Source organism: Cavia porcellus, unplaced genomic scaffold (genome assembly GCF_034190915.1).
Source record: "Cavia porcellus strain 051 isolate PalLab524CR breed Dunkin Hartley unplaced genomic scaffold, mCavPor4.1 scaffold_8, whole genome shotgun sequence".
Lineage (NCBI taxonomy): Eukaryota > Metazoa > Chordata > Mammalia > Rodentia > Caviidae > Cavia > Cavia porcellus.
Window position 1 is genome coordinate 80,976,185 of NW_026947491.1, and position 144,179 is coordinate 81,120,363.

The 144,179-nt window shown below is 35.1% G+C and overlaps 1 long non-coding RNA gene across 2 annotated transcripts; it reads left to right on the forward strand.

Moving 5' to 3' along the window:
- Window positions 1-15,683: 15,683 nt before the first annotated feature.
- On the forward strand, window positions 15,684-110,419 carry LOC134477375 (uncharacterized). 2 transcript variants are annotated; one of them, XR_010049407.1, is made up of 5 exons: window positions 15,684-15,800; window positions 46,417-46,527; window positions 50,776-50,840; window positions 77,086-77,243; window positions 109,959-110,419. It is a non-coding gene; the product is annotated as an uncharacterized LOC134477375 (long non-coding RNA). The 2 variants fall into 2 exon arrangements; XR_010049406.1 differs by lacking the exons at window positions 50,776-50,840; window positions 77,086-77,243; window positions 109,959-110,419 and adding an exon at window positions 46,699-48,678.
- Window positions 110,420-144,179: the final 33,760 nt, after the last annotated feature.

Below are 144,179 nucleotides of genomic sequence, written 5' to 3' on the forward strand. Positions count from 1 at the left end.
CGGCAAAGGCTTGGGCAATGCCCTGCAGGGTCGGACATCCCCAATACCAGTAGAGAACAAAAAAGGTAGGCAAGGATTGGGTTTTTCTTAGGGGCCGCTGAAGAAGCTCTCCTACCCACTTCGATCAAAATCACCTGGAAATCAAATGATCCGGTTTGGGTACCTCAGTGGCCCCTGCCTAAGGAGAAGCTATTAGCCTTGTCAGAAATAGTCAGTACACAACTTAGATTAGGACATATTAAGCCGTCAACCTCCCCATGGAACACCCCCATTTTTATAATTAAGAAAAAGTCTGGCAAGTGGAGGCTGCTCCATGATCTAAGGGCGGTCAACGCGCAGATGCAGTCCCTGGGGGCGGTCCAGAGGGGGCTGCCAGCTCTCTCAGCCATCCCTCAGTCCTGGCCAGTTTATGTTATAGATCTTAGAGACTGTTTCTTCTCAATTCCCCTGCACCCAGAGGACACTCATAGGTTCGCCTTTACTTTACCCACCATTAACCAAGAAAGCCCTGATCTCAGATACGAGTGGGTAACGTTGCCCCAAGGTATGGCCAACAGTCCCACTATGTGTCAGATTTACCTTGATTCCCTACTGGCCCCCCTACGAAAATCCTTTCCCAAGATAAGATGTGTGCATTACATGGACGACCTTTTGCTCAGCGGCAGGGACCCAGACATGCTAAATAATATGCTCGGCCAGTTGGTCGAGGCCCTGAGACAAGCTAATCTGCATGTTGCCCCCGACAAGATTCAGGGAGGAGAAATGGTGACCTACTTAGGCGCGAGAATCTCCCCTATGCTAGTCTCTCCGCAGAAGGTCACCATTAGGATGGATGGCGTTAGGACCCTAAATGACATGCAAAAGCTATTGGGAGACATTAATTGGATTAGGCCATATTTACATATACCAAATTCAGATCTCAAACCCCTGTTCGACCTTCTGAAGGGAGACCCAGATATAGCCTCCCACAGGAGGCTCACTCCTGAGGCAAGAGCTGCCTTACAGAGAGTGGAGGAAGCCTTAGGTGGGGCTACCTTACACAGAATTGAACCAGGGCGACCCTTTGATGTCTGTTTGCTACAGACTAGTCTACAGCCTACAGCGGTGATTTGGCAGAAAGGACCACTACTGTGGATACACCCTAAGGTCTCACCTGCAAAAGTCATAGAGCATTACTCGGAGGCAGTCGCTTCATTGGCCCTTGAAGCGCATGATAGAGCTGTCCAACATTTTGGCTCAGGACCACAAGCCATCCGAGTACCCTATACCGCCAGCCAGATCAAGACCCTGGCTGCCTGCATAGATACTTGGGCCATTCTGAGATGTGTTTTCCATGGGGATATAAACAATCAATACCCTAAAGACCCTATCTTGTCATTTGTCACTCAGCACCCTATAATTTTTCCAAAGGTTACTGCCTCTGAGCCATTAGTCCCAGCAACTACAATATATACAGATGGCTCCAAGACGGGGATAGGCGCCTATGTGATCCTAGGCAAGCCCCCGGTTACCATACAATTTGAACCAGATCAGCCTCAGGTGGTGGAACTGCAGATCGTTAAAATGATTCTTGAACGGTTCTCAGAAGCCATTAACATTGTCTCCGATTCTAGGTATGTGGTCAATGCTATGCAAGTGCTTGAGACTGCCGGTTTAATTAGATCCACTTCCACAGTGGCTGGGCTGTTCCTGTCTATCCAGACATTGCTTCAGAACAGACACCATAAGGTCTTCACCACCCACATAAGAGCACATACATCCCTGCCAGGGCCTATGGCACAGGGGAATGCGGCTGCTGACACTGCCACTCGCCCGTTATGGATTTTTACCTTACTAACACCAATCGAGCGAGCCCGTGCCTTCCATGATAAGTTTCATGTCAATGCCAGGACACTAGCAAACCATTTCCATGTTTCCAGAGCAGATGCACGAGATATCGTGCGACTATGTGACTCCTGTGCCACATACAAACCTGCCATACCGATGGGAGTAAACCCTCGAGGTTTGATCCCTGGTGATGTTTGGCAGATGGACATCACACATATACAGGAGTTTGGGACTCTTAAATATGTTCATGTTTCCACAGACACCTGTTCTCACGTCATATTTGCAACAGCAGAAACAGGTGAAAAAGTGTCTAATGTGATCAATCATTGCCTGGCAGCTTGGGCCGCATGGGGCAAACCAAAAATATTAAAAACTGATAATGGACCAGCCTATATAGGCAAAGCCTTCAATGAGTTCTGCAAAATGATGGAGGTTCAATTAAAACATGGTATCCCATACAATCCCCAAAGTCAAGGAATCATTGAAAGGGCTCATAGAAGCCTCAAAGAAATTTTACAAAAACAAAAAGGGGGAGTAGGCCAAGGCCTGGCCCCAAAGGCACGATTATCCATGGCACTATTCACACACAATTTTTTAAATTTAAATAATGATAATCGCTCCCCAGCTGTGGAGCACTGCAACCCTTCCCCCAACCATAAAGGGTGGGTGAAGTGGAAAGATGTCCTGACAGGACAATGGATGGGCCCGGATCCAGTGGTCAGCTGGAACCGAGGCGCGGTTTGTGTTTTCCCACAGGAACCAGGACGAGAACCACTGTGGATACCGGAGAGACTGACACGGGCAACAAAGCCCTCGACTGAAGATCAGACCTGCCCTACCGGAGATCCATCACAGACCAACCAACAAGATGAATAGAAATAGCGGTAGCCCGAAATGGACAAGAAGATCCTCAGGCATATGCATGGCTTGCTCAATTGGCCCACGACCGAGTCTAGATATGGCGGGCATCCCTCATTCTCCTCCATAAGGTGACAATACACAGCAGGGTAGGTGAGTCAATGACGGGTAAGAGCGTGCCTCCCCAGCACGACTCGACCTAAGCCAGGCCCTACCCCATATCGCACGAAAGCCGCTGGATTGCTAGATTCCGCCCAGAACTAGATGTCACTCCAAGGGGGTCACATGGAGTGGCATGAGTGCATGCCTATGTGCATCCAGGTTCCGTCCAGTTCGTTCCTGGCCCTGGAAAAAAGGACGAGGGCCTCAAGGCCTTGGTGGACCCTGGGACGGCCGCCCGGGTTCCAACCCAAAGGCCTGCGGTGGGCCTCAGATACAGGGCGTAGGCCTCTGCACTCTATCCAGGACGGGCTGTGATGCGCGTATTCATTTAAAATAAAATAGGGGGAGATGTTGGGAGCCGCGTCTGTGATAGCTCGCCATGCACGGCGGACGTGCGGCCTGTGGTAAAGAGCAAAGCCTGAGGTAGATTACCCCTCCCATCGAGTACGTTAGTTTCCTGCTTACCGCGTAAACAACCCGCTCAACAATATAGTCTGCCTGGCAACTGATGATGTTAGCCAATCAGCTTGCCTTGCTTACTTTAACATGATTGGACACTGTATCCGTATATATACCGGTGCCACCCCTGGGGGGAAGTAGAAGCCCGGTAGAAGCCCGGAAGTAGAAGCCCAAAAGGAGCCGCGGGGAGCGGACCAGAGGAGGCTTCAGCTGGGAGCGGTCCCAGGGCAGGCTGTACGGAGAAGGAAAATAAAAGAAAAGGTTGTCCACTGCCAGACTTTGTCGTGTGTCCTTCCTGCCGGCCGGGAGCGACATCGACACATATCAAATAGTATGATTTCTGCTTTTACTTCTTAAATGAATGTCAAATCTATTACTACTTCTATATTAAATGCTTTCATGTCAGATATCATTATTTCTCAAAAGAACCAATATACTCCAACAGCAATATTTGTCTTCTGTTTTAACCCCTTTTATCTATCATTTGTACAGCTCAAGAAAATAATACATGGCATTTTCCCTTAATCATATATATATATATATATATATATAATACAAAAGGCATGTATATGTATATAAAATACATGGCATTTTCCCTTAATCATATATATATATATACATATATATATGTATATATATAAAATACAAAAGGCATATATATGTATATAAAATACATGGCATTTTCCCTTAATCATATATATATATATATATATATATATATATATATAAAATACAAAAGGCATATATATGTATATAAAATACATGGCATTTTCCCTTAATCATATATATATATATATATATATATATATATCCATTCCTGAGTGTGTGCCCTCTATATCCTACTTATTTCCTGTCATTCACTTCCATGTGATTAGTTCCAGAGTGCAGTTTTTTTTATAAATCAGATAAGAAAATACTTTCTGCCCTTTTAAATTTCTACTGTTGTTCTTTGCCCCTCTGAAAGGCCATCTTAGCTTTTTGAAATTTTCCCTCCTACCAAGTCATTTTCTTTCAATCCATGCCTATTCTGAAGAGTAGTTTCCTGCTAGCTTCTGTCTTGCCAACCAACATCAGAAACCACTGTGTACTTACTGAACTACCAAGTAATGTCACAACATCGCCTGTTTTATATTCTAACAATAGCTGCCTACGTAAATGTGCATTTCTGCCACAAAGTGAGATCAAGAGCAAAACCATGAAAATAGTACAAAATAATACAAAGAAATTCAATCAGAGCAACAGTAGAATGTGGGCAGCAATCTAAGTGAAATTTCCTGTTGTTTGGTGAACTATAAAATCACCAGTGACAGTTGTGATCTGCAATTTACAAAGCAGTTAAGAAAAACATTGAGAAGGAAGGTGCCATCCACTCAGTCTTCCTCCTTAAATTCTGTTTTCATTTCAAGGTGATAAAGCTAAAACCTTTTCCAGTATCTTGATTGATAGCAATCAAGTCAAGATTCAGTACTAAGTACATTAGTTGTGATGTACTTAGGCTTCTCAATGAGTTCATCAATTTTCATTAATTAGTGTCACTGCATGAAGCACATTACTGTGAAAAGGGACACATGTGAATAGATTAAAATAACAGGGTGATTAAATAAATATTCTTATAGTGTAAAAATCCACTTATAGTGTAAAAATCCACAGTTGTTGAATTTGAAGTTTATCTTGTCTAACATGAGAGCGTCGCAGGAATCAGGAAGAATAGAAAGCATTAAAATCTCTAAATTTGAGATACTTTGAGAAATTATGATTTACTTTGTGATTTGCTTTAAAGAACATATTTGTAGGGTTCATTTCAGGGATTTTAGGAGACCAAAAACAAAATAAAAAACCCACATGCATTGGTACATATGTAAAAATGTTTAATATTTGGCTCAGTATAAAAAAATAAGAATATTCTTAGACAAAGTACAGCGTGCTTCCATTCAGAAGGCAATGAATGAGTGTCCTGGGTTGATCTTAATAACGGTCACTGCTGCTACAGACCCCAATATTTGTTACTCTAATTTTCTGTTAATTATTATCATAAATCTCATCTTTTTTGGGATTTAGAGGTAGATCATTTGAAATCCAAATGAAACAAAGTGCATTAGTTTCTCTTCATACATTATAAATTACTAAAGATAAAAAGATTCATGAATTCATTGTAAAATAGAATAAAAGAGAAATACTTCTGGATTCCACAATAAACTATTTTATTTCATTAACAGTAAAACTGGACATTAATAAATGGCTTATCAGTGTCAGTATTCTTGCATCTCAAATTATCCTAAGTGGTGTTCAGATAGTAGTCTATATTGTCTATTTCTTTATCCTTGAAACATACACAGACACAGACACAGACACACACACACACACATGCACACTTAAAATATCCAAGACAATTGCTCAGAAGTCAGAAAACATATATTTAGTTAACATAGTCCATATTGGCTAACACAAGAAAATTTTACTTATATAATGGATAAGACTGAAGTAAGATTAATTGAAATCCTCAATGCCTCATTGAGCTCTGAAGCTTCAAGGCAAAGAGAAGAAAAAAAGAAACAATGCTAATCATTCAGAGTTTTTTTTTTTGACAATCACAGTGTTGAAGGAAACCACAAAATCATAACATATATATATATATATATATATATATTTAAATAAATAGAATCAAATAATCATTAATATCACTACATTTTTAACTTCATTTTCACAGTTTCATGTACTCTTCTATCAGGGACACATTGATTGCCTGGCCTCTCGGGACTTATTAAATCTTAGTGTAAGCATTCATGACCCCATAAGTTTTGAATCAACAGGGCCTGAAAATTCTGCACTACCTCAGTGATGCAAAGGTCTGCTGCCTGCTTGAGTGGTACCCAGTCCCCTTGGACCATGGCTATAGCTGTCTTGGAGTGCACCAGGTTGAGTACTGTGAAACATCCCCAAAAACCAATTCCCTAGGTTATCCTTCTCAAGTAGAAGGCTTAGATGAAAGCATTACAATTTAGTTCCATTAAGCTTGTAAAAGGTAGGATCTTACTGATTTGTAATATGCCTATAAGACATTTTCCTTTTTGTCCTGATGGAAAACAATGTTTTTTTAATGTTAATTTTTTATTAATCAAGCTTTCCTTAGCCCCAAATTTTCAGGTGCTTCTTTTTGGCCACCAACAATTTTTCTTAAATTAATCACTGATGCTTTTTGGTACCAAATTTCACTGCAAATCAGGCTGAAAGCAACCAGTAAGTAATACCCATGCTACAACCTGAAAATTGGACTACTTTGAACTTTTTCTGCTAGGTTAATGAGTCTGCCAAACTTAATCTTAGTCTCCTGAAATAACTCTGGATACAGGCTAAAGGTGGACAAATTTTCTGCTAGAATATAAAACTGTTCTTAAACACAATTGCTAATGAAGTTCTTATTCCCAACTGATAATTTATAATCCGGCCTTTACTATTTGGATTTCTGTCAGTATTCTAGTTTATTAGTCTTCTATGAGAACTTTTGAACTCCAACCAGTATCATACTTCAAGCATTGTTCACAATATCCTAAGTTTTCTCAAGTTCAAGTCCCCAAACTTTTTCAAATTCTTGCAGCAAGCAACTTCCAAGTTTCTAAACCACATGTTTCAGTACAATTACAACAAAGATCCCATTTTCCTAGTACCAAAATTGAATGTATTCACTTTTTCAAAGTACCTAACACACGTGACTTAAAGCAAGAAAAGTTTATTTCAACTCACCATTACAATAGATGGCTGTCTGGCTCTAATGCAGAAATGGCAGTAGAAAAACTGATTATACTGTTGCAGCCAAGATGTAGAGAGAGAAGGGTGTAGACAAAGTAGGAGAAATACTCTTACAGTTCATGCAACAGTGCCCTACCTCAACTCAGTCTCCACTTCCATTAGAACACTCAGCTTCTGAATTCATTAGTGGATGAATTCACTATTAATGTCCCATGATTCACATGCCTTCCATAAAACTCCCATAAGAGTCCCAACTGAACACATGAGACTTTGAAGGAATATTCTACATCTGAAGCATATCAGTTTCCAAGAAGAACCAGAAACTAAGCAAAGCCAGGCATTGATTAAAAAGGGCAAATAGAGGATCTTCAGTGGCACACAAGGCCATGACCCTGAGCCCGCCCCTTCTGCACCCCTGCCATCTTGCCCCTTTATCTCGGGACATACCTCCATGGTGTGCAAGCCTGTGCCCTTGAGCTTCCCCCATCATCTTGCTGCTGCCCTCTGGGATCCCGCACTTCCTGGACCTAGTATTGCTGTTGATCTTTGGCTCCCACTCCTCTGCCAGAATCATGGACTGCAGTGGATTAACCAAGCTGTGTCGATGGGAAACTCAGTAACCCCTCATCCAAACAGAAGAGCCTAGCAGGCTTCCATTAGTGTGGTGAGTTTGTCCCTAAAGTAGGAACACAGTTTACCACCTTCATTGGATAAACAGGAGCATTACCAAGCCTCTCCATAAGTAGAACATTGGCAAGCTTGGCAAGAGTGTGGGTAAGTCCTTCCTCCACTCAGAGGACATCAATGGTAGGTTGAAGAGGGTGTCAGTAAGGCCTCCCCCAGCCTGGAGAAAATGAAAATGGCTTATGAAACACCCAGTTAACACTGTAGGGGCACAGATGAGACAAACACTATAAACAGGGAGATCTGGTGACTGGTTACAACCTGAAGGCATAACATCAGCAGGAGCTAAGTGCAGAATTACATCAATACTTCTAGGCTTGTCAGCCTAGGAAGAATATAGGACCCACCCAGGAGGAATTCAGGTGACTGAATTCCCAACTCTTCACTGTGGCCCCAGCAACTGGACAAACATCAACCACAAGGTAGGATCCTAAGATACACACTAACAATAGTTGACACTAGTGAGATTGAAAGATCAAATATTAGCCTGAAAGGTAAAAATTACAAAATGAAAAAAAATCCAACCTCAAACATCTAGTCCATCAGGAGCAAGTAAAGGAGACATTGAAATAGAGGATTTTAAAAGTCACATACTGGAAATCTCTGAAAAGATAGCAAGTAAAGTAAAAAGACATCCATGTGGCTATAGAGGAAATCAAACTTGATGTAATCTCTCATCTAAAGACACATTACACAGCATTAGAAATCACAGCATTAGTAAAAGAGTTGTTTAGTACAGCTAGAGAAAAAAAAATAGATAAAAGTGTACAGGAGCATGGGAAACTGATTGAAACCTTGAATGAACAATATAGAAAACAAGCAGAATCCATGAAACAAACTCAAAGAGAGATCCAAGAAACAAAAATTTCTATTGAAAGCTGGAAAAACCATTTAAATGAAACTGAGGATAGAATTTTGGACCTTGAGGACAGGATCACGAAAGCCTAGACCTTTTAAAAATAACAAAGCAACCGGAAATGACAGTCCAGAAACTTCAAGATGATGGCAAGAGAGATGATATAAAACTAATAGGCACCAGTGAAGATGTAGGAATCAACGCAAATGACAACATAGGTAAACTATTCACAGAAGTAATAGCAGAAAATTTCCCAAATATGGGTAAAAAATCTGATATGTGGATAAGCAAGGCATGTAGAATGCCAAACAGTCACAACCAACCTAAATCTATACCCACACATTTAATAATTAAGATGCAGCATAAAGACAGAATACTAAAAGCTGTTAGAGAAAAGACACAACTCACCTATCAAGGAAAGCCCATAAGAATCACAGCAGACTTCTCAGCACAAACTCTCAAGTCAAGATGAGCTTGGAGAGAGGTATTTCAAGCCCTAAAACAAGACAAGTTTCAACCCCGACTGATGTACCCAAAGAAACTTTCATTCAGATTTAATGGAGAAACAAGATACTTCCATGACAAAGAACAACTGAAGAAATTCATGACCACAAAGTCAACTCTAGAAAGAGTATTGAAAACCATATTAGATAGAGATAAAAAAGACCGCAGTCTCCAGAACAACAACAGAAACAAACCACGAGGCAGGACAAGCAATTAAACGATGGGGAAGAGCAGAAAAAAAAAAAAAAAAAAAAAAAAAAAACCAAGAGGAACATAACATGGCAAAGTTGAGCCAGTACATATCAGTGATATCCATAAATGTGAATGGACCAATTCACCTATCAAAAGAAAGAGGTTGACAAAAGGGATCAAGAAACAGGATCCCACAATATGCTGTGTACCAGAAACACATTAAAAAGACTCAAAAGGAAACTCATAGAATAAAGCCAAAGGATAGAAAACAGTGCCTCATGCAACAGGGACTCAGAAAACAGCAGGAGTAGCTATTCTGTTTGCAGACAATTTTGACTTCAACCCTAAAATGACAACGAAATAAAGGAGGTCACTACATACTTATTAGTGGAAAAATTCAAGAAGAAGAACTAACAATTATAAATATATATGCACCAAATACAGGAGCACCCAACTATATAAGACAAAGAAAACGGACATGAAAAATCAAATATGCAAGAACACAGGGAACCTTAAAGAGATAGATCAACTAGGCAAAAAGTCCGCAAAGAACTGAACTGAACTCAACTCAATCGAATCATAGCTGTGAGAAATGGACCTGGTAGATATTTACAGATTATTCCACCCAACCACATCAGAATATACATTCTTCTCAGCTGTGCATGGGACATTCTCCAAAAAAAGAACATGTAATAACCCATAAAACATTCTTAAGTAAATGCAAAGGGATTGAAATTATCCCATGCATATTATCTGACAATAGTGCGCTGAAATTGGAAATTAATGGCAAAAGAAATTGCAAAATCTGCATAAATACATGGAAATTAAATAACAGCTTTCTGAACAACCAGTGGGTTACAAATGAAATTAAAGAAGAAATAAAGCAACACTTGCAACTTAATAAAATGCAGAAATATGTGGGATGAAATGTAAGCGGTTTAAGAGATAAATATATAGCAATAAATTATCATATCAATAAAACAGAACAAGCACAAATAAAAAACCTAGCTTCTAAAAAAAGAAGAGCAAGTTAAACCCAAAGCTCATAGAAGAGAGCAAACTGTAAAGATCAGAGCAGAAATTAATGCAATTGAAACTTTAAAAAACTGTAAAAAAAATCAATGAATCCAAAGCTGTTTTTTTTTTCTTAGAGAATAAACAAAATTGATAAACCTCTGGCTAGCCTTATCAAGAAAAAGAAAGAAAAACCCCAAATTCATGCAATAAGGACTGAAAAGAGGGGAATTACTACAGATCCCATGGAAATTCAAAACATCATGATACCTACTTTTAAAATCTGTACTCACATAGGGAGGAAAACACAGAGGAAATGGACAGATTTCTAGAAACCTATGAACTACCAAAGCTCAATCAAGAAGATATAGCAATTTTGAACAACCTAGTATCAGCTATTGAAATTGAAAATGTGATTTAAAACTTACTAACAAAAAAAAAAAAAAAAAAAAAAAAAGCTCAGGTCCTGATGGATTCACAGCTGAATTCTACAAGAAATTTGGAGAAGGTTTGACGCCAATACTCCTTAAAGTCTTCAATGCAATTGAAAAGGAAGCAATCCTCCCTAAAGCATTCCTGGAGGCAAGTATTATTCTGATACCAAAATCAGAGAAAGACCCAGTCAAAAAGGAGAGCTAAAGGCCAATTTCACTAATGAACATTGATGCAAAGATAAAACACTGGCAAATAGAATGCAACAATCATCAAAAGATCATACATCATGAACAAGTAGAATTTATTCCAGTAATGTAGGGATGGTTTAACACATGCAAATCAATAAATATAATACACCACATTAACAGAGCCAAAATAAAAAGCCACATGATCATCTCAATAGACTCAGAAAAAGCTTTTGATAAAGTCCAACACTTGTTCATGATATAACCTGTTGGAGAGCAGTACAAAGCAGCTCTGAGCAGGATTTAAATTTTACTATTGGCTTTCTATGTTTCTCTGTGAGTCTATCCTAGGCCTAGGCCCCTTGCAGGGCGATGGGAGGGTGATGGGAGCGGATTCATAGTAAGTGAACCTCTATGAATCACTGGTCCTGGCTGAGGCCTGTAGTGCCCTGTGATGCCAGAGATACCTCTAAGGGCAAGATAAGGCCACAGCCGCGGACACTCTGGCTCCAACCCCAACTAACAAGGTAGAGAATGCAGCTGCAAAGATTACTCCTACAGTCTCACTTCTACCATGCCTTCATCATAAGACAGTTCTTCTAACTGACTTGATTCATGACTTGGAGACGTCTTTGAAGTGAGTCCCAAGGTCTTGCTCATTGCCTGCATTTTCCTCAGTTTGTCTGCCCTTTGTCCTTGGTCCTAATGTAAGTGGACTGATCCAGAGAAGCTTTTATCTTAACCCTCAAAGCCTCAAGCTTAATTAAAGGGTTTTGACTCTCCTGGAGCTCTAAAACTCATACAATTTGTCTCCTTTTATTTAACCTCTGCTATACACTCATTTGGGAGATCGGTGATTTAGGATAGAACCTGATAAACACTTCAGAAACTTAAAATACATGGTGTCTAGCTCAATCTTATAAGGGCCATCTAAGAGAAACCAACAGCCAACATTATACTAAATGGACAAAAACTGAAAGATTTCACACTAAAATCGGAAACAAAACAGAGATGTCCACTATCACTACTCCTATTCAGTGTAGTTCTAGAAATATTAGCCAGAGCAATAAGGCAAGAGAGAGAGAAATAAAAGGAATAAGGATAGGAAAGGAAGAAGTTAAATTATCACTATTTGCAGATGCCATGTTACTCTATATAGAAGACCCAAAAAACTCCATTAAATGACTACTATAATTACCAAATTTAGCAGTGAGCTAGATACAAAATCAATACTCAGAAATTAATAGCATTCCTGTACACAAACAAAAAACTCACTGAAAGGGAAATTATGGTAGTATCGTCTTTCACAATAGCATCTAAAAAAAGGAGATACTTAGAAGTCACGTAATCAAGAATGTAAATGACCTATTTGCTGAATATTATACTATGCTTAAAAAGGAGACTGAAGAAGATATTAGAAAGAAGATATTAGAAAATGGAAGGATATTCCTTGCTCTTGGCTAGGAAGACCCAACACTGTGAAAATGACCATACTCCCAAAAGTGTTATACAGATTTAATGCAATCCTAATCAAAATACTACTAACGTACCTAAGAGATCTAGAGAAAACAACCCTAAAATTCATTTGGAAATAGAAAAAACCTAGAATAGCAAAGGCAAATCTGGGCAACAAAGGCAAGACAGGAGGCATCTCAATTCCTGACTTGAAACTATAGTACAAAACCACAGTGATAAAATCAGCATGGTACTGGCAAAGAAATAGACCTGAGGATCAATGAAACAGACTAGAAGATGCAAACACAACCACAAAGACACTCAGCTACCTGCTTTGACAAGGGGGCTGAAAGTGTTCACTGGAAGAAGGATAGCCTGTTTAATAAATAGTGTTGCAAGAATTGGCTCTCCACATGCCAAAGACTGAAAATAGACCTATGCTTATCACCATGCACTAAATTAAAATCAAAATGGATCAAAGATCTAAATACTAAAACAGAAACACTAAATCTACCGGAAGACAAGGTAGGTAGAAGTCTTGGAGACATAGGGGTAGGTAGAAAATTCATGAACAGATGTGAGCCACAAGGGAAATACTTCAGAGAATCAACAACTGGTACCTTATATTATTAAAAAGTTTTTGCACTTCAAAAGAAATCACCAACAGAGTGAAAAGAAAACCCACAGAATGGGAAAAAAATTTTAACCAGAAACCCCTCAGACAAAGGACTTATATACAGAACATATAAAGAATTTTTAAAAAATCAGGTCCCCCAAATTCAAAGCCCCTCTCCAAAAATGGGTGTCTGAGATGAACACACATTTGTCAGATGAAAACATACAAATGGCAAATAAGTACATGAAGAAATGTTCACCAACACTGGTCGTTTGAGAAATAGATTTCATCTCATTCCAGAAATAATGGCTGCCAAGAAATCAACTGATAACAAATGTTGACAAGGCTTTGGGAAAAAGGAACACTTTAGTGGAGTGTAGACTGCTGCAGTCACTATGGAAATCAGTATGGAGATTCCTCAGAAGACTAGAATTGGAAGTTCCATTCAATCCAGCTATGCTTCTCCTGGGTATTTTCTCAGACAAACTTAAAAGGTCACATCTCACAGTGATGTATGTGCACCCATGTTTGTAGCAGCACAATTTGTAATAACCAAATCTCGGAAACAACCATAATGCCCATCACCCACAGAGTGAATGACAAAGATATGGTATTTTTATACAATGGAATATTACTCAACTATAAAAAATATGACTGGAGGCCTTCATAGGTAAGTGGAGGCAACTGGAGACTATCCTCATAAGTGAAATAAATGAGACTCATATTTGTCAATATCACCTTGTCTCTCTAGTGTAAAAGGTAATAAATACTGTAAGAGTAATAAGATCCAAAATGTGTAATAGCTATGGTAAAAAAGAAAGGGAAGGAAAGTTCTCTAAAGGACATAACTGGATATATGTTTAAGTGTGTAAGGTAGACAATTATATCATTAATTTTCTGTTGGATCATTTAACAGAGCAGCTTGCACTCTCATTGTTTGAGAGTGAAAACTTTTTATGCTTTAATTTTGTGACTTGAACAAATATATGATGACAATATATAATTTATCAACTAGTAATTTCTTAGCGTTAATTTTTTTGAAATTATGTATTATTTCTGCCCTTTTTTCTGTTTTATTTTTTTCCTTTAAATAAAAAAAGGGGATACAATTCTGAGAAATGTATTCTTGGGTGATTTCATTATGTTTTGAATACTGTAGAGTGTACTTAAACTCAGTGAGTTGGTGTAGTCTGCCACATATCCAGACTGCATAGTGAAGTCTACAAATCTGTACAGTGCAGTGTTTTACTGAAAGTTGTAGGCAACTGTAATACAATGCTAAGCATCTGTATATCTAGACATAAAAATATATAATAAAATTATATATATATATATATATATATATATATTCTAATATATTCTAAAACTGGTTTATCTGTATAAAGCAATTACCAAGAATGGAACCTGATGGGCTGGACCGGGGGGAAGGACAGTGAGAGGATGGAAAAATAAAGAAATGAAATGAAAGCTGAGTTCAAGTGGAGCTCTCTCTCTCTCATAATGGGAGAAAAGGAACTGCTCAACCACTATAGTGCATTTAATTATTCACTCAAGAGGCTGACGTGTCAATTCCACCCATCTGCCTAGCAACCTGTTTACCAGGCTGGCCTGGGCACCTTGTCTTCTCAGAGGTGAGACAGCTTGTTTATGTAGCTCACTTTGGGCTCTCAGTGTTCTCAGGGCTGGCTTTGCTGTAGCCCCACACATGTGATTGAGCTCCAGCTTCAGCCACTCCCTGCAAAAGGCAAGGAGAATGTGAAGAGGGCACGTGAAGCCCTAGTACAGTGGTAGGAAGCGTTTAAGAGCTTTCAACGATAACAAGCAGTGTGCTGTGGACTGTGTGCCATAGCTTCACCGCCACTGCCTTAGGATTTAAAAATGCGTTACACTTAGGATGCACTAAATTAATTTAAAAATCATCAATGGTAAATTATATTTTTATTATTTATTTTATAAATATATACATATATTATTATTTAATAGATTTTATGGGGTTTTTGTTTTGTGTTTGGGGGTTTTTTTTTTTTTTTGAAGGGGTATTAGGGATCGAACTCATGACCTTATGCTTGCCAGGCAGGTGTTTATGCTGCTGAGCTAAATCCCCAGCCCTAAACTATATGTTTTAACATTTCATTTTTTTATGAGAACATTCAGCAGAAACCACAAGCACAATGTACAAGTGTAAAAGAAAATTCTTATTTTTATTCTTGTTTTTTTTCCCTACAGTCACTTGTTTTGTTTTTTACATATGCAGTGAGCCAAATGCCCCTCTGTGACTATGAAACTGAGCTATTAGAATTTTAGCCCTCTCTGGACTGATTTGAGCTCGACTGACAGAAGTGAATCAGAACTGGGAAACCGTAGTTTCACCCAAGAAAGGAGGCTGTTTTCATATTTCAAGATGAAGCATAAGGATATTCACTTCATTTCTTACAGTATCAAGGTCAGAATCACGGTCCTGCCAGGCTGTCTATGTGAACTTTATGACTTTTTACTATGTTTTCTGTGTTTCCTCTTCCCAGAGGAGCACTACAGTAACATAGACTAAGTCAGTTCAGGTGTTATGATGTCTACATTTTGAAAGATATTTCTCCTATGCTTGTATCAGTATTATTGAGTTTACAATAGCCTACTACATTTCCCATAATCCATCCTCACCTTTGTTCCTCTCACCTGACTCTATTTTTCACCCTCCTTAAAATCTGACAGGCAACGGAAAAATGTGATTTCATAGAGATGCTTACATTCTCTGCTGATGACATCCAGGGATATAAATGCTCAGTGTCACACTGCTAAGTGGAGAAAGGTAAGAAAAATTGTTACAGGTCTTTATATTCTTTAATCTCTAGAAATTTTGGGAAGAGACAGAGATGTTTTGTTTTCAAACAATGCATTTATCACTTATTTCTTGCTTTCATGTCTGAAAATCAAAATGCAACAAAATTTTTGAACAATAGCTGTGGAATATGTACTCAAAATGCGACACCAGTAAGATTACAATGAATACTGGATGAAATCTCCTCTAAAGTGCCAAAGACTCTTAACTAAACTAAATGGATTTAAATATAAACTTGCACAAACCAAAGAGCTACTAAAAAAAAAAATAAGCTGCTGTCTTACCTGACAGATAAGCCACTGAAGCAATGCAAAGGCAAATAGATTAATTTTAAATTGGGCGAGAGGTTAATTTTATCACAACTGTCAACAGAAAGTATTAAGCTCCTATTCTTGTTATTTCCTTTTATGAATTATCTTTCACATTTTTCAAACAAAGAATTAACATTTAAGGAAAAAATACTTGAAGAAAACGTGAGTTAGCAAAATTAAATCGTTTCGTAGTAGGATTTTTAAAAACTAGTTTTAACTGTAATCAGATAATCCTATTCTCCAACAAGTGTAAATTTGATTCTATCTTGAATATATACATTTTAAAATTTACTACCTGGGCCTCATGTAACATTACTGTATTGTAATACGCTATGTATGTATGTGTTCAACCCAGTTGCAAATCATTATGCCATTATTTACTAATTAGAAGGGTTCTTGTAAAAGAGATGAGACACATGCATCATACATTTTCAATACAGCTCTGCATAATTAGGTTAATATGTAATTTGATCTATTAGGCTATTAATTAAATGCAAAATAGTTATTATATGCCAGAGAACTGTGTTCTAGAATTGTACAACTGTCAATTTTGCAGTAAATTCACTCTGTTCCATCTCTCAGAGTATGGGAGTGTAATCCCATAAGCACTTGCAGGAGGAGGAGAGAATATAAAGAAAAAATGAAACCCACAAAAAAGCTCTCTGCTGCTTGACCATGTACTTCTCTGGGCAAATACAATAATCTAATTTGAGTTCTGCCTCCTTTCCAAATTTCTTCTCTATGCCTTTGACCATATGTATGATAAAATGATCTTGAACTGCCAAAACAGAACAAAGGATGACTCTTAACTACTTAAGTTACTTAAAAATTAGAAATATAATATTCTATAAATTCAGAAGATTTTTTTCAAAATGCTAATGAAGGAATCTGTTTTTTGTTTTGTTTTATTTTGTTTTGTTTTTGTTTTGTTTTGTTTTGTTTTTGTCTTTTTCCTTTTTATCGGTACCGGGGATTGAACTCACGACTGCCTGCTTAGAAGGCAGGCACTTATGACGCTGAGTTAAATCCCCAGCCCCAAAGGAATCTGTTTTTATAAAGATCCATTTACATGAAATTAAATTAATATTTCTTAATCATAGTCAGACACATTATCCATCATGTGACTGGTCCAGCCTTTATTCTTAACAATCAAATTGAATTTAGCATCAATATGCTATGAAGATAACTTTGTGTCAGTTTATTTGGAATTTTGTCAATTTATTATGTTCAAGAATTTAGCGCTGCCAGTAGCATCATAGGCAAACTCATGCATTTGTAGCATTCACATACTAGTTCTTTCTTCTTTTAAAGTAACAAATAATGGTGATGATACAAATAATGAGTAACACTTTTCCTAGATTTTATCCTTAATTATCTCATTCAAATCACTGGAGTTGAAAAACAATTGTGGAAATTGGAGTGGTCAGTGGTAATCCAAGTGAAGTTATAATTACTGCAAGCAAAGTTGAGCCAAATCTAAGGTTAAGTGTTCACAATCTCAGTACTTAAACCCTCCCCGTCTTCAGAATTCAGTCTTCCAGGAGTCCTCAAGCCCTCTGCCTTCCCTCTGTACTAATCAGAACCAACTTATTGTTCACGTCCTTGGTACTGACTTAACCACTCTCCTGTGCGCCTCAGTTCCCCCCTCTTAGACACATCCCCTGTCACTTAGCTAAATACATGTCCTCTTCGAGAGCACTTCTTTGCCTCCCCATCTCTTCCGTCCCAAACTAGTTCACCCCAAGTGCATACGCTACCTTTAAGTCATTTTTATTTCTCCTGGTGTACTGGAGTGACACATAGAAGGTCTCATAATAAACACATTTCCCTAGAATATTAAAAGTAAAGATACAAATAATTCATTATAAAATAAAGAATGTTGTTATAAGTGCTTGATTTCTTATTAAGAAGGATGAATTTGCTTCCAAATATTTTTCCTATGTCAGATTTTCCAAAAACAACAGATTTTTTAAAAAGTATTTATTTTTTAACAGCCCTTGGTCTTTATCCAAATTCTTTCTTTTAAGCTTCCAAATTTAATTCTAACTTCAAGTGCTACTGCTGAGTATCAACAGGATAGCGTTAGAGCAGAAATTCACCTTTCAGGGAAATAGAATCCATCTTGATTTGGATGCAATCAAGGCAGTCATGTCCAGGTTGCTTCTTTACCGGGAATGGTGACCTGCAGTGCTTTTCTCATTTCTTCAGTGTTCATCCCCATTCTTAGACTAAAACCCACCCCTGCTCTTGGATCAAGTCTTGCTTTTGCCATGATACTAAATCTAAAAGAAAGCTTTTCTAGAGAAAGCTGTAGATATACTAAAGTTCCATTCTTTTTTTACGGGTATTATTCTAACACTTTTACCAAAATATTAACTTCATGACACTCAAACTCCTTTTATTCCTCAATTTATTGCAGGTAGGGGTGGGGCTCTGGCCTGTTGGAATGCTGAGCTGAAGCTGTGGGCCTCTGCTCTGGCCCCCAGGCTGGCCTGATGAACAGCTCACTTGATATTTTTTTAAATTGCAATAGCAGGAAACAAGTTTGCACACTACAGATGTCTACATTGTTTGGTTGAGTACTTATAGAAAGGTTTGCATATTATAGTGAAGACAAAGCCAGGCCTTTTAGTTTCAAGTCTCAGGTGTAATAAATGTAAGTTTTGTTTTGAGACCTTGGACCACTTACTTAATTTATTAATATCTCCATTTTGGTGAGAGTAAAAACAGAAAAAGAATAGTTCCTTCTTCAAAGGATGTTAGTGGGAATTAAAGTTACATACATTACTTAGATAATGTATATCAAGAATATAGAAAAATATACTCAACAATATAGTTACATCCAATTAATAATTTTTAATGTTTTTTGCCTTTAAAATTTAAAAAAAAATTGTCAAGGAATAGTTACTGTTTAAGGAATACTTCTATCCTTCCTCCATAATATTGCAAACTCTGCAGAGGCAGAGAGTTGATGTTGTTCATCATTTGTGTGTATTCCCTGCACTTTGTAGGAGGTGGAACACTATATGTGTATAGTGACTGCTGAATGAAAGTGATGGTCAGTACAGGGAAGGTTAAGTAGCGCAGATGTAAAGACTATAAGAGTCCTCAGAGTAATGTGACTAATATTCTGATAGATTTGCTCCCGTTCTGAAATTATAGCCACGGCAATGTCAATAATGGAAAGATAACCATGAATCAAGTATCAAAGATCTCAGGAAAGAGAAACATGAAGCAAAGCGTGATACTGACAGAGATTGCTTAGATCTAGGATCCCAGATGTGTCCGTGGGAAACAGGGCCACACAGCAGGAGATAAGGGGCAGGCTGGTCCCTGAAGCTTCATCTGTATGCACAGCCACTCCCCACTAGTCACCTTACTGCCTGAACTCTGCTTGCTGTCAGATCAGTAACACCCATCCACACTCTGCAGAACTAAAACACTATGTGATCCATGCATGCATGGGGAGGATCTGGGTTGTGTGCAAACTGAAGAATGTGAAACTCAGTCATCCGAGGTGGAGCTGGGGCAGTGGGGTTACCACTGCACAGTAACTACAAATGGAGATTAATATAAGAAGAGAGGTTTGACCTCACAGGTGCCATAGCAGAGTGATTTTAGATTCATATCTAAACCCTGTCTCTGAGAAGCAAATAATAAGCTATATCTGGTAGCCAGCTTTATGGAGCAAAGTGAGTTGAGGTACTTCAATTGCATGACTACATCTGGAGCAGACTTTAAATCAGAATCTGACACATATTTTAGTCCCCACACGGCCCACCCATGATTTTATTTACTGGTTGCATCGCTATGTCTTTCTCAAAGTGTACAATGAGTTACAATTTTGGTAAGCATACATTCTAACTCTATCCAGTATAAATAAAAATGTCACCACAGAGTTTTTTTTAAAGAAGAAAGATCTAATACTGAAACAACTAAAGGCACTAAGAATAATAATAAAAAGAAAGCAGCATTTATTTATACTTTGAATTTAATTTGTACTTTTTATTAGTACACATTTACAGTACATACATAGTGGTACATAGTGGGTACATTCAGTAAGGGAAGATGGTACACGTACCCAACGTCCTTGATTAATACTTTGTGTTTTACTTTTCCCTGTCTTCACTCTCCTCCCTCATCTCTAAATCCTGGCCCATTTTCAAAAGATCTACCGGTTTGCTAGAATCCATTCTTTATTCCTTCGAATTATATGTATATGTTAGTTTTCTCATAGGAGAAAAACCATAGGACATTTAAGTATGTGTGTTTGATATACTCACCTTAACATTATGGTCTCAAAATGCATCCGTTTTGCCACAGATGATGGCAGAGAAGTACTCAGTTTTGATTCAGTACTCCATTCATCTTACTGATGTGGCTGTGCATCTCTATAATCCCAGCAGTCTAGAGGCTGATGCAGAAGTTACACAAGTTTGCGGCCAACCTGGGCTACAGAATGAGTTTAAGTACAGACTGAACTACATAGAGAAACCCTGTTTAAAAACAACACAAAAAAATCAAATCCACTCACTGATGAATATATAGGCCATTTCCAAAATTTAACTATTATAAATTGTGCTGCTAGACGTATGTACATGCATATATCACTGTAATAAGATGTCTCTAACTCTTTCAGGAAGACACCTACACAAGGAATGTCTGGGTGAAATGAAATTTATAACTTTAGCTTTCTTAAAATTAAAACTTACTAATTTTTAAAGGAATTTTTATAGCTAATTATTTGTTCATTTATTTATTTATTGGTACCAGAGATCAAACTCAGGACCTCAGGCTTGACAAGCAGGTACTTCTGCCACTGAACTAAACCCTCTGCACTATAGTGGTTTATATAGTGAATATATTAGGTTTATATTCCCACACACGACATAGAAAGGTGCTTTTTTCCTCCCAGCCTCCCAGCATTTGTTACTATTTGATTTCTTTCTTTTCTTTTCTTTTCTTTTTTTTTTTTTTTTTTGTCTTTTTCCTTTTTATCGGTACCAGGGATCGAACTCACGACTGCCTGCTTGCAAGGCAGGCACTTATGCTGCTGAGCTAAATCCCCAGCCACTATTTGATTTCTTGATGATAGTAATTCATTCTGGAGTAAGATGGAATCTCAGTATTGTTTTAATTTACATCTTTTCTGATGGTAGAGATGTTGAACATTTTTTCATATCTTTATTGACTACTGTATTTATTTTTATGAGAAGAGTCAAGCCTTTTCAGTTTTTAACTTATTTGTTTTATTTTGAAAGTATGATTTTTTTTAGTTACTTATGTATTCTAGGTATTCATCCTTTGTAGGAGCAGTAGTTGATAAAATTTTTCCTATTTTGCATGCTGTCTTCTCATTTTATTTGTTGGTGATTTGCTGGGAAGAAGTCCTTTTACTGGTATAAACTCATTTTTATTTCTTTCAATTGTTTCTTGTGGAATTTGGATTCTATTTAGAGTCCTTACCTGTGTGTATGTCTTCAAGAATTTAATTTTTTATATCCTCCAGTAATTTTTTTTGCTTTATATTTTTGTATTTTGGTCTATTTTGGTTTGATTCTAATACATAGTGATAAATATGACTGTAGATACAATCTCTTCTGCACCTGTATAACCAGTCTTTCCAGCATCTTTTGTTAAAGAAACCACCTTTCCTCAACATATGCATTTGGTTCCTTGGTCAAAGATCAGATGATTTAGGTGCTAAGGGTTATTTATGTACCCTGTATACTCTTTCATAGATCCACATGTTTGTTTTGTGATAGCGCCATGCTGTTTTTATCACTGTAGCTTTATAGTATAATTGGAAATACAGGGATATGGTAACTCTTGCTTTGCTCTGATTGGCTAGTATTGCTTTTGCGGTTTTAGGTCTCTTTGGTTTCCATATGAAATTCAGTAATATTGTTTTTCTAACTCCATAAAGATTGCTGTTAGTGTTTCAATGAGAATTGCATTAGATTTATAATTGTTGTGTTTTATAGCCATTATTGCATTATTGGTTCTACATAACCATGAACAAGGACCATCTTTTCATTTTCTGATTTTTTTTTATCTTCTGGGAAACTTTTATTTAAAAGAAAATCCTAGGTATTAATTAAATTATGAAATTATGACAACCTGTGATTCACATTCTTCAAGCCTGCTTCACTTAATATATGATAGCACACTCTTCAACAAGCCATGAAATAAAAACTGCCTCATCACATAGAAATCATGCATTAAAAGACAAGCCTTTGAAGTTTTTCAAAGAAAAAAATGTCAGCATGCGAAACAGAAACACTTACTGAAAGTCATCACTTTAAATATGTATGCCCTGAATCATCATTCTTAGTGGCTAATCTCACTGCTAAAGTTAAGAAGTACTTCTGGTTGATCCTTCCTGCTGGTAGGAACATGTGTTGTGAAATGTGAGGAAAGGGTGCAGTTTAAGATGTGATGCATGTTGCTTTTGCAATTACCATCATACTAGATAAATACATGAATTATCAGAGAGTATTTTGCACAATTATTAGAGAGGATTCATGTTTCACCATGATAAGTAATCTAGATCCAAAACTCTATAAACGTTGACAAAAGACAATTATTGTGTTTACACAATATACTTTTCAAGAAACTGTATGTAATGATATATAGCTTGGACTTTTGTTGTCCACAAACACTGTAGCTAAAGAAGCATTCAATCCTTGAACGACTACTTAAAAGGAAAAGTGACTTGGTCATTTTGCCGTGTTATATGCACAGACAAATGGAGTAGCTGCAAGGTCTGGACAGCTTTCTGTTTTCCTGCTTTGGGTCAAAGAGGTTACCACTGAAATTATCTGTAGGCAAATGCTGTGTATCCAAAAACGTTATCCAACTGAACATTTTTCAAGATCAGATTAAAGTTATTAAACATGTTGCAGTCCAAGCCATTTACTCAAGTCTGTTTGCCAACTTCTTACAGAAATGAGATGGCTTTCCTAAGACAGATCACTGGCCAGAATTTTTGAGCTATGAGAGCTGATCTAAATACTTCTTTTAGAAAAGCTCACCACTAACAGAAAATTTCAGTGACAGAGTAAGTAGCAAAATTTCTTACTCTTCCAACACATTTAACCTGCTGAAGGAACGCTATCACTTAAGGGGAGAGGGTTGTGTTTCTTCCGTAACAGAATGTTACGCAGAAATGAAAGATTAATGTGACGGTAGAAAAGCTTTGTGGAGTAGCATGGTATGAGACTGGCTGAAAGCAGAGAGAGATGGAAGTAAATAAAAATAAAAATAGGGAGTAGATTTGACTCAGTTGAATTGGGATGTATTCCAAGGTGGCATTGTAAATATTTGCTGAAGGACTGAATGTGTGCATAAGCAATAAAACAAGAATAAAATGGTTCACGTTATCATGAGATCCAGTGCATGGACAGCTGGTTCCAAGGCTAAAACACCGTGATGGCTGGATACGTTTCAGCAAAGCTGCTCTGTTCATGGCAGCTGAGAGGCACAGCAGGGCAACAGTGCCAGGAAGAAGGGGCAAACACTCAGTATAGTAGGACTCGAGGTCATGATTCTGTAATCAATGTGCACAAACCCAGAAGTGTGCTTTAGTAATTTCCTGAATGTCTTCCAAGCCAATGAGGTTGGCAAATCACCTTAGATTTCACAACTATCCTATCTAAGCGCTCAAAGAAGTTTGCAGAAAAGTTCTCCTGGTAGCTTTAAGAATCTTCACTGTTAATCCTTGAAAAATTGAGTAGCATTAGAAGCAAAATAATCTGTGCTGAACAAGTTTATCTTCTGTGGTGAAGCTGGATTCTGATGAAGAACAAATAAGCCTTGAGGGCATCATTACTAAAGGGTTAAAGGGGAAGTTCTGTGGTATCAATAAGCTCCTTCCTCAGAGTGGTTATCCATAGAGGATTTCATGAAAAGACTAAAGCAGGCTACTTTTTCAAACATAAATCTCAGCAGAGAAGTTAAATAATCATGTAAGCAAAGAATAGTTTCACTGCATCCTTTACCTTTCAGATGTACCTTGAGCTTCATTTTGTACTGGTTTCACAGGAGTGAGTGTGTGAAAGAAAGTGGACAGGCGAGTGATAGACACCAGTGGGCATTGTAATAGACTGTGACATTAGACACTCACCTGTTCTCACAGGAGCCAGGGGATTCTCATTCACTGTGCAGCATTTTCAATGACCAGTTACTGGGAACCAACAGCAACACACAGAATCAGACAGAGAGTCATATATTTGACCCATTAAGCAAAGAGATGTTTACCTTTCTCTCTCTCCTCCCAACAGTTTGGTTTTCCTCATGACTGATTCTTGCATAGAAATGGTTCTGTCTAGTAAAAAACAAAGAGAAAAAGATGAAACATTGACAGTGCAACCGACATTTTACTTAAACCGTTCTCCTATCTGGAGTCTCTGGATAAAATAAATTATTTTACAGTGTCAACTCCAGCCTTCTTTTTAAACAAACACTGCAAATTTTGATTTCTCTTACATTGATAGTGTAAATGCTTTCTTTAATTGTTTTTAGTGATCTTTTGTGTAAGACATTCATTGTATGTATTACATAAAAACGCAGACAAATAAGTTTCAGACAGATTTTTTTTCTTTTGAGGAGTACCATGAATGTTCTAATTTGAGGAAAATGCAAAGTTATACTCTGATGTCATTGTCACACACAGAATCAACTCAATCCTAATGCTACATATTAAGCTTGAAGACAGTATACTATGGAAGAAAACATACTTGTGTAAGGTATCAAGAGATCTCTTGTTCATAAGTTTTGGCATACATTGTTCACATATATTAAATTCAGAGACTTGTTTTGGAAATTTCTAGCATCCCTTTCCAAATGTGAACATCCTTGATCACTAAGAGATCTAGTGAGAAGAACTACACTCTACCATTAATATTATTATTATTTGAAGGAAAGATCCTGTTGATTATTGGACAATTCCTCATCCCATTGTGAAATCCCTTTAAGGTGTACTTCATTTCAGACTGAGGAACAAAAATGTATAAAACTAGATTGACTTCAGACTAAAAGGGAGTATTTCAAACTTCCATTCTATGTAGTATAGTACATTAAGAAGTTATGATTAGAGGAAAACTTCATGAAGATAACGTCTTTGTCTGTCTGGATTATTCCATTGACAGTGCCTATTTCAAAGTGACATTTAAGAAATAATAAAATAACTATTAGTGGAATTAATGAGTGAACACAGATGATTTTTTATAGTAAAAATGACATTTTCAGGGAAAAATGATGTTTGTAGGGTCAATCCCTCCCTAAAAGGGCCCATGCCAATATAAAAATGAGGCACAGCACATCACTGCAACCTCTGACCAGGTTTATACAGCACTATATCTTGTCCTAGGAGTGATGGGTTCTTTTGTACATCATACCTTTTGGTCATCCTAGACACCTGATTGAATCAGAGCTTTTAATCCCAATGTTAATCACCAAGTATTTATTAAAGTAGATACTTTTTTGCTTCTAAAACTTGATTTCAGACTCTTTTTCCACTCCTGTGGTAGGCATGGCTCTGAGATCAGGTAACTGCCTCCTGAATCATTGCTTTCTGTTCTGAATGAATTCAGTTGTCAACTTCCACTATGTTCCAGGAGTGACTGGAAGCCCATATAGCTCACCTAAATTCCCATAATTGTGTACCGAAATCCTTTACCTCAACTCAAAGACTCTCTCCATTACCCATAGTCAGCAGTTTCCTTCTCAATATTTACGTTATCTACTTAGAATCTGAGTACTGAGCACCAGTTCCCAATCCCCTTCCTCTTTTGTTCTATTCCTCCTTATGTAGATATCTTTTCTGCCACGACCTTCTCCTACAAATGCCACTTGCAGATATACCTGTCCTGCACACTGATCAGAAACTTCTTTCACTTTGTATAAATAAACCATCAAAGCTGCCAACTTGTCCCATGTCCGGCGCCGCGTCTGTCCCGCAGAATGAGGCACACGAACACTTTGTCTCTGCAGGCTCCTTTATTGACTGGGCTACAACCTCAATACACGTCCGTCCTTGACGGCTTCCTACGTGTTGTGCGTCGGGCACTTCCTACACTTGGGCTTATATAGCTAATGTTATCCAATCATGGGATTACACGTGGGGACAGGCGATTGGGCGGCAACAAGGAAGCAATCAATCATTACCATATATGGCGGGGACAGTAAGCCGAGCAAGAACCAGGAAGCAGGATGTGTGCGCCATCTTGGGCACACGATGGGCGGGGGAGCAGCGAGGCGGTAGGCAGACGCCATCTTGTGGCTATATTCTCATGGGTAATACGGCAGGCTCCCAACAGTCCCAGTTTACAATAATAAACCACTGGTTTCACCTGTGGAAGCAATTAGCAATGGTTTCTACTTTTTGGATCAGTGAGAATGTGGTCTGACAAGAACACTAAATATTAAGATCCTAAAGTTTCAGATTATCTAAGAGTTAGAAAAAGGTAATTGGAATTTCCAATTTTGTCATGAAGAAACTCTACCACATAGTTTTGAACTATAAAGAGGAAAGAAAAATTCATCCATGGTCATAATCCATATAAAATCTACAAAAAATAAAATATTTGTCTTCAAGTTTTCAATCCCATTGCCTAGACGAAATGATTGTTAGTATTTATTGAACAGTTACCATGTTCCAAGGCCTATTTTAAGCCCCGAGGATACGAAAGAGAACAGATAAAATTGCCTGCTTTCATGAAGTTTATAGTGAGATGGGAAACACATATAAGCAAAACAACATATTAGCAAAAAATGATTAGGAGTAAAGAGGAAAACAATCTGAGAAGTGATAAAAAGCTTTGAAGACCCATATACTGAAATACTATATTGAGTGGCTAGGACAAACTACATAAAAATGATAAATCATTGTATACAGATCTCTGAATAAAAATATTCTAAGGAGATGGAAAAGCAAGATCAAAAGATGTGAGTTGGAAATATGATTCACATGTTTGAGAACAGCAAGGGGACTTGTGTGGATGAAGCAGATGAAGAAGATAGGAAAAAACTAATTAAATACCTAGTGGGTGGGGGAGGGCAAAGAGTATTTATGATAGCATTTTGGATTTGCGAAGAAGAAAAGAAAAGAAATAGAGGAATGTGAGAGAAAAGCAAAAATATTTCCCTCTAATTTTAAAAGACCACATTGGATGTGTTAAAATATGAAAAAAGGCAGAAGGAAAAGCAATGATCAGTGATCCAGCCAGCTATATGTTTGATAGAGTGCAGGGCTGGCAGAAGGATTCGATTTTGGGTAGAGTTTGAAGATAAATCCAGAGGGATTTGCTAATAATTTAGAGATGTGCACTGAAACAAAGAAGAGATTCAAAGATATCTCCAAAGTTTTAAGCATAAGAAATTGGAAAGACAGAGTTGTCATAAAGCGGGATAAGACAACTGCTGAGAAGTCTGAAGGAGCTTAAGAGCCAGAAGTTTCAACTATAGATATGTTAACCTCAAGCAATGCTTGTATTTTTTCCAAGTGGTTTGAGGAAAAAGAACAAAAGGAAACAAAGGTACAAGCTCAACAGGACAGGTTTATTCCAGAACAAACCTAAGAGGGAACCACCCTAGTACTGCAACCACAGGAGATCCTCTCATATAGGCTAGAGCATCTTTGTAGGCTCAGGAAGGGGACAAGGTGAGTGAAAGGGGTTTCATTACCTGCCAAGAGCAAGCTGGAGAGAGTGCAAGGGGTGATGATGGCCCAAGGACAAGGCTTGGCAGAGTGCTGAGAGAAGTGGCTGCTGTCAGTAACAAGGCTGGTAATGATAGGAGTCATTGCATGCAGCTATGCTGGGATGTGGGGCTATCGGGATGGTGGTGGTCAGATTCCTTCACTATGGTTAGATAGAAAAATGGGCAGCACATCTTTTCCTTACCTACTCCCTGCTGATTAGGGATGGTGGTGGCCAGGCTATGGTCTTAATTGAAAAAGGAGGCTCATGTTGACATAGTTCTTGGCAACTGTCTGTGAAATGGCTGCAATCCTGTTGGTGAGAAATCTTCAAAAGGATCCATTAAGCATGGCAATAATACACAAGCCAGTAAAAGAGAACAGGCACTGTACTGGGACATCTCAAGATAAGATAGAGGACTTCCATGAATCCCATGAACTCTGTGTGGAGAATCCTAAGATATTTATTGTACTAACTTGAACCTCTGTGTTTATCTTCCAGAGAGCTGCAGTTATATTACTATAATTATCTGAATTATGGGTAATTAAGTGGGAATAAACAAACTTCACCAAGATATTAGAGCATGGATGGCAAAAGTATGAATGGGAGAATGGAAATGCTGCTTAGGGGAAGGAGACGCATGCAGGCACTGTTCTTAAGGGATTGGGTTACCAGTTGTAACCAGTTGACTCCTAGACCTCTCTACAAATGTAACAGTAAACTGTCACCAGGGGTCAATGATTGGAGCCCTCTTTTTTGCCTTTCTTATATTAATATTGTTACTTTTATATTTCTCTGGTCAAGTTGAAGTGAGACCAATGATAATCAGGATATAACCTTTTTTTATCTAGGTCAGCTCTGACTCCTTGGGCCTCACTTCTGGAACCATGTGTAGACACTCTCAGCTCCTCTGTGAGTGTCAGCCACCAGGATGAGTCACAGTCTCACTTGATCATGTGGCTTCCAGAGAAGCATAGGAGACATTTTTTGTTCTGATGACCCTCTTACTTAGCATACTGTACACTGGTTGTCTGCCACCCGCTGGGGTCCAACAGACTCCCTCTTCAGAAGATCCTGAAAGTCACCAAAGTTGTAGGATTCTGTAGAAGATTCTTTCCTGTGCTGAATCCTTGTTGGGTTCAAAATACTGACTGTTCTCTTAGCCCAGTTACCTTTTACCTCTGGTCTCCAAACCTTGGCTATTTAACATCCTGGTGATCATTTATCTTATCTAATTATCAAGCACCTTGAAATATACAACATGACCAGGTAACTATTTTATTACTAACTATGGTTGCCTTAGAAGTTGAATACCTGTAGAATGTTAACAGATACCAATTACAATTTCATTGAGAACACTTGAGATCAAGGGCAACATAACATTTTAGCATAATAATTTTAGTGACACCATTATTAAATGACATGAAGAAACATTTACCAGAATTTATATATTTCCTGAGCCTGGCAGTGTTCACACACCTCTGAATAGTGTAACACATGTGTAACATACAAATAACAATGCCGAGTGTCTCAGGTTAGACTGGCATGCACGTCTTATCACAGGTGGCCTGGGTACACTGAAGGAGGTCACTGGTATGAAGAGACGTTGCTCAGCTTTCATCTTTGAAGACCTGTACCCTTAGGAAACAAATACATTTAGCATACCATGAAGTCTACAATAATGAGTGTCATGAACCAGATCAGAGCAGATCAATGAGTCAACTCCTCTGTTTTTGTCATTGATTATGGAAGGTGTCCCTAGTAATTACACAGAAAAGCTCAGGTCTCATCTTAATCTCACAAGTGAGAGTGAAAGCTTTTGTCCAAAAGTTTTAAATTGATCTGGCTGCTAAGAACTCTCCCAGTGACATGGAAATGTATCTTATCTCTGTTGAAACAGCAGAGCAAAATAACCCTATAACTGTAGTCTCAGCATTTAGGAGATGAGAAGAAATGTTTCAAACATATCAGCTAAACAAAAATACCCATTCAAATTGGAAGCCAAAAGTAAATTTACCAGTCTTTGTTTCCTTAGGTCTAGTATTTTTATTTCCCTTTCCTGGCTGGTCTCTGTGACTGAATTTTCAATTGCTGGAAATGGATTTGCTTGTTTAGACTCAAATGGGAGTCCAGGCACTCAAGGCAAGACTTCAGTAAGTTTGGTTATCCTAAAAACTCATATAAACAGCTTCTAAAGCAAATATCAAGACAGAAAAAAAATTTAAAAAAGGAAAAAAAAATTGAGCTCAGGCTAAGAAGCTGCAGGTGACATAACTCATTAAGAGCACAGATTGAAATAGAAATGAACAAGCATACAGAAAACAATTGAATCAAAGAGTTCTTTTGCATGAATCAATAATGCGTCTCTTTGAGCCCTTGGAAAGATACTGATGATATCTTCCTGATAAATCTATCACAGCGTAACTAATGACTTGATTCTTACTGTTTTTAGCCTTCCTTTTTGCAAAATAGACTGAATTGTCTATTCAGTCCCAGGATTGGGACCTGGAGATTCTCTCCTTGGCCCAGTCACATCAAAGAAGGCTTTCTTGAGAGGCTGGCCTAGTGTCCCCACTCCAGTTTCTGCAGAGCTCCACCACAGAGCCCAACCCTGCAGGAACACTTCTTGGAAAAAGCAGTGGCCTATTTTACCAGTCTTGGTTGGATAGCAAAGTGTTCAGTGTTGAATGAAGGATTGAAAGAAAATAGCAAGTGACCCAGAGATGATGAGGAAGAGAAGGAGGGAGGGTGGAAATGGGGTGTTATGACAAAAGGAAGGAATGGGGGTACCAGTGCAGGCTCCTTGACCGCCTTTCCTGTATGACCCACATAATGTTAGTGAAATTAGGAAATGAAGCAAAGGTACAAGATTTATTTCAGAACACATATGAGCAGGACCACCCCAGTAGTGCAGCCAGAGCCCATTCTCTTTTATAGGTTCTGGGTTTTTTTTTTTTTTTTTTTTTTTTATCATGTCATGGGAGGGAAGTTCAGTGGAAGAAGGTTGAGCTACCTGCCAAGAATAAGGCTTGAGAGAACACAAGGAGTAATGGTAGCCCAAGAGAAAGTTTGGGAAAGGGTAGGGAGTAACAGTTGCTATAAATTATAGGACTGATGATGCTAAGAGCCACTGGGTACAGCTGTGCTGGGGTGGTCTCAGGATGTTACAGGTTGGATTTCTTCAAGTGGAGATGCAATGGGATATAAATTTGGAGAAATAAAAAAGATGTAGAATGGAAATATAAATCTGGGAGTCACTGATATATAGTTGCTATTTAGAAATGCAGAGTAGCTGGTCTAAGCACTGATTGAACACAGAATAAGAATAGATGAAAGGACAAAACTGGGGAAGATTGGAGTTTGAATGCTGGGAAAGCAAAGAGGTACCAGCAAAGGAAAGGAAAGAAGAGGCCAGGAATGGAAGGGGACAGTTAATTGGATATGTTGTAAAAAGTGATACGAGGAATTTAACCCATGTTTACACAGGGATATGCAGGGATGTAGTTACATGTTTATGTACAGTGTGGACGTCTGTATGTGTAAAGCTCTGCTATATAAAATAGGCTGAGACTAATGATAACTCACTGGAATTATTTTTCAAAAATAAAACCATCATGGAACCATCATCTTTATTATCTTTAGAGTAAAGATGTTTTATTTTCAACATTTTAGCTTTCCAGAATCTCTATTAAAATATAGAGGTTATAATTTAAACAGGAGGACAATTTAATGAAAATGTGTGTGTGTGTGTGTGTGTGTGTTGTTTGCTTTTAAGTCCCTTTTGCATGGTGGACAACCATTCTATCACTGAACACCATCTCCCTTCCTAGATGTATATTTTTAAAGTAATACTTGATGTGTACTTCCAGTTAGTCAACAAATGTTCTCTTTGTAAAACTAATAAACTAAAGAAAATTTAAACTAGCAAGAACTAAAATAGGAAAACTATCAAATTGTTCTTATTCTTCCTATTGCTATTAGCAATCAGTGGATGCTGGTTTTGTTTTACAGTGATGAGAAAGTGCGCTTTGAACACAGCAAGGTTTTTTTTCTTAAAAAAGTTGTGAAAGCGGCTGACAAATCTGTTCGTTTTTACAAGAGATAAAAGTTTTGTGTTTTTCTTCTATGATTTAAACATCTGTTAGTTTGACAAAGACAAATTCTGTGGTATTCCTTTCAAGCCACCTATGTAGGAAGGAGCTCAGTAATTTTCATTAGATGAAAAAGACAAAAAATAAATAACTGAAAATGTGTCACTATTAGCAATGTAAGGCAGCAACAATATGGTATATTATTTCACCCCATCTGGACAGACAATAAATGAGTTGATGGCATTTTATTAGAAACCAGGAATAAACTATGCTGTAAAAAATCATTTCTGAGCTCTCAAATTTTCCTCGCATATAAGCACATTTTATACAGTGATGGAATCTGTCCATTTCCTCCGTGTTTTCCGTCTTATCATAATATGAGTTCTCATAGTAGGTTTTGGTGATCTCGTGGATTTCTCTGGAATCCATTGTGACTTCCTCCTTTTCATGCCTAATTGCTTGAATTTGTGCTTTTTCTCTGTTTTTGATGATGTTGGCTAACAGACAGATTCCTAGACACAATCGAATTGCCAAAAGTAAATCAAGAAGGTATAAAATTTGGAAATAATCAAATGAAATTGAAAATGTAATTAAAAATTTTCCAACAGAGAAAAGCCCAGGGCCTGACAAATTCATTGTTGAATTCTACAAGAAATTAAGATAAGAATTAATGCCATTAGTGCTGAAACTCTTTAAGAAATTGAAAGGGAAACAGTACTTCCAAAACCATTCCTGGAAGGAAGGATTACCCTGATTCTAAAATCTAAGAAGAATGCAACCAAAAAACATAACTACAGATAAGTCTCCCTAATGAACATAGATTAAAAAAAATCCTTAATAGGGTACTGGCAAACAGAATGTACCAAATCATCCAAAAGATTGTACATCATGATCAAGCAGAATTCATCCCAGGGATGAATTCAACATATGCAAATGGGATGGTTCAACATATGCAAATCCATAAATGTAATACATCATATTAAAAAAAACAAAGAAAAAAAATCATATGATCATCTCAATAGATGCAGAAAAATCATTTGACAAAGTCCAACAGCCATTCATGATAAAAAAAAAAAAAAAACTTACAGAAAATTGGAATAAATGGTCTTTACCTCAATCTTACAAAAACCATCTTTGAAAAACCAACATCAAAAGTCATATAAATTGTCAAAAACTGAAAGATTTCATTCAAAAATGAGAAATAAGATGAAAATATTCATAATTCAATATAGTTCTGGCAACATTAACCAAAGCAATCAGACAAGAGAAAAAAAGGAATGAAAATAGGAACAAAGAATTTAAATTAAATAGTTTACCTAGAAGATGGCAAGAACTCCACCAAAAAAACTTACAGATTTAATATCCAAATTCAGTAATGTAGAAGGATACAAAGTCAGCACTCAAAAATCAACAGCATCCATGTATGTGAGCACGAAACTCACACAGAGAGAAATGAGGAAAAGCATGCGCTTCACAGTAGCATCTTCAAAAATGAACTACTTAAGAATCAATACAAAGAAGGATGTAATAGATCTGTACAGTGAAAACTGCAGTAGTTTGAAAAAGAAGGTCAAAGAGGAAATCAGAAAATGGAAAAATATACCTTGCTCTTGGATAGAAAAAAAAAAAAATACTGAAAATGTCCGTACTTCCCAAACTTCCACAGAGATTTCATGCAATCTCAATCAAAATATCATTATCACACCTTGCATATCTAGAGAAAACACTTGTAAAATTCATTTGGAACTAGAAGAAACTTAGAATAGCAAAGGAAATTCTGGGAAACAAAGGCAAGTCAGGGGACGTCACAAATCCAGACATGAAATTACACTATAAAGCTACTGTGATAAAATCAGCATGATACTGTGAAAAAAAAAAATAAAATCAGGCCTGAGGATCAGTAGAACAGAATAGAAAATGCGGACCAACCCCAAAGACCCTCAACCACCTTATCTTTGACAGAGGAACCAAACATGCTCACTGGAAGAAAGATAGTTTCTTTAATAAATTGTGATGGAAAAATTGGCTTTCCACATGTTGGAGATTAAAACTAGACCAATGTCTGTCACCATGCACTAAACTAAAGTCAAAATGGACAAAGACCTCAGTGCAAAAATGGAAACAAATTTCCTGGAAGAGAAAAAAGTTAGAAACTTCAAAGACATAAGTATAGACAGACTTCATGAACAAAACCCAGACTGCAAGGAAATAAAACAATCAACAAATGGAATCTTATCTTATTAAAAAAAAAAAAACTTTTTCACAGCAAAAGAAATCACCAACAGAGTAAAAAGACAACCCAGAGAGTGTAAAATAGTTACAGCCAGTTGTCCCTCAGATGAAGGACTTACATCTAGATCATATAAACATTGAGAAATATCACATCCTCCAAATTCAAAGACCCAATCCAAAACTGGACATCTGAGATGAATACACAGTTCTCAGATGAAGAAATACAAGTGACAAATAAATTCATAAGAAAATGTTCAACATCAATGGTCATTCAAGAAAGGCAAATTAAAACAACACAGATTCTATCTCACCCCACAAAGAATGACTATCATCAAAAAATCAAGCAATAACAAATGCTGTAGAGGCTGTAGAAAAAAAAGAATTCTTCTCCACTGTTGGCAGGAATGTAAACTGGAGCCACCACTGTGGGAACCAGTGTGGAGATTCATTAAAAACAGAGAAGAAAAGAAAAGAATAAACAAAAGAAACTGGGATTGGAGGTCCCATTTGACCTAGCTAGTTCCCTTCTTGGTATCTCTCAGAAGAATTAAAAACATCATACCACAGCAATACATTTGTACCCATGTTTATAGCAGCACAATTTGTAATAGATAAAACTTGAAAACAACCCAAATATCTATCATCTGAGGAATGGATAAAAAAGATTTTTTTTAATATAATGGAGTACTCTTCAGCCTTAAAGAAGGATAAACTGGATACTTCTATAGGTAAATGGATGAAACTCAACCATACTATAAGTGAAATATGTCATAAACACGTGCATAAACATCATTTTGTCTCTCTACTGTGAGACACTAAATGAGTAAACGAGATCCAAAAGGTACACTAGATATTGTGAAATGGGAAGGAAATGTTCAAAGGAAAAGATAAGCTGTGATGGGGGCAAAGGGAAAGGAAGAAGGGAAAAAGAAAAACATCGTATTTATAGGCAAGACAGTTAAGGTAAGTTTACAGCTAGTTTCTCTTAGTTCATTGAAAAGAAAGTTTTGCCCTAATATTGTTTTGACAAGATATCATGCCTATGTTGTGTACTCTGAATAATTACTATGAAGACAGCAATATACAATGTATTAAATATTGTAACTTTCCTACTAACCTGTGTTAAGACTCTTATTATTTTTATTTTTTCTCTTTAAAATAAAAAAGAAATAAATGGTGAATTATCTATGTCAAAAGACTTTATCTATGAAAACATATGTAAAAATTTAAGAATGTATTTTTGAACATTGACTACATGTCAGAACCTGTAAGGGGCAGTTTAGCCTTTGTACAGTTCAAACTGTACAGTATAGAATTTGTACAGTTCAGATCATTCATTACTTTACTTTATCAAGCTTTTGCCATTTTAATTTTTTGTAAATTTTTATTAGCACTTAATACGAGATTAGGAAAAGATATACCATATACTACAGAATGCTTAAATGTATACCAAAGGGCTTTTCTTAATAATCAGAAACCAAAACCCCTGTTTGAAATTGCTGTTTATATAAATTTATATTTTTTCTAAGCTTCTGAGACAGTGATTACATTGGGCTATAAAACTTTGAAAGTATATTGAAAGCACATAAAGAAGCATTTTCTTAGAGAAATTCAAAGTCATAGCTACAAAGAACTCACAGTTTCAACTTTTGCAATAGTTGAATTCTGATATTTTCAACAAAAATATACTTGCTGCATTATTAAAATTTAAAGGAAATGGATCTCAGGGAATATCCGTATTTTAACTTTCACAGGGAAGCTTCCAAATTTTGACATATTTACAATTTTGTCCTAAATCCAGTTATAAATAATTTTTCAAGTAAAATAATTTGTCAAGTATGATAGAACTCAATTGCTGGCAAGATTGTGGTGGGAAGAAAGGAAACCTTCTACATTTGTGGTGTGACTGTAAACTGTTATAACCTCCATGGGAAGCAATATGGAGAGTCCTCAAAAACGCTAAACATAGGAATTCCATTTGACACAGCTATTCCCCTTTTATGTATATTCTGAAAGAGTTAAAGCAATCATGACACATTGATGTATGCATACCAGGTTTAAGCAGTGTAACTCATAACAGCTAAATCTTGAAGAGACTATGCAGCCATCAAATTATGAACAGACAAAATATCATACTTTTTAAAAAATGGAGTGTAACTCTGTCGTGAAAAATTGTGAGTCATTTGTAGGCAATTGGATGCATGTGCCTTGAGACCATAATATTATGTGAAGTAACTTAGATGTACAAGCTTGAATATTTCGTGGTTTCTCTATATGAAAAACTCAGTATTTATATGTATGTATTTCATATATATGAAATAAAAGACAGATAATAAAAAAGAAAAAGAAAAAGGTTATTTTAACCTAGCAATATATTATAAAGTTTTACCTTTAGTGTAATTGTATTACATGTTTTATAAGTCCATTGGCCTACTAGTCTGGTTTTCAATCTGTGTGTATGATAATTAACCTTATAAGGCTTTATAAGATAAATAAATGAATCTGCAACTAGAAAAATAAAGGGGGTGGAGGGCAAAGGGAAAAAACGTAACTGAAATATGTTACACACTTGTACCAACCCTCAACAGTGAATGTAAACATTATATACTGAAAATATGCACTAATACAAGTGAAAGCAAAAGAAAAACAAAATGATAGATTTTTAAAGTCTCAAAATCAGCTATAACAATTATTTAAATTATGTATTTTCTTCGTGACTAAAAGTGTGATACATTCCTTCCATACATAAATAAATCTAATAAGTGTTCCGTGGGATATTTGATGAATTTTGGTAATCACTATGAATAGTTTCCTTTTGAAACAGGTAAAGAGGTAATCAATATTTGACATAAATAAATAATTTCTATTTATAACTCCTTAATATTAAATATGCAATATCAAACTACAGTCTAAGCATTTTGACTCCCTTTGTTTCCAGTCAAAAGTCTGTTATTTTGATTAACTTGTTGATTTTTGATGTGATCAAAGTCATAAAAAATACAAGGTTTTGTCAAACCTCACACTTTATAAATAAACACCACAGAATCCTGACTCATTATGCAATCTAATAAGATTTGAAGGCAGTGTTTCTGAGATTGATAGCTGATTAGGACTGATTAGCACTTTTTGGTTTTCTTTATGTATCACTTGAAATTTCTCTGAGCTGTTCTATTATCTTTGTTTTCTTTTTTACTTAAGACCACACGTGGTTGTTGTAACTCTAAGCACAGCACTTAACCCTGGTCATTTTATTTGCTAATTGTCCTGTTGCTAGGGAACAAAAATCCCTGACAGACACAAGTTCAAAGAAGAATGTTTTATTTTGGTTCATGGCTTCAGAGATATTAATCAATGGTTGATTTGCTCCAAGATAGAAATACTATTACAAAAAAAGCAAAGTGATGGAAGGCTGCTCAAATCATGGCATCCAGGAAGCAGAGAGAAGCTGAAGAGCTTGGGACGATGAGCCCAGGGATCAGATAAATTCCCAAAATTCATTCCCCGTGATCTACATACTCCAAATAGTCCCCATCTCCTAAGAGCCCATATAGATGTGGACTCACCCATGGACTAACCCACTGAGAGAGTAGCACCCTCACAACTGAACCCCCTCTCTTGGAGTCTTCTAATCCTAGAAAGGTGACAAACAAGATTGACTATGACAGTCATGCAACAGGAAGGGATGTAAATGTGAAGCGATGATGCTTAATCAAGAATATACGTCATCACTTCCTCTAAATGAAATACAGTCAAGGATCACATTTATTTAGGAAGAAACATTTCATGTAAATGGAAGTCTGATCCATTGTCGAATGTCTATCATTTCAATGGACATGGAGCAACTTAAAGTGTCTCCCCATATATGCAATCATTATTGTATTAACCAAGAGTTGTACCAATCATCAAGGGAGAATGAATTAACAAGATGTATTCTGTCACCTTCCAGTGATGAAATGTTTTTCTTAGATTTTCACCTACTCATTTTCATAATCTACTTTCTGCTGCTATAACATAATGCCATAGAATCAGTAATTTACATTGACCACAAATTAGTTCGTAGTGTTTCTGCAGTCTGGGAATCCCAGGAGTAGGTACCTTATCTGATAGCATCTTCCTGCAGTGTTATCTAGTGATGGAAGATGGAAAGACAAAAATACAAAAGGAGATGACTCTCACGCTGTGGTAATGAGGTTAAACTCACTCAGGAAGGTGTCAATGTCTCGATCCAAACACCTTCCAAGATTCCTACCTCCCACCATCACCAGCATGGCAACTCAGTTTCAAACATAGCACTTAATTTGTAGTTCTTCTGGAATATATTATCACTTCCTTTTAAATTTCAGTTGTATTGATAATCATTTTATCAATTTTTATCTATTTCCAAATATTAGTAGTTGATAAATGATATTTTTATACTGATAGAAGTGTTTCTCTCTTACAACTTAGACATACTCTTCTAGGACAAATGAATGGAGCAATTCAATCAACCTAATCATGTTGCTTGCTGTGCATCAAGGTCAATTATATGTATTACTGCATATCAGAATGAACTCTGACTACTTTTCAACCTAGATATGTGTATGCTTTCAAAAAAAATATTTCCAATCAGAATTTTATGTAGGTATCAAGAAACAATTTTTTGAAAAAAAGCATTTTTAGTCTATTATTCTCAAATGATGAATACATGTTAAAAATTAGGAAAGGATATATTTCCTGGAAAATACATGGACTCTAACAATTCTGTGTTTCCAAATAGTTCATATGTACACTTCAAAAAGAGCCAGATTTGATGTGAGATTTTAAATATCCACTGAAAGCTTATGGCTGAATAGCTGAAGAAATCAAATGAAATTATTACTGAAGAAAAATATTTTTCTAAAGTTCTATTAATTTTAAAATTATAAAGTATAAAATTTATGATACAGGATTCAAAAAAAATTTATAGAGGATTAACAATGGTTAATATATTGTGTATTGTTATCTTCAAAGTAGTTGCTCAGATTACAAGATATGGATATGAAAAAGTGATCAAACAATGAAAAAATAAACCATTTTGATGAACTAATAGAGATTAGTAATGTTTCTAATATATTTACATATATACATGTACATATATACATATATATATATATATATATATATATATATATATATCTTCCCCTTGCACATTCACAGTGTCTATTGTATATTTGGATCTTATTAACATTTTCTATTTTTTAGACTAAGAAGATAATATGATGCTTACTCATGTGAGTCTGATTTATTTCATTTATGAGTGTGATTTCAAGTTGCATTGCTGAATGTGTCTGATGATATTTCAGAATCTTTTACAGAATCTTTTACTCTGTTCTATTGATCCACTTGTACTTTTTGTTTCAATGCCATGTCATTTGTATTACTGTCACTTTGTTGTATAGCTTGAAGTCAGGTATTATAAGGCTGAAAAGTACTTTTCTTTTCTTGAAACTACTGTGAATGGTATTGCTTTCATAATTTCCCTCTCACTGAGATCATCATTTGTGTACACAAAATCTAATAATTTTTGTGTGTTGATCTTGTGAGTTGCTATGTTGCTGAGGTTGGTTATTAATTCTAAGAGTTTTTATGGAATTATTTCAGTCTTCTTTGAAGAGTATGCCATCTGAAAATAGTAATCTAAGGTCTTCCTTTTCGTATTTGAACTTTGATGAAGTGGCCAAAAGCATATATTGGAGAAAAGATAACTGTCAATAAGTGGTGGTGGGAAAACTGTATACCTGTTTAAGAAACTGGATACACATGCCTCAATATGTACTAAATTAAAATCAAAATGCATCAGAGATGTGAACATCACAACAGAAACATTAAACCTACTAGGAGATAAAACAGGGAAAGCATTTGAAGAAATATGTGCAGGAAAGGATTTTCTAAACATAACCTCAATTATCAAAGGAATAAAAAAGCAAAAAAGTGAATTATATAAGACTAAAATCTGTGCACAGGAAAAGAATTAATAAGTAGGGTGAAGATACAATCTAAATGATGGGGAATTTTTTTTCCAGTTACTCTCCAGACAGAGGAAAAGTATCTATCTTTATGTAAATGGAGAAAACTATCACATAAAATTAAAGACCTAGTCAAGAAATGGACAACAGAAATGAGTAGATACTTCACAGAGGATGAAGTATCAATGGTCAGCAAATATATGAATAAAATGCTCAGCATTTCTGGACATCAGAGAAATACAAATTGAATTAATGTTAAGATTTCATCTTACTCCAGAAAGAATGAGAATCATCAAGAAATCAAATAATAGCCAGTGTTGGTATGACTATGGTAAAAAGGGAAACTTCTGCATTGTTGATTGGAATGAAAACCTGTGGAACAATTACAGAAATTAGTATGGAGAACTCTACAGAACTAACATTAGAAATTCCATGTGACTCTGCTATCTTTATTCTAAGTATCTTCCACCATGAGCTGAAAACTTCACACCACAAAAATACGTACCTATCAATGTCAACAGCAGCGAAATTCATAAGAGCTGCTTCCTGGAAGCAGCCTATATACCTCATAGATAATTAGATAAAGAAAATGTGGTACCTACGTGCAATGGAATTCCACTCAGCTATAACTGAGGACAAATTTGAGACAGCTGTCAGAAAATATAATATCAAAAGTATATAATATATATAAATATATAAATATAAAATGGAAAATATAATGTTGAGTGAAATAAACCACGCACACAAGCTTAAACACTTGTGGTATCTCATTTGAGTGGGGCAAGCTACTAAGTAAATAATAAAGGATGGGTGGAAGGGAACAAGGGGTGGGTCACTTGCAACAGGAAAGAAATCAAAGACAACAAGGGTGAGGATGAGGAGGAGAAAAGGGGAAGTAATTAGAATAAAGATGTGCTGTCTACAGGAGCCTAATAACTTTGGTGAATGCAAACTTTATATGTCATGGACATGAGCTAAGATTAACAGTATCAGCAAGAATCATAATTGGGTTAAAGGGATTAGAGAAGGAAGGAAGGGGAGGGGAGGGAAGATGAGGAGAATAAAAGAAACCAAGCTGTATTACATACACGTACTGAGTCCCCAGGGTGATTGTAAAATGCATGTACTGCACATATATGCTGATAAAAAATTTTAATATATAAAAAAGCACCCGACGGCTAAAACCCCATCAATAGAATACAGCTTTAAATATCTTTAAGCTTACAGTTATTTTCCCCTATCATGTATCTAATTAGTTCTGAAAATTTAAGAGGCAGGGTTTCCAAATAAAGGACAAAACACTTTTTCTTAGATGTATTTTATAAATATTTTACAAAGAGATCACAGTGCCTGCTCAAAGTGTGCACACAATATTATAAAACTGGTCATTTAGGCTTGTACCTCAGCAGCACAAGCACCTGCCTGGTAAGTGCAAGGTCCTGAGTTTGATTCTGAGTTCGACAAAAAAAAAGTGGTCACTTAAAATCATCTACAGATGTGCACAATACGTGTAAGAAGCTTTCTAAAAATAAGGACAACAAGGATATAATTTGACTCACATAATTCATCTTACTTTAGTTATTAGCTATTCTCTGTAACAAGCTGTCAAACCTTTGTAGATCTTTTGTGAAAGAAAGTCAAATCCTTGAATTTCCATGATTAGTTTTCAATATCCTTATTTCCTGCAACTTCTCAGACAACTTATCATAATCCTCATGTTATTTCACTTGTTTACTTTTACTGATATCCTCTAGGATTCTTTGCCTTCGCCTGAAAATCTAAGAATTCTTGGATCCTATGCTTTTCTTCACAACATTGTCTGGAATCTTAGATCTTTCTCAACAGTCTTGATTATATCTTAAAGTTAACTCATTTATCCAAATTCTACCTACAAATATGACTTGTTTTGAATCTACCTTGCTCAAATATAATTGTTTATATTTATTTTGTTTTTATTTTTTGTTTATTTTTTGGTACTAGGAATTGAAACCAGGACCTAATGCTTGCCAAGCAGGTGTTATGCCACTGAGCTACATTCCTGGACCCTTTAATTGTTTGGAAATTTGATTTTTATTTTTAACAAATATCAGTTTCATTGAATGATGCTGTACAATGGGACATTTTAATAGCATATATTGATGAAAAGTTGAAACAGATACATTTGATTTTTAAAATTGTTTCCCCTTTTTTATTAATATATGTTTGCAATACATAATAAACACTTTCACTGTGGAATTTATTTATACTTTTTATTAACTTTTCCATATCCCATCCTCCCATTTCCCCTATTCTCAGAAGAAAATGAGAAAATAGTTTATTCTAAAGCAAACATGAATAACCTAGGTCCAGAAGCACAGATTTAAATTATCCTGAAAGACTGTTCTGTAATAAGTATTACAGACAGATAACACAAGTGATCATAAGTCAGTGCTTTCAGTGAATACACTGGTGGGGGTATTACACAAGCATGTTAAGAGACAGTAAAATTTAATTACTGGGCTGAGATACCATGTTGCTCAATTCTTAGTGAGAAGATTGTTCACCCAAGGGTTATGCCCTTTTGCAAGTCAATGGCTGGTTAATTCAGCCTTATAGTCATCCTGAGAAGGTTACCTCATGGTCCATCGGGAACCTTACCAGCATCCCCAACTGCCTGAGTGAGGGGTGTGGTGAAATCATAAGATAAGACAGAGACAATTTAGCAATGCATAAAGGGGGTTGGGAGGTCAATGCCTCAGGACGGGAAAGACCAAGACTGTCCAGCTTGCTGTTTTTTTTAGTGCATGTGGACGGGTACTGAGTGATTTGTGGGACAATAATGGCAAAACAATAAAGCATTCTTGCCAGGATGACACAAGGACCAATAATGAATCCGTGATTTCAGCAGGATAAACTATTAGGACTGCTACTACATCGATTTAAAGTGAGCCTTAGCAGGCTTTGGCTTATCCAGTTACATTGTCATTAGGCGTAGGGCTTCAGTTTGGGGAAAGTGGGCAGTTTCCTTGGTACACTCTGGCTCAAAGGGCAGGACAAGGATGGCCTCCAACATCCTCTAGATTCAGTTTACACTTTGTGGCCCCAGACAATGAACTTATGAAAGTTTGGCTGGACACAGAATATCAGGAGTAATAGGAGTAATAGCATTTTTCTAAAGCCATGAAATAGCCTCTCAAGGCTTCCTTGTTTTATATTTTTGAAAAGAAGGTGTCCATCTGGTACTTACTCTAAGAATTCTGCTGTGATATAGTTTACTCAGCAATGATTAATTTCACACATACATTGCAGAATGAGGAAATGAGGCTAATTAATATAACTGTCAGATCAAATATTTATAAGAAAATATTTCAAAGCCCAACTTTTACCATTGTGAAGCATGAAATACATTAACTATAGATACCACGGACTTAAGGGGAAAGTGTGATGTATTATATATGCCACGGAGAAACAGACAAATATTGCATGATATGTTTACATATGGGACCAGAAAGAGTCAAACTCCTCTCCTATAAGGTAAAGGTCAAACCAAGACTGGCGATACAAGTGAGCAGGGATGCAGAAACTTTTGGTCAAAGAGTACAAGTTTGCAGTTTGAGGAATATGTTCTTTCTTTTGTCTGTTTGTTTGTTTTGTACCAGGAATCTAACACACGATCTTGTGCTTGCCAGGCAGAAGCTTTGCCACTGAGCTATTATATCCCCAGCAGCTAGAAGGATGTGTTCTGATGACATTTATTATCTGCCCCTGTAACTCTCTCAAACATTATGAGTTCTCACTTTGTCTACCATATCTAGTAGTTTATTGGCTTATTAATCTATTTTTGTTCCCAAATTTTGATAAAAGTGGGATCATTAAATGAAAAGAGACAAATGAAGCTTACATATTTTTATTGTTCCTGTCAACTACTTTCCCTCGATTATATATTTATGAATGTGCTTGCTAATGATTTTTCCCATGCTTTCTCCTTAGCAATCACACCAATAAGTTTCTAAGGGAAAATATTACTTATCTTTCATAACATGTATACATATATGTAAATCTTTTGGGACTAGATCAGTACCTTTTCCCCAGTACCTCATCCATCTATTCTAGGTTACTCCTGATACTGGTCCATTTTTTGAGACAAATTCTATAAATGCCATATAAATGGATTTGGTTAACAAATGTGAAAATATAAAATATTAGCATTATTCAGTATATTGACATTATTATGTTCCTCACATTTATCTACTAAGTGATTGTGTAGAATTAAGAGCAAAGTTTTTTGTGTTCCATAGATACATAGAAATGATCGATGATAGCTAGCTAGCAAGTTAAATATAGATAAACACACAGACAGATAGATAGATAGATGATAGATAGATAGAGACTTGCGGGGGGTTTACTTGAAAGGAATTTTTTGTTCCTGTGCTTTTCAAGTTTTTATCAGCATAAGGTTACAACACATCATGCTTCCATTCAGCTGGGGGAACTGATCTGTGCATGTATTACATCTTAATCATTTTTAAACCTCCTGCCTTCCCTCCCCTCCTCTCCCCCTCCTTCCTCAACTCTCCTTCCTGTCTTTACAGTCTGCCTTCCTGTTTCCTAGCATGTCTCTTATTTTGCTTTTTAAATTATGTGTACTTTGAGTTTCTTATGTTACACAAACTACATAATATTTAATCTTAATTCTATGCTTGTTCTTAACTGTGTGTTTGACTTCACTGCAAAATGAATTAAATGAGGCAATTTAATACATTGTGACTTCATTTTTCTTATTCATTCATCTATAAAACCTGATTTCATCGCTCTGACAGATATTGATTTTAAATATTTTTATCCGTGTTGAGATGATAGAAATATTGTAAATAGGTAGCTGAGATTAAATACTTAAAATGTTCCTTTGATACAGATAAGATAGTTTTAACAAATATCTTGGACTTGTGCAGCATTACTTAGAATAAAAGATTCATAAGAAATATTAATCTTAGGTATTAAAATAATTAATGAGCAATTTTTCTAAATCACACTAATAGCATAAATTAAAATTAGTTGAATAATCTGTGCCAAGTATATAGATTCAGAGTCTAGAAATCTATTATTAAAAATCTTATAGCATACTAAAGTTAGTCATTGACTAATGAAATTAAAGTTTATAAATCTAGATAGTGATTTTTATAAAGCAACATGGAATGTAATTGTTATTATTACTAAAAAATTATAAAATATTTTTGGATCCCTTTGCCTAATGCTAGATTATCCTGCTGACTCAAGAAATGTCAGGTCAATAAATACAATAAGCTTATCACATGTTTTTTCAAAAATTATTGAAATTATAAGCAATTCCACATATTAAAAACTACATAGTATTTTTACAAACATTTCATCATGAAACAAAATTTTAGCAAATCCAAGTGCATTGAATTCCATTATATGTTTAAAATACTAGCAATACAGATTCCATTATAATCTCCATTTTGCTCACTAATTTGTTTTCAATATTAGAAATTATTTAAAACAATAAGAAAAAACAACTTCACAATACATTAGTTGGATTTCAGCTAATTGTTCTATTTTGCAATGACTCAGTGTCAGAAAAAAGTAAGTGACTAAAGTGGGTTACTTGAAAGATTATGTGGATATATTTATTCTGTACATGTACTATGAGAGACACACATTTCTAAAAATCTGCACGAGGAACACTTATTTCAAAATAAAATAAAATTCACGGTTTTCAGAGCTTGATCTTAGAGATAAATTAATTACTTAAATATCATAATTTCTGAACTAGCATTTTTAATCTAAAATTATGTGTTCTAAGCACAGATTTAAGTAAACGCATTAAAATGCTGTTCAAAATGAGAATCGTTTATTAAACATCTTACACAATGCTATGTGGTAGTGAAAACATTGAGACACAGAAAACCAAAAAGATAATCTTTTTTTCGAAAACTTAGATGTTGAATATGTGAGTGTAAGGAAAGACTAAAACAAAACAAATAAATGATGCATCAAATTCTTTTTCAAGCATTATAAGGTCCCTATAGAATAAGTGGGCACTGAAACATAATAGCATTACCACCAAAATCTTTATTAAAACTGAATGGCTCTGTGTTGTACTGAAAAATGAGATAGCACTAACGTTGAGTTCTATCTGCTGTGCAGAACAGAGAACATTTACAAGATATAATGAAACAAGAGTCTCTTTAAAAATACATGAAGGACAAATGTGTTTTCTTTATGAGCGCCACAAATTTGATGCACATTCTAATTTCTTTCTGTTGTAGCTTCCAGGGTTCCATTGATCTTGTGGCGTGGGAGGCTGTTATGGTGTGAGTCTGTTACCAGGAGCTACATGACAGCATGGATTAAGTTGTGCTTTGGGAAAATGAAAGCAAGTGAGATGCATATTTGTTTTTCTTTTTTACCAACACAAACTTAAGTATAGTAATGTCCAGGAATCCTGTCACATTAACCGGTTTAACTTTTTCTCATCTTGTCTCCTCTTTTCTTCCCTTCTGTCCCTCCCTCCTTTCCACCATTCCTTTCTTTCTCCTGAGTTAATACAGGAACTTCTACGTTTGTAGCACACATAGGTCTGTTAGAAGGAGCAGCTGTTAGAAATGGATGCACTGTAAACTTTATCCTTGAGAAATTAAAGAGAAACACATGTGAGAAAAATGGAATTGCAAGAGCCACTGGGATGGGGACTTCCGGAAGAACATGGCAGATAGATAGCAGCAGCTACAGAGGCTCTCTGAGATACCCCACCTAGAATCCAGGAATGGGGCAATCTGAGGAGTCCTAAGCAAGGAGGGATATACCCTGCCAACCCAGGAATGAACTAAGCTAAGAGAAACCAACTGGAAATGCAATCCCGGTGCTATAACAGGAAGAGATAAAATCTCAGCGCAGAAGCTGGAACCTGTGCCATTGGAAGCTGCAATTTGAATTTCCTGCTGCCACTGCTGTGTCCAAATCGGCATGTCAGGAAGAGAGACACGTGAAAACTCTGAGAGTGGGAATCAGCAAATGGAGTTGAGAATGGGACTGGTGGGGAGCCCTGCATCGACCTGTGGTGAGTGAGTGGAACGGAGACCCTTCCATAGAGTAGGAGGCTTCAGCAAAGGACATACTGGGACCAGGCAGACTTGCCAGAACAGGACGCTGCAGTGTCCTTAGTCGCATATTCCCCTCTCAAGCGGGATTGGTGGGGAGTGCCTGGCCTGGGGGACGTCGCTGACTAAGACCCAGTAGGCTAGCCCAAACCAGGTCCTAGCGCCCGGAGGTGCACCCTAGCAGTGAAGCCTTTGGTAGGTTGACCTGGAGGGGCGGGCCCAGCAGACGCTGCCCAGCTCTGTGTCTCCCTAGTACACTGCAGTGGGCGGGAACACCTAGCTAGCACAATTTAAACAAACTGTAACAGACAAAGAGAAAAAAAAACTGGGCCTCCTATATTCACTTGTATGGAAGGAAAAAAAGTATGGGAAGACGAAGCAACAAGAAAGGGTCCTCAGTCCCCAATCCTGAGAACACTGATCCAGGAAAGGTGAATGCAAAGGAGAATGAGGACAGAAAACATGCAGTATCAGACACGGCACCAATAGACATAAAGCGATATCTCTGGAGCCTCATAGACGAGTTCAAAAGAGACGTTTTTAACGAAATAAAGCAAGATATAAGTACAATAGTTAGAGAAATGCTAAGCACCACCCAAGAAAAAACAGATGGTGGAATGGAAGAACAGAAAAAAAGGGAGAATTGTTTGATGGAGAAAATAGAGAAAACAGAATACGTGAAGCAGGTTCAAAAAGATTATAAGGAAACTAAAAACTCTATTGAAAGCTGGCATTGTTATGAAAGAAACTAAGGATAGATTATCTGAACTGGAGGACAGATTTGTAATGTGGGAGCATGAAATGAAAAACTTCTTAAAAATAACAAGAAAACAAACAGCAATAATACAAAGGCTAGAAGATGATAAGATCTATAACTTAAGAACATAAAAAGAAGAAGTAGGGACACAAACAAATGGACTACAAAAGCTATTCAAAGAAATAATCCAAGAGAATTTCCCTAATTTAGCAAAAGCTAAAGATACTCAGATGTATGAGGCATACAGGACCCCAGCCACCTACAACCCAAACACAGCTACACCCAGGCATATAATAATCAAAATTCCAGAAATCCAATATAAGAACAGATTACTAAAAGCCATACAAGACAAGAAACAGATCACTTACAAGGGAACATCCATCAGAATTACAGCAGACTTCTCGGCACAAGCCATCAAATCACGAAGAGCGTGGGGGGAAATAATTCAAGCTTTGAGAGATAATAACCTCCAGCCAAGATTGATATATCCTGCACAACTGTCCCTAGAAATTGATGGAAAAACAAGGTGCTTCCAGGATAAAGAGGAACTAGCAGAATTTGCAACCACCAATTCAACTCTACAGAGAATACTGCAGGACATTCTAAAAAAGAAAAATACCAAGATTCCAGAAACAATGGCAGAGAGGCCACAATGAATGCAGCAGAAAGCAAAATGAAGAAGACAAACTGACAACTAATGACAGAAAAAGAGCTCAACAGAAATGAGGCCAAGAATGTTGGATGGCAGGAATGGCTATTTTGGAGAAAACAAGATATCATAATAGCTAGTGCTGATTTAGTATCATCTTGCTTTGAAGTCCCATCAAGCTTTTATTCTTCTGTCTCCATTCGTCTTAACAGGTTGTATCTTATTGGATTTTATTATATGTGATAATATAAGCAAAAATTTTTATAGACAAGGAGATTATATAGAAACCATTGTTCATTTTCTGATAGTTGGTTCTAAATATCCTGTAATACTGTCATTCTCTTGAATGGTTTTACATTGTCTCGATATATTTGGTGCTACAGTATGAAGTTATACTCAAAGATTTCAAGGAAAGAGACACTATGGTAACTACTTTTATGTCAGGATATCTTATGGTGAAACAGTATTTTGCTTAAATGGTTATGCTTTGACCTGTGCTGTTTTGTTGTTATGCCCTCTTTTATCTCAATCTCCTTTTTTTAATTATTTACTTTTTTCTTTTTAATTAAGGGAAAAATAAATAAAAAATAGCAGGATATATTATAGTAACCCACTTTGATTTCCTATTAACTTGATTTGAAACCCTGAATTGCCCTCACCATCTTGTTTTGACTAGTTTTCCTCTATTCTGCTTTGCTTGAAAGTACCAAGTTCGAAAGTATAGGCAACAACTGTGAAGACAATAAGATTTATTATGAAGCCCATTCCAGTTGACTATTACCTTGTTTTAAAGTCCTGTAATGTCTCCAATGTTTTGGTTTTATTTTTTACTGTTTTGGTCAATTTTACTATAACTGATGATATAGGAAATTCTTTTTAAGATAGCAAAGGCAGTATGGTAACCATTGTTGATCACCTTGTGTTTTGTTTTTACATTATTATGTCCATCCTTTTGATTTGACTGACTCTGTTCTGGTATGTTACATTTGGTTTTACTCTTTTCAAAAAAAAGTAATAAGAACTGTGGGAGTAATAAAACCCAAAGTGTGTAATAGTCATTGTACAAAAGAAAGGAAAATAAAGTGCTCTAAAGGATATAACTGCATATATATTTAAGTGTATAAGATAGATAACCATATCACTGAGTTTTGTTGAATCATTGAACAAAACTGTTTGCAGTCTCGCTGTTTGAATGTCCACTTTACATGCTTTAATTTTGTCACTACAACTATTTCTAAGGTGACAATATGTAATCTACTAACTAGTGATTTCCTACTGTTTATTCTTTCTGAAATTCTATATAACTTGTACCCTTTTTCTGTTTTATTTTTTTTTCTCCTTAAATAAAATTTTTTAAAAAAGAGCCACTGGGACTTTTCTTTAGTTGTTTTTATTCTTTGGAACTAGAGATCAAACTCAGAGCTTTTTCATTGAGTTGAATCTCCAGTCCTTCTCAGCCTTTCTTTCTTTCTTTTCTTTCTTTCTTTCTTTCTTTCTTTCTTTCTTTCTTTCTTTCTTTCTTTCTTTCTTTCTCTCTTTCTTTCTTTCTCTCTCTCTCTCTCTTTCTTTCTTTCTTTCTTTCTTTCTTTCTTTCTTTCTTTCTTTCTTTCTTTCTCCCTCTCTCTCTTTCTTTCTTTTCTTCCCTCCCTCCCTTCCTCCCTTCCTTCCTTTCTACCTTCCTTCCTTCCTTCTTTCCTCCTTCCCTTTCTTCAATCATTTTTCTGAGAAAATCACTCTATAAATTTCCCAGAATAGACATAAATTTATGATCTTCCTGCCTTAGTATCCTTAGAGCCCTAGAGTTGGACTTATGCACTGGCTAGCCTTTTAAAATAATTTTTTATTATGCATACATAGTGTTTGTGTTTTGTGAGAAGGAAAGAAAGTATCATTTCTTATACGTGGCTCTGTTACTTTGTGACAGGTCATTCAGAGACACTGTGCTCTCTTTCCATGATTGCTTAACATCTTTGCTATAGTCTTCCTCTCATTTCAAACTTCCTTGGCTGACTTTTCTTTCTTCAGGAATATCTAGGAAACATGTACATTCACACATTTTGAGAAAGTTGCAGTTGTGCAAAATACTGTGACCTGTACTGTGAGATTTCAATTTTATTGACAGGGATCCACCTGGAGATTGAGGAGCACACATTGTGTCTGGATATAGAATGGAGGCGCGGATTTCAGGTCAGTGTCTGGTTTTCTCTCTTCCTCTCTCGCAATGTTCTTCCGCTCTGCTTCCCTGTTGCCAGGACCTGAAAAGCATTACTCAACTTCACCTTCCCTGCATGGTGCCATTCAAACATGAACCAAATTCTCTAAATTCTGAGCCAAATTCAACTTCTCCTCCCTTACATTGCAGATGTCGGGTACTGCATCCCAGCAAAGGACAAGTCAATGAAAGTCACCCGGCTCTCCTTGGCTCAGTCTACCTCTACCTTTTGAATCCTTTTGAATCAGGTGCCCAGCCCCTCTCCTAGACCCCAGTATGCAGGCCGTGCTGTTTCCCTCTGACATTACCTTTGACGGGCAGATCCCTCTGTGACATTCCTTTCCCGATATCTTAAGGCTTCTTCTGCATTTTCAAGACCCGCTCTGTGTTTCCCCCTTCTCATCCTCCTTAGCTTCCTCTCTCTAACTTTCTCAGGTGAACTAAACTTTGACTGTTTTATGGGGTTTTTACAATTGCATTTTGTTTATACCAAGAACATGAGCTCTATCACATTTTTTCAATATTTATAGCCTCTGTTGGTTAGCCTGTTCAGTCATGATTTTTATACATAGAGTTATTGTAATTCTTATTTCTCTCAGGAAACAAAATAAAACAAAACCCCAAAAGTCAAATTACTTCCTTATATTGCCTTCCACTTCCCCTGCTCTGAGGTATCAAAGTAAACACTGGATATATTTTTTCCTATGCTTCTCTCAGGAAACATTGGTTGAGTAGCTACTGAATAACAGAGCTGCACTTCTCTTGGAGATAGTAATCTAACAGTAAAAAAAGGCAGAACATCTGTCTTTTAAGGGCTTCCAATTTTGCATGATAGATAGTATGTACCTAGAGATAAGTTCACTATTCACTATAAAAAATCAACTTTTGCAATGTGAGCTATATGGGCAATATTAAACTTTTAAATAACTGCACAATTAGTATGAGCAGATAACTAGAAAAACAAAGAGTTCTGCAGCAGTAAATTTCTGTCACTTATTAAATGCGTCACTCATCAAGTACAATTAAACTGGGTTGGAGCTATAACTCAGTGGTACAGCTGTTGCCTACCATGTGTGAGACCATGAGTTCAATCACTAGCAATGAAGGAAAGATTGAATTATCTTCCTTATGTCTAATTAATTGTGCCTGATAATACTATGTTTTATCTCTTGTTTAGATTATGAATTCCTAGTACAGCAGTTTTCTTCCTGGAAGATTTAATTGCCTTTGATTTTACTCTGTTTCTTGCTTGTTGGTTGATGTCTCCAGGAACAATTATCATTGATACATCACTATGTTGACCTTCTTCTAAGTAATTTTATTTGTTAAGAGGATAATATTTGGCAAGCTTGTTTCTTAAGACAAAAATCTAGTTCTTTTAAATGAACTTTGGGCCTTTCCACAGTTTACTGATTCCTTTAAAAAACCTTGTTTAAATTACTGTATGTTTGTAGCAAATAATGATCACATTCATCACAGAGAGGCAGTACATGTACATAAAACATGTTAATTCATTATCTTCCCTTTTCTTTCAATTCTTTGATTTCTTAAATTATTAGAGAACCTCAAGTATACCTGAAAATAAGAATTTTCAATGAGTGCCCATTTCTTTGTCTTTGAAGTTAAAAACTGTTGATTTTTGGTTCAGACTTGACTGAAAGTTTATCTGGGAATGGAACTGAAATTTCAAAGCAACTTTCAATCACCATATAGTCAGAAGATACTTAAGTATTTTATTTAAAAGTTCAGTTTTGCAGGAGAGAAAATGTTTCCATTTTTAATAGACCTCTTTAAATTCCAACTTTTTCTGAACAATAAAAGAAATATTTATCACAGTCATCATTTATTCTTGTGGTAGCCAGTATGCTATGTCTACTGGATGTTATGTGTCACTGCTGATAACAAAGGTGATAATACTTATTGACTCATATTAACATTTAAGAAATAAAGCCAAATCTGTTCTCTACTCTTGTCTTCCAGTTCTAAAAGTTTCATCCATTTGAAGCTCAAAGTTATTATAAATCTTCAGTAGACATGTATTTAATACTTTCGGCTTTCCAGAAAGTCAGCATTCTACATCTATGCGTAAAGGCGTGAACACCTTACTTTCAATAAAGTGAGTGTTGTAGAGACAAAACTCATCTTCCAGAGCTAACTCACATCACTGTGCTTTTTCCAGTATTCTGTCAGTACTAACCCTAAAATATCTTGCATCATGTATTTGTCTACATCTTCCTGTATATTCATTCTAATATGCTAATATTCTAAAATTCATATTCAGCAATCCTCAGATCTCACCAGAACCTATAATAACATTATTTTATCATCCTCACATTTTTCCATCTTCTTTATCTTTACTTTCAATATTCTTACTGCTTCACAGCTTGATTAATTTCGATAGTGATCATCATCAACCTCTGGAATAAAAGCTCACCACTGTGCTTCTGGTTTATCAAACTCTTGTGGCTAAAACCCAACCCATGTTTAAAATGCATCGGTCTACCAGTTCTGTGTCTCAGCTAAGCATAGCTAAAAACAAAAATATAGAACTGTTTATCCACCCTCCCGTAAGTGGCCATCAATGTCTTTCAGTTTAGAGATTTTTGTCTAAGCTGTTCTAGGCCTTGGATTCCCTTCACTCATTTTGGATATAAGTCACTCGCCCACACTCTGGCTGTCTTTTCAATATCATTTCTTGTAGTGGCCCAGCCCTACAGACTAAAATGTTAAAGCAGTGTGCTCATATTCTCTTTTATATTCATATATTCTATTTCATATTGTCTTGTCTTATGAAATCTAGTTCTTTTAGTTCATAAAAAGCACCACATAGAATCTTACAGGATGCAAACTATACTTAATGACATTATGGTATTTTAAAAAGTCTTTTAATGTAGCCAAGTACATGCTTTTCTATAAATGCATTTAGTAGCAAGATTTAACTGTCCATCTAATGACTACTGCAATTTCTTAAAAGCAATGGGAGTAAATAACTTCAGCTATCTACAGTAGCTGTAACAAAATACAAAAATTACTGAAAAGTTCTTATGGTACAAAAGTTCAATCATAATTGAAGAAACTAGTAAGTTTTTAAAGGATTTTAAAAAAATTTCTATATCTATTTATATTTTTTAAATCTAAATTTGTAAACTTCCTGAACTTTGCCCAGCTTTTAAGGAGTCAGTTGATTCCATGTTATAAATTACACATAGACTAGTTTCCTTATTTTATGAGCACAAAACTTATAGGTTAAACATTTGTTGTCATAATTTCAAGTACTATTGCTATGTACCATCTTTCCTTTTATTTCTCTCCTTGAAACACTGATCACTGAGTAAAATAATCTTAGTACCACTGAAAGGAACATCATTCTGTTTTCTGCCTTGTTAGACTACAAACCCCCTATGCTTGGGCTTTCAGTATCTTCCATACACTCAGTTCTTTGTCCAAACTGTGCCGTCCAGCATAGACTAGGGGCCAACCAATATTTGATTAAGTGCATTTATGTATAAATTTACCAAGTCATAAAATGCATCTCATCAAATATGCCTTTGTATTTGTACTAAAATATTTTTTAAATTTTAAAATAATATAGAATGACATATCAATAACCAAAATCAGAATTTTTGATGCAATAATAATGCAAACTCTCTAATAGGCATGAAAACTTCTAACACAAAAATATGGCAACAGGATTATTACTCTTAATTATACAGCATGAGGAAGAAACACGATATTATCAAATCATATGCTTTATAATTCAAAATGTATTATAAGACTCACTCAAGAAGCACTTCTTTAATATGTGTGCATAGAGGAATATATACACCAGTGCTGAGTTGAAAAATCAAACTTTTGTTGTTTTAGAAAGTCAGTCTTGAAAAATATATTTATATAGGAATAGCTCGAATTCTCTAAGGAGATCTTCAGTTCTCTATGCGGGTAGGAGGAAAATGCAATGTTTAAAATGAAAGGAGACATTAGCAAGGCAGGTAGGAGGACTGAGTGAAATGTTGTAGGCAGCAGCAAAAACACAGCAGTAGGTTAGAGAGAGCTCTGACCTTCATGTGGGTGGCGAGGAGAAGGCAGTCAGCAATGTGCTACAGGAATAAAAATGAGCGCTACTTGGAAGAGAACCGAATTTTACTGTAAGGCCAGGAAAGCAGAATGCATTGTCAAACAGCTACAGGATTTGCTGGCAGCTTCGTGCAGAAGGCTGTACACCCAGTTCCCTCCTAGCAGGCAAGAAGAATGTGTCCTCCACTGTAATTTAGGACAATTTGCTTACGGACACATCTTGCTCAATAGCCAATTTACAGAATGTAAAATTACTTGAGAAGGAAAAACCACACTATCAAATTAGCTGCATTCAGTCCATTATGTTTTCTTAAAGATCTCTCTTGATTCTAATCAAAACCAGAAGAGTGGGTAAAAGAACAGACATTTAAATTAGAGAGTCTGGGTCCTTTTCTGGATTTCCCAATCACCTACAATTTAATACAAGTATCTAAGTATCTCTTCACATCTCAGTTTTTTGCTAGAGTAAAATGAGTTAATAAACAATATAACAACAGATCCAGCACAGAGATTACAAACCACCAATAAGCTCTTTGTTACCATTACTGTTTCTGTTGTTGTCATTGACAATGCTTTTATTATGTATCAGGTCTGAATTTTTTGTTTGATTTGCTAGAAGCTTATCAGTTCATTATTTCTTTTCATGTATAAAGGAACTAATATCTTATGCAATGCTCTATTATTTCATAGTAAGTTGTTACACTGAAATGGATAAATGTATCTAGGCTTACGCAATATTTATTCAGTAATATAGAGGTTGAAATTAATTTACTAAAAATTTAGAATTAGAGAGAAAATTACCAAGTATTAAGTGGTTCAGGAATACAAAATGATTGTTAAGAAATTTTAGATTGGCTGAATTCTCCCTAAAGTTGTTCATATCCTGGTAATTTCTTGTGAGCTTCAAATATACCCCTAACATGGCCTTTAGACACGTGTCTATAGGAATACAAGCTTCATCTCCAGGCCTCCAATGAGTATGTATCATTTCAAATAGGTAACTTCATTTTTTAGAGAGATATCTATGCTGAAATATAAAACTAAAATGTAACAGTCAAACAACTATTCTGATTTCTGTAACATTCCCGTGCTACTCAGAGAAGATGAAAGAAAAATGTTGCCCCATATGCCAATTATCTGTCTTAAGAAATTCAGTAGCTAGTCTACACTTGTATATATTTTATGTAAGAGCAACTACTTTTTCTCAGGTTACTTAAGGAGGATTTACAGTCATTAATCATTTCATCTAAACTTGGCAGTTGAAGTAAAATTATTATTAGTGTTTTGGAAACAAATTTTGTCTGTGTGAGACATTTTGTCTGTGTGACTAATTTATTTATAACTTACCATGTTCCCAAAAAGCAATCTATAGTCAAGTCCAAATCAAACTATTTTACTGAGGTTGCAATGATAGTTGGATCTTTTCTTCCAGATTATTAAAACTTTCGGTTGAAAAATAAGATCACTATTGAGCTGTGTCCATATAACTGTTGTACTTTTCTGTTTGCATATGATTTGAACACTAGCTGTAATTAAAAACAGCTCAGGCTGTTAAATATCTTCCATGGAAACATTCACTAATGTAATGTCCATTGATGCCTGAAGAAAAACTGGAATTTCCAGGTTTCTAAATGTGCACAAAAGTTTAAAGTACAACGGTCATGCATTTTTGTCCCCTAAACTAGGACTGACTTCTTTAACAAACGTGACATTGTCAGGTGATTCTTCTCACAGGAATACACATCAACTACATAAATACATCAATTACATTCTCTATGAATATTGCTTTATGTAGAAAGATCACCGTAAATTTTACTATTTGAGTCTTTTAAATCCAATGCATAAACATTTTAGATAACAGTTTGCATGTGTTCTATATTTTTAGTTCCCTTAATGACTTTCTCAAATATTTTGATAAAATACAATAAAGGAAGGAATGGCCCAGTTTTTGCTCACTGTGAGTACTTTACCAAACAGAAATGCCAGTTTCTTAATTTCATTTCTTTACAGAACATAAATTTATCACGTGAAAACTAAGAATGCAATCAAAGGAAACTTGTATAAATGGAAATATTTTAAACTGCAATTACAAAATTATACCTTGAAAACTGTAATCTCTCATCATCTAATTTGTTTAGTTCCTGTCCTGCCCTTGTGAGGATAAATTTTAATGTTTTATGCTCACATGTTTTATTTTAATGAGAGCTTTGATTCAATAAAAACTGTAAAGCCATTTGGTGATCTATTTCTTAGATACTTTTATTAAAGATTTCAAAAAATTTTTAAGATAAAATAGAAAGTAATTTGGGGGTTTTAATGAAATGTAGTTAAAACAGTTATATGTATAAGTTTAATTGGAACATAGAATTCAAAAGTACACACATGTTTAAATTAATTGATATAAGGAAGCTAAGTCAGAAAAAATACTGGAGCATTAATATATTGTTTTATAGTTAGCATCAGCTTCATAACAAAAGGTTCACTATACATGTAAAACTAGTTTTATATTTTGATACTTCACATTCTATTTCTCTTCTTTTTATTTGGTAGCTAGTTTCTATACCATTGGTAGTTAAAGAGTTCATTCAAACCAATTCTAAGTACATTTGAATTTCTTAGACCTTTTTCAATTAGCAAGAATCTACTTTTGTTTTTGAACTATGTTGTACCAAAACTTGTATTCCCATTATCATCTTAAAAAGCATCTTCAAATTTGAACAGTGAGTTTATACTAGCATTTATCATGTCAGATATTTTAGCTTTAACCTAACAAATTTTCTAAACCTTTATGTGGATTGCATAAACTAAATGAAAACATACAATATTTGTTAGAATCATAATTTTTTTCTTTGATACTTTAATTGAAGTATGGGATGAAACTAATGACATTTGTATTACTTAACTATTCGTGAAATTAATCTGCTACTGAAACCTTTTTCTTTTTTCTTATATGCACAAGAAAATTAGAATTGAAAGCAAGCAATTAGTCTAAATGTAAAGTCAGTCTTACAAAGCAAAATTGTTAGTGTACACGCACGTTTTCAGGGTTCTTAACATACTCTCCAACTTTTGACATAGATGCTGAGATTTTCAGTAATTTCTGGTCTTCATGTGTTCGGTACTAACAAGAAGCTACCATAAATATGGTAAACATAAACAAGCATTTCATGTATGCTACATGCTTGTTGACAACTCTCAAGAGAAACGAAGACAGTTACATGTCCCTAGACAGTGACTTGTTTACTTCACATTCATTCCTGAAAAAATTTTACATGAAAATAAAAAAAGTATCGCCAAACCAAAAGCAGAATGAAAAATATTTGTAAATTAGTGGGGAATATCACCAGAATGAGAATATCAAGATATTTTTCTTTATGCTCTGAGACAAGACTGCTTATTTGAAAATTTAAATGTATAGTTTTGTTTCTTTCCCATTGACTGCATTCTTTGGAAATCACTGCTAGGATTTTGATGTGGTTTGTCCTCAAGGTTGATGTGCTGAAATCTTGCTACTCCCTATGTGACAAAAAGAAGACATGTTGGAATGTTAAGGAGGAAGATCCTAGTGGTAGGTACCTAGGTCACTGAAAGTTTGCCCCAGGAGGGAACTAACATAATTCTCAAGGGACTCTAGGAGCTGATGGCTTCCTGTTTCACAGGACAATCACTTGCTGTCCTGCTTCTGCCATTGTGATGTCATCTGTGATGCAGTAATGTGGTCAAGGAGGTTGACAGAACCTTGTGCAGTGCTGTTTAAACTTGTGGACTTGAAAACATGGAGCTTAATAGTTCTCATTTCTTTGTAAGTCCCCAGTGTGAGGTATTTCATCAGACGATAAAAAATAGACTAACACTGCTATGGACAAAGTGTATTTCTAAGTAGTTTGACACTTGGCGAGAGTGGCAGCACCAAGACTCTTAACCTTGCCCATACTAGAAAAACTTGGTTGGGTCAAGCCAGTTGATTCTGAGTGTGCCTCATTTATCTGTTAATACTGTGCACATTGTCCTTGAAAGGGAGATCTCAGTTATTTTATAATAGTTTAGAAAATAGTTTACCTCTGATTGTCTTTCAGACTTAGCTAGTTACATAAGAACATCACTCACTATACATGTACCTCATACCTCTATATCAGGCCAAGAACAAAGGTTAGGTGTATAACACATTGCTCTATGACTTATCTTACTTGAAAACACATCCTGTCTCTTTTCAGTACAACTACAGAGCCTACCATCTTCCTCATGCCCATTTGTGGATAGATATTATGTTGTTTTATCCTGTTGAAATTGACTGCAAACTAATATTTTTTATTTGATATCTAATTAATCAATTGCATTGGTAAGTGGTAATTCAGTAATTTGGAGGGTGAGTTATCCAATTTGAGTTCATAGCTTTTCTATTAATTGAAGGCATAGTGTTCAATTTTATACATGGGAAATTCTAGAATTCTACACATACCTTGAATCATTGGTACATTTCATTTTTCGAATTTATATAATTCTTGCCATCTTTTTTAGCCTAGATAAATGATAATAAATTAGACATATAACCATATATGATTATCTTCAAAAAATTGCCCCTACTGTATTCCTAAATAATCAAATTTAAACAAATTATAATCTTTTTTCTATTGCAGGAAGAACAATCTGTTTAACAAAATAGAAAACTAAATGTACACTTTCAAAAAATAGGCATATTACTCTCATTTCTTCAGCTTGATCCATTCCATATAGTAAAATTTAATTTAACCAATTAAACAAATATATTTTGCTTATTCTTTTGTTTCTATAATTGATTTTCATTTCACAGCTGTCATTGCAACATGACCAAATTAAACTGTGGCATTGAGCATTTTATATTGTAATAATGGCCATGATGTTGGCTGATTATTACATAATCATTTGGCTCGCTCAATCAAATCTAGCTATTAAGGTGGAAGACAATTCACAAACTCAATTTTTTCCCTAATAATCAAGACAACTGACTAGCACTAATCTTTTTTGAATTACAATTGTGAAACTCACATGGGAAAGATTTACATAGTCAAATTCAACATTGAAATGACTAAGTTTTCTGAAGACATCACTGGAGAAGTTATCAAGTAAGGAGCTAATGGGGAACTGCTGTGGAATAGACGTGCATAAAAACCTTCCTTGGGCCAAAGTTCTGAATGTTCCATCACAAAGTTCTATTTCTTTAAATTAAGTCATACCAACACCATAAGTCTTTGCTATACAATGTGGGTTGATTACACTTTCTGAGGCACATTTCAGCTTAACATTTATGACCTCAGTCTGAAGGAGAAATGGACATATACCTGGACAACCTGTGAAACCCTCAGTATGTTTTTTTTTTTTTTCATTCAGTGCAGCTCTTCATTGCTTGATGAATTTCTTCTTAATTTCCAATTTTATATCCTGCACTGCCAACTGAGATGCTTTGTTCTTCCCTCTGTGCTTGTACTGCATCCTGTTCTTATTTCAGTCATAGGAACTGTTGGTCTCTATAAATTGTGCATCTACTTGTACATTGTCTTGAGGGTAAAACTGTTCGTTTCTTACTCATTTTGCATCCCCAACATCTGTCACAGGACTCAATGTTGATCAGCAGATCATAGGCTTGTTGAATGAATGGAATATTAAAGTTTGTAAAAGTTTTCGTTAAGTTCTACTTTACCAAAATCAATTCAATCCAAGTGAAAAATTTGTAGTAAATGCCAATGATAAATTTGAATACTACTATTTTACAGTATAATAAAAATAATAAATAATCTCTAAATTATTTCTTGTTATTGCTTGGTTTTAGTATTTCATTTGTTTTTATTTTTCTCTTTTTATAAAATAACTGTGGGAGAAGATAAATAACTGAAAATGTAGTTATATATGCATACAATAGAATAGATGCTTTCATAGGATACTTCAAATGAACACAAGATATTTATTATAAAAGTACAACATTGTTTTTAATTAGTAGATTTAAATGCATATATGTAATGCTTACATTGTTTAGAAATAAACTAAATATGCTAGTAGTACGCAGCAAAGTGCTATGTTGCTTAATTGTTTTTTCCATCTGAATAACAATGTAGACAACTAGAAGGGTATATGGAATAGTAGGAATGCAAATTAGTGCCATCTTTGCAGTAATATAAAGAATGCATAAGGCACTGACTGTAAAGTAATCTGTAAATATATTTCCTGGAAGCATGAGGAGCTATGCTGTGTACGTCACGCTGTATTTTGTTCAAGTGTATGCCTGCTCACAATGTCTTACAATCTTATTTTTACACTGTATAAAAGGTGACAAGGCTTCATAATTCTCATTTTATCTTGAAGTACTTTCTTTGTAGAACAAAGGTCAATCACTGGCTTACTCAACACAGGAAATGAAAAGCAAGTTCTAAGAAAATGGTGATAAATGTTAAGTGCTTCAGAGCGTGAGGCATGCCCTAAAGACATTCTCTAACAGGGTTCAGAATACAGACAGAAGAGATGACACAATGCAAATAAAGCAGCTTTGATCAGAAATATTTCTGAGAGAATCTTCCCTTTCTTGATTTAATAACTTCACATCCACAGTTATAATGAATTCATTATTTTTCTCAGAATAAATAAAACAATCATTTTCTTAAACAGTGTGTTTAACTTATACCTACTTTCCTGAGCTCCAATGAACTATATAATTTACAAAAACTTGAAAAACCTTGTATTTTAGGGGAGATCTAGCTTTTCAGTTTTCTCACTGAGTACATAGAATCTTACTATCAAGTAATGCTAGGATATTTTGATGTATATCCTACATCAAAACTATCAACAGTGGCATAATTTTGATGTATAACTGTCATGCTTTAAGTTGATGGCTCCCAAGGCTCATGCCTTTGCATTATGCATTTGTGATTGGCTCATTGTCTAGAGCTTGGATTGGGGTGTGAGCCAGGATGTGGTCACTGGTCTAGGGGTGGAGCCAGGATGTGATGTAATGACAGGAAGAAGGCGTGTCTTACTCTTTTGCTGGTTTCTGCCTTGTCCTTTGTAGCCGCTATGAACTGCAGCCCGGCCATGTCACACTGCCTTGGATCCAACTGAGTATGGACTGAGACCTCCAAAAAGTGTAAAAAATAAACCTTTCCTTGCCAAACTTTGGGCATCAGGTCTCAGCGATGAGTTTAAAAGTAACGAAGACAATAACCATGATATAAATTATGCAATTCCTATTATTAAACTATCATAAAATACAAAGATATTATTCCAGAAAAATGTGTGGTAAAAAGTCTTATTACCAAGCTAGTCTAAAATTTACAAGAAATTTAAAAGCACTAACAACCATGAATTAACCTCTAAAATCTATGTAAATAGAGGATACAGATTTAGTTCCTGATTATCCCATCATATCCACAGAACATAGATAAATATATGGAAAGACACCTGAATTTTTTTGGAAAATTGTTTCACTTAGCAAATGAAGGAGGGGTTTAGAAGTCAATTTCTGTTTTTTTGTTTTGTCTTGTTTTTGTTTTTTGAAACAGGATTCACTGTGCAGTTCAAGCTGGTCTTAAACTCACTTTGTAGCTGAGGCTGGCCTTCAACTTGCAGAGATGCTCCTGCCTCAATTTTTGAAGTTCTGGGATTATTGGTGTGCACCACCACACCCATATTTCATCAATTTTCAATGTAGGTATTTTTAATCAGATTGTAGAATACTTAGATGTATTACCCACTTGCCCATGAGGATAAGAACAATATATAACAAAGATCAATATTCAATTTCTTTTCACTTTCATATGCAAAATGTTATATGTCTTATATGTATCTTAATTAGAATTAAACAAAATCATAAAATTTAGTATTGTAACTATTTTTTAGCTCAAACTGTGTAAAAGACACAGGGTAGATAAGTAATTTAGCCAAAATCACAACTACTGCAGCTCGAAATAAAGTGTTTCCTCAATCTTCATTCCATTACTGATTTTGAGTTACTTCAGAAGCTCCACCGACCGTTTTTGTAAGATTCGTGCATGCATCTTCCTAGTTAAGCACTTATACTACTGAAATCCCAGAAACAAAGCCTGCTTGTGTTTTGTCTTTTTATCTCACTGTTTTACTCCTAAACCATCTGAAATCAAAATTTGTGTTTCAGATGATTTCTCCTTTACTGATTTTTTCTTTTTTTATTTAAAAATATATAAAAAAGGGGAGAATAAGATGAAATAGTACATAACAACACAGGTCAGAACAGAACAATTTAAGCAACATAGTGTTTCACCACAGGATAACCCAACATAACAGTAGTTACCAAAGTGTCTCTTTCCTTGAAATATTTGAGTATGCCTTTGTATTCTATCAAACATAACAACACAGTGTAAAATCATTCAAGAGGGTAAAAGTATTAAAGGGTATTTAAGAGCAACTAACATAAAATGAACAATGGTTTCTATATTATCTCAACTATAAAATATTTTGTTTATACTATCACATATAATAAAATCCAATAAGATACAACATGATAAAACCTATGGAGACAGAAGAATAAAAGCTTGATGGGGCTTCAAATCAAGCTGATATTAAATAAACACTATTATATCATTTTCTCCTTTAATTTGAACAAAACATTGGCTCTAATCAGGATTCATGAAAATTAGAGTGTAGAGCTATGTGCTTATTTGCATCCACATCACCATTTTAATGGCTGAAAAATGTTATAAGAACATAAAACATTCAGGATTGAAATTACAAAGTGTCAACTCACTGAAAAAGGAAACATTAAGGTATTTCTCTTAGATGAGAAAGCTGAAAATAAAGTATGGAATGTTATGCAAGCAACATCAATTTTTTTCCCAAAAGACATTGAAAGAAATATGACATAAATTTTCTTTTTCTGAAATGTATAGGTTTGAAATACATCTCTAGAAACATCTATTTGAATATTGATTACAGTGTGGGAGACTGAAAAAAAGGTTTTTTTAAAATTTATTTTTCATCTCACTTTGAAATAAATTCTCCCCAGAATGTGTTATAAAGCTCACAACATTAAAACTTCTCTATTTACTTCTGTTAGAATCATAACAATTCTACTAGCCCAACCATAAAAGATTCCATGGGTGTTCCTTTGTCCAAGACTGCCTTAGAAAAATATATCTATACATTTTTTATAAACAAAAAATCATTTTCATGTAATTAACTCCCTCTGCAATATTTCTATAAAAGTTTAAATCATCAATCTAGTCAAAATATTTAAGACTGAACAGAGATGCAACTTTAAGACTGAGGAATATTAGGAAAATATCGCAAAATATATAAGACTCTCCACTTGGGTTCATTTTTAAAAATTTTTTAAAATTTAAAGACTAAACAAAACAGAAAATGGGTAGAAATAATACATACTTTCAAAGAAAAAATAAACAGTAAAAATCACTAGTTGATGATTACATATTGTTTTCTTACAAATAGTTGTTCAAGATAGAAAAGTGAAACATACAAAGTGGGGATTCAAACAGCGAGACGGCAAATGGTTCTGTTCAACTATCCAACAAAAATTTAGTAATATGGTTATCAATCCTGTACACTTAAACATACATGCAGTTTTCCATATCTTCATGTATGTTGAGATTAAACAAACCAAAGTAGATAAAATCACTCTGAACAAAGAATAATAGTATGCTGGATTTCACATCATGACACTCTGGGATCAACAGTGGGTACTTTAGTGTCTCTATTGCTTCAATGTATTTTTTTTTTCATTTCATCATGTGTGATAAAATCAGTTCTCATGAACTGTTTATATGTTCTACACATTCATGAGTCTTAACATGTATTTCTATCCTGCTATATTAGTGGGAGAAACAAAACAAAGCAAGAAAAATCAAAACATTTCTATAAACACATGAAATGAAAAAAGACATATAAGACCATTGTACAAAGAGTTTTACCAGAGTTCCTGGGTTGTCTCTTGTTATCTTCAATAGAATTGGCTATATCATCAGACATAGTATAATTGAATATATCAGTACATAACAGTATTAATAAAAACACAACTTTGTAGATAGTATAAAACAGGTAGTAACCAAACCAGAATGGGTATCACAGTGAATCATGTCATCTTCAATGTAATTGCCTATACTCTCAGACTTGATACTATCAGTCATAACAGTTTTGAATAAAATCTGTTGGTACCAAAGGGCAATCAAACAAAGCAGATTTAACTAAGATCAGTCATGATGAAACAGTATAAGTTATATAGGGCTCCAGATTAAATTAATAGGAAATTAAAGATGATTACTGTACTATATCCTGATATTTTGTGGATAGCTGTCTGTGCCCTCAGATTTAGTGCAAGTAGACAAACTGGGACAGAGTAAAATCTATCTAAGCAGAGTGGTGTGAGTAATATGGCTTTTAAATCCTGATACACTATTAACAATATCCTCTGCCATCTTTTTAAAGACTATTTCTCCCCTTTTACTCCCCCAGGGTGCACTGTGATTCTTAGGTTTCACCAACACCCTCGGTTTTTAGATTGGGGAGGCAACCTGCTATTTACCTAAGTGGTTCCGAACCTTCTCCCTCCTGGACTTCATCTCTAGTTCTACTCCTTTACCTGTTAAAGCCTGTCTTTCCAACCTATTCACAAATACTTGTCTAGTTGCCCCTATTATTCTCTGGTTCCCTGTCACATAGAGCATTGTTTTCTAGTATTTGATTTTTGGTCCACATACACTTTTTCAGGTTAATTGTATTTCCTATAAAGAGCATCTTGGGGGACTCTACCTCCTGATTTACTCTGCCTGGGGTTCTCTTTCTCTCTCTTTTTTTTAGTGTATCAAGGCCATCTATATTAGAGATTATAGCCAACCTTGTCTGCCTCATTTCTGTTGTGCTCTTTTTCTGCCATTAGTTGTTTGCTTGTCTTCTTCATTCTGCTTTCTGCTGCATTCATTAAGGCCTCTCTGCCACTGTTCCTGGAATCCTGGTACTTTTCTCTCTCTCCAGAATGTCCTGAAATATTCTCTGTAGAGTTGTATTGGTGGTCATGAATCCCCCCTGCTCCTCTTTGTCTTGGAAGCATTTTGTTTCTCCATTAATTTCTAGAGACAGTTTTTCAGGGTACATCAATCTGGGCTGCAGGCTATTTTCTTTCAGGGCTTGGAATACTTTGCTCCAAACTCTTCTTGATTTGATGATAGTGCCAAGAAGGCTGACATGATTTTGATGGGTTTTCCTTTGTAGGTAATCTTTCCTTGTCTCTGAACACTTTTAATATTATGTTCTTATGTTGAATTTCTGTGATCTTAATTATTATATGCTTGGTGCACCCATGTTTATAGCAGCACAATTTGTAACAGCCAGATCTTGGAAACAACCTAAGTTTCCATCAACTGAGGAATGGATTAAAAAGTTGTGGTATTTTTATATAATGGAGTACTACTCGGCTATAAAGAAGGATCACATTAAGATATTTATAAATAAATGGGTGCAGCTTGAGACCATACTCATGAAGTGAAATAAATCAGACTCACATTTATGAATACCAAATAGTTTCCCTAGTGTAAGAAATGATAAGAATACATAAAAGTATATGGTAATCATGATTCCCCATTATATGTCTTTGAAGCCTTATAAAGTTTTCACTCATTAATTGGAATGCTTTTATCCTGGGCTGTTTGATATTATTGTCTGTGATGAAATGAACAGCTATTTTGAAGAAAACAAGACATCATAATAGTTCATGCTGATTTAATATCATCTTGTTTTGAAGTCCCATCAAACTGTTGTTCTTCTGTTTCCATTGGTTTTACCATGTTGTATCTTACTGGATTTTATTATATGTGATAGTATAAACAAATTTTTTATAGGCAAAGAGATAATTCAGAAACCATTGTTCATTTTCTGTTAGATGGTTCTAAATACTCTGTAATACTTTTATCCTCTTGAATGGTTTCACACTGACTTAATATGTTTGATGCTATAGTATATGAAGTTTTATTCCAATATTCCAAGGAAAGAGACACTCTGGTAACTACCGTTATGTTGGGATATCTTGTGGTGAAATACTATGTTGCTTAAATTGTTCTGTTATGACCTGTGTTGTTATGTTGTTATGTCCTCTTTTATCTCAATCTCCCCCTTTTTAAAAAAAATTATTTATACATTATTATTATTTCCTTAATTAAGGGAAAATTTTTAAAAAGTAGCAGGATATATTATAGTAACTTTTTTATTTCCTATTAACTCGATTTGAAGTTCTGTATTGCTCTCACCATCTTGTTTTCACTGATTTTACTCTATTCTGTTCTGTTTGATAAGTTTGAGGGTATAGGCAACTACTTTGAAGGCAATAAGATTCACTATGATGCCCATTCTGGTTTGGCTATTATCTTCTTTTGAAGTTCAGTACTGTCTCCAATGTTTCAGTTTTATTGGTTTTATTCAATTTTATTATACCTGATGATATAGGAAATTCTTTTGAAGGTAGCAAGAGGCATTATGGTAAGTACTGTTGATTACCTTGTATTCTGTTTTTACATCATGTACTATGTCCATCTTTTGTTTTGGCTGACTGCTTTGTTTTGTCACATTTGGTTTTATTCTCTTCCAAAAAAAGTAATAAGAACTACGGGAGTAATAAAACCCAAAATGTGTAAATGTTATTGTAAAAAAGAGAGGAAAAGAAAGTGCTCTGAAAGACACAGCTGCAAGTGTGTTTAGGGGTGTAAGATAGATGACCATATTACTAAGTTTTTGTTGGATCATTGAACACAACTGTTTGCAGTCTCACTGTTTCAATGTCCACTTTATATGCTTTAATTTTGTAACTTGAAAAACTATTACTAAGATGACAATATGTAATCTCTTAACTAGTGATTTCTTACTGTTTATTTTTTTGAAATTCTGTATTATTTGTACCCTTTTACTTTTTTGTTTTGTTTTGTTTTTCTTTAAATAAAATTTAAAAAATTATTATATACCTGGGTGTAGCTCTGTTTTGGCTGTGGGTTGCTGGAGTTCTGTATGTCTACTACATCTGAATATCATTTCCTTTTCCTATGTTTTTGAAGTTTTCCTTAATTTTTTCTGTGAATAGCCTTTGTGGTTCCTCTGTACCCCTGCTTCTTCTTTCACAATCTTTATTCTTAAGTTATAGATCCTCTTGTCACTGTCTAGCCTTTGTATTGTTACTGCTTGTTTCCTTGCTATTTTTAAGACATTTTTCCTTTCATGATCCCACATTGCAAGCCTATCTTCCAGTTTGTATAATCTATCCTTAGTTTCTTTCAAACAGTTTTGCCAGCGTTCAATGGAGTTTTTATTTCCTGGTAATCTCTTTGAACCTGCTTCATGTATTCTACATTTTCTTTATATTCTTCATTAAATTATTCTGTCCTTTTTTTGTGCTCCTGCATTCTTCCATCTGTGTCTTCTTGAGAGATGCTTAGCATTTCTTTTATTAATCTACTTATATCTTGTTTTACTTGGTTAAATATTTCACTTTTGAACTCGTCTATAAAGGCCCAAAGATGTCTCTTTATGTTCACTGATGCTGTGTCAGATATTACATGTTTTCTGTTCTCAATATCTTTTGTATTTACCTTTCCTGGATCAATGTTCTCAGGGTTGGGGGCTGGGAACTTTTTCTTACTGTTTTCTCTTCTCATATGTTTTGTTTCTTCCATACAGGCGAATAGAGGCGGTCCCAGTCCCTTTCTTTTTTGGTTATGGTTCTTCTGAAGCATGCTGGCTAGGTGATCCTGCCCACTCCAGTGTGCTATTGAGGTGCAAACAGGGAGGACGTATGCTGGCTCCTCCTCTCTGAGTCAGTCAACCTGTGCAGGTTGATGCAGGTCCCTTGCCAGCTCCGTTCTCTGTTGGGCTCACCAACCTCTGACTTCAGTGCAACTGCACTTCAGCGTGACTGTGGATTCCAGTGAGTAGAAGCACTGAGAATTCGAGCTTCTCAATGAGTCATGGCCACGTGAGGTCAGGCACTGCTGTGGAGGCACCAAATCTTAGCTGTTCCAATAGTAGCACTGGGACCTCATGTTTCACTCATTCTTCTCACTTTAGTTTCTTCCTGGGTCAAGAAGATCCATCTCCCTCTGTCTGGGACTTCCCATGCTGTGTTATGTTGGCATCTAAGTTGACTATCTCAGGCATCCTCTGTAATCTGTTCTTATCTATCCACCATCTTTACCGGAACTCTCTACTTGGGTTTAAAGCTACACTCCAAATATATAATTTTCAGTGATAATTAAATATATATGATAGTCCACAGGGGTGCCTAGAAATAAATTTGTGCTAGTCCATATGAGAATTATCAGTCATATTGAGAAAATGTGAATTGAAACAATACAGCTTCATTAAGAGAGTGCAAATACCAAAGTTTTGAAGTCTATCGGTTGTTAATTATAAATTGAAGCTCAGGTGGAAAAGATGTGCCCATTTTTATTGTTACTTTGGTTAACTTTCCTATACAGTTATATGAATTTGGAAAAGATTTTTTTAATCCAACCCTACTTCTTCCATTATCATAAATATAGTGAAAAACAGTAAGGATGGTTCTGAAAAGATACTGTATTAATTCTCAGGAACTTTTTGCATTAACTTATAATTTCTATTCTCAGAACAGCCTGATTTTAGGGTCATTAGTTATACTATATATATATATATATATATATATATATATATATATATATATCGCTTCTTGTCCTTTTGGCTAAGATCAAGTGTAGTTATATTTTATAGAGAAGGAAACTGAGACTGAATGATAAATTAAGAATTTGCAGATAATAAAAAAAGCAATGATTAAAGGTAGATACCTTGTTTGGATTTTAAGACCAATCTTTCTGGGCCAGAGATTTAGCTCAGTGTCCGGCAAGTGTGAGGTCACAAGTTTGGTCCCCGGATCAGTCTTTCCACTCTTCTTAGAATGAACTGAATTCTTATTTTTGAGAAATAATGAGAGATCAGATACCTTTCTTTATAATCACAAGATTTTTATCATAAAGAATAATTTACTAGAAATAACATTCTTTTCCAAAATCTCAAGCTAATTCCAAATTACAGTGAGTAAATCAAGCGTAATAACTGCTTTTTTCATGGCATAAATGGTCAGTGTTTTTTCATCCTTTTTGCTTCACAGGTGTAAGTTTTTATAATAAAATTAATTTAAATATTTATAAATGTATATATCTCTATATGTTTTATATGTAATGTATATTTACATTTGGTAATATATTCAAATTTATAAATTTAAATATATAATTATTATTTTATAATAATGCAATTTTAGTAGAATTGTTATAGTAATATCAGAATAGTGGAACTTAAAGATAATACTTTCTCATTACAACCAGTTTGAGAGTCCTGCCATCATCTCTTTCTGCTTTACTTTATTCATCTGAAAACTGAGACTGTAATAAACCATTTTAGAATGACTAAGTAACACATTTAGAATAGTTTCTACTACATGGTTTTTAAGCTCTAATTTTATAAAGGTTTTTTCTGTTTTTGTACCAGGGATTGAACTCACAACCTCGCACTTGCCAGGCAGGCACTTATGCCACTAATCTAAACCCTCTACCCCTTGTGCTATTTTTAACATTAGAAAAAATATAATTGTAAATAACTTCCACAAAATTGAAATAGTATGCACTTTATTAAGATTATTATTTAACTGATTTGAAAAAATAAGTAGCATCCTAAAAGTGGAGGTACTATGCAACCTAGGATAGCCCAGACTATTTCATACAGTAATTCATAGTTCTGAAATATGAATGAGTTATAGAGACCTAAACTTAGCACTTCAAATGCATAAAAATATTTCCTTACTAGTAAGTATTACTTGATCTAAGAATTATAATGTTAAATAGGATTTTATAAATTCCATTTTTCCACAACTAAGCTATTAATTATCAAATATAAAATAATGTTTTAGTATTCAAAAAGTTCTACATTTTATTATTTATATTAATGTGAGCTGAGTGGTTTCAGTAAGAATGATTGTTTTATAATATACTTAAATTTTTTATGGCAAAAATATGTACATTTAAATAATGAAAAAATAAAGTCAAAGTTAAAATATAGTGAAGTTAATTCTGAAAGCAAATTGTGATCAAACAGGAAATTTTATAGTTGATTTATAAATTTAAATCACTATGCTGTTGGTTCCTTTCCATAACTGTTAATCATAAAATCCCCAATAAAAAAGTATGCTCCCCCTTTTATTTATTTCTGGTTTCTGAAAACACATGTAAGAGAAATAAATGTAGTACATGTAATAAAAGTTTCCATATTATTCCATCTATTTCCATAAAAATAGTAGAGACTTAGAGATTTGAGTTAAATTAAATTGATCCAACACAGTTGAGATGACTCACCATGAACTATGAAGAATTGCACATCTTACAGAAATTTTCCCTAATCATTAAAAACCTGAATGTCAGGTAGGGGGCCAAAGAACAGATAGAAATTTGAATATCTATGTGTCTGCAGTGTTTCCCTCACAGCTGGCTTGACCAGGACCATCAGTTGGTATCACATCTAAGGACAGCGGAAGGTACCTGTTACGCAGGTCTCCTCCCAAAGGCACAAACACCTGGCATCAGTTGAGAGTTCTCAGTCCCACATGTTCTAGCCAAGAACAGCCAGAGAATATGCACCTTGTCACAAACGTTTCAGAATGTTTTTTTTTTTGGGGGGGGGATATAGTTTTATTATTCTATATAGTTATAGTCAACGTGTCCATTAATTTTTTTAATTATAGGATCAGTTTTATATATATTTTTAATTTTGAAGGTAGTAACATACAACAGAACAAGACAGAACAAAGCCAATCCAGACAATGCAGTGAAATTGCTACAGAACTTCAGTGCAGGATACCGGGATAACAGTAATAGGTACCATAGTATATTTTGTTATTTTCACAATAGTTGTCCATTCAATCAGATATAGCAAAATCAAATAAAAAATAGAACATTATAAAACCTATCAAAACAGAATATTGAACAGAGCAAAACAATCAGAACAAAGCAAAACAGTGAAAACAATGTTGGCCTTCAAAGAGATGGTAGAAGGGAATCCCCCGTATTTGCTATATTGCATATGGTCATCCTCCCAAGACATGCTCAGACGTTTGGCTCCCAGTTCCTAATGAGGATGGGGCGGGGAGGAGATGAGACTTTTGAGTCTCAGCCGGCAACCCAGTAGGCTCACAGAAGATGCTGAATGGTTCTCTCCAGCTCGCCCACCCCTAGCTCCTGCCATGGTTGCTTACCAGGAAGGAGGGGAGTTGGTTTTTTGCTCAGCACCCTAAATTCCAACATGGCTGGATCTCAGGAGACTTTAAGTGTTTTTTTTTTTTGCTTGTTTCAATAAATAACCAGGACTCATTACTTAACTTTGGTGATGCCAGTAACAGAGAATTCTAAGTATTTCATTTTTCAGTCATATGCATGACTACACACATGTACACACATGCATAATTTTGCTTGCTTGGATTTCAATGCATTTTTGCTTTAACATAAAATGCATATTTATAGTTTAAGATATTTTATTCAACTTTGCATAGTATAAACAGTGTATTCCAGTTTTTTTTCTTCTTTTGATTAGTAAAGACAATTCAGCAAAGAAAATTTATGTATTATCTCTGTTCACAAAAGGGAAGATTTTTTTTCTTTTCATCCCTCAAAATAACTTACCCAATTTACTTTATTCCAAAGAAAGCTATCATCTATTCCTTCAGATTTGTACCTGTAATTTTTATCTGTAAATATTAAACATTAGTTTTTTACATGGCATCCTTATACAACAACTCTGTAGAAGTATAATTTAAAAGCCATGAAGCAATCAATTAATAATGAATAGAAAAACAAGTTTCTATAAATAAAATTAAAAACTAAAGTGATAGAAATGCAGATCACGCAGTTTGATCAATAATATGCTTGTTTCTTATCAGTATTATTCTTCATTTATAATAAATATACAAATATTACTAAGGAAAGCTTGATGAAGGGTACACACAATTTTATAAATATTTTGCATTTCTGTGTATTATTTAAAAATATTTCAAATGTAAAAGGTTTTGGTTTTTTTTTCAATGTTAATATGGCTAAATTGGTAGCTCAGCTGAAACCAGAATCCTTTCTTCTAGGATGGCTGTTCTCATATTAGGAAATTATGGATAACCATAAGGTTCCTGATTTTCAGCATATAAGTCTTTCTGTAAAAGCACAAACTTCCTTATGAATTTTGTCATTAGCTGAGTCAAACACAGGGGAGAATTTATACACATGGATAATTCATTAATTAACTTAGAGAAAGTATACAACTGGACAAGTTAAGTAATCTTTTCTTGTGCTTAATTATGGAAAATAACTGATTGGTCTAGAATATCTTACAAAAATGTATTAAGAAGTGTAGCATAATACTTTTTCTGTAAGCTCTTCAATTCTTATTTCATCTATCTGCATTCAAAATAAACTTAAATATGTTAAACTAATTCTTACTGAGGATCCATCAAAAGGTTTCTTGTTTATTATTCTTTCTTAAGTCATTTTATCTACATCAATGCCAAGAACAAGGGTCATTGGAAGGACCCCATGAGAACATACAGATGAAGACACTTTATCAACGTTAAAGCAAAGTGCACATTAGGAATCAGAAATTTGTTCTGAGTCATTCTGTCACTGGTATCTTCTCAAATCTGATTCTGAGGCTGACAGAATAAGGCGTACGAGCTTTGTTAATATATGACAAGGTCTTGCAGAAGCTAAGTGAAAGTAGGCAACCTGCAACACGCCTCTGTCTCTTTTCTATGGAAACAGGGATAAAGATTCTGAAATTACCATGAAGATTAAACTGCATAATTATTTTTAATTGCCTAGGACAATTATTAGGACATATAAGGCACTTAATGACTATGTGTTTCATTTTCGAAACTACAAAATACAGAAATTAAATTCTTTTTTAACAAATGACTCTAATATTGGGAGAATGTGTTCGTCTATTATGAAGCTCTTGTTTCCTGAAGACTTTGATTCATTTGGAGATAATGTCTTGAATAGTTTTTGCTCTGACTTCCTAAGGATTATTAATAGGAGCCTGAAACCCTGAAGATAAAATAAACTATGAATAGACCAGCAGAAAGTTCTTGTTGGCATGAGTATAGTAATCATTATACCTCCTAAACTTTTACTCTTCTAAATTATTTTTAATTTAATAAGTCCATTGTATAACAAGACTCTACTAGACTATCTCAGCTTCTCATTATCTCAGTATGTGATACGGTGCCTAGCACACACCACCATAATACTCAGAAAGTTATATGGAATGATTAAATGAATGAAGGAGTATTTTAATGGGAGTTATGAAAAAATAATTGACTCAGTGTATTCCTTTCAATGCATCTCTAAAAAATGAAGAAAATTTCATTTTAGGATATAATGCATAGATTTATAGAAAATTTCAGGAGAGCATTGGCCAAACCATCATTTGAATCTAAAAAAGTGTCTTTAATTAATGAACTCCTATTTTAAGTGACTAATTTACACACAGAGAAATTTAATTGTAGGCATGCATGCTAACAGCGTTGGAAGAAAAAACTGAAAGTTATCAAAAATTTTTTAAATGATAGGTATATAAGAACTTAGGGATGACACCAAACACTTGCTATGGCTGTGTATTCTCCAGGTGACAAATAGGGAAATATTAAAATGCATCTGTTCTTTCCCAAGATCTCCAATTTCTTAGTCTATTTGTAATTTTTTCTGCTGCCACAGCTGCTCTGCTCCCTGTGAAAGAGCAACTCCTCTGTCTTACTCAACACTAATAGCTCCGTTAGATTCAGAATCCTTCATGTCGTCCATCACAAAGGAGGCCTAAGAACTTTCTTAATCTGAATCTGGCTCTGATCACCTCCATCCCCTCCTCCCAAATACTTCCAGTCTGCCTACAATTAACCCCAACTTCATTTCTACTTTGATCACTCTTGTTCTCTCTTGATTGGATTGAAAGGTTAATTATTCTCTGAAGTGTGTTTTTGTTTCTTTTCTAACTGCCACATTCTACTGTTAAAGATTTGAAGACATAAATAAATATTATTCAACTGAATCTGAGTTTGGAGATACCTGAGAGAAAAGACAAATGGAGTAGGCAAGTAGAAAACTTGAAATTTGCTAGGCAAGGCACTTGTTAATGTTGTATTAGACTCACTGAGTCGTGGAAAGCACTGTGATGTTGGGGAAAAGAAAGAATGAATTATAAGCATTTTATTACATTTCAAGATTGTGAAATCCAACCTAACCACCTACATACTGGGGTCTGGATGCCAGCGGGCAACAAGGGGATATTTGATAGCAAGTTTGGTAGCTTTGGAGAGAATCTAGCTAAGGAGGACTGCAACTGTTTTCTTCTTTTAGACTTGTGTAAAAGTGCTATATTTTCTTGATTCTTCTGTGTCCTGACTTAAGAATTTTGGGACATTTTTTTCCATTGGAGGAACTGGATATCTGCGAATATGTAAAATTTCCTTGGCAATGAGTCTGATTTGACATTATTAAGATCCTTGCAAAAGCAGGCGTTAGTTTCTTCATTTTTTTTCTTTGTTTCTCTGTTAACTATCTTTCCTTACTACTGGAGTATAATGTTATTTGGGTTCTAATCACATAATCCTATTCACTGCTCCTGTGAATGGGTGCCTGACATACAGTGGCCACTCAATAAATATTGACTTACTGATTAATTGAATCAAAGACCTCTGAGTCAAGAAAAATGCAAGAGCATTTGGTTTGTTACCAGTGATAATTACTATCATTATTGGGCAGCTTTCTAATAGAAAGTCGGGAAAGAGAAGATTCCTATAAGTCATTCACTGGTTTAATAACCCTTATGTTTTAGACTTACTCTAAATCTCTCCAGTTTAACTTAAAATAATTCTTCCCCTCTCTAACCAGTGTATGGAAATCAGATAACTTCCTCTGTCTGTACTCTGTCATCCAAAGACCATCCTGAGGTCTGGCCTCTTTCCTTTCTTCAGATTAATTAATTCTGCTATTTTGACACCTCCTGAAGTTCTGATTGCCTGTCTCCAAATTCTAGTCCAGGACCGTATTTGTGGCCTTGTGCAATAAAATCTTCTGAGATAATAGAATTGTTCTCCATCTTTCCCATCAATACAGGAACTCCTAGTCCCATATGACAATGAGCACTTGAAATATGAGAAACTGAAGAGCTGAATATTTTTAAATTGTTTCATGTTTGGCTTGGCGACTTTTCTCTCACTGCTGGGGCAAACTACCTGACACCTAACATGAGGGAAGAATGTGTATATTTAGCTTACTGTTTGTGGAGGTTTTAGTCCATAATCAGCTGGCTCCAAGGCAGGGTGGCAAAGATGAGGCAACACTCTAAGGCAGCAGCCAGTTAAAGCAGCCAGAGCAAAAAGGGTGACAGACCAGCCTCTCTTCCTCCCTTATATTTTATGCAGGGCAGATGTAGCATTCACAAAATCCCTGTGCCTTCTCCTTGCACAGGGATGAGGATATTTATAAAGATCCTGGCTCCCTGCTGGGTCTCTTAGTTAAAGTTCTAAACTGCTCAAGTTTACACAATGTACCATTCATAACAATATCCAGTAATTAAATTGAAAATATCTACCTGGATTTAGTGTCTATCGGATTAGTCCAACTCAATTACAAACTATGAAATATCCTATGCATTACTGGGTCAAAGCGCATTTTATTTATTGGCAGTCTACCCATATTACACATGAATCAGAATTTTATTTTTAAAATTTATGGGGAAAAATTGCAACATAATATTTACATCAATTTTTAAACCTAGTTTGTTTTAAAAGTGACTTCAACAATCTCACTGATTAATCACAGATGAATCTTTTCTAGGGAGGAAGCTGGCATTCAAAAATCTTCTTTTTTGATATGGCATAGTTATTGTAACAATTATGATTGTCTTCATATATAATACTTGACATCTTTTTTATGGAAGAAAATGTGTGTGTATGTAAATACATATCAATTTGATTTTCCTAACTTTTTAAGTTATGTGCCATTCAGATTAGTTTCCTTGGGTGCCACTTAATAATGCCACAATTACATTTTTAACCCTGATGACACCCTTTGATTTTGTGCTTATTTTCAGACATCAAGATAAGCTGTGTGCATGAATTAGAGACAGCCACGGCATTTAAAACTCAGCTTCTCATTTCTGGGTCATTGCTATCTCAAGATATCCACTGTGCTTACGGACTGAAACAATTCATTTCACTAAGTACAAAGCAAAATCTTTACTGAACTTAGGTAAGAAATACATTTTCATGATTTCATATTCCTGTATTGTATTTTACTTCGGATACAGGAGAAGAAAATGAGTGTGTTCATTTTTTTTTTGCTAACAAATGAGAATTATTTTGATTTAGAAGATGAATATTTGTTTTACTAGCTTATTTAATTGAAGTCTGCCTAATATAGAGTCTTAAAAACTCATTTATTTCAAGTACATCAAGTACAGAAGCCACCAATTTTTCATATTGAAATTTTAGTATTGCTGTTCTTTATCACCTCTTCTAATATTGCAACATTTCAGCTTTAAAGAAAGAGATTAACAAACAAAGAAGCAAACAAATGTCTCAGAGCAATAAAAGCTTTCCAGATGCCATGTGTTTCAGATCTCTGCCTGGGAAGTAAGGGTTCATGGAGTGAAATAATGATGCTACATCACATTTTAGGGTTGTGAAAGATCCTATAGCCTCTCCTCCCTTTGATCCGTCCTGCGGATCGGTCCATGGGCCTCGCCTGGAGAAGGGCGGGAATGGAGGGCTGGGCAAGAGAAAAGAGAGATGGAGACAGGATGAGATTCCAATCGAGTCTCATTTATTCTTAAAATGGCTACAACTTATATAGGGTGGAGGTGGGCCAATGGGGCAGGAAGAGGGCATGGAGTGTTATCTGATAGGTCATCATCACATCCAGATATATGTCGTAAGCAGGAGAGGATTATGGGTAATGTAGGCAGACATGAAGATCATGGGAAATGTAGGCTGAAGTGGGAAGTTGCTTACGTCATGCACATTGTAGGCAAGGGGAGGATCATGGGAAATGTAGGCTGACACACAAAATGCCTTCAGGTGGAGGGACAGGTCAGCAGCAGCCATTTGGAGCCGCTCCCTACATCTCCTCCCTTATTATTATATATTTTTTAGGAATATGGCAGGCCCTGGGAGGATAGCGCCTGTCTTGGGTCAAGGACTCCTCATATGAACCCACTGGAGCCTTACCCATCGTGGGCCTGCAGGACAACATTTGGTCCTGGGCCTGTCTTCGGTGGCCGATTGGTGCTACATATGTGTCCTAGTTGCCCATCTCTGGCTGCCTGTCCAGTGCCTCAGGGCATTTGGGCCACAGTATCGTGTGGGCCGTCGGTGGGTGTTCTTTCCCGATAAGTTTGTTGTTCTGCCATTTCCAACCGGTGGTAATGTACCTGAATGGGCTTTGCCATAAATGTGTCAATCCTGTTATTAATATTATTAATGAGCATCATGATCCTCTGAAAAATACAAGGTCCTACAGTAAGCAGTAACAGCAAGGCAGCTAGGGGTCCCAAGAGGGGGGCAATGTAAGGGAAGAGATCACCCCACATGGAGGAGAAGGTGGGTGCTCTTTTTCTCTCTCTTTGAGACGCTCCCTTAGTTTAATCATGGACTCTTTATGACTCCTGAGTGGTCAGCATAATACAACATTCTTCCTTGAGGGCAGCACATAGCCACCCTCCTTCATAAATAGAAGGTCTAGCCCTCTTCTATTCTGTAGGACTACCTCAGATAGAGATGTCAGGGATGCCTGTAGAGCCATCACAGATGTTTCTATTTCTTTTAAATCTTGATCTACTGCTGCCTGTAATTGAGCTAGATGCTGATTTCCCAACACTAGAGCTGTAGTCCCTGTTCCTATTCCCGTTGCAACTCCTAACCCCAGTAATACAGCTAAGGTGAGTGTTGCGGGTTCTCTCTTATACATATAGCCAGTCTGCGATGCCTGGAGGTAGTAGTCCCCTGGGTGGAAGGTTATGTGAGGAAGAACCTGTACAAGACCACAAAAATATGTAGACTTGTTAAAAACAGTAGTTGCTATACAGGGTGAGAGGCCGAAATTGCAGGCCCAAGATGTTCCTGGGGGTGGAATGAAGTAATTATTTGGCTTGAACTCTGAATGAAGCTGGGCACAGAGTCATGCTGCCAGTGCTGGTGGACGGCTGGAGTCCCCAAGACAAGTCCCTCTACCTGAGACGTCAGGGAGGGTCAGCTTGTGGTGATTGCCCCAGTCACAGGCCAATGAGCTAGAAGAACTGTTAAAGGTTAAATCGAGGGCCTTTCTTCATAATATGGGGAGGAGCAGCCAAGCATAACCAACAGGATTGGGTGAGATCAGGTTGGGTATGATTTAAAGCCGTGTATGCCCCTTTAATCAAACTGAATAGGTTAAAATGTGAATATTGAGGGGCAGGTATATGATCTGCCTGGTGTGGTGGGGCTTGAGAAACCCTTGTGGTTGGGTGACTTATTGTGGTTGTTTTCACAGCAGTAACAGGATCTGTATTGGACTGATTGTATTTTGGATTTGGATTATATTTTGGCTTTAGAGCAGGATTTGGGCCTATGGGCATGGATGAAATCTGTAGGGGAACCTTTTTTATGAGAATAAGATTTCCCCTGTCTTTGCCTGACTCATAGACTCAAAGTCCTCAGGTGTGTCCTGTCAGCTAGCCAGAGTCTTCAGGAATGGTGACAGTGATGTTTAGAACCTGACAGGGTCTTTGATTGGCTGGTGGGTAGTCATCTAGGCTGTACCCCAGCGGCCCCCATGTCAGTTTAAGGTGTTTATTGGGGAAGGTGGGTTGCCATCCTGTTGCAACTGCTTTGCAGCCCCAACGAACACAAAAATATTCTCCTGGGGAATTACAATATGATCTGCCCCTTGTTGCTGCAGAACAAAGGTAGAATTGACTTTGTCTGGGACACTGGAGCCCCGGAAAGAACCAACAGGGTGTGGGCACAAACCATGGACTTCCTGATCTTACCCAAGTCCAAACCACCTCTTGGTCTTTCCAGCGACCAAGTTCCCATTTCTTTCCTTTTTTTTTTTTTTTTTTTTTTTTTTTACCTCTGACACGTTGTGTCAGCAGCTCAGAGATTAAAATCCAATATGAAAAGGCAGTTACCGGAATCTTTTTGGGCCAAAAACCCCATAATAATCTTTAAGAGCATCTCCTACTCTTTTTCACTTGTTTAAATTAATGGTACCCTCTAGGGGGAACCATGGACACACTGAATGTATAAACTGAAACTACTGTATCAAATCTTTTCTCTTAACCTTAATCCCTCTAATCTTGATTGCCTCCCTGAGGCCATTCACAAACAATTCGTGCTCACTAAGTCTTGCCCATGCTAATTTCGTTCACTTACCGTGATTCAGGCGAGACGTAAGGTGGCCGTCTGCACAGATCACAGGAACGAAGTCCCAAAACAGTCACGCCGGCCGGCACTTTACCCCATGAACGGTCCCGCGTCATTATCCCTCATGCCAGGTCTGCCCCACGTTGGGCGCCACTTGATTCATCCCGCGGATTGGTCCGTGGGCCTTGCCTGGAGAAGGGCGGGAATGGAGGGCTGGGCAAGAGAAAAGAGAGATGGAGATAGGATGAGATTCCAACCGAGTCTCATTTATTCTTAAAATGGCTACAATTTATATAGGGTGGAGGTGGGCCAATGGGGCAGGAAGAGGGCATGGAGTGTTATCTGATAGGTCATCATCACATCCGGATATATGACATAAGCAGGAGAGAATTGTGGGCAATGTAGACAGACATGAGGATCATGAGAAATGTAGGCTGACACACAAAATGTCCTCAGGTGGGAGGGGCAGGGCAGCAGCAGGCATTCTAAACCACTCCTTACATCCCTTGTTTTGTCTTTGTGTTAATCTAGCTATTTGTGACACAGCGTAACAAAACTGTAACTCTTAGAAAATTTAGCAAGAAATGAAACAGTATTTCAATGGCATGCAAACATCACTGAATATTAACAGCTGGGAATTACATACATGTCTTCAGGGTTTTCTTCTTCAAGTTCACCTCCCCCACCACCAGATGATATAGATACTGATCAAATAATTAAAAGTCCATTTGTCCAAATAATATCTAATATGTTCTTCACCTTCTGATTCAGAAAAGAAAAATAAATCTTCAGTAAAATCAATATGCAGAAACAGGACAGGAATATTCACATGAGCAAGAAAACCCTCCCCCTTCAGAAAATCATGCTACCCAAAACCACAAACCACGTTAACACAGAGACACAAAAACTGACTTCACTGCACGTAAATTGTGAGAAATTCTCCACCTTCCTTTAATGGTGCATGTCAGTGCTCAGTTTTATATGTTGTGATTAACTGTAAGCCTGCAAGTGGCAGTGTTCTCCATAGGGGAAATTAAGGTGGAATTAAGAAATCTATTAGGAATCTTTCCCCTAATAGATTTCCAAATTTAATTAAATGAAATGTTTTGGAAAGTGTGCCAATGTTCTTACAGAATAAAGGACAAAAAATAATACTGTTATTGGTGAGATGATAAAACAACATCTATTTTGGTAGATACATATATCTAAATCCATATTTACCCCTCTCTCTCTCTATCATCTATCTATCATCTATCTATCTATCTATCTATCTGTCTATCAGACAGATATCGCCAGAATCGCTGATCTTTTTTTAAATTTTATTTAAAGAAAGACTAAACAAAACAGAAAACAGGTAGAAGTAATACATACTTTGAAAGAAAAAAAACAGTAAGAAATCACTATTTGATGATTACAGATTGTCCTCTTACAAATAGTTATTCAAAATACTAAAGTGGAGCATATAAAGTGGGGATTCAAATAGTGAGACTGCAACCAGTTCTGTTCAACTATCCGATAAAAACTAGGAAATATGGTTATCAATTCTATACACTTAAATATACTTACAGTTATCCATATCTCCAATTATGTTGAGATTGAACAAACCCAGGCAGGCTAATATCATTCTGAACAAAGAATAATACTATTTCTGGGTATCACATTATGACACTCCAGGATCAGCACTGGGTACTTTAGTGTCTCTTTTTCTTCAAAGTATCTTTTCATTTCGTCATGTGTCATAAGATCAGTTTTCATAAACTGTTTATAGGTTCTACACAGGCATGAGTCTTAATATGTATTTCTATCCTTTCTATATTAGAGGGGAGAAACAAAACAAAGCAAGACAAAGCAAAACATATTTCTATAAACATGTGAAACAAAAAAAGACATATAGGACCATTGTACAAGGAGTTTTACCATAGTTCCTGTTGTCTCTTTTTATCTTCAATAGAATTGGCTATATCATCAGACATAGTATAATTGAATATGTCAGTACTTAACAGTATTAATAAAAACACAACTTTGTATATAGCGCAAAACTTCAAAAACAGGCAGTAATCAAACCAGAATGTGTATCGCAGTGAGTCTTATCATCTTCAGTGTAGTTGCCTATACTCTCAGACTTGCTACTATCAATCATATCAGTTTTAAATAAAATCTGTTGATACCAAACAGTAATCAAACAAACAAGATTCAACTAAGATCAGTCATGATAAAAATAAAGTCACACAGGGCTCCAGATGAAGTTAATAGGAAATTAAAGATTATTACTCTGCTATATCCTGATGTTTTGGGGATAGCTGTCTATGCCCTCAAATCTAATGCAAGTAGACGAACTGGGACAAAATAAAATCTATCTAAGCAGAATGGTGCAAGTAATGTGGGTTTAAATCCTGATACACTATTAACAATATCTTCTGCCATCTTTTTTTAAGACTCTCCCTCTCCTTTCACTTACTCAGGGGACACTGTGCATTTTTGGGTCCCACCAAGATCCTTGGTTTTAAATGGGGGGAGGGGGCAACCTGCTATTTATCTAAGTGGTTCTGAATCTTTTCTCTAGGATCACTGATCTTAAATATACAAATACATACATCTGTATGTGTGTATTAATGTACATTTATATATATGTGATTTTAAGGTTTTGTTTTGCTCAAGAACAAGAATTCTTGAATGCTTGAATACTATAATCTTTTATGATGCTCAGTTATGACATAATTTTTGCTTTATCTTCATATTTTGAATGCAAGAGAGGGTTCTTCAAAGGTTTGTCTATGTCTAATACGCTCAACAAAGGATTAGTCTTATGGAATATTAACCAGTTAAGAAAATCAAACTACAATTTTCCTTCACATAATTTTGGCTTAGAAAATTAAAGATAACCAATCTTTTTCTCTTTATTTCTTGCTTTTGTCTTATTTCTTTATAGCATAATACTATATACCCAGCATATACTTCATTGAGCATGAACAGTTATTAAATATGTCTCTCTTTAGGAAAAGATTAAAATAATATAAACATTAGCTAGTAAGATCTAGTATATTATTTATACCATTCCTAAAATTTTTATCTACCTCTTAAAATTTAGCATGATTCTAAGATTTTAATTAGTTTTTACTGCAAGTTTACGTATTTTCTTAAGAGGCTGAATTTTGGATTTGTTGTACCTCTTTGCTGTATTCTTGTTTTCTATTTTATTGTGTTCAAAAAGTTATTTCAATATTTCCACTTGATGTTTGTTAGTATTTTCTAACATCTTGGGGGAAATCTTATTTCACTGCTTTTCAGACCATACTTTTTTCCTACTTTTTTTCTATTTTCATATTTGCAGGTAATAGTCTTTTTAGTTGCTACACTGGGTATTTTGATAGTCAAACAATTTAAAATTTAATCTTTAGTTTTAACATTTACTTCCAAACCAAAAGACCTGTAAATGCATATGATATTCTCAATTTACTTGCAGATAAATGACATTTTATTCACCTTTCCAGTTTCTTTATGCCACCTCTACAAATTATATATTAATTTTACTGTTGTTGTTAGTATTTTGCATAGTCTGTGTTTAGATTTATCTAAATATACTCTGTTCTTTCACTGTTTTATTTCAGACCTTCATTTTGGAACATGTGTTCCATTCCCAAAGTACATAATTTACAAGGCTCCTTTTCTGGTGGTTTGTAGCATCACATTTCTTTTCTTGTTTGTTTGTTGTATGTTTTCCAGTTTCATTCTTGCACCAAAGCTCCCCGTGAAAATTTCACTAGATATGCAACTCGAGGTTGGCTTTTGTTTTCCTTCAGCCCATTGGTATTACTTACCATATCATTCCATCCATTGTCTAAGGATTGCTGCTAATCAAATTCATTCTGATCTCCTTTGTACTGGTGGGTTTAATTTTTTTTTCTTTCCACATCATGGCGATTCTGAAGTCTTACTAAGACTTAGATTTATTTTGCACTTATTGTGCTTGCCATTTTTGAAACTTCTTGACTATTAGAATGCTTGTTAGACTCCTAGAATATTCCCAGGCATCTCATCAAATGTTGCTTCTATATATTCCTTCTAGTCACTCTTTATTCTCTCACGTTAATATTAGTATTATTACACTGTATTTGAATATGTCCTTTAGATATATCATTCTATTCACTAATTCTATCTTTAACTGTATCTTATACATTTATTATGACTATCTTATTTTAAATGTATTTTAATTATCATACTATATATTAAATATTCTTGGTCATTTTAATAGTTTCTTTTATTTCCCATACAATTACACTGAATTAAATAAAAACTTCAAGTATTATTTTATATATCTGCAATATTATTTCTGTTGTCTTTGGACATAGTGCAGTATACTGTTTTTTATGTAAAATTATTATTTTAACCTTACTATTTTGGAACTTTAGCCATAAAACTAATTTAAGTTCTGATTTAAAGCACATTCTTCTAGAGAAGTTTTATTGTCTGAAATCTTTAATGCATTTATCCACACTGCATGTCAACACTGTGTGAAAACATCAAGAGTTATCCCTTCAAAATATTTCGATAACCCTACTCTTTCCCATCATCTTCCCCAGTCTCTTCTGAGTCCAGTTTGTATCATCCCTTACCAGCAGCACTTACCTTAAATGTACAAATATACAATATGTCCATTATTATTTGCAAGTGAGAAAGCTATAATTTTCTAGGAATTTTCCATTTAATCCTTTTCATATTTATTGTCATCAAGTTAATCATAATATTGTTTTATCTGTTTAATGGCTAACAATAGATACAGTGATATACACGACTTAACAGGGAAGTGTGCTTGACTCAGTCCAGTCTGTTCACTCAAAATCCTCTTCCTCTAAGGCAGACAGAGGAGTGCCTGTTGCAGGATAATGGAAGCCATAAATAAAACAATGTTAATGAAATGCAATTCCTCCTTAGTTTAAGTGTTGGAAGGTGTGTCGTTTGCTCCTGTTTGTTTTACGTTAAGAAGTCATCACAAAGGGAGAAGAGAAAATCAATATTTAATATTAGACAAGCTCAAGTAGGTCAATAAATTTATATGTCCTACAGACTGATGAATAAAGGAAGGTTGGAGTTTATAGACAAAGGAGTGCTACTCTACCATAAAGGATACACTGAAGTATTTTGTAGAAAAATGGATGCACCTGAATGCTCATGTTAAGGGGAAATGCATAAAAATACAAATTTAAAAAGTGCATGTTTTCTCATCTATGAGAAATACATAAATAAAGGAAGTATGAAGGCAAAGATGAATAATAGGAAACAGGGTGATGAAGCTTTTGCTAAAAGGAAGGAAACAGATGGAAGGAAGGGGAGAGGAAGGAGATGAAAAGAAGATTAAGGTGAATTAGGCCTGTGTGTCAGCTCCCCCTGAGGGATGGAGTCATTGTGTGCTGCAAACATGCACTAACCAAAGTCCCTAAAGAGGTTAGAAAGTCGCAATATTCTGTGGCAAAAGGAAATGCTCCAGAGTTGGAAAACAGACAACAGCAGGAAGAAAGTATAGAAAAAAGAGTCCTAAAAATTCAAAAGAAATAAACCTTGAAATAGACTGCACATGTTTTAATTTTGAGTCAGGGGAACATTGCAAACTTCGGGAGAACAGTGTTCACAGAGTGGTGATGACGGAAGGCAGCTAGCCCGAGGCTGGGGCAGGAGCAGAGAGGTGAGGGAATGAATGCGTTTGTTCTTGTAGAAATTTCAGCTGGTGGATGCAGGAAAGAGGGAAGGACGTGAGAGACAACTGAAGTCAGATGGAATAAATTTCACAGCAGAGGCAACTGCAAATTTGAAAACAACACACCCAAAAAACTAGTGTGTGTGTCCTAAAATGGGGGAAAAGCTGCATTCTTAATGAGGCGCAGTAACTTGTCTTCCAGGTGTCCCTCATCCACTGTGATCTCCATGAATGCAGCGTTGAGTCCTGTTTCAGTTCTTGTTCTTAAGACTAACACAGTACCTGACGGTCAGTGGGAATACTGCCACCGACAATCGCTGAAACGAAATGAATTTAACGATGAGGTTTCAAGTTCAAAACACTAGTTTAACGTTAGAAATAAAAACAAAAATTAGAAAATGGACTGGGAGAGTGCTATAAAGTTAACAGTGAGTTACAAAGCCTGGCAGCATAAAAGCAAGTGGTCACACATTAAAACCACTACAATAGAATATATTGGACAGGAAATCTCAGAGATTGAAGTGAAAGATGAAGATGTGAGAAATATTTTCAGTAATAATCTGGACAGCAAGGTTGGAGAGATTCTTCCCAAAGGATATACATTTATCCTGTAGTGAATTTTTACCTTTTTGACCCATGGGCAATACCTGGGGAGATTTAAAAAAAAAAAAAAAAAAGAACTAATTATAACAAAAAGAAAATGGAAACAAGAAATAAAATTTGGATTTAAGAGAAAATTTTTTTTCTAGGAAGGGGATTTATGAATATCAGACTAATAAAAAGAGGGAAGGGACGTCACAGAAAGAAGCGGGGGAAAGAATTTGTTCTTCTGAAAGCTGTAACAATGAATGGGTAGGAACAGAAAAACGTCAAAAGTTGAGATAAAAGGCTCATTTTATGATAGAATGCTTAAATATTCTTCAGAAATTAATATACGAGGTCATTTGGTAGGAGACAATACAAAGGAAAATGACCAAATTAAAGATGCCAGAAAAAGTTCTTGAGGAAGATTAATGAATTGAACAACAAAGAAAAAAAGTAGTTTGCTATCATTTAGAAAGAGAAAAGGAGCCAAGCGTAGATACATGCCAGGATTCTCAGCTGCTGAGGAGGTAGAGGCAGGAGAAATACAAGCTTATGCGCTGGGCAATCTAGCCCACCCTTCTTACGCTGAAATATATATCATATCACAGTGATACAATTTATAGAAGACAACTCATAACAATTAAATATTGGAAGCAGCCTGTAGGTCTATCAACAGATGGATGATTAAAGAAAAGGTGGTGTTGATATACAACATGTACTACTTTCCCATAAAGGAGGAAAAACAGTCATTTTTAGGAAAGTATACACCTTGAGATGATGCTAAGTGAAACAACTCAGTCTTGCAAAATTAAATAATGCGTGTTTTTTTGAACAATGCAAAATATAAGCAAAGAGCAAAGTAAAGAATAAGTAATAGAAAGTAGGGAAGTAAACCTTTTGCAACAAGGAAGGGGACCGAGAGATGATGGGAGGGGACCAAGGGAGAACAGAGGCTGAGAGATGATTTCAGATGTGTTAGGTACAGGTAGCAATGCCTCTGGAGGAATGTAAACATTGTGTACTGTGAATGTTCTAAAAGTAAAGTTTAGGAAAAGAGGCTGGCGGTTGCAGCTCAGAGGAGCGTTCTTGCCAAACATGTGCAAGGCCCTGAATTCTATCCCCAAAACCACAGTGGCAAACAAAAGAAAGTAAAGGAGAAGAAATTGTTTTATATGACATTTACATAGTGGACAAGAGTTTGGTATTTTGTTTTTCCAGATTTACAGGAAATGAAAAAAATAGGCATTCAATGGGACTCAAAGAATGGGAATCACATTGGAAAACACTATTATTATGAAAACACATGTGAAAAAGCACATTATAAGATCTATAAAGCAGCATGTGTAACTATGGTAACGTAGTTTTAATTAGATATGTAGGTGTACACAATTGCTTTTTTGTGTGTTTCACTGTTATTTAAAGGCATTGATTTCCTTAATTATGAAAACCAGGGAGTCATATTTTAAAAGGTATCATTTCAAAACAAGAATGTGGCAACTTTTTTGAAAAACCTATCTATGAGATTCTTCCTGCTAGAATAACTGGCCACATTATCACCAACTTGTAAATCACAAAGATTAGCCACTATTTATACATTTTCAAGACTTATTTATTCCCAGATATATTCAAAATCACGTGTTTCTACTTATGTGTGAAAACAAGTAATTTATTTTCCTTTACTTTTTACAATCAAAAATGCTTTCTACTTCCATTATTTTAATCAATCACATTTACACTGGGTGCCCTGTTTCTCCAAGAGCCATTTTAGTAATTGGCCAAATGTCAACGGAAAAACAATCTGGGTTGTAACATTGGAGAGCTTATGCCATTAATGCTAGAATATGTCTCCACAATTAGGTTCTTAAGAAAGTTGAATTGAAGATTTTAACAGCTTCAAATCAGTTTCACATTGATATTGTGTGAGGTGTCTAATGTTATTCACAACAATTACGAATTCAAGAAGTTCAACACATGCAAAACAAGATAAAAATATAAATTAACAAGAAGAATCCTGTGAACATCAAGCCATTGAAAACAATAATGCAAAAAACATAAGTCATCCAAGTAATAAATGAATCATATATAGGAGAGTATGTGTAAATAAAAGAGGTCATTTTTTTTAGAAACTTTGTATCCCAGAGGTAATGGACGATAAGTTTAGGATTATTAAAGAAGGAATATACATGCAAAAGCCAATTAAATTTCCTTCCTTTTACCCTACTGAAATAATTCAAAAGAAGAGAAGCTATTCAAAGGTAAGAAAATCTACCAGACAAAAATTCAAACATATAGGCAGAACTTGAAAGCACCAATAATGATATACAAGTATCTAGGTAAATATATTTGTATTTAACATATATATGTGAATAAATGTTATTTATGCATATAAGTGTTTTTAAAAGTCTACTCATACCTAAACAAAAACAAATAATAAAATATTTTGAGTGTTATAATATGTAAAGTAAAATATGTACCACTATATAACAAGGAATAAAGGTAAGTTCAATTTTAGAATTTTTACATTTGAAATCACATAAAGTAAAAGACACATGACAGAAAGCTGAGAGATAGATCTTCCTAAATGGGGAAGGGGTTAAAGGATGAAGGAAAGGGGAATGAGGAGGAGAAAGAGGATAAAGAAAAGAGTTAAGATGTGTTATGTACGTGTATCACCCCTGCACAAGGAACATAAATATTGTGAGCTATAAATATGTACAATAAAAAGGAAAGAACTCAAGTAATAAAGGAGGGAGGGAATGGAAAAGATATTTAAAAAGCTAATCAGGATACCTTAGGTACACATACCAATTCCACGGGAGGAATGTAAACATGCGCTATAAACATGAACTAATAAAAAAATTAATTATAATAAAACAAAGACAATTTTAGAGTGGATGCTATTATATTAAATCTATACATCTTAAAACCCAGAATACACTGAAATTACAGATATTGTTAAAGTGAGATAGGCATTGTAGTACTTAATTGTAATCTCAGCACTTGGGATGCTGAGGCAGGAGTGTTATCATGAGTTTAAGCCCAGTTTGGGTCACACAGTGAAGTCTTGATTAAAAAAGAAAGAAAAAAAATGAAGATAGGGTTTAAAACACTACAGAGGACATGAAATGGATGAAATGTATTAATAAAATTGACTTTACTTGTTAAGAAGAAACAAAGAAGATAGAAATTTAAACATTTTTTTCTCATTGTTAACAAAAATGGAAAAATCAGTAAGAAAGGAGACAATTTACATTCAGAGACTATTTCAACCATATTGCAGAATATAAATTCCTTTCAAGTGTAAAACAAATATCCACTAAGCTATACAAATTATACTGTATTCTGGAATGTAAGATAAATTCAAGCTCAATTTCAAAATATATGTAAAATATAGATTTTTATACATATCTTAATATATATGTTTTATACATATCTCAAAAAATATATATAAATATATCACAGTATATGGAGTATGCTCCTATATTATAATATAATATAATTCAATGAGAAATCAATATAACAAAAGTCTTGAAAATTTCCAAATTATTGCAAATTACATTTTCCTCCTAACTCAAGGTTCGTGAAAACATAAAAAAGTATTAAATATTTTAACTGAATACTAGTGAAAATATATGTTTTAAACTTTGTAGTTTAAATAAAGTAGTTTGCTTAAACAGCAAAGCAATATATCATTTTAAGTTACTGAAAAAATTTAAAAATTCCTAATTAAGTTTTCATGTTAAAAAGTTAGGAGTTAGGAAAGGCAGATAAAATCAAAGCTAAACTAAATAGAAAGAAGTAATTAGTAGAGATAGGAATGGAATCCAATATAAAAAAATTAACAAACTAAAGCATATAGTCCTCTGTATATTGACAAAATTTATCAAACTTCTAGCAATACAGCTAAAAAGTAATACACGGTTCCCAACCTCCATAACAAAAGATCACGAGGAAATAAAACATTGACAAAAGGGTATTATGAAAGCAATTATTATAATATATTTCATATATGTAGATATAGGAAATGGATACATTCTTGGAAAAAACCACAATAAATTTAATGCAAAACAATCTAATTATCAATTTATTTATTAAGAATTAAAATTATAATTAAAAGCATTTCTTAAAAGTAGCAAGCTTTCTCCCAGATAGTGTGATAGTGGACTTTTATCTGATTTTCACATTTTGGTTTGTAGCTTCTGCTAGACTTTCAAATTATATCGCTCCTGTTTTCCACTCATATCACTGCCTGCAGGCTGTCAGCTCCTCTACATCAAATACTTTTAATGACTTGATTTATCCTTCTCCTTAACTTTTGAAGTCTTTAGGGTTTTATTTCGGAGAGGTTAATTTGAATATTGCAGCAACAAAAATCATTCTGAACCTATTTTCTTCTTATGCATAAATTACTGTTTCCTTAATTTACTGACTTAGCACCTGGATCAAAAGATGACCTCGGGCTGTGCAACAGGAGGTGCAGCACTCCATTCCTTATTTAGGTCACTCAGGGTGACACCCAAGGCTGTCCCTTTCATGTCACAGTGGCATCTCTAGCTCTCCCCATCTGCTTAACAAATGAGCAGAACGCCATGCTCTGGAACAATGGACTCTATTATAAGGCCCAGTCCCAGAGCTGAGCACCATAACACAGCATTGTAGTATTTAAAGATTAGAGCACAGGCGAGCAGATGTCCTGAGCGTGATCTAGAAACAAAGCTAAGGGTGAGTGTATGAAAGACTTAGGCAAATCATAGCCAACAGGGACCTTAAATATGTTGTTAGACATTGTATTCTAAAGTGCAGTTTTTGCTCAATAGATTGGTAGATATCTCAATAGTTCAGCTGTCAGTTAAAGCCAAGATAGTGTGCAAACACCTAGCAATTTTCATATTTATCCCTCCTTCCCCTTCTCCTCCTCCTCGCCCTCCCCTCCCACACCTTCTTCTTCCTCTCTGTCTCTACCTGCTGTTTGTCTTTCTGTTTTTCTGACTGTCTCTTTCTGTCTCTCTCTGTATCAGAAGACCTTAAATAAATTTTCTCTGAATTCAATTTACAGACTCTCTCCTCTCATGACTCTGAATAGTTATTAGGAAAGGAAGGGAACCTCTGTGTCAGAGCCTCTGCCCCAAACACAGCACTGCACTGCACCGTCACCAAAAGGCACCAGCATCAGCAGAATTGGAAGGATGGGAGTTTCGAACAAGAAAACCTTTATTAAAGGGATGATGCAATTTTACCTTTTATAGTTGTCTCCTTCCAAGCAAAATAATTTCTCTTTTAACAGAGGGATAAAACAAAGATGTTGACTTATAAATACTGTCTATATATAGGCAAGGCATGTAATCAAGTTGCAAGTTTCTTTCTTGAAATACTAAAGAATTTTTTATGTATAATGGAGAATAAGAGAATAAAAACTATTTCAGTCATCAAAATACTGGTTGTAGTAGTATACTTTATATTTTTATTTTTTAAAAATTTTCACTTAGGGGCTGGGGATTTAGCTCAGCAGCATAAGTGCCTGCCTTGCAAGCAGGCAGTCGCAAGTTCGATCCCTGGTACCGGTAAAAACGACAAAAAAAAAAAAAAAAATTCACTTAATATTTTCATGCATGCTATTATTAGGATTCAAGAATGAAATGAGAGGTCAGGGACCTTTTGGGAGTGAGATGTCCCCTTTTCCTTTATTCATTAGAAAGTGAAGCTTCATGAGCTAGCAATGCAGTTTAATGATGACAAGAGTTATATATACATATATTATAATTTAAATAATTCATAAGCAAATATGGGTTAAGAGAATTATTGAGAAGGGCTTATTTTAAATAAATGAATACGGCGTGAGTGTGAGCTGTGAGCTCTCTTTTCCTTATGAAAGCTGCAGAGGGAAAGCCATGTCTTTTGGGAGACACAACCTCGGCCCTGTTATTGCTAGGAAGCAGGGCAAGGGCCAGAGCAAGAGGAGGTATGGCTTTGTGTTTCCTGAGGCAGAAGCTGTTTTGTTCCATCTTTCCCTCCTTGTGCTTGGCACGCAGAAGGTATCCAATGCTAACTATTCACTAACTAAATGTAGCCTGCAGAACTCTTTCTTGTGTATGGTAGATTGCAGAATAGTTGTGTGTAATTGTTTTTCCCATTCACTGTGAGCCTGTGTATTCTGGCAGTCCCAGCTACACAGAGGCATTAATGAGGCCACCTATGTGCCTTCATTTCATGACGCATCCTTTCTCTACAGTCCTGCATGATCAAGCCATAGCCCATAGGTGTACCTTTCATTAGATAATAATTCGGAATATGAACCATTCATGAACTTACCCTGAAAACGAACAATAGCTCTGTAATAACAAGTAATTAGAAAATATCAAAAAGTTTAAGAAAGACAATCTAAAAGACACATGTCTATTCTGAGGTATATTACCTTTTATGTTTTGATCCTAATAGAAAACTTAAAAAAAAGGTTCTGCTCACTTTGGTCCCCAATAACAAGTAAAATTATAATCCTTAAAAATCTTATGAGCGTTATGCATCTTTTTAATGTCTACTGCTTTTATTTTAACCCAGTTTTTATCATCTTCACATTCAGATCATTTCTAGAACAATAAAAAGATTATTTCAGACATTTTATATCACACAGTTTTTGTGCCTGATATTGAATTGAGGACCTCATACTTGTCAGGCAGGCACTGAGCCGCTGAGCTGTATCCTTGGCCCTAAAATTAATTGTATAACATGCTTTAGATTTTATGAGGATGAACAGACCATAAGAATGTACATAGAATTGGCAATTTTTCTTCCTTTCCCCCCTGTGTAGAGCATGGTGCATGCCACATAAGCAAGTGTTCCATAAATAGCTTATGATTGAATGGAGCCAATTGAGAAAACCTATGTTTGAAAATAGAATTAAAGAATTCTTGAGAAAATGGAAGTACATATTTGGAGACTATTCTAAGTAAATGATGGTCACAGTTTAGAAACTGTTATACTAAATAGAAACTCATGATGAAAATGAATAAGCAGGAGGCATTTCATTTATTGTACCATCTCATTTGGAACTGAGATAGAGGAAATTATTCACTAAGGTGGCCATGCCATGCTTCAGAATCCCCAAAAATTTGAAGTTAAAAATTCCAGTGTTTTTTGGAAGATAATAATCAAATTAAACCATGAATTATAGAGTAAATTCATCAAATATTTGCTTTATTACAAAATATTCTGGTGAAATGTTTTTCTTTGCCTCTGAATTTTCCCATATATGTGTTGTTTTCTCATAATAGTTTAATTTTAATTCATAAATACTGACTTCAGAATAATTTACCAATGAATCATTTTAAAGGAAAATAGTATCTTCTGACTTTATAGAATCTTATTCTATTATCTATGGTTAGTCAAGGATATTTCAAGGTCAATATAAGATTTCATTATGTAATATTTATGTTCAATCTTTTTGTGGTTTGTATTTTCAGAGTCAACATTTTAAACTGAAAATATATTGCTTTTCCACAATATTCCTATGTGAATTACATAAATTAGAGAACTCTTTTTCTAGATACTGTGATTAACTACATCGATAAATATAGTCAGCCTGCTTAATTTAAATTTAATATTTTGTAGTAGAGATGAAAAAATGCAAGGAAATTTTAGTTTAACAGAACCTTGGGATCCACAAACCATGTCACTCAGCAGTGCACAGCAGTAATAAAGATAAAACAAACAATCGCTGCCCGCTTAAGACTCTTCATTTTTATTTGTCAATTAAGTTCTTCTTACACATTGATGTGAATTAAGAATCCAGGTCCATGCTGCAGGGTCACAGTGCACCATAATTTTAGATGCAGTCATTTAAAAAGTCAGTATGCTGAATGAACTCTTGAATCTGAAATTGAAACGATCCTTTATTTCTAACACTGCATTGCATCTCGCAGTCTCTTTGCAGGAACAGAAATGGAGTGAATGTCAATCATCTTTTTTTCCCACAGTACACAGTTGCTCAAATGGCTAGCGTGCAGTCACAGGTTTGGATTTTCCTTGAGCCAACAGAGTTTTATCCTAAATGCACACTGTCCCTTTCTGTACTTATGAACACATATTACCTGATATGGTGGTCTTTAATAAAATCATTAAATAATAAGTAGAGGTCAGAGATAAATGACTGTGTGCATTTAAAATGTGTAGCAATCTTATTGGCCTTTATGATAAAAGTCAAGACTCAGTTTATCTAAACAGTTAGATGTTACAGAACTAGTTTCAAAACCAGGACTTGGACTAAGTATGTGAAATTCAAAGTCCATGCAATTAAATTTTATGCCATTGTTTCTCCCCATTTTTAAGCTTGCTGGTACATTTTTCATGGGTTTGAGAATTCTCTTGGAGGAAACATGCATGGTTGTCATTAGTTTGGTCTTTACTAATGAAAGAAGAAATAACCCCATATCTACCATGGTATTAAAGACTAATTCTTCTTATTTATTTTTTGTAAAATATTTACCACCCAGAATGCAGCACTCACTCCGAAAGGCATGGATATACGAGCAGAATGAAGGACATAAAAATTCTCATTTTAGAGTTTGGGATGTAGTTTGGTGGAAGAATGCTTGCTGAGCATGTATGAGGTTCTGTGTACCATTCCTAACAAGCAAGCAACTTATTTCATGGAATATGGATTTCAATGAGAGAAGAAAGACATGGAATAATAACCAAAAAATAGTCCATACATGTAAGTTTGTGATACATGTTTTAAAAATCAAAGATAGTTGTAAAAGAAAGCAAGATTAAGGGGTTAGACTCTTTATTGTAAAACATGGCAGTCAATCAACAATTCCTTTAAAAGGTGCCTTTTCATTGAATAATTGATTGAGATAATCAAATGAGCACGCTGTGAGGGTGTTTAGGAATGGAGAAAAGGGGCAGACCAAGAGCAAAACCAGAGACTACAAACTGCTGGCTGAGTTAGAGAAACTGTCAGCCTGTCGGTACACAGAGTGAAGATACAGGACAAACAAGGAATGTGATCAGATTGGGTAGGAATGGGTGACATTGGAGATATTTGCGAAAAATTAATATGGTTTGTGCTATAAACAGAAGAACACAAATGTGAGTCAGACAGCTAAAAGGCTGTCAAGACCAAGACAATCCAAGTAAGAAATGTTCGATGGTTTGTTGCTGTCTATCCAGAGAAACTGAGAATGAGGATGAGGATGAGAATGAGAAAGGGGTGAGAAGGTGGAGTTGGCTGTACTTTGCTTGTAGTTTAAAAAGCAAAGAAAATGCTTAGAACTGTACTGGGAATTGAGTCAATACCTAAGACAGCTCCACATTCCAAGGTCTGGGAACTCAAAAAAATATTGTCAGTGTTTTGGGCTCTTTGCTATTGTTACTTATTTTTCTTGTTTGCTTTGTGTTTTTATAGGAATTTGTTTTGTTTTTCCCTCTAATACAGAAAGGATGTAAAGGCATAGATGTGCAGAACTTCTCCTAAATAGTTTATGAAAATCGTTTATATAATGCATGATGAAATGAACAGCTTCTTTGAAGAAAAAGAGACACTAAGGTACACAGTGCTGATTCCATAGCATCATGCTGTGAAACCCAGCAATACTATTATTCTTGGTTCAGAGTGATTTTAGTCTGTTTTGTATTTTTTAATTTCAACATACATGGAAGTTATAGACTCTTTTGAAGAGAACAAGAGACATTATGGCAGCCACTGTTGACTTCCCTACACTCTGGTTTTGAAGTCCTAAAATGCCTTCATCATCCTGTTCTGATTAGTTTTATACTACTTTGTTTTGCATGAATTCGTTGTGTGTGAAGATATGGACAACTATTTAGAAGAAAACAAGAGACAATATGATAGCCAGTGATGATCTCCTGTTTTCTTGCTCTGAAATCTGTGTTTTCTTCTGATCTGCTTTGGTCTGTTTTGTTATGTTTCATTTTACTCTCTTTAAAATAATATTTTTTTAAAAAACCATCACTGATTAGATGAGAAATGTGGGGAGACTGGGAACAGAAAAAAAGAATCACAAGTTTGGAGGAAGATCTGTGTTGTGTGTTTGCTTTACATCTTCTTATTAGATTTGCAAACCCTGTTTGTCATCCAGGCGGAATTATTACAAAGGCAACTCAAAGCATGGGTCAACAGAGATCTAATCTGGGGATGCACATGTGAAAGCTAATGGCACAGAGATAGACATATAAGCATGAATAGGAAAGAAAGAATAAAATTGAAGAGTAGATGTGGACAGATTTAAGAAGACTGAACCTCTAATTTTGTTTTTAATCTGATACTACAGGCATCAAGTACATAGTGATTATATTCATCCACTTCTAAATTTAGAGGTCAGGGAAATTAGGAGAAATCAACAAAGAACGATGAGGAGAAACAAGAGAGTTTGAGATAAATCAGAAAAATATGGTATACTAAAAACCTAGAATCCAATGTTTCAAGGAAGAGCTAGGAGATGCAGTCAATTATGAAATATGAGGAAGACTAGTAATCTAACCCTGGATTAGTCAGGTGAACTCCTTGACAGTTACAATCAAGTGGTGACCTCCACAACTCAGTCTAAATGTTTGATGTAGAACTAGAACAATATTTTTTTTTTTTTTTTGTTATTGCTGTTGTTCTTTCTTTGGTCTCTCTGAGATGGGGTTTCACTACGCAGCTCAGCCTGACTTTGAATTCACTTTGAATCCCAGGCTGGACTCAAACTCACAGTGATCCTCCTGCCTCAGCCTCCCATGCACTGAGATTACAGGCAAGTTCCATCACTCTGGGCATTAATATGGAACAATTTTTAAAATGTATCTATTTAATAAAAAGAATGTGATTTGTTTTCATAAAAATACTTTACTGTATTTTTATTTTTAAGTAAAAATTTTTCTTTAAGTATTAATTTTTAAAATTTTCCAGGGTTGATTTTAGAGCACATTATTAGATCCACAGAGTAACTGAAAGAGCAGCCATTGGTTTAAAAAAAATTATCCGGGGGCTGGGGATTTAGCTCAGCGGCATAAGCGCCTGCCTTGCAAGCAGGCAGTCGTGAGTTCGATCCCTGGTACCGGTAAAAAGGAAAAAGACAAAAAAAAAAAAAAAAAAAAAAATTATCCAGTATACAAAAGGAACAATTGTTTTTCATTTAAATGGTATAGACTTGTTCATTTTTAGTTTGCTAGTGTGGTAAATCATGAAGAGTACATGTCTGATTTGTTCAATCATACTTATTTAAGATTTAACTACTAAAAGAAAATTAAGTCAACAGGAAGGAGAGCTACCTGAGCACTGTGTTCCTGGGGAGCTATCTGAACGGTGTGCTCGGTAATTATGAGCTGTTCCACACTCTGTCTTTTCCGAGCAATGTAAGCCCAGATTGAAGGGAAAGTTTTTAATCAGTGCAAGTCAACCACAGAGTCCCATAGGTTGTTTTGATGGAAGGCAGAATATACTGCCGAAAATATGCTTCTTTGGCACAAGGATAGTTTTGAGCTAATGCCACTTAAAAAAAAAAAAAAAACATGTTTGTGACATGGGCTCTCTGACTGTCCTTTCTCCCTTCATGAAAGCAGAAGAGCTTCATATGGAAGAAGAGCTTCGTGGTTTCTTTACTGGAGGGAATATAGCAATCTCACCACCAGGGAAAGGACGCGAGAGTTAGGGAGTTCAGTCCAGGCACACCTTGCTGCTGAAAGAAACTTCCTTTGGGTTCTTCACATGCTTTAGCCACTTCTCTTAGTTCACCCTCATCTTAGATCAAACTGAAACAAAAACATTTCAGTTTTGCCACTTCTTGGATCATTTCTTTATGAGGTTTTAGATAAACATTTATTAAATGAAAACATATGCTTTTCCACCGAAGCTGTTTTAGATTAGTTTAACTTTCACACCCAGGTGAAAAAGTCTATGAAGCTGGAGGGGGAAACTGAGCGTTACCACACGCGTAGCAGGTTGACATGTCTGTCCACTACACAGAGAGTGCAACATAAGGACTGGTCAATATTATTATTATTATTATTATTATTATTATTATTACTATTGAGAAAAAGCTAAGCATTTGGAATACTGCAAAAGTATTTTATGCCTAATTATTTAATATTTCAGCCCTCATCTGATATTAAACTTTTACTTCATGATTTTTGTACCATCTTCAGACATACACAAAGTGAAATGATTAGATCCTGCAGAAAAACTGTAAAGAAACACAGATCCCATAGTTTCTCTACAAGGATGTTACATATGTATTGTACACTGAGAAATTTTGATGACTTCATTTTAATCTTAATTTAGGCTGATAATGATGATTGCTTCATAAGTTTTCATAGTCTCTAAATTGTGTCTCAACTTTTAGGACTTTACACAGAAATAATTGTTGGTGATGTAAATTGAAATAAATTGGCACATTAGTAAAATGTGTATTTTATATATAGAAAACAAACACAATTGGATTACATGTATATGTTATAATTATATACTTGTTGTGATGGTTTATGTCTGTGTCCCCCAGGCCTCATGAGTTTGCATTGTGCATTTGTGATTGGTTCATTGTCTAGTGCTTGTATTGATGGTGTCAGTGCTCCACCCACATAGGGGTGGAGTCAGGATGTGATGTAATGCCAGGAACAAGGTGTGTCTGGCTCTCTTGCTGGTTCCTGCTTGCTGTTTGCAGCCGCCATGAACTGCGATCCAGCCATGCCTGCCTGCCTTAGAGCCAACTGAGTGTGGACTGAAATCTCCAAAAAGTGTAAGAAATAAATCTTTCCTTTCCCAACTTGAGCTTCAGGTATTTTGTCTCAGCAACAAGTAAAAAGTAACTAAAACACTTGTATATTTATAATACATATATAACATTACAATTGTATACTTGTATATTTATAATATACATATAACATGTAATTACAAATAATACAAATAAATTATCTACCTTAATAATATGCATTTATCATGCATATATTTACACATAGAATATCTATGTGTTTATAATGAGTTTTCTATATTTCATATGTATGTTATATGTGTGTAATTTTTTTATAAATCTATTAACTAATGTAAAAATATACATATTTCACAATTTATTATATGTGTATATGTGTAGTGTGTTGTATGTATTATGTAATATATCTATGTGTTCTATGGAGAGCATTATTGCAATATGAAAATATTACAAATTTATTTTATAACCATATTTACTTATGTATAATTTGTTGTTAAATATTATGTAAAGTCTTTCAGTGTAATTCTTTTATAAAGTTAAATTCTGAATGTAAAGCTTTTTGCAATGAATAATAGACTTTATATCTATTGTGTCTGATACTTACCACAATGCTGCATTTACTCTTTTCCTTAAAAATTGTGAAGTATGTGGTTCTCATCCTCTAAAGTATACTTTAAGTCTTTAATCTACGCTTTTAAAAGAGATTCCATTTTCTTCCCCAACAGCCATCCCTTCCTCATTCCATCTTTAAGTTCTTCTGTTTGCATATTTAATAATAGTACAGCTAGAGATCTTTGAAATAATTTGAACTCAGATTCTGTTTCTACCCTCTGTATTTCATGGACTGCTTGAGGCCAATTCCATTATGAAAGACTCCCAACTGTAACTACTTTGTTGGAAGAAGCCAAGGAGAAAAGAATGTCTAAATTAGTTTTTAGACCAGACTTAGTCCAGATTTCCTTTCTTTTCATATCCTCTTCTGTCTTTTGGTATTGATGTTCTTTAAACAGGCCTTGAGCAATTCATTGCTAAGTGATTCACTACCAAAGACTTTGTTAGAAGATTTCATTTTTATGCAAGAAAAAGAGAACTAGGGAACTGGTGATTCTCTTTTGAAAGGTTGTATCAATGAAAAAACCAATAAATGCAGGCTTTTGAACACTAAAAAATTAAGTCATAATTGCATAAGCAATAATACTTCAAGAGTTTCTGGTTTCCAAGTTACCACTGCTTTTAAGGTAAAAATAAATTTTCTTTCTTCAGCTTTGTATCAAAGACTCTACCCTTAACTGTGGTTACATGTTTTTCCACCCTTCAGACCCTGACATTCACTACTTGTCCTTGTGGGATTAGAATTACTCATTTTTTGCAAAAATATTGATATGTCAAGTTAGAATTTCCTACCATCCAGTTTCACCACTGTGGCCTGCCTTTAGCAAGAACCCTGCTAGGTCAGCTTGAAAACCATTTCCTCCATCCCTTTACCTGTCACATTTCTATTTACTATTCTACCATTTCCCTTCTTTGGCTAAAACTCTCCACTTACCCCTATATTCTGAATTGAAGCCAATTCTATACAGAGATCTCTGTTTTACCCTTACTGAAAGAATCCCTAAGTAAAAATCCGTTTTTACAACATGAACAACTATGTAGTTCTGTTTTCTCTTTGAAATCTCTACTCAGCCACTAAAATTTTTCTCATACAAACTTGGATGCATGAAAAACTGGGTAATTTTAATCTCCTTTTATAAAAAAATAACTATGTATCAAACACTTCCCAATCTTCATCTTGGGGTTCGATATTTCAAGAGTATGTTTCAAAGGTACATTCTTATTTAATACAATTGTGTATATATTTTCTTTTGGCTGTTTCTTTATATTTATAAAATCAAACTAGCACATATGCTCAAATTTATAAACTGTTTCACATTCTGCTCCATTTTGTATTGTTTTTGAGCTCAGTTCTAGCAGATTCAGGATATGGTAGTTCTCTTTGAACATGCTTTGTACATCTGTATTTCTTTATTTTTGTAAATGCAGCAGAAATGCACATTGGGTCTTTGGGTACTCATCAGGCACCGATTGTTTGCAGAAGTGAACTGGGTTGAAAGAATTAGGATAGTCTTGAAGTCATTAGATTTCAAGTGTCACCTCAAAAAGTTTTTCTAAAGGACCCATTATATTCTCTCCCACCCTGTACTGATCAAGGAAAAGGAAAAATAGAAGCATAAGTGAGTGCCTTTCTGATTTTTAGACTAGGCATTGTTTATAAAGAGAATGCTAGGAAACTGCTTAAGGTACAAATGTTTATACAGACATAAAAGACAATGCCAATTGTTTCATCTCAATGTCCACAGATTTTTAAAAAGGCCTTCCTTTTTCTTAATAAATTCTCTAGAGAAACTATTGAACTTACTTCTCCAGATCATGAGTCTGTAAATATGACTTTATAACACAAATAAAACTACAAGAAAAAAGCTGATTTCAGCTTTTTAATACTACAAGAATGTTGTCAGTATCACAGGTGATCATGTCAGTGGAACCAGTTGAGACCATGAACAACCCTTGTGGAAATGATGTGGACAAACATCACTGTTTTCAGTATTTTCTGATTGTATGCTGTATGGCTATGGATATAAAATATGAGGAGATAATGTGAGCTAAAAATGGGTAATGTATACTGTGATAGCTTGGACCCTGGAATAAAACCCAAGGAAGCAAGAAATTAAAATTTGGGGAGCAAAGGCTTTATTTCCAGGCCTGACAGCGTAGTCTCTCCAGGAACAACCCAAAGACTGCACCCCACAGAGACTGAAGAAAGGTGATTTTAAAAGCAGGAGAGGGAGGAAAAAAAACAAAAACAAAAACAAAATAAAACCCCGCAGAGCTGTTAAGCTGTTGACTCAAGTCTGGAAACTGTAAGGCTGTCCACTTAGTTCTGATAACATCGGGAGTCTTTGGTGCCTTTCAAGTTACTCCCATTCTGCAGATAAGCATTATCTCGCAATACCACATCTGCAATAACATTCAGAGAAGAAAGTAGAAAGTTAGTTATTTTGGGACAGCTTGTTAGCAATAACATATGGAAGGTGGGGTGGTTAATTATCTTGGGACAGCTTGTTAGCACTAACATGTGAGAAGGGGTTGAAAGTTACAAGAAGCTGAAACTTAAGTTTTTACAAGGATTTGAAACTGAACCCTTTTGGTGCATACAGAACAAGAGGAAGCGCGTTGGTTAGGGTTAAGCCATAACATTCTTCCTGTAATTTCTTTGAAGTTAAGCATTTCTTAAGAACAGTGCAATTAGCACATTTTATAACAGGCACATTTTATGACAGACCACCACCGGATAGGAAAGGGGGTTACCAGAAACTGAAACAAAGCTTTTATGGCCTTTCAGGAAATTGAAACTTAACCTATATAGATAGAAAGGGGGAAGGGGGGCAGTGCGGCACATTACAGAACAGAAAACGGTGAGATTACATTTTTTTTGGGGGGGAAGAGCAAGATCAGGTAAGGGTTGTGCTAACAAGCAAGTTTCCCTGCAAACAAGCAAGTTTAGATTGGGCAAATATCTTTTTTTTTTTTCTCAGCAGAGAATAGAGAAGTCTAATAGTAATTAACAACCTTTTGTTACCTTATTTTAGCACCACATCTGTTATTTGTAGAGGGCAACAATGGTTAACATATAAATTAGGTAAGATTTTTACAATTCTTTACAGAGGAGAGCATTGATTAACATATCAATTAGGTCACCCAGAGGGAGAAGGAAAACATATATATAGTATGACCATGTTACAGGTAATTTGCTATAATACATATATAACGAAGCTATTTTTCTTAGAGTACAACATATACCTGCTTTCCCCTTAAAAAATATTTGAGATGTTTGATATCTAAAAAAACAAGGATAAAGTTCTTCCTGCAATTTAAGGCTCGTAGGTAAATTTTTGGCACTATGGGTAATAAAACTTACATATCTATATCTTGAAATGTAATTTTTTCTTTAGTTGAAAACTGATCTTCAACAATACTAATGTTTCTCTTAAGAATCTCATTTAAATACTCTTCACAACAATGTCTTTTATAATAAATAGTCTTATCTTTTAAATAAGAAAAAAATGCTCAACCACTCCAGCCTTGGCAACTCCAAGAAATGTACTTACCTAAAGAAGCACATGCTTTTGCCTCCAAAAAATCAGACTTTTGTTTCTGTAAGGTTGTAGACTGTGAAGATTCTAGTTTTTAATAAATGTTACATTTTGCATAAATATTACACATCACAGGTTTGTTAGTGGAGGGTGCTTTACAGATATTATGTGTCATTTCAATGTTTAAATCCTTATAGTACAATAAAAGGTCTTATATTCATTAGTAGGTCTTATATATCATTTAAATATTCAAAATGTTACAATGTTATAAAAGCTTTTATATGTCATTTAAAATCTTGCACTGAGATGAAAGGCTTACTCCTTAAACGGAGGTGATGATCAGTCTGGATTTTAAACCTAATTTCATTGATTCTGTCTCAGTACACAAACATATCGCTAAACTTATAAATTTTAGCCAAATTCATGTTTTGACAGTGGTTGTGGTTGAATTTGTTGCCATCCATTTCTCTGTCAGCTCTAAGAAAACTGCTCTTGGACAAATTTTCAAATTATGTAAGCATTTGATTCAGTGGTACCATAACCCTAACATGAAGTAAAAGGTAGAGCTTAAACAGGGCTAAGCATAAAGGGACATTCACATACAGACTGTCATTGTAGAGCCATGAATTAAATTTTTGATAGCCTGGCCATCTGGACTTTGCAAGGATCTGGACAAGTTGGTTCAACCTGATACCTTGAAAAGAGAAATCTCAAACTTGTGTCTGGGAAGGACACAAATAAAGAAGGGAAGGAAATATCTGTAGAGTGGCTTTTGTTTCATTAGATGCTCATTTCTTTTTATTTTAGCTGAAAGAGTTTTGGTTAATTTCTGTTGTGTCACATTGTCCTTATACTTTCTCTTCCTGAAGCCTTTTATGACAGGAATGTCAACTGTGGTAGTTTTGGAGTTATGATATACTTGAGCACTAGACTATTTTTGAATGTTTTTTGTTCTTTTGTTTTGGTTTGTTTTTGGTACCAGGGATTAATTCACAACCTTGTGCTTGCCAGTCAGGTGCTTGTGCCGCTGAGCTAAAGCCTTGATGCTTCTTGAGTGTTTCCCACACTATAAATGATATATTCAATTTCTTTTGTATTTTAAAATGTATATGCACTTAAGAGATGTGCGAATTCTAGCCAAAGTCTTAGTCTGTCCAGCTTGTTAATTGCCAGATTTACTGAAAGCTCTCACAAGCAACACCAGTTTCTAAAGTTAAGAATTTATGGTTAAATGAACCAGCTTGCTTATGAACTTGTTTATTGTTGAAGGAATAACAGCATGAGATTGTGATGGTGGCCCCATTCTCAGTGATGAATAATTTGCAAAGGAGCACTTGTGAAGCCTGTTAGATTAACATACGCAAAATAAAATAGCTAAATTTTTGGGCACATGCAATGTCACACAGCCCAACTAACTGTTTCACATTTTCAGTTCTTTCCAACATTCCTAATTCCCAGAATTCTAAGGATTCTGAAGATAACTGAGTTCCAGCTTGAAAGAAGCAGGGGACAAAGAGAAGGAGCAGACAGCAGGCAGCACATTTCAGACTGTACCTTCTCTTGTGCATTACACTGCAGACTTGCACACTTCTGTGCATTACATTTCTTCGATTATCTGACATTTGATTTTAAAAATGAAACAAGATAAAGAGATAGAAAATAAAGTGTTTCCATTGAGAGCAAAGGTTGTCTGTAATATATTTTTTTAAAGTATTGATTATGATTAGAAGTTTATTTAACATTATTTTAGTGCTAAAATCAAGATGGTCTCACTTGTGTATCTTCCCTGTGCTTTGTAACTCAAAAACCAAATTTTATTTTCTGCAAAAGAATTTTTAAATATTAACATATTGAATCCTTGAATGGTAAATGATTTTTGGCAGGTTTTTTTTTAATGGTCATATTGAACTCAGAGAAGGGAAGAGTTAGTGTGTAATTAACTGTGTAATTTTGCAGATAGTTTTCCATTAATTTTTTAAAATTGGCAATGATTTAAATGAATGTTTATATAATTTTCTATTAAAAATCTGAAGAACTTTCCACTGGATTGAAAAAATAATAGTATTGAATCATCAACTAAATTTTACAATGTAATCAATTTTATATTTTCTTAGGCAAATATATATTTTATCCCTGGAAAGTCTGCAAAAGAGGAAAGGAACAGTCTCCCATGCAACCACGAAGAATGTGTGTTAGGATCCTAATCTGAGGGATCTCAGCCTATATCTTCAAGCAGTACTGCTAACTGCCTTCCTCTGTCAGTCTGAACTAATGCTTAGAAAATTTTTCTTCCTTTTTGTTTGGTGGTGTCTGAAAGCTTATGGTATTCACTATAGTATTTTGTAATTAGTGAAAAGCAAAATTGAGTGGATTGTTCCAAAGCTATTTATCCTAGAAAACAATCTGAAAAATTCAAGTAAAAAAAATTCCAATACCACTGTCCTTTTTTTTCTTATAAACAATTTATTATGAATAAAACAATATATAACTCTACTGATTTATTTTTACTATAAAGAATACAATGCATTGGAAACTATAATACATGTTTTAAACACAGTAACAGAAAGAAAATTATTTCCTAGCTATAAATCATTAATTTAGTTTCTTTTTATATACAAATTATATGTACTTGTTATGCTTAATATATTGTGTCAATTTGAGAAGTTTAGCAGTTTAACTGAGAGACTCAGCAGGAAGCTAGGATCCTTATCTTACAAATATCTACATCCTGAGTAAGAGGAGGGCACAGGGATTTTTGGGAGTGCTACATGCTACATTTGACTTGGATGGGGAGCAATGGCCTGCATGCCATGGAAGGGAGGAAAAGAGGCTTGCTCTCCTCCATTTTGCTTTGGCTGCTGCTTTCAAGTATTGCCTCAATGCCATACCACCCTGGTTTGGAACCAGCTGAATATGGACTGAACTCTACAAACAGTGAGTTAAATAGACCTTTCCTTCCTTAATTTTGTGTGTTGGGTGTTTTGTACCAGCAACAGGAAAAGAGTAACCAAGACAGAGTTTGGTTCCAGAGAAGTGCGGTCATTGTTGTGACTATATCTGACAATGTGGCTCATGGGCCTTTAGGAAAGGCTTGTGGGAAGGGTTTGGAAAAGTTTAGAGATGTTAGCCAAAAGAGTAGCCCTGGAATAGCTTAAACTGTTCTGTATGGGAGATTCTGGTCAGAGCTCAGAAGACTAGAGGCTGATAGAAATCCTTCTGGTTAAGACCAGCTGGGGAGATTTCTCCTGGGAAGGATGACATTGGTTGTTGGAGTACAGATGATGCGTGTTATGGCTTGGCAGAAAGTTTGTCTGCATTTTGCTTGTGCTCAGAGACTTTGCCTGAGACTAATATTAAGGATGGTGGACTAATTAATCTGGCAGAAGAAATTTCAAGGCAGTAGAATGTTGAGGTGGTAGCATGGCTATTGGTGGGGGCTTTTAGCCAGATTTATATTGTTAATCAAGAGCAAAGATTCCAGAAGGATGATTTAAAATATTGTGAGTTTGGCCAGAAAGGAAGCTTCGGTAAAGCTGTGGACTGCAAAGATAGAGCTGAGATCTCCATTGTTGAGAAGGAGCAGGAGAATAAAAAAGATGGCCTGAAGCATCATGGTAAGAGGCAGCTCATCCCCATGTTTTTTCAGCCACAAAATTTCCAAAGTGAAAGACTTTGCTTGGAGGAGAAAGCCTCAGAGCACCATGTTCCACACTGGTGGTGGCTACATTGGGTTCCAGAATGGCAGCAGCGTAGAAAATCTGTTCCTCACAATCAGGTTTAGAGTATTCAGTGATCCAGGTATTTTATCCCTATAGACAGGATAGTGGAAAGCCTGGCTACTGTTCCAGTTAGCAGAAGATCTCAACATCATTCATGTGGCATTGGTTTTAGGTGCATACAGAATGCATGAACTCTGAGGTTAAAAAGGCTTCCATTCCAATTGCAGAAGGCCTGCGAAGGCAGGCAGTGCCCCCTGAGAGGGCAGTGTGTGAAGCTGTGAGTGTGAAGCTAGAGATATGTGGAGACCCCAGCAGTTTGGGAAATCCAGGAACATGGATCATCTAAGGAAAGCTGCAAAGAAAGAGCAAAGAGAACAGAAAGGAAAAATCATGGGATCTGTAACCACCAGAAGTGCCACAAGGGTGGAATCACACAATCCCTTTAGAGCTCACAACTTGCCTCAGATTGCTTCAGATGCTTGACGTCAATTATAGGACTTAACATTTGTCCTGCTGGATTTTGGACTTGTTTTGGTCCCAATGCTTTTTATCCCTCTGTCTGTACCTTTTGGAAAAGGAATTTTTATCTTGTGCCATTGCATGTTGGAAATGTTTAACTTTTATTTTCATTTGTACAGGGGCTGCAGTTAAGGTTTCTTTTTCATCTCCTAGGAGAACTGGGACTTAAATTTTTCCACAATGCTAAAACTATTAGGACTTTGGCAACTCTTGCAGATAGATTAAATGCCTTTTGCATAAAGGGAGAGTCTTTGGGGGTTCAAGGACAAAATGTTATGATTCTAATGTAATATAATTTGGAAAGACAATACTTAATCTTAAGGATTTTTAAAGCTGTGTTATAATGTTAAAGTCATGAAATGCTAAGAATAAGCATGCCTTTGTATCTCAAGGTGTTTTAAAGAAAATGGCTGGTTGCTAAATTGACAAGGGTGGATTTTTATGGTTGATATGTTGTGTTTACTTGAGAAGTTTAGAAGTTTAACTAAGAAATTCATCAGGGGGTCAGGCTCCTTACTTTGTAAATATCCCCATCTTGTACAAGAGGAGGGCACAGCGGCTTTGTGATTGCTACACCTACCCTGGATGGGGAAAGGTGGTCTGTGTATAATGCTAGAGAGGAAAAGAGGCTTGCTTTCCTTGTTTTTCCTCTGGCTGCAGCCTTGAAATGTTGCCCCAGTGCCATGCCACCTTGCCTTGGAGCCAGCTGGTTATGGACTGAAACCTCCACCAACAGTGAGCTAAATAAATCTTTCCTTTAATTTTGGGTATCAGGTGATGTGTCCTGGCAACGAGAGAAAAGTAACCTACATAGTACTTGTCAAAATTTTCCCTAAAAGTATCAAACTCTAAAAAAATCATGTTTTCAAAATCAAGAATGGGAAAAAGAGACATTTAGCAGACTTTTTATATCTGTTAACTTGTCAAAAATTTATAAAATAAGCATCTAGAATTTTCATACTAAACATCAAGTTCCAGTCCACCAAGTCTCCTTATTATCCCTAAAATGACATTTACAATAAATCTGGAAAATACAGGAAGGTAAAATCAAGAAAACAAAAGCATATGACTTCTAGAACTTGCTGATATTTTGCTTTATTTCCATTTTACCAGATGATTTTACTGTGCCCATGTGTTGTTCACACGTTTATCACAAACATAACTTGGTTGTTTATTTGATCGTTCCTAATAAAAGCCTGTTGAGTAAACATATAATTTCAAAAGTATTGTTAGTAATAGTACTACTTGGAGTTGTTTCATATAAAGCATCAAGGATGTATTCCTAGAAAAATACTCCTCAGAGAAAAAATATTATCAGAAAGAAAGAAAACCATGATCTCAATGAAATATACCAGCATTTTCTCTTTAACGTTATTATTCCTTGTAAACAGGCAAGAGAGGGTTTAATCACAAAGAGATTTGCAAAGTTGCTTAAGAGTCGGTGCTAATCCAATGTATGTGCCTTAGAGTTCTTACTCCAGTGAAATTTTTACTTTGTATTCTCCAGGTTTCAAGTGAATACAGGCATATCACATCTTGTGAAGAGTCAGTTATTTGTGAAAGTCCTCATACAGCATGCGCAAATCACCTGACATAGAAAGAAAACAAAGAAATCAAAAAAGAAAGAAAGAAAATTAGTGAATAGCACAGCATGTGAGGCCAGACCCTCACGTATAAGCTAACAGCAAAATACACATACTGTTTTACTTATTAAAGTTTTCCTTTATATATTTTACAGCAATAAACTCCCAATATAAACTCATTCTAAAATATGTGTTTCTTAAGCTTGTACAATTCATCAGAAAAGTAAAAACATATAACTTTCTGTCTTTGTAATATTATAGAGCCTCAGATATGTCAAGTGGTTTTATATAAGGATGGAAAACAATGCAGTACTTTCTTACTTTTATTTAGCTTCTATCACTACTACAGATATTGAATCGTCTTAAGTGTCAAAGGAAGTTTTTAATTTGTCTCCTGTGTACCGAACTCAAAATGAATACTTTTGCAAAACAGAACTCTTCTGTCAAAATTGTTATACACAAGTGATTGTACTGCTTCAGTTCTTATTTTCCAGATAAATCCTATTTGACAGTTCTCTATGCTCAGAGTAAATTAGAAATGTTTACTTTCTTTTGCCCTTTATTTGCATGATATATAATCTAGTGATTTTATGTCTCTTTTTTTCCCTTCTAGATACAAGCTTCAAGCTAAAACTGAATTTTAAACTAGAACAAGATTATATTTTTGCTATGATTTGAAAAGACTATGTTAAAATTTATTTTTTTCATATTCTTTTGATGGAAAATAACTTCAAAAATGGCATGTGAAAAAATAAATGAGGACAAAAACTTAGACATTAAACCATGGATGGAGTGAACTACTATAATCCATGAAGATACAGCTAATTTTGATTTCCAAAAAAGCAAAAATTGTGTAATGATTCCTCACCCTAAATTAAACACTTTCCTACAGAAACTCAAACACCTGTCAGGTAATGGTTCTGTTTTATGCCGTCTGATGTTAATTACTAAATGCTTGGCTTTTTGTTGCCAATGAATAGACTTATTACTCCACAGAGGCCAATTGAACACCTTCTTCCAAGACTTGTCTCCTCAGTAGAGTGGCAAAGACTGAATAAACAGTTGTTTTAGTCAGCTTTCCATCACTGTAAATGAAAAAGAAAAAAAAAATACCTAAACTGGGAGAAGGATTATTATGTCTCATTATTTTGAGGTTTTCAAGCAGTGGTCAGTTGGCCCTGTTGCATTTGGGCCTGTGGTGAGACAATGCATCAGGGCAGGGGCATGTGGAACAGGAAGCTCCTCAACTCATGGTGGTTATGAAGCCTGAGACAGAGCGGAAGACCAAAATTCCACAGTCCACTAACTCCCTCCCCACAGACAGGCCCCATCCTAATGTTTTACCCCCCAATGACACCATAGGATGGGGAACAACTTGTAACACATAGCCTTTTGGAAACTGAACCATAATGCTGAAGTTTGTAACTATTACCTCCCCAAAGGCACAATAATAAATATTATTGAGGAGCTGGTGGAAACCAACTGGTAAGGCCTAGTGGGAAGGTTTAGGTTACTGTAGGTTTGTCCCCAAAGGGAATTGTGGGATTTTGTCTCTCCCATTCATGCCATGAGGTGAACACTGTGCCCTGCCATGTACTCCTGCCATGATGTTTTGCCTCACCACAGGTCCAAAAGAAATAGGGCCAACTGATCATGGACTGAAAATCCAAAACAGAGAGTCAAAAGGTAACTTTCTTCTTCTTAAGTTTATTAATTCAAGCATTTTGTTATAGGCTATAAAATTCTGTCTAACACTGAGGGAACACTAAGTCATCAAAGAATAAATAGCATAAAAAATATCTCCTTATTTCTTGCCTTCTGGATCCATGGAGTGTTTCTTTTTACTATCTTTTGTGGCACTTGGTTCTCCATGAATTAGACTTCCCTATATCATCTCGCCTACCCTTCCTTTTTTGTCTAAGAAGCCATGATTTATTTTTTTGGGTCATGGTAACTCTAATAGAAGCAAGCCTTATATGTATGAATAATACATTTTATTTGACACTTCGACTTAAAGAATAAATACTTTCCTCTAAGAAACAAGGTATCTCAACCATCTCAATCCTGGAAGGCTCAAGCGCACCTGAATCTATGCTACAAATAAAAGGCCATGTTTACTTGCTGTAACCACGGATCTAACACAGGGTGAGGTAAAGAGGACAGAGTGGTCAGCAGTCAGTATCAGTGCCAGTGTTGCCAAGGTTAGATTTTAGTGTTTATTACTTTTTCACTTCTCCGACAAATAGAATTAAATAAAATATGGGCTGTAGAAAAAAGGACAGAGGAATTTTAAGAATTTCTACTTTGTAGAGCAGTTGCTAACTTTCGGCTTTGACATTTTCAAAGTTCAAAAACTTTGAAAATAAAATTTCTGTTGAAAAGGAGTTATTAATGAACAGATCCATCTTTGTTAAAGTATCGATGACATGTATTAAGTGATGATGGGAAGAAAGACGAAAAGTATAATTCTTATCAATTAACAATTTTCTGTAATACTCAACACTTAAAGTAGCAAGTTGAGACCAAGAAGAATGAAAGTTTATTTAACCTTTATGGTGTGGGGTATTTGGAGTTTTTTTGTTTAGTTTTGTTTTGTTTTGTTTTTTGTCCTTTATCAACTGCTGGCCTTTGGCAATGTTATATTTCTGACTCCTATTTCCAACAATTGTTCAAAAAAAATGAAGAAACTTATTCATACCATGTGAAAACACTTCTCCTCCTGCATTATCTTGAAAGGTAGTGGGAAAGTGATGTGTAGCATCCGTCCAATGAAAAGTGTATTTCCAACTGTAAATGATTAGAAAAATTTCATGAAGATTTAGAGACTCATTCATAGTTTCTTCTGAGAGCCTCTGTTTCCATATCTGCTTGCTACTCTTGAGGGCGGTTCACAAATTTTGTAAGTTTTCTTTGTTTTGCTAGGTATCATTGTTTTTGTTTTTTGTGAGTGTTTAGTCATTGAAAATCAGATTTTTAAACTACATATAAATTATATCATATATGTTACGAAGTATAATTTCATGAGCTCATAAAGTTATTTAAGACATGTTTTATATTTTTAAATGAAAAAGGACTTAATATGTGCCATAAATTTTAATTTGCTATTACGGGAAGAGTTTATTACCTGTAATAATTTTTTTTGTTAAATAGTTCCATTGATCCTTCATTACTAGTTTTTAAAACTGGAGAAAGTTTATATCTATACAGATATAGTTTAAAAATTAAAGAAAAATAATGGAAATTGAACTTCTATTTCTTTAATACATGATAACATACAAAATGATTTTACCTATACTTTAGTCTCATCATTGAAATGGGCTCTGCATTATGCCAGGTAAGGTGTTTTCAACGATGACAAGATCTATTCCTACCTGAAAATGTCAGAACCGAGTCTAAGGGCTATGCCATCCCTCTTCATTCTCAAAACCTCTGTGAACTCACAGTGCTACGCAGAACTCTTCACAGGGTTTAAACCCTAAATGATCCACTCTGAGTTCCTGCTTTTCTTTATACTTTTCAGAAAAGCAAAGCTTATGGAAAGTCACATCCCTTCGGTTCGTATATTTTCATCAGTACTCATTCTTAACTCACACGGGGGAAGATGGACTTCTAGCTTTTATGCATATTCTCCATCTTTCTAGAACCATATGTAGACTAATAAATCTGATTATGTAATTTCCATGTTTAATGACTATGTCCATTCTGTGAGTACCTGATTAAGGACATCAATATTCTGGTCCTATTTCTATATTTTTTTTCAAAATACAATGTATTTTTTTCTATTGAAAATGAGATTATGTTCAGAAAACTACAACTGAAAAAGCAAAAAGATACAAAATCATCAAACTAAAAGAACAAAGAGGCCAAATATCCAATTGTTATGAAACATCTTTATTGTTGAGAAAAGACTTTGACCTCTAGTAATAGTCTGGTTTTACCATGGTGAAAACCTGTTTGTGGAATTCACTGAGTTCTGAGTGATGATTCCGTCCTTTAACAAGGCTCCTGTGAATCTTGGATAAAATATCTTACCATGTAAATAGTGAACAAACACCTATTATTTTGGCTTATAATAATGATCAAGACTGACTAGCAAATAGTTCTTGGCTAACAAGTATATTATAAAAATTATACTTATAAAAATTTTCACATGCTTATGCATAAAGAAATCTGTAACAGTTATGTAATATAATAATTAACATGTCAGGCACTGACACTTATCCAAGATAAGAAAATGTATGATATAGAAACTATCACTTCTTTTGCTTCATATGAAAATGGATTGAGGTATCAAATAGTTACATGAGATACAATATCTAACTACAAAATCATATCTTCAACTATCACAATACTTAACTTGGGCCAAGTATCCAGCCCTGACACTGTTTATTAGCAATTCTTTCTGCACATAAATAGAAATCAACTCATATTTGATTAAACCTTTTTTCTTGTTTTTAATTCCTTTCAAAGAAATCTTAAAGTGTTTTTCATTTAGCTTTGCTTTTTTTTCCTGTTGTTTGTTTTTAGTTAAGTTGACTTAGATATATATTTTGTGAAAATCAAGGGGAAAATGGTCTCCTCAGTCTTCTACAAGCAGACTGCAACATAAATATCAAGATTTACCCTTTCTCCTTACTCTAAGTCAGATCTCTCATCTCATCAATCTGTGGGAACTCACCTCTAATTACCTCTGTTATAGAGCATTTCTCCTGGGCAGAAGCTAATGGACTTGTCTGATTCTTTAGCACTCTGTCATGCTCAGCATGCCTAGTGTGACAATTATGACCTTGTGTTTTAATTAGCTGCTTATATATCATCTCCCAGATCATGCTCTGAGTGACTGAAGCATGACACTGTGTCCTTCATGTCTCTCTTTCCCTAGTGGCACAGGAGTTGGTTAACATTTGCCGAATGAAATCAGAGACTTTATTATTGATTACATGAATTAATAAATATGACCTTGTAGCATGCATATTATGTTTACAGTTATTTCAGCTTCAGATCTAAGTACTTCTGTGCTTATAGACTGATTTGCAGTGTTTAAGCCTCTTTCAAAATCACTTGATATTCATAACTTCACTATGAAGCAGACAGAGCTGATACCATTTGTCTCATTTTAAAGTTGAGGGCACAGGAGTTTAGAGGAGAGGAGATTAAAGTACAATGATATAAGCCAAGACCAGAATCCAAATCTCCAGACTTCATGAACCGCAAAACAGAAAGTGACATTGTAGTTTATATCATCCCTCACATTTGAATCAGGAAATTTAAATGTCTACTATGAAATAAGATTATCCACTTTGAGTTCACAATAGAAGAAAAAGAAACATGAGATAATGTGGAATATATCTTTGCAGATGAGACTTACTTTATAAATACAATAACATTTTCAAAAGCATAAATTTAAAAAAAATTGAACACTATTACCTCTAGTAAATATACCTTTAGAAAATGTTTCCAAATTTGCTTTATCCTATGTAATTTCCTTTTCTTTGAGAATTGTTTTCTAAAATGGTATAGAAGTTCACTGAATCTATAGAATACAGTTACTAGTTACATTCTCATCTCGGTGTATATTAGGTCTTGTTTTCTTGGACTCTGATAATCCTCCATAAAGTCACACTATTGATAACAAGCCTCGGCTCTAAAAAAAGTTTGCAAAATTTTTATGAGCTTAAATCTGCACTAATCCAGGACTCAGAATGCATAGAAAGGGCTGTAACTAAGGTATTGGGATAAGAAGAAACACTAACTATTGCTCTAGAGTATTTTGTAATTTATCCTCATAATTTTAGAAAAATGCAATTGCCTACACTTACAAATTCCATTGAAAGTTACATTTCTAAGATAATTTAAGGACTTACCTAGTAATAGTGATCTACATATGTATCCTCCATAAAACACCAACATAGTGAGCAATAATGATAATTAACTGTTCAATTTCATAGGTCAGTAGCACAGGAAATATTTCATAAAGATTTCATATTCAAAATCTTGAAATTTATAAAATATGAAATTTATGAAATATGAAATTTGCTGTTCTATGCCTTCCCATTTAATGTACTCTCTAGTATCCAATGTGCTGTACTTTGATTCAGATGCAACCTACCAATCAATAAGACAAGGTGATTTCCCCCAAAATGTCTAGCTCTTACTGCTTGCCCAGAGTACCCTATTATCATGTTTAAACAAACTTAAGGTTTCCTTTTTTTAAAAAAATTACCTTCCTATTTACATTTTTGAAGCTTACCTGTGCTAAACCCCATTTTAAAGAACATATTTTCTGTTACTGTACTCATCTAGTCAACAAACATCTCTGTCACTATCTTAAAGGTTCACAGTTATGATCATGAGACAGACAAAGTATGAAGGAAATCAAAACTTGAATTTTAATTTGTATTTCTAAAAGAGATATACTTCTTAATTAAAATAGATGCTATTATGAATTCAGTTTTATTGATTTACTGACAAAGCAACAAAATTCTTCCACTTTTATATGTATAATTTTATGAGTTTTGGTAATTATATACAATTATGTTACAGATCTAAACAAAACAGTTTTATTTCCTACCTTATCTATTACTGTTTCTCTTTGACTCTTTGCCTTGGGTACCACTGATATGATTTCTGTCATTATATTTTGGTTTTCCCCAGTATTTCACCAAAATGTAATACAGTACGTATTTTTCTGAATTTTATTCATTTTACTTGTAACAATACTGTTGAAATTTATTCCTATCACTGAATACTTTAAATTCCATTTTCATTACTGCTTGCATTAATGAGTCAAGTCGGACCTTGCCTACTGCCCCTCAGTTTGCTTCTTCACAGAACTCCCAGACTCATTGGCTCAAGATTCTTCTGGCAAAAAACACCAATGTTGTTATCTGTAATTATAAAAATAACCAAGGCAGAATCTTTTAACCACTTAGGGCCTGCCTGCTTTGCATACTGTATGAAGTAACTCCCAGCATTTGCTGGCCTTTAACCATTTAAAAATGGTGGTAAAATCTTAAGCCAATGGGGCCATTTTCCTCTGAATTACTGTGACACACAGACTGGTGACTGACTCAGAGACTTATGTTGCTGGGATGCAAGATTTTTCTGTAAACCCTGTGGTTGGGGGTCCCTCTTCTAGATGGAAGTCTCCTACCGAACTCCAGGATAGTCTGAGAGCAACCTCCTCTAAAATGCAAACCTAACAATGCACCACCCGAGAATATTTGCTCTGTGTTACTGACTCATGTTCTAGCTCATAGCTTTTTCCTAGATCAACTCCAAGCCCCTCATTTGCAAAGTGGTATTCTATGTTATAAATTTTAGTCACTCACCATTTGATGGACACTTGTGCACTTCCAATTCTGACTACTATGCACACCGTTGCTATTAACATGTGTGTACAAGTTTATGTGGACATGTGTTTTGTATTTTGGAGGAAAATAGTAAGCACACTTGTGTCATTTGGAAATATATCACTAGCTTTGAAAAAAACAATAACATTATTCTTGAATGCAGTTTTACCAATTGGATTTCATCATGAATGAATGCATTTTAAGTTTTCTACATTATTGCCAGCATATGCCATGATTAGTTGTTTTTGTTTCAACTTTGGCAATTTTAGTGCCTGGGTAGTGGAGTTTCATTGTGGTTGTAATTTGAATTTCCTTAGTGACTATCCACGTTACATCTATTCATGAGCTTATCTTCTTTGTAAAGTATCTGCTAAAATAACTTCCTTTTTAAAAAATGAGTTGGTTATTATTGAATTGTATGATTCTTCTTTGTATTATGGATGCAAACTGTTTGTTAAACATGTATCTATTTTACATTATTTATTCTCTTTCCTGTTTGGCATCCCTCTCATTATCATTCAGAATCCCTTCTTTTTCTGGGAATAAAAGCCTGGGCTTGGCATGCTAGGCAAGCACTCCGCCCTAAGTTACCTCTCCAGTCTTGGCTTTTCATTTACTTAATTCCATCTTTCAAAGAATGTATTAAATCCATCTTAGCAAACATTTTCTATTATAGTTTTTGCTTGTTTAATAAATTTATTCCTAAGTAAACAACACAAAGCTTTTCTACAATGTACTTTTAAATATATTTAATAACCTTGGATTTTTTCTGAAGTTTATAATTTATTTCAATTTAACTTCTCTGTGTACTATGAATTACAGATCTAGGGTTATGTTTTTTTCTGTGTAGTTAACTAATTATTTTAGCTCTTTTTGTTGAAAGGACTACTTTTTGTTATAAAATTACATTGGTATATTTGTCACATTTCAATTGATCACTTAAACACGAATCTATCCTTGATAATTTTTAAATGCGTTTTTTGACTTGACCTTGGCAATCCATCCTTCACAATGCTGCCCTTTGTTGACCCACAAAAAAAGTAGAACTTATCATGCCATTCTCCTGCTTAAAAGTTTTCAATGCTTTTCCATGCTCAGTGAAATCAATCCAATACAAATTCATTTTGTCTATAATAACCATTCACAGTTTTCACATGCAGATATTGGTTTATAAAAGAGAACAGTATACAAAGACACTAAAGGCCCAAACAGGTCAGGGTAGAGCTCCTGTACTTTTAATTTGTTAACATTCCATACTGTTGGAGAGAATATAAACTCAAACAATTAGAATGTAAATTGGTACAGAAATTATTCAAAATGCTAAAAATAAAAATTTCATTTGATCCAACTGTTCCTTTTCTGAGTTAAGGACATCATATAACATGCATATCCAGTATTATGTAATACTACTCATAATGGCTAAATCTTGGAAGTGATGTATGCATCCATTAACAGATGAACAGTCAAAGAAAATATTGCATTTCTACAGATTGCAAAATTACTTTGCTTCAAGGATATATTTGAGTCATTTGGAGGAAACGAAGGCACCTTGAGGTGCTGATATCAAGTGAAATTAATCAGATAAACATACTCAAATATTGCATGATTTCTCTCATGTGAGAAACTCAAAGTATAAGTAAATAAATAGCAAAATAAAAGACAGATGATAGAAAATGGGGAGATAGAACTGATATAGGGCAATGAAACTCCTGGCCTACTATGTTTGTGAGCTCATGTTCTCTAATATTGAAGAATGAATTTTAGGAGCAATGGAGATTGAAAGTAGAATATTTATTGAGAGATAGAAAGCTTCTGCCTGAGAGAGACAGAAGGGGTCCTGAGTGGGTTGCCAAGGACTCTGTCTTTTCCAGGGACTTTTATACAGTAAAACCATGGGTTCAAGGTAGGGAAGACTGAGAGCTCACAAGGCAGATGGGCATGAGGTGGGACATAACTATAGTTAGCCAATAAGATCAAATCCAGGTAAAATTGATTACATTAGGAACAAATGGGGAAGCCAGTCGTGTAGAAAGCTGGCATTCTTACAGAGCAGTGGCTCTTCCCTAGGACAATGGGAACTATTTAGGGTATCAATCCCAGGATATGGGTGCATTTGTATGGTCTTTTGTCTTGAGGTCTGGTCCACAGCAGGAGGCCTCAGCTTCCTTGGCAGCTGCTTTTGCATTGGCTCCATTAAGGACCTAGGCCTATCTCACTGCCTATAATATTTCTAACTAGCTCAACTGCCTGCAACAGAATTTTGGCAAAAGGAAAGGAGACCAAGGTGTGAAAGGAAGGGGAGGTGAGGAGGTAGAGAGAAAAAGGATTGTAAAATAAGATGTGTGTATACATGACCAACTCCCATGAACACAATCATTATGCACTGCAAACATGTACTAAGAAAAAAATAAAAAGAATTTCAAAAACAGCCCTAAAGAATATTCATCCAATCATAAATGTATGTTTTTCATTTGAATATTTTCCCTTTTCCTGCTTATCTCTTTCTTTTAATATTTTATTCATGGAGTAATTTAGTGCATCTCAAAGTATCTTCCTCCCAGACATCACCAGAATCTCTTGGTAACTTGATTAATAAGCAAAATCTCATGCCCTCCCCAAGGCTAACTGAATTGGAATATCTGACAGTGAGTTAAAAAAAATCAGTGTATTAATAAACCATCCTGTTTTTTCATATGCATGTGGACTATTTATGCATTAGATACTCTGTTACTTTAGCATTTTTTATGATAATAAGATTTCTTGTCCATGGTCAGTTATGTTTACATCTCACAATATTTAATGTCTTGAATAGGAGAGTAATTATAGTACTTAGAGAATTTGAAATTCTGATAAATAGTTACTAATTATCTGTTACTTCTTAACACTGGACTGGAATTTTAATGTCATACCAAAACATTTATTTTTAGGATAACATTAAGGAGAAAGATAGAAATATTAAATGGTATATCTGGAAAATGAAAATTAAAAGGCAACTCATCTTTTGTTATTTTGGAATCATAAAAATGATTCCTTTGACAGGAATCATAAAAATGTTCACCTGTAACATGTTGATGTTAAGTTAGATTAATATATTTGCTTATTTTGACTGATTCCTAGATTGATTTTTGCTAAATAAAATATATTATTATTTTCAAATATTCTGTTAAATTGTATTAATTTATGTAAAGTTTATGATTATGTAACATTCAGGTGATTCAAAGACAAAATCACTTTTAAAATATATACTTAGCAATTTCACTTCATCTCCATCTTTTCACCTAACTTTACCAGTTTTAGTAGTTTGTCATTTATTCTTTCAGTATTTATGTAAATAAAAATGAAAGAATATTTCCCTAGGCCAGACACTGTAGCAGGTAAAGCCTTGGAGGCGGAACCAAGGGGCTCCATCTTCCCCGCCCCTAGGAATTTATCTGTGTCACCAAATGAATACCAATGGGCTACCTGTGCATCACTAGTGACCCTCAGGCTCAACTCCAAACCTAAGCTACATGTATGCCGCCACTCCACGTGTCCATCGGAGAGATTACCAGACACCGGAGAGAATGCCGGACCCTGGTGGGTCAGGAGATCTCTCCCCACAGTCTTAAAATAAAGGTCATTTATATTTCATACTTCTTTCCAATTGTATCAGATGGTGCCATGACTCGGATCGGCAGGCGAGTGACCTGGAATCCCCATTCCAATCCCCATTCTGCTGATTCATGAACCAGACTGCATATTGGATTAATTCCTCACTTCTCAACACTTGGGAGCTGCTAAACTTGTTGCTGCTGGTTTGCAAACAACACCGATCTAATTCATATACCACAGGTGAACAAACTCTGGAGAATGCTCGGACACTGGGCCAGGCCCCACGCGAGTTTTCTCTACCTTCTGTGGATTTGTGTGATGCTCTCACATCCTTAGACAGCCCAAGGCAGAGCCTTCTTCCGTGGGCCGGGCCCCACTCTGGAAAACTCTCACAACCTTTAGAGTTTTAAGCTCTCAGGGGCAGAGCCGTTACTAAAATCCATGAAAAATCCACTTGTGTGTTGGTGACAGCCAATTATCACAAGCTTTGGAACTAAAATACCACCTTTCGGTCTAAAAAAGTACAGGTGATGACCTAAACTTAGTAGACCAAGGCCTGTTGCCTCACCTGATTGTGACTCTGTGGGCCAGGCCCCACACCAGATTTTATCTTGGGGACCACTTCCTGTCTGCTGGAAAAAAACATACCTATTTATAGCTCATCACACTGAGGACAAGTTCACAAAACTCTCTCTTTAAGCCTTTATTTTGAGAATGTGTTCTTCCCCTTTTTCCTCCCTATTCCCCTCCCTCCCTCTGTTGCACACCAACCCATTCCCCGCCAAGATGGGGGAGGGGTGCCCAAACAGTGTTGGGAGGTACGCTTTTGCTGTAAACCACTAGTAATGTTCTATGTTAAGCTTACCTACATTTTAATGTACTGTTACCAATCTTATAGATGTTTAACAACTAAAATTAAGAGGTAATTATAAATTCTTTTTGCTGTAAACCACTAATAATGTTCTATGTTATGCTTACTGCTTATATTGTACTGTACTATTACCAATCTCCTAAATGTTTAACAATTAAAATTAAGAGATAATTATAAATTCCTTTTGCTGAAAACCACTAGACGTTAAATGACACCGGAACTAATTTCTTTCCTAAACAAAAAGAAAAAATTAATAAAACAGGCCATCCTCCAAACATCAGATGGCATTAGACATTTTAATAACATAAAGAGATACTTACATATGACATAAATGACATGTCAGTTCCTAAAGTTCCCTGGACCTGGTCCTCCTTATGGGAAGCCATTACTAAATTATAAATACCCTGTTGATTGTATTTGACCCCTGCATACTTAATTAAATTTTACAGATACCTTCTACTGTAGACCAGATTCCAAAAAAAAAAAAAAAAAAAGGCTAGACTTGGCCCTCAAACTCCACAGAGACCTCCTTAATATGGCTTTTGGTGTTTTCAACAACAGAGATAACAGTGATACTTGGAGTTCTGAGACAGGTAAACCGACACAAGGTGGAGCTGTCTGAGCCCCACTCCGTGGACCATGCCTCAAATGCAGCAGAAAGACATTGGGTAAGATAGTATCCCATCCTGGCATTCTTTTGGGATCTTACTGGACTGTACTAGCCACCAGAGAGTGAGTAAGACACCCTAACTTCTAGCCCTCACAGGAAATGCCAACACTGCCAGATTCATTGTTGACAGATCTGCTTAAACTTGCTGCTGAAGACTGACGGGGCTCAGAGCCAACAACAGCCCCTTTAAGGTGACCTCCTCAGGGTCCCAAGTCCCACTAAAAGTCTCAGGTAAGACATTCTCTGTACTTGTGTACATAGAGGCCATATATACAGAGTTCTTCCTGAGTTTTCAGGCTGCTATATTAAGTCCTCAGGCTCTATAGGGGGTATTGATGGTCAACCTATGCCATTTACAAACGGCCTATTTCATGCAGGTTCCAGACTGCTCCTTCCCAGTCCATCCAGTGGTGCCAAAATTTCCCTCTACCACTCACTCTACAGTCCTAAATCTTAAAAATGCTTTTTATTCCCTTGTGTTTATACAGACTGACCTAGACACACTGAGATCTCAACACCGTACACCTGTTATCGCTAGTAAATCTCTCCTCAGTGATATATACCACCCCCTTCCTTTCCTATTCACCAATTTCTCAGACACAAACCCTGGTCAAGACTGACAGATAAATTTTGTCTTCTCACTTTGTGTATACTTTTTCAGGATACATAAAAGCCTTTCCCACAACCAGGGAGACTGCTGATATACTTACTAAAGTCCTGTTACAGCAAATCATCACAAGGACTACAACCAAGTTACAGCAGCCCATACCTGCTCTTCTTGACAACCTCAACAGTGATCAAAGTTGCTAGACTGCCATCCTGGTTTCACATCACTCAGGCTAAGTGGTGCCCTTCCAGCCCTAGATCTAACCATCCTTTTGCCTACTCATCTCCACCTTGCAAAGGCATTACAGCCACAACTCTCAGGCTAAGTCATGTTTTGTTTTCCAATTTGGTTCCTAATTCTTATCCTTTTTACAGCAGGACATTCAACAGTATTTCCTCAAGACTCCCACATCATGCATACCAGAGACAAGCCTTACCTACCTACCCTCTTAACTTTTACCCTTTCAGATGGGGGAGTAATCACCTCTCATAACTTCACTCCTCCTAACCCCACATTTATTTTTCAGAATTCTACATTACTGTGGCAATGATTCTACCTCAACGTGGTGCTTATATAATGGCATATCTAAATCAAAGGGATCTTTCCTTATACCTCACCTGGGTCTTTAAATATGACAGTGCCATGCCTCCTCATAACACCTTGTCTCTTTGTTTTTTCCAGTCTAACATACGTGCATTCACCAGTGAAGTTGTCCTGGCTAAAACACCTGGCACCAGCTTCTACATGGGCATCAACCGTCATCCTGTCAACTTCCCTAAACCCCAATACAGTGCCCCCTTCCAGCAGGAAACAGTAAAAGAAAAAAATCTCTGTCCTGTTTCCTAATAATCATATTACGGGAATGAAAGAATCTTTCCCTAGGCTGGTCATTGTAGCCGGTAAAGGCCTGGAGATGGAACCAAGGGGCTCCATCTTCCCCGCCCCTAGGAATTTACCTGTGGTTCCATCTTCCCTACCCCTAGGAATTTATGTGTCACCAAATGAGTACCAATGGGCTACCTGTGCATCACTAATGCTCCTCAGGCTCCACTCCAGACTTAAGCTACATGTATGCCCCCACTCCATATGTCCATTGGAGAGATCGCCACCCCCAGGGAGAATACCAGACCCCGGTGGGCCGGGGGATCTCTTCCCATATTCTTAAAATAAAGGTCATTTATATTTCATACTTCTTTCCAATTCTATCAAAAAATGTATTTAATTCATTACCATCTTATTTTATAAGAGTGGGCATAATGCATCCATAATTATGCAATTTTTTCCTTTCACTTAACAAAAATAGTTTTAAAATTTCTCCATGTCTCTAGACACTTCTTTTCTTTTTCTTAATTTTGTTTTTCTTTGCTAGATAAAAGTTGCTTCAGCTGGATCTTTATGGCTGGAAACTTACATTATTTCCAATCTTTTATTTATTCTAACACATTACTAACTTTGCATATATGTTTATATTAAAAAATCCAAACAATCACACTAAAATTAGTTTCTTAAGAGTAATGTTGGTGAATATTGTATGGTATTTTCCTTCACAGGACTGTTCTGTTTTATGTATATTTATGTCACAAACATAGTAGTTCACAGGTTTTTTAAGTTTGTCCATTGGATGTGAGAAATACATCATAATAAATATATCTTTTGATATAAATAAAATTTTTATTCCTTTCAATACCTCTGCTCAATTACTTAACTGTTCATAACTTTGACTCATTTTCTAGGGGATCATTTGTCTTTTCTTCTCAACAGATTTCTGAGAGGTTTTTACATATGAGAGAGATTAGTTCCAAATCGGCTTTGAACAAATGGATAGAGAAAGTTTAAGAAAGGTAAAAGCTTGGGAAGAAGGAGAGAGAAATTAAAAGTCTGATTTTAGACATGCTGAGTTTGAGGCATCAGTAATACATCAAAGCAGATGTAAATTAGGCTGCTGGAAATTCCAATTTGGAACTCAGAGAAGTGGGTTGCTGCTGTAAATTTGGTAGTCATTAGCATATAGATGGTAATTAGAGTTCTGGAATGGATCAGATGATCTAGGAAGAAAAGGTAAAAGAGAAGAAATGAGAACAGAACTACTCCTTACAATATTGAAATGATTAGAATAGCCAGAGTGGTGCTTCAATATGGAGACACTGATTCTCTCAGATATTGGATCATGAGGTCAGAATGGACCAGATAGATTCCCTAGGCCTGCTGCTTCTGAGGAAAGAAAAACAAATCAGATAGTTCTCCCATGGCAATGAAAGTAGAAGAGTGTCTGATGGCATACTTCACGGTCTGTGCCACTGATGAGTGTGATGAAAATGCACTGTCATCTTCTTTGGCCATGAAATCTAAATGCAGTTCAGAAGGTGCTTTGCCACCCTGAGATCTATGCAGTAGCTAGCTGAGTTCCATGGTCTATTTCAGGCAAAGTATCAGAATAATTCTTAGAACAGCTCATGTTCCATTGTATCTTGAGTCTATAATTTACAAAGTCACTACACACACAGACACACACACACAGACACACACACACACACACACACACACACACACACACACACACACATTTATGTATCAGTAGGGTCTTATTAAAGGAATAGAAGCCTATTTACTCATTGTTGGTAAAAAGCCCATGAATTAAGGGTAAGTGTTTGGAGCAAGAGAAAAGATGTATTCAGAACACCAGAAAAATAGGAAGGTCATAGACTGATATGGGCAAATGACAATTTGAACTCAGCCTACGTTTCAACCTCCATCGTTCTTAGGCAAAGGACAGAGAAGGGAGGCTTAAATTAGAAAACTACCCATGACTGCAAAATGCTAGGTGCTGATCCAGTGGTCTGAAATGGGAGTTTATGAAACTTGAAGGTTAGTCATCTCTTGATCATGATCCCCTGAAAATATTGAAAATATTAGCTGCTCTTCTTGTACCACCTTCAATCTTAGAGCAGAAAGAGATTTGGGGAGATTGGAGGAAAATTAAACTTGTACTACTGGTCCTGAGCTAATATTACCTAAATGACTAGTGTATCTTCATTCAGAGGTGAACAGAAACAGTGTGACACTCAGATTAAAGTGTGAAAGGGGAGAAAATATAAAGACAGAGAAAATATAAAGACCAAGTTTTTCACCTTGGGACATCTGCTGGCTCCAGTGAAAGGTTGTCATTTTTAACACAAGTGGCCTCCAGCTGTGAAAACATATCTGGGCAACTGTCATGATCCTGTGATCCACGTCACAGGTATTATCTACAGCAAAGCTAGTGGAAGACAAATTGTATGTTGCTCATCCATATGATGTCCAAGATTAAAGTTTCTTTTTAAATTTTATTTTTATTACCATGTGTTTGTAACACACAGTGATTGCATTTGGCTTTGAGGACTCATAAACATAAAATTCATCTCAATTGTTTCTATTTTTCCTACATTCCTTTCCACCTTCTTCTTTCTACTCTCTTTCTTCAGATCTTTTTTCATCTCTACACAGCATACCTCTTTGTTAAGTAACAATTGTTTACATCTTAGTGTGTCCATCAAGAAGCATGCAGCATTTAATTCATGACTAATTTCAAGATCCCGCTATTTTTTTAAACGTGACTCAAGTTTATTCTTCTTTATGCTGAAGAGTTCTCCATTGTAACATACACCACATCTTCTTAATCTACTACTCTGTTGGTGAACATGTAAGGTATTTTCATAATTTAGATATTATGAGTTGTGATTCTACAAAAATGAGTATGCATGCATCACTGTAAAATGATTTATAGTACTCTGGGGAAAAGACCCAACATGGGTATTGCTGGACCAAATGGAATTTCTACATTTTGTTTTTTGGGGAATTTCCATATTGATTTCCATAGTGTTTGTGGTAGTTTAAGCTCCCAATACTATACCAGATTTCAAAGACAATTCACTTATAGTAGGTAAAGCCAAATCTTTTATTTAGATTTTTTTCTGCAGTTATAGTTTTATTGACTTATAAAGGTAACAACTATAAACTTTGTAAAAGATAAACAAAAGAAGGAAGAACAAACAAACAACTTGAGGACTCTTGAGAGTCTCTTAACACCAGGCTGATTCTAGAGAAGAATTGAAATTTAAAAGAAAGGTCCATAAAACATTTTTTTCATTTCTTTTGATTTTAGCATAAGATAAAGTCATGATTTGGGGTAAAATTTTTATCAATCCATGGTATTTTTACTTGAAGTATAGAAAGACTGTTCAGAGCAACCATATCTGCTCAAAGGGAAGAAAGAAACTTGGAAGAGTTGGAAATCTGTTTCAGCTCTTTGACTGAACACTCACTCTCACAGGTGAAGGAGGCAGCGTCAGCAGCCTAACAAATACTGGAAGTGAGGGAGAGGAAGACCTGAGTTGAGATTTAAATTGTCAAAGAAGGGTCATTATTTGCAGTTTCAAGTCAATCAAATTAATTCCTTACTTGAGGAAAACAAAACAAAAGACAGTCTTAGGAAATTTTCACAGTATGACATTCCAAATGTTTTATAAAAATGCAAAATTTCTCACTAAATGAACAAACAAGAAAATGGAACTCATTCTCATGATAAAAGATAACCACGAGAGATAATCTAAATTTGAGGCAAATGCCAAAACTTATCAGAAAATAATTTAAAGCGTCTATATACATGCACATATCCGCAGTGAATAAAAAAAAAAGAGCATCTTAGCTAAGAAGGGATAAAAAGTATCAGACATTCTAGAGCAAAAAACAATAAAAGCAAATTTCTATTTTTAAAACTCCATTTTTATTTATGTCATAAGTAAAAATAAGTAAAATCCATAATAATAAAGCACAAAACTGTAGCAATCTAAACCACTCAAACAGTTAATGGTTTGAGTGGTTTGAACCTAATTCTGAAACCAAAGTCTTGTTTGTACCATTTTGAAGAATCTGTCTTCTACAATAGAAATGTAGCATGTCATTAATTTTATAAACATTCAGAAAACAAACTTATAACAAGATAAAGATGTTTACTAAATGTTAACAATTATCTTTTATTGTTGAAATATATGATTTTTCTTTGTTTTTGGTCCTTTTTCCAGTAAAAAATGTATATAATATCCATGCAAAAGAAAGTTATTATTTATTTATTTAAGCTATTTGAAAAAAGTAGCAGAAGCAATGTTTATTCTCTGTGAATTTTGAAATATAAAAGCAGTTTAAAGTAGTTTTAAAATTGATAAGCTAGATCTAACAACTCTATTGACCCAATTTCTGTCTCTCTATGGGGAGATTTGCTAATGGAGTCCTCTTAAAGTATTCTTTTATTTGATTCAGTAAAGTCTTTATTTTTTCTATCGTGGACCACTATGTTTAGATCCATTTCCTGTTTGAATGTAAACTTTTCCTACAAAATGATCTGAGGTAAAGTGCAGTCTTTATTAAATCAACTGCATCAGCCATCTCTTGACCAAATCAACTAACCCTGTGAACCGGAAGGTGCTATTACAGAAATATAAACAAGATTGTAAAGTGAGATCACAGAAAGGCTCTCTGGAGGTAAAGTAAAGAGGCTGCAGGAACTTTGGGGTGGAAAGTGCCTTTCCTAGTGATCACGGAGGATAACAAACACCAAAAGGTGCTATTTAAGATCTGTCTGCAGCTTTTATTACAATCTGATTTTCAAAGGCATGCACATTCCATTACACATTTACTTACGGGTCTTCATTTGCCTGCCTTGGCAGCTCTCCTTGACTGCTCCACTGATGTGTCTGACCATATCCCCCTAAGTTATTTGCATTTCATTATATGTTAGGCCTCACCCTGACACCTCAGCACATTCGCTGGCAGTAGGTAGTTACTGCTAATAAGCCCTGTCCACCTGTGTTATTTATTAAATGTTGAAAGGACAACTACATGAGTATTTTGACTTCATCTTCTGAGTTTGCTCTTTAACATTTAAGAGTGAAGAATCTATTTATAATCTCCTGTACAGTTTGCCAACAATTTCTGTAAGCTACCACAATATAGTGTTTTATCAGACGTAATACTAGTAATCTTTGCTAAATAATTCTCTGATGCATTTAATAAAATGTAAACATAATATACAATTAATAAACTGGATATGATATGGGCTGATATTAGTTCATAAAATGATTATCATTAAAGTACATGCCTCAGCTGCAAGTTTTCTTATCCTTGTTGAAGAATATGTAACGTACAAATATCTAAACAGATACAGGACAATTAAAGCAATATGTTAAAGCATTTTGCTGTAATATATTATATATAATATATTATATATATTTGTTATAATATATTATCTCATAAACACCAAAACACTACTTTTGAAAGCCAACTTCTTAAATATATACATATTCACTCAACTTCACAACTGGAATGTTATAATTTTAAATCTAATTAAACAAAGTATTAGATTCAAGGGAATACAAATTATTTTTTCACTTTTTTACTTCAATAGCATTTTCAAACCTAAAAACGATATCCGTTATATCAATAAGCAGCCACTTTACTCCTCATTAAAACTTGATTTCTAATGTTTATAAGCATTTCCTGAAGTATTTTTGAGTTTTTGGATATATCTCCCCCAAGACCTTTAATATATCTAAGAATTAGAAATAGATTAGTAGAGATTATGCACTACTTCCTAAATGGAAGCTCTATCATAATGTACTGGATAAATCTTTCATTAAACTCAAAACCAGACAGATAACATTGCTGAAACATCATCTATAACATAACCTCAGGAGCTGTGTATTAAAATGTACTAAATAAATTTGTGTTTAACTCAGGAATGAACATTATACTGGTGTTACCATGTGAACTCTCTGGTTATTTGAATACAAATATTCTTTGTTTAGCAACCTACCTGCTTAAGGACTCTTCAGACACATCACCAAGGATCAAGGCATGAGCATTCAGGGGACCTGCAGCTGAGTCGTATGACCCATCGATTACGTTGTACAGTTGTGTACAACTTGTTGATAGAATCTCAATGTCTTTTTGGACAGTAGTCTTTTGGATAAAGCCTTGTAATTTTTTGCTGATTTAACTGTATGCGATAGTACTGTAGTTTTATGTTATGGCATACATCATACATTGCTGTAGGCAAATAAAAGTGAAGTCACCAAGTGAAGATTCCTTTTTTTATGTTTTGAATATTGTAAAGTACACATTATACACAATTCCTTATTTAGTGACCAACTCATGTAATGACCTAATCTCAGGAATGGAATTTGGCCATTAAACAGAGTGTCTGTACCCTATTGAATTTTAGGCAGTTCACCAAGCATGTTGTGCAAATAAATGCAGCAATCATGAAAAGCAAAATGTCTTCAAAACACGTATTATTTCTTTATGAATTTTTTTGTTATTATTTCTATAAGTCCTGAGACTTGAAAAGAATAAGCTACCTTGCACTGTTTTGAATATTGATGCAAAAGGAAAAAAAATTCAGGTTGCTTTTGTGTTTTAATATCCAAAAAAAAATGTATGGTTTGCTTGCTTTGATGTACAGGGGAGTGACATGGAGCATGGTCTCATGAGACCTGTTTGTCATATATAATACGTGAGACAAAAGCATTTGCCAGCACACTCTTACTACTGAGCTCACTTCTAAAGAATATTTGCTTCTAGTAGTTCCTCAGGTGACAGTAAAACTGATGCATTTGGAGTTAAATAAATTCTCAGATACAAACAGACTCTTCAGAAGTGATGTTACCTTTGAGACTTCTTGATATGCAGAAATGTCTCATCATTTGGGTGTACATATTTTTTCAAGGGTGATCTGTACACTTCTGAGCCATAGGAAACAGTTGAAAAATTCATTATCACTGCTATTTTTGCTTCTGTGATTGTTTTATGTGTTTCATTTTTATCATAAATAGTTGGCTAGTGAGCTCCTTTACTGTTCCTTTACATGTCTTTCTGTCCTCCAAAATACTTAATGCAGAGATGGCCAGAGAAGTGGCTCCATTAATGCCAGTTTTGCTGTAAAGGATATTTGTCATTTTCAATGTTTTTTACAGAGTTAAGCACATTCATGATTCTGTGATGTTTTATTAGTAATATTTAATGTAACTGATCCCTTGCTCTGACCTGTAGAAACTCCTTCATTAATGAGCCAAAATGGCACATTAGAAACACAGCTCCCAGCAATATCAACTGTGTGATCACTATGACCTTGAATAAATCGTGGATGCTGCAAAGATGCCAGGAAAGGGCCTGTGAGAAAATACAGGAAAAGGTGCTTTACTGGCTTGCTAATGATCACATCTGGAGTGTATCTGTTTTGCAGTCATGATTATTACTGGGCCCAATATCATGGCTATATTATAAGGTATCCTGTACTTTCTGAATAATTTTTATCCGTGTCTTTTCCAAAATGACAGAAATCAACATTGCCTGAAACTCAGATGATGTGATGATCTGTTGGCAGTTCCTGTATTTTATTTTTATTTTAGGGTTACTGGAGAGCATGCGTCTTGAGAAAAACCATTCTCTTTCATTGAGCTATTTTGAAAAACCGAAGTCTAATACAGTTATTTCTCATTTAGTGAACTACTTGTTAAACAAATGTACAGAATTAAGACAGAGGCATGTTGTTCAGGCAGAGGACCAGCCTCTAATAATTACAACCCATGTGGGTGTTTGTTTGTTTTACAATTCTGTACATCTTGTTGGTGAAACCTTAAAGCCTTTTGCTGTATGTGTGCAGTGTACCTTGTGCATACAGCACTATAATTTTTTTGCTGAATGTTTTACACAGTACAGGGCTGTTGTTTCATGTTCTATTATACATGATAGTATTGCACGCAATAGTTATGCAAATGAAAACAAGTCATTAAGTTAGAAATTCCCTTTACATTTCTTTGTTCTGAATATTACAACAAACATACCATATGCAATTCCTCATTTAGTGACTAAATCCTTTAATGATCTAGTCACAAGATGGTAACTTGGTCATTAAATTAGTGTCTGTATATTCAGAAATGTTTGAGGGTTCACTAGTGTTATATACCCCCTCATTCACTATTTTTCCATCCTAAGTTCCTCAGTGGCTATGTTATAAAATATAAGAGAATTTTGCTTTTGTGGTTGTTATTTTAATTTCCAGTCTTGCATTCCTGACAAATTCTATTTCTGCATTAAAAAACTTGCTGTTGGATTTAAACTACTTATATGGATTTTCTCCCAAATGGGAAAAATGTGGTAGCCATGATATGATCTAGAAACCTACTTGCTAAGTGTTTGTCTCTCTTTTTATAGCTAATTAGTCTTAGTCAAGGAAAATCCACCCTTATTATATTGAATGTTAATGACAAGACTAATTTTAAACATCAGATACAGATCTGAATCATCTTTGGGAAACCTGACATTACATTTGGAACACTATAATGCCAAGACAAATATGTACATTTTCCAAAAAATGTTGGGAGTTGTGTCAAATATATGGATCATGACATCTATATTGCATTATGAAAATAGAGACTGACTCATGAGAAAAATTTACAATCTCAGAACTTCAGTTTCCTAAACATGTTTACAACTGGTAGTGACTAACCAAGAGTACCATAAGCATTCGTTTCTACCACAAGAACTGGGCAAAGTGCAGGGTTATGCAGAAGTGACCTCATGATGCATGGAGGGGAGAGTCGTTCTGCTGGACAATAAGCTGAGATCAACTCCTATGTATGACTAGGGCTTGTTCCAGAGGTAAAATGGAGACTTCAGTGAGCCCTGATGGCTCAACATAAGACATGCAAGTTTCTACTGTGTGAAGAAGATGGATTTTGCCTATTTTACCAGTGCATATGTCACAGAAAATTCTGGGCCTGAGTAGTAACTAAATATTTGTTGGTTAATGGTATATAAATGTGTGCTGCATTTGTTGGTTAATGGTATATAAATGTGTGCTGCATAGTCAGGGACAAAGAAATCACAATGATTGAAACAGTGATGTTTATGTATAATTCCCTAACATCTCAGGATAATCCAAGAATATATTTCATTGAAAGCCTTCTAACAGACTTATGATACATTGATGAAAATAAATATTTTAGCAGCACACTATTCTCAGCTATGAACCTCTCACTAGCTTCTTTAAAGATATTTTCCTCTGTTTAATTAAAAAATGTTACTTATCTGCCAGTAGAAATATTTGAAACCAAACAATATTCTCAATTTATATTTGACTTTGAAGGCAACATTCAGACCTTTTATATCTAAATATAACACTATACACACAGACGAGCAGCCAGAGGGAATGTTTCATCTAAATAATATATGAATAAACTAAGAGTTCATTAAACTTATCATTATCACATTACTTAATGGGATAATAGATTGAATACTAAGTAAAGGTAGCCAAAATAATTCCAGATTGAGACCCACCACCCACCATCATTGTGGGAGCCCCACTAGCTATGCAGGATGGGAGAAGGCCCTCTGCCATTGGGGGAGTCTTGGTTTGGGGGAACCAGGTGCCTAGCTCATCCCCCTAAAGCAAAGGATAGACAGCCAGCACAGGAAGCAACCAAGACTCAGCAATCACCTTTTCTGAAGGAACCCAGGAAAATGACAAGCAAATTAATAAAATGCAATCTCAGACCAAGAACAAGTCCAGGAGACATAGGCATAGAATCAATTGGAAGTCAGATACTTGAAATTTCAGAAATGATAGAAACTGAAGTAAAGAAACAACTCCATGAGGTTGTAAAGGAAATCAGATCAGAAATAATCTCTCAGGCAAAAAGTAAGTGACAACTATAATGAAAGAGCTGCTGAGCATATCTAAAGAAGACGGATAAAAAATAGACGAGCATAGGAAAATGACCGCATAAAAAACTGAATGTAGAGTTTCAGACCTTGAAGACATAGTTGCAGCTAGAGATCATTAAAAGAAAGATCTCCTAAAATAACAAGGATTCAGGAGATAACAATTCAGCAGCTGCAAGATGATGCAAAGTAAAATAATGTAAGAATGATAGGTGTCAACATAAAAGCAGACCTATTTGCAAAAGCAATAACAGAAAATTTTCCAAGAATGGGAAAAGATAAGTGTGCAGATAAGTGAAGCATATAGAACTCCAATTTGCCATAATCAAAATAAATCTACACCCAGACATGTAATCATGGGGATCCTAGAAATTCAGCACAAGAACAGAATATTAAAAGCTGTTAGAGAAAAGAAGCAGATCACCTCTAAAGGAAAGGTCATTAGAATTGTGGCAGACTTCTCAACAGAAACCATCAAGCCAAGAAAATCTTGAAGAATTTCAAGTCCTTAAGGACAACTTCCAAAATACACTGATATACCCTGAAAAACTATATTTCAAAATTGATGGAGAAATGAGATACTTTTATGACAAAGAACAACTGAAAAAATTCATGACCACCAAACCAACCTTACAAAAAATTCTGAGAGGTATTTTAGAGATAGATAAAAATGACCACAATTTAAAAAATAACAACAGAAAGAAATCACCACTAAGCAGGGCAAGAAATTATACAGAGGGGGGAAGTAGGAAACCAACAGCAGGAAAACAGCACAACAAAGATAAGCCAATACATATCAGTTATAACCATTAATGTAAATGGCCTCAATTCACCTATCAAAAGAAACAGACTAGCAGGGTGGATCATGAAACAAAATCCAACAATATTTTGGATGTACAAAAAACGCATTTAACTCAAAAGGAAATTTATAACTGAAAGTCAAAGATTGGAAAACAATGCTCCATGTGACAAAATCCAAGCAAAAAAAAAAAAAAAAAAAAAAAAAAAAAAAAGCAGAGGTAGATATTCTGTTTGCAGACAATGTGAACTTCAAACTAACCATAGAAGTGGGTGTAGTAGACTTCTTCATCTGGTTCTTGATTTTAAAGTGAAAGCTTTTTTTTTTTTTTTTTTTTTTTTACAATACTGGGAATCAAACTCATGACCTCTTGCTTGCCAGGCAGATGCTTATGCAGCTGAGCTAAATCCCCGGCCCCTAAAGTGAAAGTTTTGAGTTTTTGTGTGTTTAGTATGATGTTGGCTGCTAGTTTGTCATAGATGGCTTTTATCAGATTGAAGTAAAGACCATCTATTCTGATTTTCTGTAAGTTTTTTTTTTTATCATGAATGAATGTTTTATTTATCAAAACCTTTTTCTGCACCAATTGAGATGATCATGTGAGTTTAGTCTTTGGCTCTATTAATATAGTGTATTATGTTTATTTATTTGCATAGGTTGAACTATCCCTGCATTTCAGGATGAATCCCACTACCATTCAATATAGTTCTAGATACATTAGCCAGAGCAACTATATAAGCCAAAAATAAAGGAGAAATAAAAGGAATGACGATAGGACAGGAAGAAGTGAAATTATCAATCTACATGCTTGAGACCTCAACTAGACCTATGTCTATCACCATGCACTAAACTAAAGTCAAAATGGCTCAAATATCCAAATATTTTAATAGAAACACTAAATCATCTGGAAGAAAAAATAGGTAGCGATCTTGAAGACATAACGGTAGGAAGATAGTTCACGAACAAAGCCCAGACTGCAAGGAAACTGAAAGAAATACTTCAAAGAATCAGCAAATGGGAACTCATTTTATTAAAGCTTTTGCACCTCAAAAAATATGACCAACAGAGTGAGAGGAAAACCATAAATGAGAAGAAAATGTAGCCAGCTGTTCCTCAGACAAAGGACTTTTATCTGGAGCATACAAAGAGTTTTAAAAAAATCAGGCTCCCAAAGTTCAAGGAACCAATCCAAAAATGGGTATCCGAGATGAATGTGCACACTTCTTGGATAAAAAAATACAAATGGCAAATGTATGTATGAAAAGATGTTCAACATCATTGGTCATTCAAGAAATGCAAGTTAATACAACACTAAGATTCCATCTCACTCCAGAAAGAATGGCTATTATCAAAAAATCAATCAATAACAAATACTGGTGGGGATGTGGAGAAAAGGGAACCCTTCTCCACTACTGGGTGTGTGAACTGTACAATCACTGTGAATACAGTGTGGATATTTGTCTAATAAATGAGGACTGGAGGTCCTATTCGATTCAGCTATTCCCCTTCTGGGTTTTTTCCAAGAAGAATTAAAACATACCACAGTGATATATGTACACTCATGTCTGCAGCAGAATAATTTGTAATAGTTATATCTGGAAACAACCCAAATGCCCATCACCTGAGGAAGATACGGTATTTTTATGCAGTAGAGTACTACTCAGCTACAAAGAAATGAGGCTTTTATAGGTAAATAGATGCAACTAGAGACCATACTTATAAGCCAAATAAATGAGTCTCACATGTGCAAGCATCATATGCTCTCCCTAGTTAAGAAACTCCAAGAGTAAATATGATCCAAAATGTACAATAGGTGTAAAAGTGAAAGAAGCTGCTCAGAAGGAAAAAAACACCTGAGATGAAGGAAATGAGAAAAGAAGGAAGGAAAAAAAAAATATATGTATATACACAAGATAGCTAGGATAACTGTACTACCAATTCTGGTAGTTCATGGGAAAGAACAGTTAGCGCCTGTATTATTTTAACAGTTTTGCATGCCTATATCAGTGGTATGAGCAACTATTTTGAAAATAAAAATATGCAAATAATAACCACTGTTAATTTCCTACCATCTTGCTTTGAAATTCTGTTTCATTTTTGTTGTTGTTTTGTCCTTTTTTTATTCTGCATAAAATAAAAACATTCTAGATGGAAGCTTTTTCCCATTATTATTATAATATGAATTGATAGTTTAATTTTCATATAGCTGCTTTTTAAACATATTGATGAGCTAGCTGTCAATTCTTTGATACCTAAAGTAAAAGTATTTAATTTATAATTTGCTTATGCTTTATTATATGCTAAAAGGTATAATCTCCTTGATGTGTATATTCTGTGTGGTATGCACGTTAATACTTTATACATATTTCCTATTAATTCTACAGTATTGCAAAAGTGATTTTATTAGTAACCTTCTACACCGGAAAACAGGCAATAATTTAACTTTAGGACACATTTGTCTAAATTTAGGAATTTAAAATGTTTACTCTTTTTAACACTGATGATGAGTCATTTTAGGAAAGCAAAATAATTTTAACTAGTAGAAAAACCACTTATATGGCATTAGGACATAAATATGCTGCGATATTTTGTTTATTCTTCAATATGGTGTCATTAGTATTAAAATTGATAGACTTAAAACAAGTAACATCATTTTAAAATGATATATATCTTTTATTGATTCCCAAATATAAAAATACATTTTTAGAAAATATTACTAATTTTAAAAATAAAGGATATTCATATGCCAGACACCAATACATAAAATTACTTCGGTTTATTTCTTCTTAGATTAAAATTGTTAATTTTCTAAAATTGAAAGATGTCATTAATCATACTGCATTTATTTGTTTAATGAAATATGAGATAAAATTTCAGTTTTACTCTCATACTCCGGCTGAAAGAATTCCTGGTTCCTTTACTGTCACTTTTGCAAAGTAGTAAATTTCTTTTTTTTATAAGACACATATGTATTTGTTCTGAAAAAAGAATTCATATAAGATTTTTTAATGAATTAGAATTCTTTCTTAGACTTTCGTTGACTTCCTATATCCTAGCAAGCCTGATTATTATGAAAATAAATTTCTAGACATTACTGAAGCAAAGGCAGGGCTCATGTATATTTTATTTAGTTTAATATTCTCAATGCTTGACCATATACTCTTCCTCATTGACTAAACTGAACTTTAATACTTAATAATTAAAGCCAATCATTATTTATTTCTACTTTTATACCAATGTATGTATATAGACTGGTAATCAACCATAAAGTGGTATTTTAGGTTATTTTTGCTTCTTGAAAATCCTCAAAAATTTAAAAAAATGGATTGTGCTATGTGAGAAAAAGCTAATACTCACGAGAAATTATTTTAGTAGAATTATGTAGGTAAAGTAAAGATTGTTAAATAAGTTATTTGAAAAACACACCTGCGAAGGAGACTTTGAAGCTAAAATTGTCTGATCCTGAAACTACAGTTAAGACTAGTATGCCATTTCTCTTTGTGTTTTATTAAACACTTCTGAAACTCATTAATAAGACAGTACTTATAATCACAAGTCACTCATCTGTTCCTTTCTTATAAAAATATGTGTGAATATGTGTGTATGTGCATGTATATATGTGTGTATGTGTATATGTGTGTGCCTAGTATAGGTAGAGAAAAAAAGACAGGACAGGGAAGACAGATTCATTCAACTGAGTCAAGACAATAAATCTGAACATGATTTAGTAAGACATTCTCTCATGCAGATACCTATCTATAATACATAAGGAAAATTGTTTTCTTATTATTTCACATTTAAGGCTGTAATTGCGATAAGAAATATGGCAAAAATTCCCAGCTGCATTATTAAATTGGGTACTAGACTAGTGTCACCCTCATTTACATAAGTTTTTGCAGATGGACAGGCTTTGACAAGGCAAGGACAGACCTGCAGGGTCTGGCATCGACAGATCACACATGCTGCTGTATTTTTTTTCTGTACTTGGTGTCTTCAAAATTATTAATTTGAAACTTCCTATGTATACTTTAATTAATGTTAGTTAAAATCAATCATTGTCCATAGTGGTTCATAAAGCATAGGTAAATAAAACTTATCCTCCACTATCCATAAAACCTGAAATGCATTTGTCATTGAAGAGTGTTCAATATCTTTTATTTTAATTTTCAGACTTGGTTTTTTTTTTCTTCTTGGGATCAAACTCATGATCTTGTGCCTGTGCTACTGAGCTAAATCTGCAGCTATCTGACTTGTGTTTTTACATGTTGACTTATTTTACTAGTTTGTTTTGTGGATAATTTCAAATTTAAACAAAATTGCAAAATCAGTACAATGAAAAAATTCATCGATTGTATATTATTCTAATCAAATTTATCATTCTATCCATATCAAAATGTACATTTATCCATCCAAACATATATAGCGTAAATATATAGTTACTCTCAAATTATTCAGAAACAATGTATTTTATAATACATAACACAGTCACATTTGTAAATATGAAACATTTTCAAAAATGTTTATTTAGATTGACAAAGAAGAAAATAAAACATAAACTACCAATATCATGAGTGGAAGAAAAATTTCCTATAGATGCTACCTACATTCTATGAATGATAAGGACATGATGGAAAGAACTTAAAGAAATAAATATTCTTAGGTAAATGGAACCAATTCCTAGAAAGTCCCCAAATTCATTCATGAAGGAACAGATAAGCTGAACAATCTTAAGTGTTTAAAGGAATTTAATTCATAGTTCCAAACCTTCTGGAAAAGTGATGATTTCTCATGTCACCATAAAAGTTTTCACTGCAAAATTCCATAAAACTTTTATGTAAGAAATAACAACCTTACTACACATTCTGTTCTAGATAACCACAGAGTAAGAAATCCTTTCTAACTCATTTTATGTCACTAAATGAATTTCAAAATGATAGAAAAATGAGGATACAAAAGTCATTGCATAAAAATATCCCTTATGAGTATAGCTGTAAATAATTCTCAATACAACACAAATATATAACATTCACAGACATATGAAATGAATAATACAGCATAATCCATGCAATTTATTCTAAAAATATAAAATTGCTTCAGTATTTCAATAATGATCAATATATTCTGCTGTATGTCAGATTAAAGATACAAATATTTGAGCATATCAACTTATGTTGGGAATGCATTCGACATGTTTAACATTACTCATCAAAACAAAAACATCAAATAAAACTCAGTAGACTAGAAATAAAAAAGAACTCAGCCTGTTGACATCTAAAATAATCTTATAATTAATAACATATGTAAGGATAAAGATTAATCACCATGGTATTCAGTCATTTAAAACTTCCCTAAGACTTCTATCCTGTGGTGTACCTGCCTCAAAGATTCTGCTCTCTGAGAGTGTGGGTGAAACTATGGAAAACAAAGACACAATTAATACTCTAATGATTAAGTTGTCAATCGATAAACTTTGAGGTTATTACAAAAGAGTCTTAGGAAAGCCTAACCTGATCAGGAGCTCTTTAAAAGCAGAGTTGGTAATTTTTCCTGTCATTTCAGAGAAGGAAAGTTCTATGTTGAGACAGTGGTGGGACAGAAGGACATGAGCGCAGATGCTAGGAGAGTAGTGTCTAGCCAACATCTGGCAAGAAACAGACGCTTCAGTAACACAGGAGGTGCAAGGATAGAATTCCAAATGACACTGCATCTTAGATAAAACCAAATGTCCTAGTCATACCCTAAGCAGAGAATGCAGTTAACTCATCATATACAGACTTCCTACCCATGGATAGTTGGTGATAAAAAGTTTGTGTCATTTGAAGTTCCCCAAACTGATATTTATTTGGTGACAAATGCAAACTTATACAATTGGTAATAAAGTATTTCCATTACTTCTATTCAAGATATATAAAGCTTTACCTAAAGCGACAAGGCAACCAAAATTTGCTAAAAAGGAATTCTGATTGGAAAGGAGAAATAAAATTAGTCAGTTGCATATGCAGTATGATTCCAGTAGAAATTTCCAAATAACCTAACAAAACAAATTTTTAGAACTAATAAAACTAAGACTAATAATACTGCAGAGGAAAAAAAAAACCAAGCATACAAAAACTCACTTTCCTTATGGGAGCAATAAAAAAATGGAAATATAGTTAAAATATAATAAAATTTATAGTAGCTTCTCCAAAACAAACCTTAAGAAATTATGAGCCATATACTTGAATTAACACGATATTGATGACATAAATCAAAGACTGAAATAAATGGAAAATATAAATTGATCATGAAGTAGAAGAATAAATATTAAAATGATAACTTCTAAAATATCAAATACGTTTGGTGCGATTCCAAAAATTTTCTTGTACGCTGAGTGTGATCCCAAGAGAATAAGACACTATTATCTACTCACAGAAACAGCAATTTAAACATCAATTCACACATGTAATAAGCTTTATCAGAACTAAAGAGACTTGGTAAAGATCACAGTTCCTGGATTTAGCATAATGATCAAAGGTGCAATAAAAAAGGTGGAAAGGAAATGGTTACACACTGTCAGTCATTTCTAGCTGAACTCCAAGTGTCAGGGAGAGATATACTTTCTGTTCTAGAGAAAAAAAATAATTATACACCCAAGACTTTGAACCTAATACCTGGTCCACCATGCTGAAACTCAGTACTCACCAGACCTCTACGACCGTGGTTCTTAGGTCAATTCTTACGTGGAGGCTCTGAATCTGCATTAGCCTGGCATTCAGTGGATTGCCTCTGGCGTTCTTCTTTCAGTACTGAGTGGCAGTGCAGAGCACAGAGAAATACTCCACCATCAGAAAGTAAGATAGGAAATATGCACAGGACTGCACATTGAAACTGAGGGCCAGACTCACCATGCTGAAACTCAACAGCTAATGGATCTTCTGGATCCTAATGGAGCCTCTGGAGTGACCCCCATGCAAGGTGGAGAACTGAGGTCCCAGGGAAGTGAACTTGTACTCTGTCCAGCTCTACATCTGGCTGACTAGAGTGATCTGATTCTACACCTGAATACCAGTATACCAGAGCATGAGACAGATCACAGAAGCACGGGCTTGATCCTAGTTCTGGTTCTTAGTTTGAACATGAATTCCCAGCTCTAGTGTATAACCCTCAACCTACCAGCACAGCTCCTTCACCCTGCTGGAATAGACTTTCTAGGTTCCACTGCTGACCTTTGGGACTTGCCAGTGCAGATCCATAAAATAGACTGGCATGAGTCCTTGTTCTGAGCTCTAGAACTCCATTTGGACTTGAGGGAGGCACTATCATGAGCTCTCGGTCTTCATCTGGACTCATGCAGAACATTGCTGTGGGATTCAGGTCGTTGGCTGAATATTCTGTGTCGTTAGTGTTGTGGACAGATATCCTGCACTTTTTTGTGTTAAAATCTGGGTGACCATCATAAAATACTATTATAAATTCAGTGTCCTGATTCTAATTGTTCTCCTCACAACCCCTGACAACAATAATGGGCTGTGGGAGTCAGGTGTGATCCAGAGTAGTAGCATATACATCTGCCCTGCAAGCCTGTGAAGGACGAGGAGAACAATAGTTTCTGCATGGAAAAACAAGCAGGTGTAAATCATTGCTTAGGAGCTTATGGTAAGTTCCTGCATAACTAACATCAGTGCTAAAAAGAATCCTATGGTATCTGAACACAGGCTGGTGATTGTAGACAAGATATGTGGGCCCAACTCAACTTCAAGCAGAGGGTTACAGAGACATAGGACCTTTTGTTAGCCCTAAGTCCATTCTTAGTGACACACAAACTGTGACTTTGTGACAGATACAGTCTTGAGGCATTCTTTATGAACAAATAGCAGCACTGATCACAGGCTTAGATAAAATAATCAGCATGCCTGGAATTCCTGGAGGGACAGCCACAAACCAGATTATGAGGACTGTAATAAATATCTAGTCTTTCAAAGCACAGATGTTATTATGTGCCAATAAGCAGTAAGAATTTTCTGGGAACTGTGCCCTAATCTAACAGAAAAAGTATGGCGCTAAAAACTGACAAGAAAGCAATCAGATTTGTGGGGGTGTTGGCTGGAGGTATTATGTGATGCATATGCAGAGGTAGGGGCTTTTGAAAGCATGTGTCTGAAACCTCCCAGAATGCATGGTTAGAAATGGAAAGACAGCCTACCGGGCTATGAGTCTAAGTAGGATCAAACACACTGCCTTAAGGATTGAATGCTCTGCCTCTGTCCCCTCTTTTAGATCAGTTCCAGGGTCAGTCATTAAACAGATCACGCTGATCTTCCCTGTCGCCTGGACAAGTTCCTGCACAGATGCCCTTCAGGTCTCTTTTATCTTGGCTTCCTGGTTCTGTCAATAAAAAACTACAGAGGCTTCTGTTCAGGGCTGTCTTCAGCTGAGGAGTCTGGATTAGTGCCAGCCTCCAGGGACTTCTCCAGGCTTAGGTCAGACATTGACCTAAGTTCACCTTTATTTCATCCTTTGAGCCATGCCAAGGTCTTGAACTGTGACAACTTTGAGTTCTCAGGAAATTTAAAATGGTTTAATGGAAACCAACAAACAAATAAAAATTTTTTAAAAAGCACTTTATTAGAGAAACATAATGTAGAGGTTGAAATAATTTTAAGACACTAAACAGAAATCCTTAAGGAGAAATATGCTTTATTGAGAAAAAAAAAAGAATTACTCAAGAGCAGAATAGATGAAACAGAGGAAAAAGCCAGTGAGACTGAAGACATGATATTTATATTCACAATATAAAGTTGGAGATACAGAAAGAAAACTTGGGAAGGAACGAATACCAAATAAGAGAACACAGTACAGAATTAAAATAGAAAATATTTGAAAAATTGTAGCTGAAAGATTTGAGAGGTATAAAGAATATTCAAGAAGATAATTACAGAAAACTTTCCAAATCAAGAAGACATAAAATGCAGGTACAGGAAGGTCACTAGGCACATTCACTTAAATCAGGGTGCCAAGAGCCATATTCACATATGAAGACGAAGACAGTGTTTTCAAAGTAGGAAGACAGAAGAAACAGCAGAGGATTTTTGAATCTGGGAAATCTCAGAAGAGACCTCACAGGACAGAAGGCAATGAAATAAAATATTCAAAGTACCAAAGAATGAAGGAAGACAACAACAACAAAAAGAAACGACACAGAATTCTACAGCCAGCCAGGACATCTTTTAGAAATAAAGCCATAAGGTATTCCCAAAACAAAAGCTGAGACAATTTATTACTGCCAGACGTAGCCTAAAGGAAATGCTAAAAGGAAGTCTTCAAAATGAAAGCAATAGGTGTTAATGAGTATAATGTATAAAGCTTAATGCTAAGAGTAACCATAACTTACATGTTGTGTAATCCAAGTATATCTTTGAATAAAGAATAGTAATATTAAAATGGGGATGATATTAAAAAGTGGACAACATAAGAGATGTAAAATGCAACATCAAAATTTTTAAATATAGGAAAAATAGAGTACAGTGTAGAAATTTTAATATTTTTCTTTTTGTTTTTATTCCTTTTCTTATGCTTATGATCAATGTTAAGTTGCTATCATTTAACAACAACATATTACAAACAAAATACTAATGTATTCCTCATGATTATCACAAAATAAAAGCTAGACCACATAAAAATAAAGCTGTGACTCAAAACACACGATTAGTGAAAATTAGGAAAACACAAAGAAGAATTACAGAAGCAAAAAAGAATTAGAAAACCTATAAAAATGACAAAATTATGTTAGTAAGATATTGTCCAATTATAATTACATGGAATGAAAATGGATTAATTTCTTCAATTAAAATACATAAATAAATAAATACATAAATAAATAAATTAACATCTGCTGCTTACTAGAACCTCACTTCATCCAAAAGACATAACTAGACTGAAAATGAAAGGAAAGAAAAAATAGTCCAGGTGTATAAAACCCAAAAGAAAGCAAGAGTAAGCATAAAAAGAAACTTTAAAAAACCAGTAAGAAGACACAAGGAATATCATTCTATAAAGACTAAGCAAATATGTAAAATCAGAGAAAAAATGACAACTGCCACTATCGAAATACAAGTATCATTATAGCTGATTATGATCAATTGTACACCAACGAATTTAGAAATTGAAAAGATCTGCACACAAACACTTACCCAATTTTGAATCAGGATTA